This window comes from Rissa tridactyla, chromosome 1, assembly GCF_028500815.1.
Source record: "Rissa tridactyla isolate bRisTri1 chromosome 1, bRisTri1.patW.cur.20221130, whole genome shotgun sequence".
Lineage (NCBI taxonomy): Eukaryota > Metazoa > Chordata > Aves > Charadriiformes > Laridae > Rissa > Rissa tridactyla.
The window spans coordinates 185,669,917-185,802,659 of record NC_071466.1 but is presented as its reverse complement, the minus strand read 5'-3'; the positions used below and the strand labels follow the sequence as shown (position 1 = coordinate 185,802,659).

At 41.9% G+C, this 132,743-nt stretch overlaps 1 protein-coding gene across 1 annotated transcript; it reads left to right on the top strand.

Annotated features, from left to right (window-relative positions):
* The first annotated feature begins 37,700 nt into the window (after window positions 1-37,700).
* Window positions 37,701-119,338, top strand: ANO6 (anoctamin 6). Its single transcript, XM_054187846.1, has 20 exons — window positions 37,701-37,820; window positions 64,626-64,702; window positions 74,422-74,550; window positions 83,205-83,270; window positions 84,905-85,183; window positions 85,541-85,654; window positions 87,482-87,597; window positions 88,034-88,168; window positions 89,491-89,596; window positions 90,862-90,922; window positions 94,281-94,426; window positions 95,901-95,978; window positions 97,476-97,701; window positions 98,592-98,761; window positions 99,337-99,434; window positions 102,272-102,402; window positions 103,215-103,420; window positions 113,386-113,585; window positions 114,050-114,155; window positions 115,118-119,338. Exons 1-20 carry the CDS (start codon window positions 37,733-37,735, stop codon window positions 115,322-115,324), a joined length of 2,739 nt encoding a protein of 912 aa, XP_054043821.1. The 5' UTR covers window positions 37,701-37,732; the 3' UTR covers window positions 115,325-119,338.
* The last annotated feature ends 13,405 nt before the right edge of the window (window positions 119,339-132,743 follow it).

The following is a 132,743-nucleotide window of genomic DNA, read 5'->3' as shown; positions in this document are numbered from 1 at the left end:
AGGCTTTTGAGAAGTCTAGATTTAGCTAAAGCGTTTCACAGCACTCCCAGCTGAACTTAACCATTCACCAGGAAACTGTGCTGTGCTTAGGAATCACCATCATTCTGAACAAACACAGATGGAATTAGCATTCTTTCAATCCAGTTCCATAAAAAGCTTCAAGAGCTCAGTTTCAAATGACTGAAGTCATTTCCGCCAAATCTGGCTTGGCATTAGATCTCAGCAAGTTGCAAAAAAATACATAGAAGTGAAATGTTGAAGTGTGAAAAGAAATTGATTCCCTGTCAAGTTATGTTGCAGATGTGCACAAATTCTTACTGCAGCATGCACCCGGACTTTTATGCATGATTTTAACACATGTTGAAAGCTAGCTATATGGATGTGACTCAAACTTTTAAAACTATGCTTCTCCCTGCAGAAACCGCGCATGGAAAACTTCGGTCCTACAGGATTTTACTTGGAAATTGCATTTTCATAGTTTGGATATTTTTTCACCTCTGTGAGGTATCAGGAATAAAGCAGAGTATATGAAAGAGAGCTTATATAACGCAATTTGTAATTCACATTTAATTAGACAGTAGCAGGATCTACTGCTCCCGCTCTGATACAAAGGATTCATAAAGCAGTATATAAAACATACAGTGATTTCTCAGAAGATGACTTATATTCCTAAGAATAAATCATATTTACAACTCTGCTGATGTGAAATACAGAGCTTATCCAATAGTCTGTCCAGCATTGTCTTCTATACCTTGGTATGATTTACAGCGGTGCTGGTACTTCAGGCATCTGGTGATATAAAAAACAGAGCAAGGTGTTCTCTGAATGTCTTGGGTATTGCACATAACTTCTATTGTGTACCTTTGTCCCCTTGGGAAAGTCAGAGTGTTAGAGACTTGTGTAATTGTTTTAAGGAATGTTTTTCAATATTGGATTAACCAGCTGAAATCCATGTAGTAAGTATCGAAAGCACCAGCTATTTCTATGGTCAGAGCACTGTGCTCCTCCCACATGTCATAGTTTCAGGCTGTATTTTTAGCAAAAGACTAAGTTATTAAATGTCCTTCTAACCATGTATAGATTTAAGTAGTTTATTCCCCCTTCCTTTCCAGGAGGCTTCCTCTGCCCATTCTCTCCGATGGTTCATCTTCCCCCTATCCTATTTTATGGCTGCTGCCAGTTTCCAAAGCTTTAACATCTTCAGGTCAGAGGGTACAGCATGCTGCTGCATGGCTCCAGCACAGGTGAGTCTGTCTCAAAATAACTGGGACAGATGGACAGGCTTTTTTCTATTCCCTACGTATGTTTCAATTACTGTAGTAGTTTCTTTACTGTACCTAGAAGGGCCCTACAATAAGACACGTGCAGATAATGCTGTAAAAAATCAGTCACCGTCACGTTATCAGAGGGTGCATACCCTCCTCGTGCTTACTTTGAAAAGAACAAATTCAGTAATTTTTTTGAACATTGTTCCTTAAAAATTGTAAATAATTGTTTCCCAAAAAATAGCAGAGAATCAAGGCGGGGGCGGCGGGGGGAGGAGAGTGTCTATGGAAAAGAGAATATTTGCCCACTTATTGACATAATTGATTTCTTTTAAACTTTGTAATGTAATGCAAGGGAGCACGTGAGGTGGGTTACTGCATTCAGAAGCATTTTACCCTCAGAGGTGAAAGTTCACAATTTAGTTACGTCCCAAATAGCTGACTTGCATGACTCTGGCGTTTCCTAACTAACTGAAGTGTTAGGTAGTATAATGAAATTTCAAGGCAAAGAAAAACACAAATAGCCTCTGCAGTTGTGAAAGAAGTAAAATCTTGACAGCTAGGTTTCAACCCAACATTTACAATACAATTACGTGGTCCATTAGTCAAGCAAAAGTCCCGCTCAGGTAACACTGCATAGAAAGTACTGGACTAGTTTCCTGTGGCAGTTTCTCTTCACTGCACACCATCATAACATTGTGAAGATTGTATTTTTTTCACCAAGAGAAGCAAGGCTGTTACCAGAATAACAAAAAGAAAATCTAAATTTAGATCGGAGGACAATGTGGTCTGAGCTGGACACGCTTTGCAAATAGTGCACAAGAAACGGAGGCTTGGCCACATTTTGCTTAATAACAAACAATTAAATAAACCAGCATTGTTGTTGAATATAGCCATTCCTTTATCCAAGGACACCATCTTTTCTCTTTATGCAGGTGGAATGACTGTAATCTATTTTCAAAGGAAGAATGGCGCAATTGCTGGTTTGATATTAGTAATTGAGCATTTTGCCTGCACAATTCAGGAACCATCTTTTGTGTAGGTCTAGCCAAGGTATTACTGAAGAAAATAGTAGTGTTTCAGTGTGGTATTCTTGAAAGGTTTGAGCCTGCCTGATCCAGCTAGCTGAAAGGTTACATGCCATGCTGATCATGGTAGCTGAGCGCCACTGAAGTCAAGATGACCATTCATATTAGTTAGGCTTTTGGAGAACTGGGCCTTAAATTTTCCCAAAGGAAATCTCACTATTTAGCTATCAGTTTTGCTATGCTGTGGCAATTTTCTGCTCACAAAGGAACCTTTCATTATCACGGTAAACAATAACAGATTGAAGCAAAACCCCCAAATATCCTGCTTCTTAGGAAACAAGCATAAATGCTTCACAAACAATTTAGGAGGCAGGGAGAGAGAAGAAAAGGTCTTCGAAGCTGCAGTAGGGGTTATGGTCCAGCAGGAGAGTAGGTGGGGAATCTTACATGGCTGCTGACTGCCAGACAAAGCTTTTCTTGCTATGAGCAACGTAGGGACTGGGCAGCCTGACCAAGCACGCTGACCCAAAGGGAAACAGCATTTCTGTAAGCAAAGAGAATAGGGCTCAAATATACCCACCCTAATTCCTCCTAGTGGCTTCAGTGGGGCAAACTGACAGACTGAGGCAACGATCCTGCTAAATAATCTCCAAAATGGTATTTCAGTAGTAGTTTCTGGGAAAGTCTGCCCTATGTGGTACACGCCTTTTTTGTTACTGCATTTTACTTTGTTTTTCCCAGACATAACTCTTTGACACGCATAGGGCACCGTGCCATGTGTGTCACATCTTTCCTGCACATGATCTATAGGTCTGTAAAATTCCCCTGTTTTTCCCTGTTTTTCACAGGAAGAGATAGTAATCCAGCAAAATCCAGTAAAAGCAGGATTGGAAAAATCTTTCAAGACTAAATACACTTTATAGTTTAAATAAACTTTATAGTTTGTTTAAAATTAAATAACTTCATTTCTGGAAACTCTTTATTTTTAGTAAACGAGAGCTATCACAGAAAACCATTAGCATTTATTAAAATTCCTCTGGAAATTTTTTGTTTGCCAGACTACAGAAAAAAAATATTTTTTGGCTCGTTCCTCATACGAATAACAGAAAATATAAATTTGCTTCTGTGTACCAATTTCTTACCAACGATTCTCTCCTCTGTTGTTTCCAGAGCTCAAGATACCTGAATGTTTAAGTGCTTATCTATATGACTTCAGCCTTGTCTCATGTGAACGTCTGCCAGGCAGGAACTGGGCTGTCAGCTTCATCCCATCAAAAAGCCTTCCAGTGCCATGAGCTGAAGGCAGGTTCCAATTGTTAAGTCATTCTGGCCCGGGCTGAATTTAAAGGCAGGCTCCTGTAGCTAGCGGAAGTTGCTGGAGGCAATGGCTCAGCAAAAGGCATTAAAATCATATGTCTCATAATTATTCCTTTGACTCAATTACCCATTTACTCTTTATTTTTATATCCAGTGGAACCTGAGGGCAGCAAATACTGCATAAGGGGAACAAATCCTGTATAATAGTTCTTGTTTTGGTACATTCACTTAGTGGTGATTTATTAAGGGCTGCTGAATAAGCCTGATTAAAATGCATAAACAGTTCTGAACAGTAAACAACCATGTCTAAGGATGAAAAAATGGGACCCACATGCTGTGCATGGAAATTGCCCTTAACAACATGGCCTATTGTTGAACAGATAGGAAGCCAAAGGTTGCTTGTAATCAAATTTGAAGTTTCCCATCACTTATAAAAGCAACACTTCCTTGTGTAAACGTTTCAATTTGTTGTTGTTAAAAACTGCTTCCTGACTTAATCCCTACAGGAACCCACAATTTCTTTGATTGTCAGGTAGAAAGACAATTTCAGATAAAGTAACTTTTAGATTTAGACGAAGTGAAATAAGTACGCTTAGCCCAAGTGTTCCCGCAGCAATAAAATCTGCATAGTTTCCTAAGATTAATTAGAAAAAATGACCCATTGCTTAAATTTAATCTCTTCTGAAAATTTCCTCTGTTCCTGTAATTAAAATAATGCAAAATAGCAATGATAGATAGAGCACAGTACAGCAGTACTAACCCCCCTAACTTTGTATGGCAGCTAGAAGCTCCCTGCAGATTTTTTATTTTTCCCTTGATTAAGAAGATTAATTAATTACAGAAATTTCCATATTAAATATCTGATCTAACGTACACTAAAAAAATATTGTCTTTCCATTGTCAGGGAGGGGCTTTGAGTCATGCTTAGAGCAAACAAAAGTACATTTCAAAAAATAAAAGTTGCTTTTGATTACTTTGACAAATACAGCTTCAGACCAAGGAAACCCAAGTCCTAACTGGACTATAAATGCCATTACATTTCCCGTTACATTTTCTGGATGCAACGGGAGCTTTGCCAGAGGCTTCCAGGGAGCCAAGATTTTACCCTTGTGTTTGCAGTCTCTGAAAAAAATAATGTCTCTGTAACAGTGTTAAAGCAATTTTTTTCTTGTATCAAATAGGAGCAAATTGTATTTAACTATGTCCTCATGCATAAAACGTGATTCTTTGTCATCTTTGAAAGGTCATAGAAACTTAGAAGTCCCTAACTGGAGCAAGGCAAATGTTGTACCCATCTGCAAAAAGGACAAGATGGGGACCTACAAGAATGAAGAGGACCTTGTGAGATTCAAGGACAAATGCAAAGTGCTGTCCCCAGGAGGGAAGCACCCCTGCAGCAGCCCAGGCTGAGAGGAACAGCCCCGGGGGCCTGATGGGTAGTTGAGCACAGGCCGGGTCAAGTTGAGCACAGACCTTGTGCCCTGGCAGTAAGGATGGCCAGCAGCCTCCTGGGCTGTACAAACGGGGATGCAGCCTTTGGAATGAGGGAAGAGATTATTTCCTATTTCTCAGCACTTGTTAGACCATATCTGAATAGCGCGGCCAATTTTAGGCCCACCAGCGCAAGAAAGAGATTGACAAACTGGAGTGAGTTCAGCAGAGGCCCTCAAGCTGGAGGGGGACTGGGCACTTGCCCGGTGAGGAGAGACTGAAGGACCTGGGCTTGCTCAGCCTGAAGCAAACACAGCCTATGAGGGGGTACCTATCAGTACCTATCAGTACCTATCAGTACCTATGAGGGGGTTAGCAAGAAGATGGAGTCAGGCTCTTCACAACAGAGCATGGAGAGAGAAGAAAAGGCAACAGACATAAATTGAAACAAGAGTTGTTCAGACTGGATATAAGGAAAAACCTTTTCCCCCATGAGGACAGTTGGGCAGTGGAAGAGGCTGCCCAGAGAGGTTGTGCAGGCTCCATCCTTTCAGGTTTTCAAGACCCAACTGGATAAAGCCCTGAGCAAGCTAGTCTGAGCTCAGAATTGACCCTGCTTTGAGCAGGAGGTTGAACTAGAGATCTCTTGAGGTCCTTTCCAGCCTGAATTATCCTATGAGCCTATTCCTGTGTTCAGGAGCAAAGTTCCTGACGACGGATCTGTGTAAACTATGCTGCAACATCAAACCAATTTTTGATAGTGGTGTAATTGGGAATTTTCCATGTAATAGGCTTTACAATGTCTATTGGGCCTCAAGGGAGAGCTGTCTGAGCTGAGAGAAAGTGGTAAAGAAAGAACATTCCTAGATCTTTTTTGGAGAACCTCTACGGCCCTTACTTAAGGGTCCTTATACTGGGATAAGACTAGGATCCACAAAACCATAAGTCCTTCTGTATGTAGGCATCTTCTGGGTAAAGACTGTAAGCTCCTATTTTTGCAGATACTCTTTTTTTAGATCAAAATACTATTTTTTTTTATTTTGTGTATCACAGGCCATGGCATTTAAGCTGAGCACAGCGAGGACTAGGAGTTCTGCAGGGCATGAGAGAAGGCATTGGGAAAAGCCCCTCTCTGTGACCTGGGGACAAGTTTTTGTGTTCTGCTGTGGGATTGCTCCTAGATTTTGCATCAGCTGGCCTGAGGCTGCCTAGCTGTACGTGTGGCTAAAGCATAAAAAATGAATATTTTCTTTCTCACTGAATGTATTTTTGCTAATAGAGGCCCTAACTACTTAATCTTAAGGTTTTGCATCCGTTATACACATCTGGATTCTGCTGAACAAAACAGGCTCTTTCCAGAGCTGTTGGCAAAACCAAACCTACATGTGGGCTCCAGGGAAGGCTTAGGCTTGGGATGGACACCGGGGTGCTGACCTCCACCATGGATGGAGGTGTGGGGGGGGTGATGACTGACTCCCATGGGCCGTGGGAGAACTCGGTGTCCATGGTGCATTTAACTATCGAAAATACAGATTTTGTAGTTGCCCAAAAGCTGGTGAGAAGTCTGGTAGGGCCAATGCCATAGACACAGGGGCCTGTAATCATACCTAGAAGGTTATATCTGATAAGGATCTGGTTGAAAGCGTATGATTAAAATTTCCAAGGTTTCTGTTGTACCTAATCGTAGCTCAAATGTTTATAGTCAATAGGAGGGTATTCATGTCTTTGGAAATTAACTATTTTATAAGCAGTATGAACCATCATTAGTATTTTTTGTCCTAACCATAGTTAGGACAAAACATAGTAACATAGTTACACAAGTTTTATGAAGTCAAATATAAAAATAAAAGTTCTTTCTCATCTTTGTTTTGGATCTTGCCCAATGTGGGCATTTGACTTAGAAAATTCGTAAGTCAAAATTAGTGAAAAGATTGGTATCTATTTTAGGACTACTTCTTTTCAACTTAGAGTAGTGTTCATTGTCTTGGTGAACTGATGACTTTTCCTAACACGGAACGCCATTTCAAGCATGTGTTAATACTGCTAAGCTTTCACTTAAGATTAAGGTTATACCTTAAGTATTTTAAGAGTGATGGGATTCAGAGTATCATGGGGTACAAGGTTGTATGCATAAAACTGTGCTGTGGACACAGGATTGCATATAAGAAATCATCTTTTTCTTCTTTTCATACCTTACAGGTTGTCATGAAAAGAATTGTTGTTTCTGTAGATTAGAAGCTCCTCAGATGTGAGATACTCTCTGTTATTACCTGCGCTTGGTGTCTTTTGCATTCTTCACTTGTCTGCTTTTAATGTGCTGCCAAATTACCATACCAAGCTGTAGATGTTCATTTACATTTTGCTCTCCAAGCAAACAAATAGCCAAGAAGCTATTTCCTTTCCTTTGTAACAAGTATCAAGCGATGTATTTGAATTTCTGTTATTACTCTAAAAACCCTTTTCTGCTTATTTTCACAGAAATGTGAGAATAAATTTTGGCAATAAATGCGATCTAAGATTCATTACTTTAAAATATTGATATTTTCCAATACTTTCAACAATTCGTTTTCTTTCTCTTCCCTAAAATTCAGCCTTACACTTTTTTTCTGCTTTGCACAAGTGCGCATCTGTTTCAGAGTGTTTCTGTATTACTGGAAGAAATGCTATACCCAATTACAATTCCTATGACATCCCTCAATTTATATCCATTTAATATAGCTCTCATTTCATTTAAGGAACCATTTTTCCCCAGCGTAACATGTCACCATCAATACCACATTTGATGGTGTTACATATCAATCTTTTATGTGATGCTAAATTAAAAAGCCTCTTTGTAGTCAACTTCAGATGTTTCCTACTTCACTCCTGTCAGTTTTCATTCTTTCCCATGAAGAAGTTAATCACGTTAGTTAAACAATTTTCTTTATATATATATCCATGCTGACTACTGTGTAACTCTTCATGTGTTTCCCAGTTATCTTTCCAAATAATTACTGAAACAATTCTTGTATTTTAATATAGCAAATTGTACCTAGGTAGCATGTATTTGCTAAATCACTTAACTGTAACAGTGGGCCAACAGGGAGAAATTATGTAGGAGATATCCTAATGTTACAAAGAGATGTAATTGTCAGGGAATGGCCCTCTGACATGTTTACCATGTGTTATTTAACCTATCACTGTCAGTCAGTCTGTCCTACATACCTAAAGTCTGACTCTGCATTAGCTGTCTATAAGCACATTACTTCACCCAGTAACCCCTATTTAAACCCTCTTCTCAGGTCATTGAAATAGAATTCAAAAGGATGTGATCAATTACTCAATTAAGGTAGATTGTAATCTATCCAGGTGTTTGCATAGCACCTACTCCCTTGTATACAATTACTTCTTCTTTCTTCCCCATGCACTCATGTAATTTAAATGTCTTATTTTTTTACTCTGCAGAAGAATGAGTAATATCTCAATGGTACCATGTAAAAACCATTCGCTTTTCATTATTGAAGTCATTACAGCTAGTCAAACACTTGCTGACAAATTGGTTTTGGTTGCAAAACACTAATTTGGAAATACCACAATCATTTTTTACTAGAAGTTCATCAACAAAACTGAAAACTTACATTTTGTTCCTATTGGCACTCGGTTTTGATGCTAAAATACCGAGTAATCACTCCCATCAAAATGAAACAGTAAAAATATTTACATATTTCAGGGGCAACACTTATCTGAAATTTCACTTTGTAGGAAATGGTAGTGTCCCAAGTTATTATTCCAGTTGGGAATGCAATCCCGAAAGGTCAGAAGCGATCATGAAATAGATTACTTGCAGGGTCTAGGGCTGTCGTCATGCTAGCTTCAATGGGAGGGACAGTTTTTATTCTCTCAAGCTACTTGGAATATAATATTGCCAGTCACCTCTACAGGATCTTCTCTTTGACACTTACAGGCAACACCTCATCAACTGCTGGCAATGTAGGGATTTTCTTACTATTGTGTCTAACTTACAAAAATGTTACTCTGTTTTGGTTCAAAGTCCAGTCACCTCTTTGCTTTTCCCCTAGATACCCGACCCATAGCTCTACTTTAGTATGCTTTCGTGACTCCGCTTGAAGAGGCGTTTGTAATACCCGCGCATCATCTGCCCTTATTAGACCCCTGCCCAACCTTTGCACCTCAGACGATAAATCTCTCTTTCTTTTCAGGTCTCATGCAATCACCCTTTTCTTTGGTCTTAGCTAAACCTGCCTTTATTATATTTTTTTTTTGCCGTTTGATACCACTTGGGAAGGCCTGCCACTCTTATATCACTGTACGGGATCATACCGTTGTAGGGCATTCTGTTCAATTTCACATATGATCCTTTATAGGTGCTGCACATCTGGTTTGTTTTTTATAGAGGTAACAATGGAAAGAATCAATTTATTTTACAGCTCTTCTAGTTGTCCTAATTACTGTTATTATATTATACTTGCTATATTACATTATTTTTACATTATTAGTGGTAATACAATGGGAAAGTCTAGAGATAAGCTATTCATGGTCCATTGCACAAAGAGCTGTAGCTGACTGATAGCACTTAGAAACCTCCATTTCTGTTTCAAGTAAGTCTGAAGAAAACTTTGGAGTTGAGCAGTACTATCAGATAGAGCTTGGACCTTTGAAACACAGCAGTTAAGAGTCCCATGCTATTTGTAAGATTTTAATACATTATTATTTTATTTCTTGCACCTGTGGTGGTGTGCAGCAGACACTTGTTTTCAGCTTCGTCCCTCTCACCAAGAGCTTGTCCCTGGGCACCTGGGAGTGAATTCTGGTGAACAGAACAGAACCTAGAATAAAGATACAGCTTATTCCAAGTATCAATTTCATCTATTATAAAAATATTATCCTGAAAAATGTTGAAAGAATAATGTTACACACAGGCTCTGCCTGTTTAAGAATGCTAATAAATCCATACAGGAAACATTAAAATCGTCAATGACCTACTGGTGATTTTTATGCTACAATTTATCTAACAAGCCTTCAAGACATATAATTTTGCTGTTAAAGAGCAATGACTTTTAGCGGACTCAGTTCAATTAACTGCTGACTTAACTTTTCCTCTGCATTGTAATTAAAAACAACGGCAGCTGGAAGACCAGTTTTTGCATTTGTTTGTTTGCGCTGCTCTTGAGAGAACAAAGTGAAAATCCCAGATTATTGATGTGATAGCTTGAGGAGCCTTCCTGTTTGCAGTGTCTTGACCATGTCTCAGATTAAATATATTTGGAGGCCAAAGGCCAAAATCCTAGGCCACAATCAGACATTCACTGCAGAAATGACAGTGCTTGTTTAAATGCCGCTGCGCCCCCCCATGCCCCCTTTCTCTGCATCCCCAAAGCAGAGATGCCAAAATAGATTGCTTAAGTGGCTCTGCCTCTTCCCGAATCCAAATGTCAGCAATATCAGATAAATTTAATCTGCTGTGGAAAGCTGTTTGGGATAAACTCAGTGACTTTGCAATGAAGAATTGAGTCCTCACGTGAGCCATTTTGCATACGCTGCTGTTTGAAGCTATGTTGAAGTTGCTGTCAACTGGTTTCGTGTTTTGTCCCTCCCACTTGTCGAAGGTACCGTGAAGTTGTAGGTGGCTGCTATCTTCAAAAATTCCCCATTCATACTGCGTGTGACCCAGACACCCAGTGGTTCCTTCCCTTTTCTACCACCTCACCTAAGTGCACCCTTCTCATCATCTCCCTTCACTTTTTCAATTGCCTTGGAATGAAGCACAGAAGTTTCCATTGGCCCTTTCCTCCTCACCATAATTCGTTTCGAAAGTATAGTAACTGTTTCATCTTAGTTAAAGGTAAGCTGAGATGAAACAGTTGGGGCCGGAGCTGAGGAACTCCAGGAGTTGTAATCTTACGAGTTCAGGAAATTACATGGAGATGGCATAGTAACTAAAAAATAACCAAGCTTTCTGTGGAAATCCCGGGATTTTGCTTTGTAACGGCTCTCAAACAAGCCGGGCACAGGCAGTGATCATGAATAAATCACACCTGATTTGCCAGGCAGGGTTCATTGACCAAGAATTGACTATGAACTTATTTGTCAGCAAATGTACAGTATTCCTGCGCTGTGCTAGTGACCCAAATCCATTCTGGTGAGTCTGAAGGGATATGACGTTTCCTTAGCAAATTTTGTTTGTATTTATTTTTCATTGTATCCACTGATGGTGCCAAATTGACTTACAATGGTAGCTCTTTTTAAACTAGAAAAATTCCACGTTGACTAACAAAACTAGGTTTTCTCACAGTGAAGATACACAGGTGTCATGCAGTATTGCTGTTATATTAAAATATATTTTATTATATATTTTATATAATAATATATATGTTATATTTTGTTTTGCTGTTATTTTAAAACAGAGTAACAAATTCCTGCCATACGTTTCTGCACTGATTTCATAGCATAATGTATAGCAATGTAAGGGAATAAGAGGATTACCTCACCTAGATGCCATTTATCTGCAAACAGCAATTTTCTTACTTCAGCTTCCCACAGCTGGCCGAACCCAAAGCTGTAGTTATTTTAATGCCAGTTGCCCTTTCTTAGAGCAGCACCTCCCACAGTGAATGCAGGAAATGGCCAGGAATCTAAATAGGTTCTCCTGATGGAAAGATACCTTATTGTGAAATACTAAAAGGAATCTTTGCCAGGCAAAATTTTCTACACAATTTTCCTATTTTCCTGATAAAATAAAAAGCCCTTAGAGTTTGATGTAAAGTGGATCCCTTTGGTTTGAAATCTGTTGTTACTGTCTTTACAGAAAGTATGGAAATTCTGAAAACGATACTGAAGGCTGTGGCCTGGCTCATTACTGAAGGCAATGAGCACCCGCTTTCAAAGAAAGCAAAATGATTTAAAAAATCAGTACTTCAGGTTTTCATGTCAGAGTCTTAAATATAAAAAAAGAAAATCAAAGCAGTTTAGAATGTGGTCGAGACACTACCTACATCTTTGCGCTCAGAGGCTGAATGCTGCAAAAGCCTTAACAATCCACTGTCTTGTACAAGGAGATGTTTTATACTGAACTCAAAGCCACAGTGAACTGTGTTATCGTCCACTAATGGCACACAGGATATTTGCCGAAGATGCTGTCACTTTATAGAGACAGGTAGACAGATGGACTACAGCCCAAGAAGAGCAAACTTGTTTTGTTAATGGCAGAAAAGCAGTTCTTTGTTCTTATCTTGGTTAGGGTCAGAGTCTGACAGCCTTCTGCTGCGTTTGTAGTGCCTTACTCCTTCAGTAACTGAACTGCAATCCAGGAGAAAAGGAGCATTATTCAAGGCAGGTAAACAGAGCAGAACCTGGCCCTCAGTCAATAAGTGATTTGCAGAAAGGTCTTTTAAAAACGTACTGTGAATGACTGTTTACTTGCCTTGAGGCAGCAAACAAAGACAACCTCCAAATCCCACTATAGCAATTGGCAAGTGTAACCTTAGCCAGCGTATTCCAGTTCATTTCAAATACACTGGCCTAAGTGAAACGGGAATTTCAAGGAAGCAAAGTTAAAAGATGCTGGCAAATGAATCTCTGCTACAAAGGCTGAAATGGGGGATTACAAATGAGCGATCCCTTTAGTTAGCCTGCTAAATTGGTGTGCAGGCCTGGAAAAAGAGAACAATGAACACCTCCTGACACCAGGCTGTTTGTCTGGTGAGTATCCCTCAGTGCAAATGTTGGTACTGTGTGAGTATTTTTTGTGTTTCTATAAAGTCCTAATGAGCTCCTTGGGTGAGAGTGAAACCCTTTGCTTTTTCACACTGTGCTCAAGACCCTTAAACTTCATGGGGTCAGGCCTAAAGAAAGGGTAATGGACCATGAGGTCCAGCTTAATAGACCCGATATTAACACAGCAGCAAGAATGTCACCAAATGCAAAGTTTAGGGCAGGCAATGAATGAAGTATTTGTTACACTTAAATAATATACAAAGATTATAACAGAGTAGTAGCACTATATCAATGTCATCATGCGGGACTTTGAAAATCCCCCATGTATGAAATAACTTCGCAATGTGTCCTTGTCTTATAAACACCAGAATTTACCTACATGCCCTAAATGATTAATTACATTAATGTGTGTTAAATGTCATATCTAGCCAATAATATTCATATGAACTTCTCATTAATCTCAGACCTTGAAAAACCTGCCTTTAAGAAAACCTCTCTAATCTGTCAGATTGCAGTAAGAGAATATTTGCATATGAGAAGCAAAGAGTTTATTCATTCAGTGGCCGAGATTCCAGTGCTGGCAAATCAATGGGTTTATTGGAAAGTGAATGAGATTTCTCACTTTCAGTTTAGCCCTGAAATGTTTATTTGTGCAAATAATGTTTCATCTGACTAATGAAGTTAATTGATAATTCATGCTAAGTTATGAACCGATGTGAGGTCTGAGCCTTCTTGTCTCTTAACATTAATTTTTATATGAAACAATAAAGTAGCATGTGCTAATGAAAGCCCCAATTAAAGCAAAGGAATAAATACAGTTATTTAGGAACACTAGGGATCAGTAATTCAACAGCTTATTTAATAATTATTTAACGTCTTTTCATAGGCATACGTATGTAAGCCCAGAACTGCTTAACACTATATTTGAAATAGCCCTATATTAAACTTTATTTGTGGATAAGGAGCCTTTATTATTGTCTCCACCTTGTGTTGTTAGAAGAATTAAAATGTAGATATAAATAGTGATTCGGTGAGCTTTCTGAAAGTGCCAAAAAGGCATTTCTAAAAAAAAAAAAAAAAAACAACATTTTTCGTTGGGCAGAGTTCACTTTCTCTTTTAATGACTGAGAGCAAAATACTTTCCAATAATATACTTCAAGGAGCAGCTACTCTATGAGGAGTGTGTACTGTCCCTTTGAAATAAGACTAATAAGACTACACACAGATATATGGTGCTTGAAATGGGAAATTAAAAAAAAATTAAGCAAAACAAATATTGATAAAGTTAGTAATTATATTTGACAAAAATAAAAAAAATATTTTGACCTTGAAACAAAGAAGATTTCCAAGGTGTAGATGCCTGACATCACCAATATGTGCTTGCAGGTGATGAGAATGAAGAATGGCCCCGACCTGCTGGGGGCTCCAGAGGAGCTGGAGAGCTGCTCTCTTCTCTTGGTGAGCAAATGAAGATAATGGAGCAGCATTGCCTGCTTTTCTGCCGTAGGACAGTTGCAATCAGGTTGCTAAAATACAGATTCTTTTCTTCCTTCTGGGGTTAATTAAAGGTTAATAGATTGATGGAGAACAGGTCCTCTTCCAAGGGTGCCTTTATTCCCACAAGGACTCGCACGCTGATGAGCGTTCCCTGAGTTGGCCAGGGAGATGGCCGGAGATGCTGAGCTGGGCTGGCTCAACATCCAGAGGTGGCAGCAGAAACTGCACCAAAAAACTGAGCCCACAACAGTTGTGTTTCAAAAGCCAACTGATGAGCCTGTCTGTATTTCCAGACCTCTCAGGCCTGGACAGCAAGCCAGGCTCTACAATGGAGGAGGAAGCCATGAGAAGCAAGGAGAAAAATTGCTTCGCTGACCTCTCTCTCGTGACTGCTAGAGAAAGATGGGGAACCAAGGTAATTGCCAAGGCACCCAAAGAGCGCTAATGTTACTGACTTTTCTATTTGCTGCCTCTCACAGAAGTATTCGGTGCTCATCCTCCGTTTTTGAAAGCCAGTAGTTCAACATTTCATTTAATCATTAAAACATCATAAAGCATAATAATCCTTGAAATAATAATCGTTAGTCTTACATTATTTTGAAATGAAAGGTTGTCTGTGTTTTAAAACTTCGAACTCGGTGTTCATGAATAGGGAAGGAAAGCTTATTGAACTCACATATTCTAATATAATTTCCTGGGCTTTGGTACAGCTCCAAGCTTTGCATGGAGAAGCCCTGAACCTGGCACTTTCCAGTAGCAGCACTGCTGGCAACAAGGCTACCAAAATTGTAGTCAAGAAGATGGGGCTCTGCTAAACCACTATGCTGGATGGACATGCAGCTCTAGTGCAGGAGTATGCATGTCTGCGTGAATTATGAGCTTAAATTTTATCAATACTGAGTGAAATTAAAGTAGCATCTTCTTTGACTTAGGACTCTGTTCTGTTTTGAATTTGACTCGGGCACTTAAAAAAAAAACTTGCTCCATCTGTCAGTGAGGGCCTACGGAGAGATCCAGGACAGTAGGTGCCTTTTTCCACACTGCAATGTGAACGAAGTGACCAGAGACTAGCAGATCAGAAGGAGAACAAAGTGACTTTCAAGTTTATCATCTGAGGTTGCTTCATACCATCCATGGTTGGTGAACATATGTTGCAGCCTTGATAGAAAACAACAACTCTGCAGGATTTTAAGCTTTTTATTGAAAAATTATGAACTCAGCAATTCAAAGTTAATTAAAATCTGAACCAAACTATTCTAACTTTAGGAAAACTAACTACCATGAAACAATCCAGTTATGAATGAAGCTTAATCAGAATCAAATTAATTATTGTATAAATAAAATGTTATGAAGTCACAAATTATTTTGAGCAGTGGGTGAAATCATCAAGGAACCACTGTGTGCATTAAGTCATGAATTTATGTAACACAAACTCAGAGGAAGACTTGAAACCCACTCTCAGTTCTTGAACAAGCGGTCTGTGAAGTATATGAAATATGAGTATATATGAGAGTATAAAATATGCCTTAGCTAAAGAGGCAAGTAGGGGGGTTTAGGCTTTTCTATTATGTGTTTTTCACTGGTGAAGCTTAGACAGCTTCCTGCTCATCATTTAGGTCTTCTAGATCACTTTTCAGGTGTGATTTCAGGTTTGCGATGCACTGATTGAATGGGGACCTATACTCTTATTTTTCACGATCTGGTTCAGACTGCGTGTCTCATGAAGTCTGGCGTAGATGATGCAGTAGTTAAGGAAAAAGTTAACATCTTCAGACTCTACAGTCTTTGGAGCATGAGGGTTAGATCTGCGGTCAGCCAATTTCATTTCTGTTTGATACTTCATACCATGCAGTTTACTTTAATCATGAGGCCCCTCAGGCTAGCATCGTATGTGCCTTCTTGCTGTTCTCATTTGGTCTGAAGACACTGGTGTTTTCCAGAGAAAACCATGTGTGCCAGGTTTTCTAACTCAATAAAGAAGCACAACCCACACTCAGCGGCACATACTCGACTGGACATCAGTCTAGTACGCAGCAGACTTGCACTTAAAATATAAAAATCATGAACTCCAAAAGAGGTGACTCCAGAAATTGCTTTGTCTGTCTCCCAGCTTCAATACGAGGAACAAAAATCCCTCCTAAGGAATAAGAACAATGTGTGCATATATATAAACTTCTATATTAAAAATGTAAAGCGTACTTAGAAAAAATACAAACCTTGCAAAATATGGGAATCTGAAGTTTATATATGTTAAGTTTTATTCCAGTCTATATCTCACTGCCTAGGTATGAGGGCTTGACCTATGTGTCTATGCAAGTTATGAAAAGGAAATAGTTATTTTGAAAATCTGTTATACTATGCAGGGCTCTGAAGAGCAGGAGTATAAACACACTCATAGTCTCTTATGGAACAGAAGTAGAACATCCCACTTGTAGGCAAGGAATAGGCTTTTATAAGGTTTTTTCTCTCTCAGGAGCTGCATAACTTCTGAATTATATTTTAACATTTGTATTACTACTAATAATAATAACAAAACTCACTTAGCCAGATGCCGCTCTATCTTGCTTTACTGTGAATACAAAAAACTATTGTTTACCTGGGTTTATACTGTTACAAATAGCTAAGAGAGATCTAACAAACTCTGCAACTTGAGCAAACTCTCCACAACATGCACTGCTGTATATCTTGGATCTTGAAATCTCTTGTATTTAGTTTGTAAATATTCATTCCAACAATGTATCACTCAGCTTTTAGCTGAATTGTTTCTTGCTCTCAGGAATCCAAGAAGCACTGTAACAGCTCACAGAGTCCAGGACAGATCTTATCAGAGGTGGTATATCTCATTTCTGGTGATGGAGAGAACAGAAACAGGATGCAAAAGCCAGAAGCACACACAATTCTAGCTTTGTAGGAAACCTTCCTCAGGAATGATGTAGTGTCTAATGTATATTCTCATATTAATAGACTTAGATTAATAACATATGCCATTTTGCAATAGTCTGACAGCAAACATGGTACAATCTTCTACCTGACAAAGATGGCAGAAGAAAAATATAGCCATAACCTGTTATCCTCTTACATTCCTTTGCAACGACAGAGCTCGGTAAATGCATTTCCAGTAACAGCCTTCGCACGAGGCTGTGCACTAATGCCAACAGACAGATCAGCTGGCAACCAACCATGCAGGGCTGCGGGCAGGTTTGTCACCGCATCTGGCAGGTGGAGAAGAATGTGTAGGGTAAGGCTAACTCAGCTTACTTCAAACTCAACTCAGAACAGTCAAGAGTACAAGTAGATGCGAGCTCAAACTGAAAGGCTTGCATCTGCTGAAAGTTATAATGTAAACCATTAAATTACCAATATCCTTTCCTGTATTTGATTTGTTACAGGAAGAGGGTGATTTCTTCAAAATGGTATACTGGAATCTGTTTTTTCATTGTGAAAAAACACCATTTTTCAGTATAGTAATGGTAGCAAGAGCTCTGCCCACAAGTGTTTCCAAGAGTACAGGTAACCTGGGGGGAACGCCTGCCTGTTAACAGTCACTGTCCTGGGCTTAGATTGTCTCTGTGCTAATTGTAAGCTAACAGTTATTTGCTTAGACAGAATTAAAACAAAACCAGTGACAAAGTGAAGAATAAGTACTCCAGTCTCAAACCTAGGCAAGTCCTCAAAATTTTACACTTGAATGATTGGAATAATGGATCTGTTCTTCCTAGTGTGAAGGTGCAGAACGTGTAACAACAAATATTTTCCCAGTACAGAAGGGTCTCGTACTTCTACACTTGAAGCATCATCACATCAGTATATCATCTCTGTTTTGTATTGTGCTAGAGGGAAGCTTTGCGGGGATTCTAAGACACTCCATAGGACATGAAGGTGGTGAAACACTGGACCAGGTTGCCCAGAGAGGTGGTAGATGCCCCATCCCTGGAAACATTCAAGGTCGGGTTGGACGGGGCTCTGAGCAACCACATCTACTTGAAGATGTCCCTGCTCATTGCAGGGGGGTGGACTAGATGACCTTTAAAGGTCCCTTCCAACCCAAACCATTCTATGATTGTGTGTTAGCACCACTAACTGTCCTCTATTTGTACAGCCGATGAGACAGCATTTCCCTCGTCGGTGAAATCAAACATCTGAATCGCTCCTGTAAAATAGTTGCATCCTATCTGAATTCCTTTTATTCACATATGGATTTGCAGTCTAGTGAGCCATGTTAAGTACCAGTCTGCCACAGCAAAAATGGAGATAACATGCTTCTTCGCGTGGCTGAGAGTAGAGGAAGAAGACTGTAAAAAGGCAAACAATTTGAATCCAGTTACTTTACTTCAACACACAGAACTTCAGCAGATCGCTTTCATGGCAAAATGTGGTCCCAGAGTGGACCCCATAGGGTCCTGTAGGGACCCCATTTCTTCTGGCAACTGCTTCGACTTAAGTGTAGTACTTCCCTTTTTTTCCTTCTTTCTTTCTTTCTTTCCTTCTTTCCTTCTTTCTTTCTTTCTTTCTTTCCTTCTTTCTTTCTTTCTTTCTTTCTTTCTTTCTTTCTTTCTTTCCTTCTTTCTTTCCTTCTTTCTTTCCTTCTTTCCTTCTTTCTTTCCTTCTTTCTTTCCTTCTTTCCTTCTTTCCTTCTTTCCTTCTTTCTTTCCTTCTTTCCTTCTTTCTTTCCTTCTTTCCTTCTTTCTTTCCTTCTTTCTTTCTTTCTTTCTTTCCTTCTTTCTTTCTTTCTTTCTTTCTTTCTTTCTTTCTTTCTTTCTTTCTTTCTTTCTTTCTTTCTTTCTTTCTTTCTTTCTTTCTTCCTCCCTCTCTTCCTCTCTTCCTCTCTCTCTTTCTCTCTCTCTCTTTCTCTCTCTTCTCTCTTTCTCTCTTTCTCTCTTTCTCTCTTTCTCTCTTTCTCTCTTTCTCTCTCTTTCTTTCTCGCTCATCTTCTTTCCTTTTCTTCATTTCCCTCCCTCCCTCCCTTTCTTTCCTTCTTTCCTTCTTTCCTTCCTTCTTTCCTTCTTTCCTTCTTTCCTTCTTTCCTTCTTTCCTTCTTTCCTTCTTTCTTTCTTTCTTTCTTCCTCCCTCTCTTCCTCCCTCTCTTCCTCCCTCTCTTCCTCCCTCTCTTCCTCTCTTCCTCTCTCTCTTTCTTTCTCTCTTTCTCTCTTCTCTCTTTCTCTCTTTCTCTCTTTCTCTCTTTCTCTCTTTCTCTCTCTTTCTTTCTCGCTCATCTTCTTTCCTTTTCTTCATTTCCCTCCCTCCCTCCCTTTCTTTCTTTCTTTCTTTCTTTCTTTCTTTCTTTCTTTCTTTCTTCCTTCCTTCCTTCCTTCCTTCCTTCCTTCCTTCCTTCCTTCCTTCCTTCCTTCCTTCCTTCCTTCCTTCTCTTCTCTTCTCTTCTCTTCTCTTCTCTTCTCTTCTCTTCCTTTCCCTCCCTTCCTTCCTTCCTTCCTTCCTTCCTTCCTTCCTTCCTTCCTTCCTTCCTTCCTTCCTTCCTTCCTTCCTTCCTTCCTTCCTTCCTTCCTTTCCCTTTCTTCCTTTCTTTCTTCCTTTCCCTTTCTTCCTTTCTTCCCCTTTCTTTCTTTCTTCCATTCTTCCTTTCTTTTCCCCTCGATAAGGGCAGCGAGCGAGCTCGGTATCACTGCGGTAGATGAGAGCTTGCTGCCACCAGCAGGCGGACTGGCTGCTCTGGTTTCACTCCAGCGCCCTGCCTCCTGCTTCCCAGGTAGCCGTACACATTCCCCAGCTCTTCCACCGAGCTCGTGGGTATATAAATAGCAATGAGAGAGAGCTAATGAGCTACCCTAGGGCTGCATATAAATTATGGCTAAAAGTGACTTTAGTTAAGCGGCTATTAGTGCCTACACTGGGCACGCATGACTGAATGTGTGTTTAATTGCACTAACATGACTGCCACATAGTGCTAAATACAGCGGTGGAAACCCCTCCCCACTAGCAGTGACTCTTTCAAACCAGGATGGGGAAACTAAGAAGTGCCCAGGTGAAAAAACTATGTACTCTTTCTTACAAGATCACCATAAATTGATATTATTTAGCTTATTAGTAAAACATTGTATTTGTATTAGCATTTATTATTTTTTTTCAGTTACTTTCAGTAACAGTTTAAGTGCATCTGTAGATTACAGACACATACATACATACTGGGCAGCTGTAAGTCTGTGAACGCAATTGTTGGAGTCACTGGAGCTACCTCAGCATGTATCAGTTGAAGAGCTTTGCCTAAGAATTTCTCCGTAGAAGAACACTGGTACTACAGCTACATGCTGCCCTCACATAATTTATTTAACGTTATTTGTGGAAAAATTTATACATCAAAAAATACTTTATCCAAAGCTAATGAGGAGTTGGTTTGTTCTTGTGTTTTTTTCCTAGAGAATCTAACTATACAATCCTGGACTGTTCAGCTAACCTTTTCCATAAAGATCCATTTTTATAGAACAGGCACAAGTACTCTGTAAATAAAACATACTCATCTTCACTGATCTGTGAGCCTGGATTCTTTCCATTGGCATTCCTTGGTATATCGGTGATCTGTCTTGTGATCTTGAGAGAGCTTCTTAGCCCAGCAGTGTCTTGTAAACCTTAGATCAAGATCAACTAAATAGTGATTGGGAATTATTAATCTTTGTGGGACTGGAAAGGAGTTCCGAAGCATAATGGCCTTTCCCTCCAGCCGAAATGCCTAATGGCATCCCTTTCCCCAGAAAGTGCAATAACATCTGCTGAGGCTTTCTAGTAACAGCTTGCTTCCCACAGTGGTGAGTGACATTACAGGGGTGAAGCAGCTTACAAATGCCATTTTCACCATGGATCCTAATGAACACTAGTTAATAAATTACCTCTGTTTCCCTGAAAAGCCATCCCAGGTATGACTGGGGAAAGGACTCATCTGTAGTTCTGATTAGCAATATAACTCATCTAGACCCCTTAAAACCCCCAAATGTCCATCAATACCAGGTAGACAGTTGGCTCATTCACGGAACTCCGAGGCCATCTGAAGGTGGCCGATGTGACAGCAGGGAATGGGGACAGCTGCATAATGCTCCTACATGCTGACACGCACGGCTGAAGGGCCCCGAGCTCCTGAAAGCAGCCAGAAGACGTGGTTTGCCTGTGCCCATTGCTCTGCCTTCCCGCGCCCTTCACAAAATCCAGACAGGTCCCAGCAGTTTGCCTTACTTGATGGGCACCTCTCCTGAAGAGGCAACTTCTCAATGTCCAGGTACTCAAAGCCCATAACATTTGTATGGCCATACCCATATCGACATGTAAATAGACAAATTTCAAGGGCCATTCTGTTTTCTTTAAAACAATCACCTATTTTCTAATTTTATTAGGAGCTAGTGGGCAGCCTTTTTCTGTTTTGTACTGGCGGTATTTATTCTGGGAATAATTCCTCCACTAAGCTATTCTCCTATTCACAAGAGATAGCGGCTCTCCTTTGAATTTGTGAGTGCATTGTACCACTGGCCAGAACTAAAGCTGCCAGAACCATCTGGTAATTCATTCTTAATGAAAGCATATGTTTAGAAAATTATCATTTTGCTTCGTTTTCTGCCTGTACCCTGTTGGTGTCAACACTCTCTTCCCATACTCTGCACTTCAAAAATGGTAAACACATTCTAAATACTAAGCCTAGCCTGGATTTGCAGGGATGAATGCAACTACAGAAAGTTTCAAAGAGCTCTAGGAAATGGAATTCACTAAAGAACTAACTAGTCCCACAAGGCTCAGGCTAACGAATGCACAAGCAAACTTCACAGGAGCTGCGCTTCCAGGCTTGAGCTTCCTACCTACTTTCACTTTAATACACAGTTTCCCTTGGTGACTCATTTTGTCTGCACAACCCCCTGAAGGCCTTCTGCTATGACTACTCTTTCTTTTTTCACACATCATGGTATATGGAGTTGCTTTGAACTTTGACTGGTTGAGTCAAAAGGATGCTCCACGGGTGCTGGCCCTTTGACCTCACAGGAAAGGAAGATTTTTCTCATCTGAGGAAGCTATGAGGAAGCTTTGCAGATTATGTAGGAAAAGGCTTTCTTCAAGGAAGCCTACGTTACTGTACAGGCAAGAAGCCCACCAAAGAAGGAGAATCTAATGCTCAAACTCAGTTAAACCTAGTGGCTGGCCTTCCATGATGCTTCCATGACCCACTATAGCTTCTTGTGGGACCAGAAAAGGACTCTCTATTCCTGGCTCTCAAGTCTCCAAGTGCTACTTGAAGCAAGTTAGTCTGGAAACGGCGCTACAGTAAGGGGCAGAGGGGGTTCCTCCAGGCTGATGGAGGTTGGGGCGCATGGGCGAGACACCCTGCTCCCGCTGGCTTGGCACAGCACGTCTCCATGGAAAAGTGCTACCACTGCCCCCTTGATCTCTCCTAGCTTGGTGTGAAAGTAGGGGAGGAGAGGTGGGGTCGCTCTAGTTGAGGTAGAAAATGCAGGCAGGCTATAATGATATTTATCTGTTGCTCTTGTTACCGTCCTATTAACTATTCATGGCACGGTACATTGAAGGAAATTCACCTTTTTTTTAATAGATGCAATTTAATTTTTTTACCTTTTTTTTAACAATGCTTTACATTTTTTAAATGGTTACAAATTGAATTCCCCTTTACCTGGCAGGACCCCACCTCCCGCACAGAGCCTGCTGGAACAGTGGCACAATTCTGGGGAGAGATGCTTTTCCTTTTTGGATACAAACTGCTATTCACTGTTTGGAGTCTTACTGGAAGTTTCTTTCAGGAACAAAAACTGATGTTGAAGTCAGGTCTGTTTCTGACTTTTGTCCTTTTTTACCTACAAAGACTAAAACCAAAGTTATCAAAAAAGGGCAAGCACTTTCTTCCCAATTTCAAAATTCTTTCAGCAGAGCCCTCACAGAAAGTCGTCTCTGGCCATAGAATTTTTATGAGGCCACGTGCCTGATGCTTGCTCTGGTTACCTCCTTGCTTTTCTGATGTTTCCGTGTCAGCCTGTGCTAGTTTTGCTGCTTCTCTTCACATCTAGCTCCATCAAACCGTGCCCACACCTCTGCATTTGTATTCAACCCAAAGAAAACCTTCTCTTTTATCTGGGATCCTCACAATGGTGTATATTGCTATGTTCTTGGCAATGCCTCCTTTCGTTTCAGCTATCTAATTCCATGAAGGGGCTTGACTGTTTCTTACATTTTATTCTGAATGAAAAACAGCTTTAGGACTAACTGCTACAAGGAGATTTTGTCCAAGCCCTAGCCTAATGCACCCTAACCCTCACTGAAACCATCTTTCAGAATGAAATTCTGACTTTGAGATTTGACCTTTACAAAGGTCTGAGGTTCCTAGAGAAAACTTCTTGCGCTAATTGGATATATAGAAGTTGAAAGTTCAGACTATAGGGTCAGAAATGTTCTTCTTTGACAAAAAGAAATATAAAACCAAACCAAAATACTGTATTGTGTTACTGCAAGGCAGACATTGCGGCTGGTCTGGGCATTCTGGGTGTATAGCTGGAATTAGCTCAGCCCCTCAGTTTCTTCCCCTCGTGACCACAGGAGACCCTTTTCTGACAATGGGCTCCTTCCACCGTCAGCCTACCCATCAGTGCATCAGTCTCAGCTCACAACCAGGTTTGCCCGGCTGTAATTGTAAAGAGCAGTGCTGTCTGATGTCCCTTAGTGTGGCAGCACACTCAGATGTCTCTCGCATTTGCAGAGCATCACTGTTCCTTATCTCTGGAAGGTCACACCGGGAGGATGATCCCCACAAACATGTGGGAAAAAGCACGTACAGGGCCCTTTGTGGGACCAGGAGAGGGATATCTCCAAAGGCAGAAGCACCACAAACATGTGAAGGATCTCCAGGGCCGTAAGGAGAGAGGCATGCATGGAAGGCATGAAAAGGGACCAGATTTCCCTCATGCCAGCGTAGAGACATGACCTCCCTCTCCTACCCCTGCTAACAGAGAGATGGATAGATTCCTACACTTCCCAGGAATGGCATTGAAGGTTTAAAATCCTCATCTCTTCCCTGAAATATTGGAGTGTTGTTCACAGCCCTCCAGACTAGAGCAATTGGATTTTTTCCTTCTGGCTTGTACAGCCTCCTCTGTGTTTTAAACCAAGCCCAAACAAACCGAATCAAAATCCATTTTACCTGTGCTGAGATGGACTGGAGACTGCGGGGGGCAGGGGGGGCGGTTCAGCAGGAGCTTCTTGCTGCAAATACAAAGGGTAGGTCACTACCAAGGCAGCCCACTGCTGGTCCATCTGCCTGGCTAAAATGCCTTCTTCTCTAGTGATTGACCTTGTGTTAAAAAAAGTCTTACCAACCATCGAAACATAAACATGCATTGGCAAATGTGAGGGAAGTTAATAGCGCTGCATCCGCAGGTAGCTGCAGCACGCGTACTTTGTTCAATGAGACTTCTCAAGAGCTGCCAGTCACATTTGGAAGCAGAAAAATCACCGTGCAGTTGCAACTTAGTCCAATGTGGACCAAGACACTTATATTCAGTGACTGAGAATAAAGCTGGATGCAATATATTCTGTGTCATTTCAGTGGCAGAGATCCATCACTCACAGACACGATCGGGGAAATTACCTTGTAGAAGTTTCCTTCTCTCTTGCAAATGATGTAAATACTGTATGGACAATATAAGCTGGTTTGTATCACACACACACACACACAAAGGCCGCTGTTGAAGAAAAAACTTGGAAATTGTAAGGTCAGGGATGTCCAAGTTAGAAAAGGCTTTTGCAAATTCCCTTCTGACGCTAACTGCAGTTACATTATAAAACACTATTTTCACCATAGAACGCTTGCGTTACACATCAGACAGAAAGTAGGACCCACTCAAAGAAGAAACTATTTGGCATTTTGGGTTAGCCACACTACCCTGCATCTGCCATGGTCCTTGACCAGGTCCTTGGTCCTTGACCAGGGCTGTGTTCAACTACATTTCCCACGGGCTCTGCTCTGACGCTCCCTCTCCAAAGTGACTCCGTCACAAGTGCTTATCCATAAGGCTTCCCATTGCAGGGCTCTAAGATTACCTTATTTCAGCCGGCATTCCTGAGCACTAGTTAGTATGTGGACCTTTTGTGCATGTAATAATTATGTGTAATTATGTTGTTGTTGTTATTATTGCTGTTGTTGATGTTGTTGTTATTATTTTTTCCCATAAGACTTATGGGAAAAAAGTAAATGATGCTGCTTTACAGAATGCAAACTAAAGCACACTGGGTAAACCCACTAAGGATGTGCAGACAGCCAGCATTTTGGCATTTCCTACTTGCTTCTCAATTAATATTGCAGCCATTTCATGTTGTTTAATTATTTTTAATGTCATTTTAGAAAGAGTGACAAATAGAGTAGTGTAACACGCCACTTGCCTACAGCCAAGCCAAGTTGCTCCTGCTTAAATAACTGCACTAGAAAATAATGGATTATTGAAAACAATTCTAGCAGGAATTAACTTTAACAGAATTAATATTAGTCTTGTCCTGTCAAGGGAGGGAGGTTAAAAGAAACTGATGTTTGCAGTTTAGGCACAGATAATTAGAAAGAAGGTAATCTCCTAGAAAAGAAGTAAATAAAGGTTAGTGAGCCAGGCCTAATATTAGACTTTGCTGGAGCAGTTCATGTACAGAGCGATCGGAGTGTACGGCCAACAAAAAAAAAATCACTAAAAGTGAACACAACCTCTTGTGGGGGGCGGGTCTTGAGGCACAGGGAAGGGTCCAGTTCTCATTGCACCCTACCCCTGGTAAGATGAAGGCTGCGCTGCCCTACTTCCACAGAATTTACCGTATCTGTTTAGAAACTGAACGTCATTGCTGCAATAATAAAATATGGTGGTGAAACTGCAAATAAGTCCACAGTGAAGGTGCAAATAGGTGTTTCTGAAGTGAACGTGCAAGTTAATAGAAGCAGAGCTGATTTTCTTCTCGCTTGTTAGCAGTAAGAAGCTGTAACTCTATCCACAGCTCTGCAGGGTACGCGCAGAACTGATCAATGCGGAGGTGAACTCTTGAGCTGCGGTTACTGAAAACCATCAGCTGCTTTCAGGGGAATCAAAGTTGCTGATGGCAATACAAATGCAGTAAAAGCATCCTGGCCGTTCGGAGGGGATATCACATAACGGGGAACCAACCGATCGTTCAACAGTAGCTTCCATGAGTGGCGAGAGTTAGCAGGATTTAATGGGCTATCCAGCATGGATGGAGCGTGCCCCAAACAACAGGAATTTGCTGAACTGATTCTCTTTAAACCGGTTTTGAAAGGGCCACGGCAATCCTATAACTTAGTTTCTGCATACTTCAGTATAATGTGGAAAATAATATGCAGGGCTATTTTGGGTTGCAAGGGCATATTGGCTTAGAGAGAGATAGCAACACATCAGGCATGCTGTCGTGTTTGTGTAGCTTCTGGACTGGCTGGCTGGCATCGAGTCAGCTCAGAGCCTGGGCAAAATGAGCTCAAATCTGTTCACACTCTTCTGTGCATTGGCAGTGATGTGTCTCCACTCACATCCCCACACTGAAACATCGAATTTAACAGAAAATATTCTTGTGGTATTTAGCTTTGGGTTTACTGTTTCCCTAATAATTTTCCTTCAGAACAGACGGGTAGGAAAAATAAGGATGAAGAAGCGGGAGCTGTAGTGATTTGGTGTCTCAGATCCACTCTTGAGAATGGTCACGCCTGTAAATGGGGAGGATTTCTTGCTTTGAAGCGTTCTTTCCCAATTGCGATGAGCAGAGTTACTGTTCACCAAGCAATCGCAATGGCTTCAAATTGCAGATCCAGAAAACTGCTGCAAAGTGTTAAATAGATCTTCTGGTACTCTGGAGGATCGCAACGCGGCCTTGATCACTTTGTGATCTACCAGTTCATCAGCTCCCTGGACTCCCTGGTTAGGCACCTTGTTTCTGTAAGGAACTAGATGTGTATAGCACCGTTCAGAAGGAAACCAGCTTTAAGGTGGAAAGGGAGGAGTGACAACCTTTACCTGGAAAAGTTGAGGCCACAGAGGAGCATGATGCATTTGCTGTATTTCCTCTGACCTGAATAAAATACCTGATGTGAGGATGTTTCTGCTGCAGCCTGTGTGGTCACAACGGGGAGGAGCTTCAGGTCCTCACTCACCAGCTTGAGCAACATCCTTACTTTTTCTTATAGGAAGTCAACAAGTTCCTCATCTGGATGGTTAGCCTTTGATCCTACGGTGCTTGAACCCAACTAGCTGATTTCATGATCCTGGCAGTCAGGTAAATTTCTTACACTTTTTTCCACAACCATCCCCAAGGCATTTCTGAGTGCAGGATACTGGCGCCATCATACCTTCAGCTTGACAAGCTAGGTTTTCACTTCAGCTATCAGGTGAGTGCTTTCAGAGGCTTTTATCTATTTCTTGTTCATGGAATTTTATGTACCTGTGTTTGGGGGGAGAACAAGGTTCCATTTTAATCCGGTTTATCTCACTCTCGAGTTTCTCTGGGCTGGTAATAAGTCAGAGGCAAGTTTTTTGTAAGAGGTCGTTTCACAGCTTGGTGTGAGAACATTCATGTAAAGCCACGTTCTGCCCTTGTTTACACTCTGCAGCTCCGGTGGTTTTGCTGGGGATTTGATGAAGGAAATAAGGTCAGGATGCAGCTCTTTGAGTCCAGTCCCAACAAACTTACTCTGGAAAAAAAAAAAAAAAAAAAAAAAGCTTGTGGGTTTCCTCCGCCGAATACCCAACGCAATGGAAGGAAACGTATGCTCCTCCAAGTGACCATGGAAACCGGTGCCTGGGTTTCCAAGGTGATTTTCTGGCAAGAGGCCAAAGGAGGAAGCAGTAACAAAACAGGATCCTGGGCTGGCGGCAGAAAGCATCCACATTCCTGGCGATGCAGCAGCCCGTGCTGAGGAGGCTGAAGCCACAGAGACAAACAGAGCAAACTCCTCACTTTAAAGTCACCGCAGGTGATTTTTTTCACCACAGCAAAGGACGGGTAACTCAGTCTGTGGTCCCAGCTTCCGCGCGCATCTATCTGTTTCCTTTCCTGTCTGGTGAACATCGGTCTTACCCCACTAACATCTTAAGGCTCATATAAGCTCACTTTTGATAGAAAATAAATGAGAAAAATGATATGGGGAAAGAGAAAAGAGCCTTGAGGTTAGGAAATTCTCACACTCTGTAGACACTTATTTTTAATGCTTCATACTAGTAAATAGGAGTGGTTTTCTATCTTGCATTTTGCAAGGCATGGAAGATATATGAAAAAGGATCGATTTCTCTCTGAAGTGCAATGAGGAGACATTGCAGAGCACATGGGTATTCAAACCAGGCTCCAAACCAGGGTACAGCAGAACACCTCCTTCCACGTCTTTCAGGAGGATCAGGACTCTCCCTATCTGCCTATCAGTGTAATTCTGTCCTGGAGCAAAGGTGAAATACGGTGAGGTGCACACAACGGAGTGGAGAAGGAGGAAGGACCAAACCATTTATTTTTGCAGAAGAGAGGAAGTGGCATAGATGTGCACGTACAGACAGACATATGTGCTCCTCCAACTCTGCGTGAGCGTTAAAGCCTGTCACAGAACGCTCTCACGTCATCAATTGTGGAGTCTACTGATGTACACCACTTACATGACCACAAGCAAGTACAGACACAGCATCTAACAGCGGAACAACCCAGCAGCAGGGATGTCGCTGAAGCTTAGATGAGGAACTGTTGCAAATTAAGACCAGCCGCAGCAGGAGAGCTACCCACCCTGATACAAAAAGTCTGATCCGGAAAGAGCTGAAAGCTGTTTCCTTTCTGCTGGAAGAGAAGGAGCCAAAGGAGTTTGAAGCTTCCCTCTACCTGTCGGGAGGAACTGCTGAGTGTCAAAATCGCAAACATGAATCAAACTGTTGCTAAGTGTTTTCTTGTGTGTTTATATTTGTGCTTTCAGCTATAAGTAAAGCCTTATGAAGCTTGGTTGCCAGGTTTTTCATTAACGTCAGAAGGTCCTATTATATTGCTGCAGGATACGGTTATTGACAAGTTATTTTAAGATTGTTTCATGGCCACAGGATAGAACCAAATTATCCTTAAAAGTGCTGTGAAGCATTTTGACATTAAGTCTTCACTTATCTAATTGTGGGGTTGCTTTCAGAATTCCTCTTCTTCCCCTCTCTTCAACTTTTAATGGAAAATCTGTGCTTGCAATTGGTGGAGATGTACAATAGCAGTTGCTGAAAGCACTTTGCTCACCACAAACACAGAGCCTTTCTGAAAGCATGCGGAGGGAGCACTTGTTTAGCCCAGTGGAAGTACAGTAGAAATGAACACTAACTGCAATGTGGGATGCATCGGCCACCGCAGTAAGGGGAGGTGGTGACGAGGAGGGGAGGGGATGTAACCCGCATGAGTTAGTCAGGCTGTGCCAAGAAAACCCTTCCTGACCTTACCATCGATAAACTCCCATATACATATTTATTACAAGGTAAGTTCAGTTTTTTTGCTCCTCTGAGATTATATATCTCACCGTTAGTGGGATATATATATCCCACTATAGTGGGATATCCCTCCCAGTGTAGTCTGAACACTCAGTTATACAACATGGTTGTGTCTACTCCTCTCCTTTACTTTCCCATCCAGGCTGTACCTGCACTTGGACATGGTAATGCTGCACTACACTCAAATGAGTTTTATGATTTCTGTGGGGTTCAGGTCAGTACTAAATGTAGCTCTTTCTTTGCATCTTCTCTGCATGCTAAGACAAAATCTGTTTGCAGTCTCACAAGCATGGGACATACCTTCTCCATCAGTTCAACTTGATGCCCAGATACTGCAGCCTGGGTCATGGCAATCCCAGGCACAAATACAGGTTGGGCCGAAAATGGCTTGAGAGCAGCCCTGAGGAGAAGGACTTGGGGGTGCTGGTGGACGAGAAGCTCAACATGAGCTGGCAATGCACACTTGCAGCCCAAAAAGCCAACCATATCCTGGGCTGCATCAAAAGAAGTGTGGGCAGCAGGGCAAGGGGGGTGATTCTGCCCCTCTAGTCTGCTCTGGTGAGACCCCACCTGGAGTACTGTGTCCAGCTCTGGAACCCTCAGCACAAGAAGAACATGGAACTGCTGGAACAGGTCCAGCGGAGGGCCACAAAGATGATCCGAGGGCTGGAGCACCTATGCTCTGAGGACAGGCTGAGAGAGTTGGGGTTGTTCAGCCTGGAGAAGAGAAGGCTCTGGGGAGACCTCATAGCAGCCTTCCAGTACCTAAAGGGGGCCTACAAGAAAGATGGGGAGGGACTCTTTATCAGGAAATGTAATGATAGGATGAGGGGTAATGGTTTCAAACTGGAAGAGGGAAGATTGAGATTAGATATGAGGAACAAATTCTTCACTGTGAGGGCAGTGAGGCACTGAAAAAGGTTGTCCAGGGAGGTTGTGGATGCCCCATCCCTGGAAGTGTTCAAGACCAGGCTGGATGATCTTTAAGGTCCCTTCCAACCCGAACCATTCTATGATTCTATGACAATCCGGAGCAGCTTGGTGTATCCCCATGCAAAGGGCAGCAACACGCACAGGTACTAGCGCAGGTAGTCCTTTGAAAGGACTAGTCACGTTACTGATGTACCACACCTGAACTAACTAACCCATGTGGGTGACTTTACCTTCCATACCACCTACCTATAGTAATGTCTGTAGTCTACTGAGCACTTCAGGGTGAGGCAGGATGACTGAGAACAAGCTCTCTCTTGAAGAATGAGTAAGATTCGCCACAGTCATTTCCTGTGACTTGGGGATATCCAGACAGATAAAGGACTAAATTGGTTTTTTGTAAGTACAATTAAAATACCGTAAAACTAGCACAGCTCACTGCAAATGAAATAATTGTACGCGACTGTACATAGTTCACCTGGTGAAATAACCCCATTAACACCCTGAAGTTTAAATATGCTGAACTACTGGAGGTGAGACATTTGTGTTAGAAAAATAAAACTATTTGAACTCTGAGTCTATTATTCTGAGATATCCATTGGCCACATATAGACATTTCCTAAGAATTAAAAGCTTTGTATTAAAGAGGTAGAAATATCAGACAAAAAAATTGCCATATAATTACCATGTCTACACCCCATACTAAGGACAGCTAGTGAAAGAAGGTAAAATGAACACATAGGCAGGAGCCAGCAGAAGACTTGGCAGCACTTACGAGACTTCTACATAAAGTAATTACACACGCCACTGGTCTGAGATCAATTATTTATATCCTCTTTTATATATTGTAGCTCACCTTTTATTGGCGATTGTTATTACCAATTCACTTCAACAGAGGGCAAAAGAGACTGAAGTTGTCATCTCAGGCTGGAGGTTGCATGCAAGAGTGAGAATTAAGAGATCTGGGAGGATTACATAGGATCGGAAACATGACCAAAATAAAAGAAAAATACTAGAGCTGTACAGGGTTTGGGTAATTTTAATTTCCCTTAATGCCTCACTGCTCTCCCTATCTGTGAATCACGCTGAAATAAACACAAGAGCTTGGTAAAACAAAATGAACTCCAAACTCTTCTCAGTCATTTTTCTCTACTCTTGAAGAGGTTGTAAGCACTAATTTAATAGTACCGGGAAAATAGACGGTTTGGTGAACTGGAAGCACATTCTCCTACATTTTCTTTTGCTGACTTTTAATGCAGCAAATTTCCGAATAATTCAGTGCACTTAAGGGAATTTCTTGTGGGGAATGACCACTTTATTTGTTTCTATTTTCTCTCTGATTTTATTTCTCCATTAGAATGGGGGCTTTGCAGGCTCTCTAATAGAGCATTTCAAAGGGTCTCTTTTCTGTTACTGAGCTTCAAACTCTTTCAGTAACACTTTAAAATTCACCTGCTTTCAGACACAAAGGTATAATATCCCAGCGGTTATTAAAAAGTCTAATGTCTTATGAAATGTGAAATAACAGACTTTGTTTGGTCTCTGGGATAATTACTTCTTTCATTCCACCTAAGAATGCAGAACAGAAAGACGGCTGTGTTCTCTGCTCTGCAACGAATCCCACTACTTTGACCTTCGTATCCTTAAAGAATTCCTCACACAGGGATACTTGTCTCCTGCTATTCTTCCCAAATTTTGCCTTCACTGATACAATTTGCTGTAGCAGCCTTAATACAGTATCTTTCAATAATTGATAGCTTTCCCACCAAACTCTTTCCCTCCAAGTTTGTTTTTTTTTAAGTACACTTGACCTACCAGTCGTCCACATTTGCTGACTGTCTGCTTCCTTGATGTTCATGGTTTTTATTTGGCTATGACTATGTTTTAAACAGTATGGATTTTGTCCCCCGGCAGTTTGTAAGTGCTGTGAAAGACAACATTTGAATTCAAAATTATCTTGACAAATGAGAAAGGGTTGATGAAATGAGGAAATATAACAAAAACAAAGGGGGGAAAATGTCCGCTTAGAAGCAGAAAATCAACTACAGAAATACAAAAGGGGAAACAGCCTGACAAAGAACTCAACTGCAGAAATTAATCTAAGACTTTCTGCAGAATGCAACAGAAATATGAGATGACAATGTGATACTGCTGCAAAAAAAGTAATTGTTGCTCTGGGATATGTTAGAAGGAGCATCACATTCAAAACAGTACAGCAATTCTATTCACTGTGGGTGAGTTCTTACCTGGAATACAGTATTTGTTTTTGGGCGCTATACCTTAAAATAAAGGGTTAGGAAATGAAAGAAGGTGTACAGAGGTACTGACTTGTAATGGAAATACTAAGGCGGCAGAAATGAAGTAGGAGCGGATATAGCTGCGTAAACACAAGAAGAAACAGCAGAACAATGTAAAAAATGGGCTATATTCATAAATATGGACGTAGTCCACAAGGGTAGAATTGAGGACTGTTGCCTGTGTTAAGCCCAGGAGGCCTGCACTCCAGTAAAACCACCCACAGCCTATCTGTCAGCAGAAGACCTTACACTCTAACACAATGAAGATGGGAAGAAGGTTACAGCACATCACATATGCCATTCCCTTTCCTTTCAGCCCAGCTGGAATTCAGACTATGGCCTTAAGGAATGTAGAGCAGACCTGCCTAAAATTGATGGAGGTGGAAGTTTAGCAAAATTCTGATGCAAAAGGATCATGCCATAGTAATTTTTGACTCTTGAGTATAAAAGACCTGTCCAAAAAGTAATTTGTTGTTGTTTAAGAGATGTGATGAGGACCTGACACCTAGTGTCCCTTCACAGAATCACAGAAGGGTTGAGGTTGGAAGGCACCTCTGGAGGTCATTTGGTCCAATTTTCCTGCTCAAGCAGAGCCACCTAGAGCTGGTTGCCCGGCACGGTCTCCAGGCTGCTTTTGAATATCTCCAAGGATGGAGAGTCCATGGCCCCTTATCCTTTGTGTCGGACACAAGTGGCCCAGGCCAGACCACCTCAACACTTATGTCTTGTTTCTTGTGAGTATGTGGATGTGAGAGTGTTAAGTGAATACAACATTGAGAAAATGACAGTGAGTAGGTAAAGCCAATTTACTTAGAGATTTTGTAAAACAACATCACCTTCTCCTTCCATAGAGTCTCACACTGAGTTTTTTACACTAACTTCTTAGCAGAGAGGAAAGCACAGGCAGTGGTACGTGCTGGAAGGCTGAAAGGCCTGGGTTTGTGTAGCCTGGATGAGAAAAGCTGTAGAGGAATTAAGGTGATAGTTTTCCATACGTATTACATTATTATTAAGAGGACAACAACCAGCTGTTCTCATGGATGCTGGAAGAAGGACAAAAAGAAAACAGCTTCAGTCGCTGCTGCAAAACGATTTTGGTTGAGTATCAACAGGAGTGAAAACCTGGCAAGAGCTTACCTGGGGAGACCTTACGGCCTCCTCACCAGACACTGTGAAGCATGTGACCAGCTTTTTGTCACCAATGTCTGGATGCGTTCAAACCTGTCTTACAGCTGGGGGCTGGACCAGACCGCGCATCAGCAGCGCGTTTTCGGTGCTCGGTGCCAGATTTATTGCCAAAGGCCCTGTGACTCGGAGACCCTGGTGCCAGCCCAGATCCATGTCAGTTAGAGACGTGGTGCCTGCGCCAAAGTTTTGTCACCACTGGGCTACACAATCTCTTTTAGTCTCTTCCTGACCTATGTTGTTATGGTTGCTATGAAACCCTTACTCATGGAAGCAATTTTTCCACTGGCTCTGTGGACTTCTGCTCTGTTTCTCACTACCAGGAATGTTAAAACATTTTTATTTCTTTTTCAATAAAATTGAAAACAGCTATGCTTGAACTAGGGGGAGGGGGGAGGGAATTTGTTTTAGCCTAACTTTTTCATTTCAGCTGTCTTTTGAAAAACTCTATTTGTTGGCAAGATGTTACACAACTGCAATTCTTTGAGCAGATCTTTTGTTATTATCTGTCTGACAAGGAGATGGCAGCAGGGTGGTGCTGTTGCATTTTTCTCTTCATTTGCTTTTTTGGTTTTTTTAATCTCTATTTTTCAGGAGTAACCAAACCGAGCTTCTGAAGCTTTGGTGGTTTGCCAAAAGTACACATGGAAATATTTGCATCAGGTATAAAGTTAAAAAAAACCCAAATAGCTATGCATTTTCAAAATGTTTTAGGGGAATTTTGAACACAGTACTCCCATGGCCTTTTCAGATAACTGCAAAACTTGGCTCTAAAGCAAGCTATGAGATTGAACATTCAGGTATTGAAGGATGAATGAAGCCTACAAAATCTTTATGCTGTGTAATTGCTGGGAGAAATCTTATAATGAGAGCCGGACTGAAGTGGTAGATCCTCTACCTGTACTTTTAGTGGGCTGAAGTTAAAAAAACATAGCTTGTGTACAGTCTGGTTTTGAAGTGCTCCTCTTTTCTATGTTTTTTTGTTGTTTTTTGTTGGTTTTTTTTTTTCACTTTGCAGCATTTCTATTACATTTTCATTCATGAAATGTGAAAATAGGAGGCAGGTAACTAAGGTAACAATCATGTCCGTGGTGTGTATCCGGGAGTGCACAAGTCTCACGTCACAGTCATAAGCTGTACCTTGTCTGTAACAATCCCCGCTCTCCTCCCATCATTTAGGAAATAAGATGTCACCAGCGGGACCACAGTTTGGGGAGGACCCACAAGGAAGGAGGACACCTGAATATTGCACAATCCAAATATACATAGATGTCACTGCAACTGTTTGCCGGGCACGTGGAAACCATGCGGTGCCTGTGGCTGAGTCAGCCTGGGGTAGATGCTCCTGGCAAGGAGCCGGGTAATTCACTCGGCCCTTGTAGCCTCACTAAGTGTGAAACCTGGCCAGGAGTCGTGACAATGAGTAAGGCACATGCTGAGGTGGTCAGGGCAGACTGGCTGTGTCACAGGGCAGCACGCTGTAAGTCAAACTGGGGACACAAGAAAACATGTCTTACTATGCATCATTACCCTCTAGCAGGTATCCCCATCGTACTGCCTTCCTTCTCCGGTTCAGCTCTGTGCTGCTTTCTTTATCTAACAGGGTGAGAAAAATGCCTGGTGTCAGATGGTACAGATAGTGCTCGTTTGCTAATACCGGTGCTGTCATCAATAAGGTCGAGAGACGTAGTTTCTGTTCTGATGAATTCACTCATGTCCTTGCAGACTATTTCTCTTTTCAAGCCATCAGTGTCAGTGGGTCTTTGCTAAGCATAGTTGCTCCAAAACTTCCCAATTAAATTTCTCAACTTATTTTTGTCTGAAAGTGCCTGCACTTAGACTCGCTGTACTGTCGTGACCCTAAACCGCAGCTGCTTGACAACAGATAACCGTATTAGCAAGTGACAAGCTTATCTGACAAGTGGCTTTTGGTCCAGATTCTTGTCTGTACAGTTTAGACATCATGAGTCCTGTGGGCCATTTTGGTATCAGCAATAGACTAGAGATTGAAAATAGATTGCTTACATGTATTTATTGCTTTACACAGAAAAAATAAAGTTTACCTTGCTCTTTTCTCCTTTCCCCAAACAGGACTCCCCCCTTTCTTCAATCCATCTCTTCAGTCTTATTTTCGTTTCTTCCCACTATTCAAGCTCAGTCCAGTCAAGCTCTGGGCACCCCTCCAGACATCTTTCCATTTCAGGAACTCTCTACTTTTCCCCTGGAACCAGTATATATGTGAGTAGATTGGTAGATTGCTGAGCACTCAAATCCCTTTTTGTCAGCACTTCTGCCCCCTTGGCATTCCTGCGTAGTGACAATTCTGCATTCCCTGTATTGCAAAATTTTGCTGGTTTGTATCTGCAAATGAAGTTAGAGATGACGACAGCCTCTCACCTGTAGAACGGTTAACTGAGTTGAATACATCAATAGAGCTCTAGAGATGGGCTTTTTATTCAGCCTTTGAGCCTTCCCCCTCCAACTTCTGCTGCCTTCTCCAAATAACTCTGCAATACTTACTGGTTTGGGGTTTTTTACGTAAGTGAGCTTTGGATTTTCAGAAGTGTTTAGCAACGGTGAGTCCTTCAATGTTTAGGTGCATAATTTGACATGTTTTAAAAAGACTCAGGAGTTTTACTCCTGACCCAATTTTCAAAAGGTAAACATACGGACGAAACCATGAAAATCTTTGAACAATCTTCATCCTGGCTCCTGTTAAGAAACTGTTCCCTAGTTAGTTTTAAAATGGCGTTTGATCAGCTTATGATAGGACAAGAGGAAGAGGCCCCAGGGAGGGGCCAGGGGAGGTTTAGGTTGGCTACTAGGAAAAATTTCTTCACCTAAAGGTGAAGAACGACATTGTCCATGTCAAACATTGGAACAGGCTGCCCAGGGAAGGGGTGGAATTGCCATCCCTGGAGGTATTTAGAAGATGGGTAGATGTGGTGCTTGGGGACATGGATTAGTGGTGTTTTTGTCAGAGTTAGGTTGATGGCTGGACTCAATGATCTGAAAGGTCCCTTCCAACCTAGACAATTCTATGATTCTATGCTATGATCACATATATGAATTCTGCCATATGGGAAACTGCAAAAACCAGAACAAAATGCACAATGATTACTATAATGTTTTTCCAGCTTCCCCCTTTTAATCATCCAGGATGCTGCCAATGAAGTAAATAAACGTGCCTGCTTACAGCGCACGACTCGGATAACCATCTCTGCCCCTCTCTGCCCGAAGATCGGTAGGTGCCTTCTCCCTTCTCTGACGGCTCCAGCAAACTGCTCGTTACAAGGTGACAACGCTGCAAGGACTAAGGAAACCCAGCGCTGCCTGTCTCGAATCGCACCCGCAGCTCCCCCTTCCCGACGCTCAGCGCTGGCGAGCCCCGGGACGGGCTGTGGGCGACAGCCCGGCGCTCAGCTCGCCCGGGCAAGGGCGGACTGGCCCGCCGGGGAGTGGGGGTGGCCGCCCCGCCCGCCCCCCGCCCCGCCGCCCCCGCCGCCGCCGCCGCTCCGCCTCCGGGGCAGGGAGGGCTCGGGGCGGACCGGGCTCCCCGGCGGCGGGAGAGCGGGCGCGGGGGTCCCAGCCTCGGGAAGATGAACGCGGAGAACCAAGACGTGCTGCTGGATCTGGAGGGGGAGGAGGAGGGAGAGGAGGAAGATGATGATGATGACGGGGAGACCGGTGAGTCGCGGGCTGGCGCGGGGAGGGTGTCCCCGTCCCCCCCTTCCCGGGGCTGCGGCGCGGGGAAGTTCCTCCCGGAGCCGGTGTCGCGGGTGGGGAGGGCACCTGCTGTCGCCGCCCCTCCGGGCGGCGAGCGGGACGGTGGCCGGAGGGGGCTGGCAGGCAGCGGGGCATGCACCACGGCTCGCCTCCTCCTGCTACAACTTCTGGTGGTTTTTCCCCTGGAAAATACGCGCAGCCTTTGCGTGCGCGGGCGGGGCGGGCCGGCCGGGGCTGCCTGACGGAGCGGCCGCGGCTCCGAGAGCGCCAGCGCGGCTGAGTTGGCGGAGGGGCACCGAAAACTTTACCTGATCCTGTCCCTCACCTGGGGAGGGAGACGCCTGAGGTGACACCCAAGCAGCGCTTCGTTTTCTCTCTCTGCTGGAGAGACCTTCGGTGTGGCAGCTCCCATGGCCCAGCACCGGCACAGCCTGCGCCGGGGTGCCTCGCTCCCTTGGAAAATGCGAGGAATGCCATCGCCCCCTCACACCCCCGAGCTTGCAGCATCCCCCTGGGCTGATCCGTGCGGCTGCCATCAGCTTCGAGGGACAGCAGCCAGCTCTCCTCGCACTGCCGGAATTTAATTTGACAGCCAAGGAAAGGAGGGGAAAAATTACACCCCCATCCTACACCCCACCCCCCAGCCCCCAAAAAAGAAAAAAGTAAGGGGAGAAAATTGGCAAAACGTAGATGGTAATTTTGCTGGGGAAAAAAAAAAATGCATATTGTGTCTGCCAGAAATGCAGACAGTAAAATGACCAGAGAGTTTTAAATTCAAAGACAGTGTACGTTCCGTCTTATCCCAAAAGCAGCAGCCCGGGACAATGACATTTGTATTCACTGTGGGAATGAATTCTATTAAAGTATTTCCAGAAAACAGCCCAAAAGGGATTGGTTCTCAGCTGGTTCAAGACTATAAGGGGTCTATTCATTTCACTAAAAAGACACAGATTTACTCCAGTTCAGAAGCTGGTTTCAGCTCCAGTACCCCAGATATTCTGAAGTCCTTTATTCTACTTAGCTTGTTAAAATGGAACTGACAAACAAAGAATGCAGGCAAATGTCAACTCGACAAGCGAGTAGAAGATAGATTTGTATATATAAATTTTATCAAATAAAAAGGGTTCTTGCTCATTAGTGTTCAAAGGTTATGAATAATTTTACTGATAAGTACAGAATTTTTATATTTTTTTAATATTGGGACTGAATTTCTGCATTAGTAAAAAATTCTAATGGCATTAACTGTCTCTCATACTTATGTTGCCTCTAAATACTAATCCTGAATAATGGCCAGTACGGTTTACCCTCATTTATTCAGTTAGCTCACTCCAAAAGTGTGTAAAGTTTAAGCCTCACCCAATGCCTGTGGAAATCAGGGAATGTCTTTCCTCCAACATTACTAGCCTTTGTTTCAGATGCTGTGGGAGTATCCCTTGCTTTACAGTAACAGTCCAAAGACTAATTCAGTTTTCCATATGAAGTGAGGCAGAGGAATTGTTTGACTCCACTCCCCAAATTGAAGGGTGGATCAGCACTGCAATGTATTAATCAACACGTGCCTTTTTCTTTCCATTCTTTCCATACCCAGAGGACAACTAAATTTTTTCCTACTCATGACTCTCTATCAAATTTGGGGTTAGTTCAGCTCCCAGAGGCAGCAAATCACGAGCTACGTGTTCTGCTTGCAGGATCCAGCAGTTTGGAACAACGCATGCTGTGTGGCAAAACTGGGTAAAAATTGAGCAAGGAGGATTTCGTGAGTTGTTGTGCAAAGCCTGTTACGCAGCGACCAGCGCTGTCACATTTTCTATTCTGCCTTGCAAAATGCATGGTTAACAGTCTTGAGGTTTTTATGTTAGGTATAATTACAGGAGAGCTATTTTATTAGTCTAAGAAACTTGTAAATCGTCCATCTACCGCCAGTTTTATTGTGTCACTTCCACCTGCATTTTTCCCAAGAAAGCCATCCCTGCTTTAGCAAGTATGCAGGCTGCCTTCTGAACTCTTTCCGGTTCTATCCAAAGATCAGTCCCAAGTGTTTATAGCTCATCAGGCAGGCATTATCATGGCATATCAGAGTTTGTAGTCATGACACAGAAAGGCAGTGCTCTGGCTGGTATTGGCATACAGTTGGTTATGGTTATCCACGCTGATGACTAGCAAACCACGCACGTCAGAAGCAGACGTAGGCAGGAGTCCAGAGAAGGAGCCAGGCTTGGGAGTCCCAGTCCACGGGAAAGCACCACAATCGCGCTGCTGGCCGTACGCGGCTTCAAAATGGGTTGTTTCGGTCAGACTTGTGCTTCAGGAAGAAAGTCTTGTCCCAAGGTTAGGCTTTTTTGACAAGCAGAAAACCTTTTTCCCCCCAGTGCTTAAATAAGATGGGCAACATTTTCTTTTGGAGTCCGACTGTTTTCAAGAGGATTGTTACATTGGTGACATCAATTTGTTTCTGAGATATCTTGTTACCAGGCAGAAATGGTGGGAAGGACATTGACCTGTGGTTGCCACAACATTTAAAATTCTCCAAACCCATTATTTTCTGCCTAGAAACTGTCAGACAGTTCCATAAACTGTAAAGTTTTTCTTTCCCTGGTGCCAAACCTCATACCATGTCTAAATTAGTTTCCTTGTGTTTGGGGATTTACAGAATATCTGAGTCTGCTCTCCAGAAAAATTAACTTCTGCAGACAATATCCAGAGGCATCCGCTCTGGCTAACCATTCTGCGTGAAATGCTTTTCTCTTCGTTGGGATATGTTGGCATCCGAGTTGTTCCTTGAGCCTTGAGCGTACAAGATCTTCCCATCTTTTGACACTGCTGCAGTAATTATCAAGCCATGCTTTATAGGTGACCAAAGAATGGATGTTCGTTAACCTTTTTCTTGTCACACAATATAGATACTGTGCTGATGAGGATTCCAGCTCTTCTTTCTGAAAAGTATTTAATGCTTTTTTAACCAAGTATTTAATAAGTTTTTACATTTTTACCAAGTACAATAAAAACATACAACAGTACTGGCTTACTCAAGCAACATCATTTGTGGAGTTGCAACCTGAAATAACCAGTTTTGTGCAGCCCACTGCACAACTGGAACTGTGTCCTAAGGGGTGATGTGATAATCTGAATGGTGAAACGCAGGTGTAGCTATTCTTCACCTCCTTAGTTTTGCTCACTGTTCTGTCCTCTGCTTGTTTCATCATGGCATATGCTGAATTTTATCATATTGCCTGCCTAGATCTTCTATTATTTCATATTCACTAGTTTTATTAACTTGACCTGCTTCTCATATGGCCCTACATATATTACTGATATCATATACTGTACTCCAATATGAATGTACAGCATATCAACAGTGTTCTACAAATTACTCCAGTGTTTGCCTTCATGATGCTGTGAAATGGTCAATTTTCTGTAGAAGTCTTCTCAAGGCAATGGGAAGTCTCAACAATTAGATTCCTTGATTGAAAAATGTGGTTTTGTCCTGCTATTTATTAACTGTAATCCCCGCACTGTCGGAAATTTAAAAGTCGTCTACCCGGCAGTAGGTGTAAGGATCAGATCTGATAATTTTATAACATGGAAGGCTTTATAAGCAGATTCTTTAACAAAAATGTAATTCTGCTTCTGAAAGGACAACATCTTGCTTTTCAGTCTGTCTACAGTAGTGAGTAGTTCCACTATTATCCCACCTGGCTTTCTCCTCTCTTTCTTCTCTGTCTTGGAATCGACCTAAAAATTATTGGGGCACATTTCAGTCACCCACTGTCCTGCAGAAGACTGGGATGGGTATGTCCGATGAGCTGAGAATCAAGAATTTCTGCTCCCCGGTTGTGTGCTCTGTTTGTGTCACCGTTCTTGTACGTGTGCATCTAGAAGACGAGGAACAGGAGCAAGCAGGAAGGTAGACGTATGTCTCACTTATTCAGACTTACAGTTGAGGCAGCGAGACACTCTTCATGGAGAACTGGGACTTGTATAGGTCCGGGAAACACCAGCCTGTAATACTGCTCAAAATTTAAACTACCTTTCATGTCCTTCCTCTTATATCTGTTACCCTGATGGTTTACCTACATTTCTTCCTCTCTTCGTGTTTCAGTAATTATTTTTTTTTTTTTGCTTTCTTCCCACTTCACTTTCGCCAAATCCAAGCCAGGCAGGAGTAACAGCCTTGTTACCTGGTATGGTTGCATTTGAAGAGTACACTGCTGGTATCACTCACTTTTTAATGCTGATTTAATGATTTCTCTACAAAACTACTAAAAATCACATAGTGAGAGTATAAATATTTAACTACAATATAATTACTGTTTTGCAGCTATTTGTAATTCATAAAGTCTGGAGGTGATTCCTTAAAGTTTTTCCTCTATTTACACAGCCCACAAGTTCCTTTAAAAGGAAAAACACCCATTTATGCTCAATATCTGGGACTTTTAAAGTGACTTTTCAAGCATTATCATTTGTAAAAAAGAAAACTTATTAAAATTGATACGTAGGAAACAGCCAGGCTTGTGTTACATGGTACAGAACTCCAGCAGTCCCGTAGCGTTACACTTACTGAAAGTAACGCAATCAACAACTCCCCAAAAATGTCCTAGTATCAGCTGATTTGCAATTTAGGCACTCTATCAAATTGCAGATAGAGAGCTTGAATTTCAGAAGACCAGAGGCCTGGAAGGGGTGATCTGTGCACCCCATAACAGGCGTCGCGTCAGTCTGTGGGTCGCACAAATAGAGCCTAGAAAAAGTAATTAGAGAAGGGTTATGAATAAGATCCGTTACTATACGCATGGAAAGTTCAATAAAGTTGTTATCATTTAAATCACCTCATCCTAGTGTTTCTTGGTACCTGCCATTTCCTAGGAAATGATGGGTAGCATGCTGTGGAATTAAGGTCTAGTTTGCCACTAGACGTGTGGCAAACCCCAAGGGGGAACTGATATTAAAACTGGTGTTTTCTTCCGTGGTAAAAAAAAAAAAAAATACAAAACCAGAAGGGTGAGTTCTATGAGTGCAATTGACTGTCATAAATTAAATAGTCTTTGTAATGCCTTCCAGCTTATCCCTTGTAAAGAGCAATGGATTTTTTTTTTCTTTTACTCTCTTAGTTTGAGATAACACATTCCTATACACCCCCCCCAGAAAGTCGGATAAAAAAGCAGTGGCCTAAGTTTGGGATTGACTGGGATAGGTCAGGAAAAAGAGTTGCATATTTTTGTGCATTATAAATAATGCACAAACAATAAATCAAAGTATCGCATGCTTGACATGAGAAGATCTTTGGAAAAGGTGCTGCAGGCCTTAAGCATCTGGAGCTGCTGCAGGCGTGTGTTTAACAGGATAATGCATTTAACAGGGTGTGAATGCCAAGGAGGAGGACACTGAAGAATGGTGCTGTGGGTTTGGATTGTTTATTGTTCTTAGATTCAGAAAACAAAGGTGAGGACAGGAATATTATGCAAGTGCTGAGCTCTGTGTTCTAATGAACAGAAAAAATAAGTTGGCTTTTACTGGATTGTCACTGTCGCTTCAGTGCATGGCGCTGGCATGGTCCTTTTGAACAGTCTGAAGCATTGCTCTGTAGAATATACATGTTATTAAACTGATATTTGGTTTATGTCTTTAATATGACATCAAAAAATAGTTTCACCGAGGCATGGGCCTAGTATCACTTGTCAACTTTTTAGGGGGGTTTGATTCAAATCCAGGCTCAGTGTGAATGTAGGTGGAACAGTTTTCCCACCGAAGAGCGTATGTGTTCATCTGCTGCCCTGGCTGCGATGAGAGCCCGCTGGGACGTTGTTAACATTTCGTGTTAGGGTTCAAGTCTGATGAATCTGGAAGTTGAAATGAAAGCCGTAGGCTGTAATGTCACAAACTTGTCAAGCCAGCGTAAATTGGCTTGGCTACCAAAAGAAGTATTCCCCACAAGCACCTTACAGCAGCAGCTTAAGTCTTCGTGGCATTTGGCCTTATTTTTCATTGGGGTGTGTCAGTGGAATGCAAAGCTACAGAGAAGGACAGTGTACCCTTTACTTTCTTATCGCCAGTGTCTTCTGTGGGAAATGAAAACTGGCAGTCATGCAAATTGCCATCAAACAATGGATTTTGTTTGATAATCAGCCTAAGAAAGCAAATATCTGAGTGCAGAATCCTTCATCTTCTCCACCCTTCATGCTTTACTCAGGTATCCTACATCCATCTGAAGGCTTCGTGACAGGATGAGTGTCTTGATTGCTTCCTGAGGAATTATACAGGCACCCGAAATATATTTTTGTTTAGTGCAATGGAATAATTTCTACCCCTTATTCTGACCTGTCCCAAACTTAGTATATGATAACAATAGTAGACATGTAGGCACAATTCCCTGCATGGGCTTCAGAAGCAAGATCCTGAATCATCACTGAGCTAATTAAAAAAAAAGCCCTCAACCTCAAGATGGCTTGATTTAATCTTTGAGCTGTCCCCACTCCTCTGCAGGGTTCAGAATCACTCCCCAACCTCCTCATGTACCCATGGGGTACCTTCCCTAAGGAAGTCAAGAGGTGTGCTCAGGCCCCACGCTTGTGCACACGTGATTTAGTTCTCTGCCTGTGCAAAGATAACTCGCCTAAAGCAGTTGCTGGTTTGTCAGGGATGGGCTGCGGAGTGCCAAAGGGTAGGGAATGGAGAAGACTTACACTTTAATTAGCATCAGGCAGCCTGGCATATGTTCTTCCATTGCGTGGTCCTATCAAATGGGAGTATAATCCCTTTTCCCCACTCCTATCCTGCATCCGTGTCAGAGCAGCTTCCTCTTCACAAGCCTTCAGTTCCAAACCTCACCAATCTAGATGGCCCATCTCCTGTGCAGCACGTGACCTGTCGAAGGGCATAATATTACTGAATGCAAAATAGGCAGAGCCCAGATAGTTGTGCTAATGGCAATACCCACATTAATAAACCGTGTGTGTTATGGTTGTAAAAGGGTGAGATTCAGACCAGCAGGAAGAACCAGGAAGACCAAACGGTTTTGGAAAGAGACCATATTTAAACATCTTTAATGACTACCAGATTCGTGTTGGAAAATTAACAAAAATGTCTCAAAACACAAACTGACTGAACTTTAAGCAGTGTAGTTACAAGTCTGTTGGAGCATAAACATTCTTTAATTGATTTTATGCCTCATGTGGTAGAAATTGCAGCTTAGTTTCAAAATATTGTATAAAGGCTGAATAAGATTGAACCCTTCAATTTAGTGTTTACATTAAATAATTTCCAGCTATACCACTAATCATCAATATTCTTTATACATAACTGAAAATCGGAGTTTTGTAGGAACCGCCACCAATAACAGATTTTTCTTTGCTTTTATAGTTTCCCTTCCTTCCTTTCTTTTTTTTTTTTTTTTTGTTGATGGATTTCCCCTGACCCCACTAATCTGGTTAGTCAGGTTCTCCAGCATTTTTTAGATATGATTTATCACGGGACATTAAATATTTGCATAGGAGACTGCTTACAGTACAGTCATCGGAATGAGCTGCTGCACCAGTATTCTTCTGTAGGCAGCAGCCACCACCTCTGTTCTGTTCAAGTGCTGTTTGAGAGCAGTTGCTGCAGCAGCTAAATGTCTGATATCTTGAGTGTCCATGGTGGGTTTCTGTCCTGTGGGCTTCTAACTTGGGTGGATCTTTTGCCAAGGCATCTGGCTTTGAGAGCATCTACAGGAAGATCTTGGTTCTTGCTCCACTGCTGGCGCAGAGACCCGTGATGAGTCCCTCAACCATTACTACTTTGGGAAATTGCAGTCAGATGAGGAATTTTAACTGGGTGTGTAAGAAAATTTGGAAGGAAGAGTGGGAGCAAGAAGCACTTGAGCTGAGATGCACTGAATGTCCTGTGCTGTGGCGGTGCCAGAGCTAATGCGTTTTGGTGAGGAGAAGAGATGAGATTAGTGACTTTTCAGTGAGTGAAAGATTTCTTCCTTTGTGGGAGGAATATTTAACTGAGAAAATGTCGCCTGGATTGCAGCTCAGGGTGGAAAGTATGAGAGCTGACTATAAAATGTTGTCGGTGTAGCAACCCTGCTGAAGATGCTGGGAACTGATATTCGTAATCCAAGGACATGCTGCTGTGATCTGGCACAGTGGAGGAGTGGAAGAAGCAGCGCGTCCTGCCTGTGGAGAAGCTGGGGTTTGTCGATGTCAGTGGAGGGAGCTTGAGATAAGCACCAAAGTCTAGAATTTAGACCAGTGGAGAGACCCCTGTAGCACAGACTGGGGTCGTGACTGAAGGGTCTGGTAAAATAAGAAGTGTTGAAGACATGGAAAGAGTGAGGAGATGGAAGTAAAGGCAAAATATCTGTTGAGGCCTGGGTACAGACTACAAAAGTAAGTAAGTAAAGGGCAAAGAGGAAGAACTCATGACAGCATTCGCAAGGGTAAAGCCAACCAGTGCAGCTATTCACCTATTTATCTGGTCAGGAACTCATAAGCAGTGGCATAAAGATTCTTCCAAGTCCGTCAGGAAAATAAGGTACGGTGAGGGACTCAGGTAATATAACTTGTGCAGTGAATTGAAATAATTAATCTCTGGTGCTTGCATGCATATTTTTAATATATAGTAAAAATCACAATGTGTTCATAGGTAATTTATCCAGCAGGAAAAAAAGGGCTATATTTATACCATTAATTATTTGCAAGAAATTTCCACTGGTTTAGGTTTGGCACTGCAGTTAGAGATAATGACGTTTAAAAAAATAAGACAGAGATGATGATCCAGAGGGCTCTAGCATTGCCAGAGAGTTTTATTAGTTTGTGTGCAATATTAGTAAAATTATTAGTGTTCTCTTTCTATGTGATTTTTCCTTAAGTAGTCTAATGGAGTTTTTATAGGCATTAATGAACAAGGATGAGGTCAAACAATGCACACTTCACCCTTGTGAGCAGTCCCATTGACTAGAGTGGGAATAGCATTATTTTTGTAAATGCTATTCATAGTAAAGAATGCAGAACTAGTCCCTAATGGACGAAATATCTTTATTAAATCTTTCATCATCTCTGCATATACTGATTTATTCTAGGAAAAATAATTAAATTCATTTAATTATTCTGCTGTCTATAAAAGACAAGAAGGAATTTGCACAAAAGGACAGTTTAATCTATAAACTAATGGCTGTGCTAAAGACAAACAGCCCAGCAAAAACTCCTACAATAATTGGTAAGACTTAAACATGTAACGTATTATTTAAAAAAAAAAAAAAAAAAAGAAATCAATGTGACTTGAAGAATAAATGAGCCAATGCTGTATTTTTCTTTTTTTTAACTTGTTCCTTGATGATAATAAAGTTAGGAGAGAAAAAGCTTCAAGGGTAATGCAGTCAGGCCAAATAGAACTCCAGAGGTTTTTGTAAGTTTATTGGTGTTTGCAAGAAGACCAAAACTCTCTTTCAGACTTCTTACGCACAGAAGAAGGTGGTTTTAGGTGGAAGCGGGCTATTAATCCGCAGCTTTTAGAAGAAAAATATGAAGAGTCCTTCAATTGCTAAAACTACGAAATATTTTCTAATTGGGAAACAAAAGTATACAGTTTATTTCTAAACTCTGGGTTCGACACTGGGAGTGCTTACAAACATGAGCCTTTCCATCTACACGCATGAAGTAGCTCAAAAATGCCTGTAGGTTTTGACTTTAAACTTAATATTTTCATAGTCGAAGTAATTAAAAGTATCTTTTTGGGACCCTCTTGTAAACACACTGCATAACAGCTGAGCATAGGAAATACTTTAAAGCAAACATTCTGAGAAACTCATTACAGAAATTCAAATATCTCTCCTTGGAGACATGTAAATTTAAGAGCAACGGGTATAATTTTATAAACATATTTCAAACTTAAGTTTTCTAATTAGATAGCTCATTGATCCACAGGCATTGAAGTCTAACCAAACAGCGATCTGCAATTACAATTTGGTTAATCACTTCAGTTCCCAATGAAAAGGCTTCACAGCTGCCCGGAGGCTTGGCATTGGTGAGGAACACCATGGGATCAGCTTGGCTGCTAAAAAAGCTGTGTCTGTAGCTTGGGGCAACCGCTGCGCATGGGCTGCCCCCCTGTAAAACCCACGGAAGGCAGGGTACACTCCTTCCCCGTGCAATTGGGCAGGAATTTCGACAGTGTGCTTGGGGTTGATCTTGGCAAGCCCATCTCATGGCAAAAGCAAAAGTGGCTTGTCTTCTTTATGTTTCTTGCCTAAGGACAACTGATTTGGGTCAGTTGCTCTGGGACAGGAAAAAGAAAACCAACCAAAAAATAAACCTCACGTTATTTTAAGCAAAGAAAATTCCGTCAGGTTCAAGAAGGCTCTGAGGGACTGGCAGAAGTCCGGGTGCATTTGTGTGATGATGTGCTTCAGTGCTGGAGCAGGTGAAAAAACAGCTTATCATACTCTTGACCAGAGGGTTAATTCTCCACTGAAGCTTTAGGTCACAGTCCTTCAGCAAATCAGCCTTCAGAGATATGCATGTTTATTAGGCCAGGTTCTGGGCACGCACGTGATCTAGGCAGGGAAGGCAGAGTGCTTGCACAAAAATGATAAACAGCTTGCACTGCTTCCTCGTTTTGGTCCTTTGAACCTCTCAAAATATCAGCAATATTACAGTTTAGCAGAGCTGAGTTAAATCAAAATCTCACTAACAACTCATCTGAAATTTCTCAGGGAAAGAAAACGCATATAAACAGTGGCATTTTATGATGTTTGGACCCAAGTTGTGTAGTGCTTGTGATAGCTCTTACATTGTCAAAATGTCACGTATTCCTCTCAGCCCATGGCAGGAATCCAGATTTTTACAGGTTTACCTGGAGTTTGATCCTATAGTCCTCACACAACAGCCTAAACTTCTGAGGTAGCAAGCTGCTGCTCATCTCTGCACACCAATCCATGTAGGGATGTTATTAGGAGCCAAACATGACACAAACACGAGAACAATCCTTTTAAGCTACGTGGAACCATCAGCATCCATAGTTATAAGTGTGTAAATGCTGCAGCCTCAGCTCCCAATGACTGTATATTGCTGTTCAGAGTGGGGTTTTCCAGTGGGTTTTTTCAGTGGTTTATCTTCCAAAGCTATTGATGGTGGAAGGATAAATATCTGTCTAAACAGCGGTACTCCATCAATCGGTTGCGGCTGGTGTATCCTCACCTTTCTTTTTTTGTTTGTTTCCTCTGAGTTTAATTAAATGTTTTGGGGATAGATGTTTATCCTGCACTCTAGGATAAGACCAAACGTGTCTATCAGAGGAGTTTCTGCATCTCTCACTGCGTACAGTTCACTGAAAAAACCCAGTGACCCTTCTCCTCAACAGGATGTTCCTCAGGACACCACAAGAACACCTTGCATGCAAAAATAAGCTCCAGAGAAATCCTGTTTGCTTTCAGGAAGTCTTTCAGTTCTTTTTAATCCCCTTCGGTATTTTCTTCACCGTTTTATTTTGCCACCTTTAGGGTCAGTGATTCTCTTGGCCTTCAGAGTGCTGAGTTTCACTCCATATGAGCAGACCTGACCCAGGTAAAAGAGAAATGTCACTCAGAAGTGACATAAGGTGCTCTCAGGGTCCAGACTGCACAGCCAAAGTGCCAACCTCCAGCAAACAGAGAGAGAGGAGTCATTCGGTGATTTCATGTTTAGGGATTGCTCCATTTTGCAGATACCAAACTAAACCAAAGTCTGTGGCTTCAGGAAAGGTGATCATCGAAATCCTAGCTGTGTGAATTCAGCATGAACATATCCCATTAGTGCTATGTACGGCACAGAGAGAACATTTTCTGGATGCATTTACTGGATCCTAATTTGTTGTCCTTTTTAAGAGATCTCCTTGATACCAGTCCATCAGTCTTCAGTTCAGTAAAATCTTTGGAACTGCGAAGTTTATTCACCTTAGCCAGAAGTTGGAGTTGACACAACAGCTAGGATGGTCAGATCCTCAGGCTTGTGTTACAGGGATCAGCCTGGATGACCTTGTTGGTAACTTCTTGCCTTACAGTCTTATGAGCTGGATTCACACATTTCAAAAGGTCATATTTTTTCTCCTTGAAACAAAAAATAGAATCTGCAGTAAAGCCACCGTGGTCTTCTCTTAACAAATAAAACAAAACTCAGCATAGCAAATGTCAAGGGATTATGACCAGCCTTTTAACAGACCATCACACTTGCTTTTCCCTATTGTTATCCTGAGATGCGTAAGCAATCTTACCGAAGCTTAAACGAAAAACAGCTCTGTAGAGGCTGCTCGGTTTTTTTCACCTGAAAACTGATTTTTTACATCCTCTCACTTCCACAGTTTTGGAGATATGGAGTAGAATCTCAGTGGAAATGATTTTGTGGAGAGGGGTATGGCTGGGTCTCTCAAGCACCGGTTGTACTCCCACGAAGATCTGTAATGTTGTACGACAGGAGCAAGCCCTATGGTTGTTCCTGTGTTACTGCCGTCTGGTATGTTTATAACATCGTAAAACAGATCAGCAGGACTTTGTAGATACCAAAGTAAAATGTCTTCCCATGCTTTCCAAAGCAAAGCTTGCATCTCCTCTTTTGTAGCCTTTTTTAAGATTCCATGGAATTACACTGTGGTATAGATGAGATAGGAGGAAGAGAATTTCTGTTTGGCTTTTTCCTCCTTATTATTCTTGCTGCTTGGTTTTGTTATAGCTGAACGGTATCTAAGACTCAAAGCCAGTCATTATTCATCAGCGTCATTAGTGTATAGTCCTGACTTTGCTTCCTTCTGAGATAAGCTATCAAAATACTTATTTTCCACATTTTTATGCTACCTGCCAATCAAAAGGAGACTTGTGCTTTAAAATTCACCTGCATTCTTTCTGACAAGTTCTTAGACTGAATTTACTCCCTCTGGGGTGGCTAATCTTCTAGGAAGGTGCAACAATAGTTAGAGAAGTCTAGAAATGGCACTTTACACTGCACTATCATGTGCTTACTTTGTTGGGTCTAAAGCTGCCTCCACTGTTCCCGCTCTGAAAACCCTGTTCACAACAGTGGTGGGTGACCATGCTGAAATCTGAAGTAGGACATTATCCAGGGAATGATCCTTCTATATGTGTTGCTGACAAGCACATATCTTAGGGTGACGTAATATCTGGATACCCAGTACATTATTAACATCGTTGCACACCAAGCAGTCGAAAAGCTCTCGCTGTCCCATCGGCAGCACTGTTGATACTTTTCCTCAGGTATCTGTGGCATCTGCCTCAGAGTGTGTAGTAATACGTAATATACCTGAGAAGATTTCTGATGTGCCACCTCACGTTGTGGAAGTGAATAAAAACTTACCGCTCCTCACTCTTCCCAGTGCCAAAAAGTGGAAGAAGCAGTTGCAGGTTCAAAAGCTGTAGAGAGAAATTGATGAATTAAAAAGCCATGTGATCTAAACCACAAATATACTGCTTCTGTCTGATCACATACTATAGGAGCTTCACTGCCCCCGTGCCCTCATCTTACACTTCAGAACACTGAATGATGGTTTTGGCCCAGGCCACCATTGGTCACTTGTGGGGACAGGGGGCTAGGTGGACCACTGAGATGATCCATAAGCACAGTCTTGTGTTCTTATGTGCCCTTGTTCTTCTGTGGCTGCACATACACTCTGTTTCTTAAAAGTCACTGACATTGTGCGAATCCTGTGAACAGCCTTGCAGTCAAAAGGCAAGGCAAGAACATGGACAGAAGGCAGACCATAGGCCAAAGACTCCATGATAACATAAAGTTGAGGACTGGGAGCAGGCCGTCTGTCCAAGGACAAAAGCCAGGCGCTAGAGGTAAGGCCTGCAGCTGAATGACTGCAGTCGAGTGGTGCATTTCCTTCATACATTCGATAGAAAGGACAAGCGACCAGTCAGGCTCACAAGCCAGATCACAGATCGCCCATCCCAGCAAGAGGCTGTTTGCAGCCGAAGGTGTGGTCTGACGGCAGCATTACCTTGGGAAGCTGGTCGCATTACCAACCCTGCTTAAGCTCAAGGCTTGGTCTGGTAAGTGTGCAATGTCTGATCTGCATATTCATGTCACTTAAAACTGGGGGCTCTTTACCAGTGGCTGAAATGACCAGGACCTTCAACACAGCATTCTCTCGCCAAAGGAATCCACTGCATTATTCCATCCTTGTCTTATAAGAGGACTGGAATAACTCTTGAGATCTTACCTCCTGCTACTTCCAGGTTCTCAAAGTCCAGGGAAAAATGTTTGTGATCACTCTGGAGTTTGCTTTTATTGCCTTCATATTTTCCAAATGTGTTTGTACATCTAAGTTTCTTGAGCTGGTATTTTCACATGCATCTATTTTTTTTTCCTTTAGTGGCGTAGTCGACTTTTCAATGCCAGGCAGAGAGAGCATATTCTTATTTTCCATCAGTCTGCCCACATTACTGTTTCTAGAAAGCTGTGTGCGCACAGGCATCCTTCTTGTTAATGCCTCTTTTCCCAGAAAGTAATTTAGAAACCTCTGTGTCTTCAAAGCCACAGCTGTTTGGCATGAAGCTGTCAGACCTTGACCAGCTGTAGTTGCTGGGCATCATGAATTGAATTGTCAGCAGAAACCAGAACTTTTTATTCATAGTGATTGTAATAAGCTAAAATACACTGGGGTTTTTTTCCATCATGGTACTGAATTTACACTAATTACATTATTCTGAATTGACTTTTAAAACTTAATAAATTTGATATGCAAGTTGCTAAGGAAAAGTGTCCATAGTTGTTATGATTACTTTTCTTACAGTGCTTTTTGAAATTACTCATCAGCAGCACAGAGTGCTCCTACACATGGATCACTAATCAAATTGTCTGATTAGGTGAAATTCTAGACTTTCAGCAAAGTTTCCTCATGCCAAATTGCAGTAATAATTGTTCCATCACTTCTGCTCAAGGGAATCTCTCAAATGCTTCAGATGTAATTTCATTTCTAAACTGACTGTATAATTAAATAATACACTATAGCCAGCAGTAATCTTTCTCCATATTTAAATGTAAATATTACCGGTTAGCAACAGGAGCCATAGCATCCCTAATTGGCTGCGGCTAATTATGTATTATGTCTAAAAAACGTTAACATTAAGGTTGTGAAGTCAAGCACTTAGAAGTTGGGCAAAGTCAGCATTAACGTTGCCCAGGCAACTCCAATTTCCCTGCCATTTGCTTGCACGCATGTTACAGTTTTTAATTACACAATCATACTGTTCTTTTTTTCCTCTTAAGTTTGCTGCCTCATTCAGTAAACTGGTAGTAATTGCAGAATTCTTTTTATCTTCCTCATTAAGAGCATGGCTCCAAGCCTTGTTTAACTCAAATTATCTGAGCCTTGCGCATTTTCATTCCTTTCCCCCTCTGTGTTTCTATGGTGCTCTTCCCACATCTGACAGTATATCCGACAGGGGATGCGAGTGTCAGGTTGCCTTAACTCCCTTTTTAGGGAGAGCTGGAGTTTCAGGAATCCAGAGCCCTGTGGTAGGAATGCAGGCTGCTGAAGTGATAAGATGTGGGGAATGTAAAACACTTCTGAATGGGCTGTGCAAAGACAAGGCGCTGAACAGAGAGACCCCCATCCCACCCGCCAGCCTCCCCAGCCCACGTCTGCAGCAGGGACACGAGAAAACAATTCATTTTCAACCGCTTTTGTACAATTAGGTTTTAACGCCATTCTGAGTTTATGGCTGATAAACTCTCTGTGTTTCATATGAAGCTGTCAAAAAAATGCTCATCAATCACAAAAGCTTTGGGACTGATATTTCAGAAATAAGAGTGTTTCCCAAGCTTGCTAATTCCAAGTACCGTACCATACTTCTCCAGCTAACTTAGTGACAAATGGCCAGCTCTGCTGTAAAAGCGCTGAGCTTCCCGGCTGTAACACCCTGCGCTTGAAAACTCTGCGATGGGAAGCAAGCTGGGCAAAACTTTGTTGAGGTATCTTGCTCACCATCACATCTACTAGATGCTGAGGCTGTGGCATAAGCCACTTCTCCAAGACCGAAGACAATCTTGGACAGATAATCCGATCAGATAATCTTCGACAATCAGATAATCTTTCTTCCTTTCAATCTTCCTACAGTCTCTGTAGCCTATCCATCTTTTGCAAAAACAAGTTAAAAGTCTAGGTGGACAAGTCTTCCTCCTTGACCAGCCCTGGAGTCATCCTCACTGCAGCCCCATCTTATCTATCTTATAGGAGGTGGGGTCTTGAAGAAAAAAAGGATAACAATTTGGGCTTTATAATAAAAAATTACTTCCTTTGCTTTAAAATCCACCAGCAGCTCCTGTGCTAGATCAAGTGGTATCGCTTTTTACCTTTTATGTAGTAAGAACCACTTCTAAAATGGGAAGACCAAGATCCAGTCCTCTGTCTTCTTTAAAATAAGCATGAGTGCTGACAATCTTGAACCAGGGTCTGCGATTAGGAGTCTTACTGATCTGCTCACTTGCGGCATTTAGCTATAAATTTCTATTTTTTTTTAAGAGCCCTGAAAACCAGATTCTACCATGCAGAGCAGTATTAACCAAAGTAGAATGACTGAAGTTAGTGACTTAATTTACAGGTTGTAATATGTAGTAAACTATATAGAGTTTTTAATGATGTTTTGATTTTTTATTTTAAAGGAAAGAGGTTTTTTTCTTGTTGAATGATAGAGCAGCTGAGACAGTAAACCCCTTGCGTTCTGCTGAATAATGACAGTGCTGAGGGCACCACAGGGCTTTCACCCAGCCTGGTCCCTGGTGACCCCCAGGGAAATGCAGGAGGCTCCTGTTAGCCAGCGGCTGCACAGCCGTGGGTTTGGTTTGTACTTCTGGACCTGAATGTTCGGGTTGCTCACAAATGCTGGTTTAGGTGCCTACATCCCTTCTTTAATTCCATAGACACGTTTTAATTTCAGCAGGTGTATAGCTCAATGCACACTTACTCTGATTTTTAATTTGTTGTGGAATGACTTCTTTCTTATTTGCTAGATAATAACTATTTACCCTGAACTCGAACTTGTATTTAGATGTAACTTGTTGGTAAGTAGAGTTAATTAACCATAGAGAAAAACAGCGTGCAAACATGTTTATTAGTTATCTTAAATACGCTGTATACATAAGAAGAAAGGGTGTTTATAAAACAGTTTACATTTAACATAATTTATTAAGCAAGGGAAATATTAACTCTAGTTAATGAAATTGATGGCTCAATTAATGAAATTGATGGATTGATTCTGGTCACTAAGGGCCATATGCCGTGTTTGATATAATTTGGCGTAAAAACTGTCAATCTGCTTGGACACTTTTGAATACCTCAGCAGGAATTTATCTGTAACCTTATATACCTAACACCTTCTGCAAATCTGTCCTAATGCCCTTCGGGTTTTTTAGAATTAGTGGATCTCATCCTCTGCCACCTGGATTTTCTTCACCGCAAGAGAAAAACAGCAGCCTGTTCTTCTTGATCCCTTTTTCAGACTTAAACAGATTATTCCATGTAAGGAAAATTTTCTCTTAAAACATACTAACAAAACTAAAAATCAGCCTGTAAGCTGGTGCTGACTCAGTGACCCAGCTGATCCCTTATGTCTTACGTTCTTAATGCGACTGAGATAGTTATTTTTCTTAACTCTAGAAACCAAGAACTTGCATTTTTGACAGTAGGGATGACAATGTTTACACTATTGTTAAAAACAAAAGAAATACAGTATGTATGTATGTGTGCTTCAGCGTGTAACAATGTGACATAGTTTGAATCAATAATTTAACAGGCTTATTTGACAGGCAACATTACAGCAGTTTTCTATCTGATTCCATATATAATTAAAACAAAGCAGCCCTTACTTGAAAAACTGAAGAAGGCTCATTTGTTGCATCATTTTAATATATTTAAATTACTTAATAGATTATAAGAAGGTGTACGTGGAGAAGAAAGAACGATTCAAGCCCATACTCCAACCTAAGATTAATGCCTAAAAAGATTATCAGTCTGAAGCCTTCTGACTTAATTAGTTTATTCCATTATTTTATACTCTGACAAAGCTAGCTAGCTGTTTGACATGTATGCATTCAGTGTACAAACAAAAAGCACACCAAATATTGTTTTAAAATTATAGCAGGTAGGTGTGTTATGTTCTAAAACCAAAAATGGTTTCTATATCTATCTATTACCTATTGACAGAAGAGAGACAAAATAGTTCTTTCTGACGGCCGTTTCAGCTGAAGGTGGGTAAATTGTTTATCTTCAGGAAAAGGGTTTAGAATAGTCTAATTAGCAACTGAATTTCTGCAGTGATTTACAGTCAGCTGGTGTCCGATGTGCAGGCTGGATGCAGACGGGTTGGTTGTGGCGTGCATCGCAGCAGCGCCAGCATTTGCATTTCAGGGGATTAGTCTGGATTCACAGATTTGTGACTAAAAAGTCATTAGCCCGGTGTTTGTTTTCGAAACTGAAGTTGGGGCATGTCCAGGTCTCCTTGAAACGATTCAGGGTTTTTGCCATAGGTTTTGGGCAAGTGTCCCACTTCGAGCCCTGGACACATAAGAACTGTTTGACAGGTTGGTTACTGAGCCCCTTAAACCTTCCAGCTCAGTGCCTCTTAAACATTTAGGCACTGCTATCAGCAGAATCATTTCCACAAAGTCCAATTTCTTTTTCTGTGACTGCCTGCTAATTATTTTATTATTTTTGGTGAGCTACCCTGACTCTGAGCTGGCTGTTTCAGGACATGGGGTGCTGAAACTAGCAATACTCCGTATTATATTCCCAACTGAACGTTTTCCTGTTTAGGGTTAGTCATGAAAGAGTATTTGTTTTTGAAAGTCATGCCACATGTTCCCAATCCTTTGTTTGCACAGCTGTAAGACAAGATAACTTAATGGAAAGAATAGTCTTTCAAACAAGAAAGAATCATCTTCCGAGACAGCCATTTCACTTCCTTTGTGATCCAACAGCGTCTGTAGCTTCATAGTGGGTATGCTTGGGCGTCTGAAATTAAAATCGATGTTTTTCTTATTATGGGGCATAGATTAGGTTTGGGGTTGACGATACCTGCAGATCTGCTCTGTTTGAGTGCACAAAGATTGTAATTTATTGACAGCCTGGAAAGCCATTTTGGCATTACTAATTGTCATTGTTTTTCTCATGTACTGTAAGACTGCAGGCAACCATTAGAAGAGAGCAAGACTTTCACACAGAAGGCAGCTGCGTAGATCTCTTATTAACTATAAATAATAGGTTATTAAGTGTAGTTTGTTATAAAAATAATTCAATTTCACTTCAAATGCATAACTTTTCAGAAAATGAAGACTATGGGGTTTAGTAGCATGTATTCTTCAGATAAGGTCTACAGTACGACATAAAACTAATTTACTCCCATTCCAATCATATAACTGAACTTAAAAGACTGAATGCTACTAAATGCAAGCCGATAGTATTTTGGTGGAATGAGGTGAAGACATTGATAGTTTATGATCATAACGGCTGCCCTCCTGTGTGAGTGGAGAAGAGACTGTGTCCCAGAGAAGAGCTGGTCTGGAAAAGTCACTTCAACCCGGGCAGCCCTTTAACCAACAAAAAGATAATGTCTCCACCTAACAAGGAGCAAGGCAAAAAGATCAGACCTACATTTAGGAAGGATAACCTGAGACGTGCTTCTCTTAACTCTTTGTGTTTATTCATTTACTCTGCAAAGTAAAAAAAATTAGGTTAACATATCATCCTAGCTAAGGAGGACTTGATGGGGTTTTTTGTTTAAATTTGTTTAACTAATTAAATGAAACTATTTTATATGTGGCTTGATACATAAGGATTTTATATTTAAAACCATATTTTTTAACAAATAGGAAGCAGCTCAAAGAAGTTGATGACCTTGATTAATTTTGGTTTAGAGCTGTGGATCTCATTGTCTCTTTCTTTCTTTGGTTCATAGATTTAAAAAAGAAAATACATATTCTTGCTTTTTCAGCTCCTAAATAGTTTCTTAGCTCTGAGAGTACTCCTATACAACGAACTGAACATATGAAATAAATTACAATAAAGAAATATTCTGCACCAGCAAAAGACATTGTGGCTGTCAACAAACAGTATATCAGTCCAACAGTTTCTGTTTCCAGAAAAAATCACTTGTGCAAAGGTTTTACTTCACTTCAGTTTTCAGCAAATATTACATCTGGCTTGAATAGGTTACATTTAACTGAAAAAAAACCAACCTTAAAACAGGTTGTGACCTGTTCTGATAGGCTTTTTTTAGTAATAACTATTAGAGTGATTTTTAGATTTTATGTATACATATATAAAATGAATATGTTAATAATCTGATATAAATTAACAGGAAGGAAAGCAGTTGTTTTGTCCAGTCTAAATAGCAGATATTCAAAATGTTCTTTGCTCATAGCCCCAGAACTTGTAGTCATGTTTATAACAAAATCTTCACTTTCTGGGTAAGTGTTAGGCTTTGGAAAAGCAAAATCTTTGCTCAGTAGGGAAACTCCTTTATATTGTCAGTTGATCTGCCTTTTTGATCTTCTGGGGCATCTAAAACAACAAGGCATAAATTTCTCTCCCTTCTCTCCCCAAAAGCCAGGATAGAATCATGTACTTCAGTACCTTAATTTTATTATTTTTGGACCAAGAGACAGAGGGCTGGACATTCTTAAGGAAGCTGACATCTACGTAAAGTCCCTTTCAGGACAGTGGCTTTACCGCAGTCCCCAGCTCATAGTCAGGGATGACTCTGGAACTTTAGACTGATCCACCTGCTAAGGATGCTCTCCCTTCATTATTTCCTCAGTTTCGATACAGTAATTGCCATTTCTTCACATGGTACCCTCTCTTGGATGTGTCAATAATCCTTTTTGAGAAGATTGATCTCTCTGAAACTTTAGTTTTATTCCAGACAGCAGTAGTTTGTTCTTTTTTATGAAATAAGGTGAAAGTAATTTGACTTGATGAGATGATGGGCTTCAGAGTCGTTTTCATTCATTCCAGGATTCAGTTCATATCCAGTACTTTATCTCATGCTTTCTCGTGGCTTCTCAGACAGTGCCTGTGAGGTGGGGCTTTTTGCTTGGTTGCCTCCTGGGTGCTGTGCGTGATGGTATCATGAAACCGATCTTCTGCTAGCATGACTGCAGCCTGCCGAGATGGGGAGATGCTACCACAGTGTTGGTTTGTTTTCTGAGGAGGTGTGTGGCGCAGGATCAGCTCTACTTGGAAAGCAGTATCTGGGCAAACCCCACCGTCTTTGGATCTTCGTGTTTACACCAGTAGTTGGGAACAATCTGACTCCATCCAGTTCCCTGAGCCTCACGGTGGCATGCCGGATATGATCTTCTCATTTGATTTTCATTAGGACAGATAGACTTGACTGATGACTATTTTTTCTGTTCTAATGTGGTGACAGGGCTGTCAAACTAACATTTCAGGGAATGTGTCACTTCAGATAAAAATTGCACGTAAATATTTCATGATATCTTCCAGTCAGTGAAGTATTTTGTTACTGTTTTAATTTTCTTTGCAATCCAATTGAGGCCTAAAAGACTGAACTGTGTCTAATTGTGTACTTATGTTTTTACATTTCTATATGCAGTGAATGTCGTTGTCCGAGGCATGGCTCCACGAGGGCGGTGCTGTGAGCTAAGCTGGGGTGTGGGTTTGAAGCACACCACCTATTCAGTGTTGTCCTGTGGGAAATGCCTGCTACCCTTTCCTCCCCTGCTTTCCACCTGCATTGGCCGTGGGACGGCATCGTGCGTGCATGCAGCCAGGCGATGCAGGGAAGTTGATGTGCCCCAGCACTGCGGTCTAGCTTTGCAGCAACTCATTTTCTGGAACCATCCTGTAAACTTCCCTGCTTATGGAGGAAGCAGCCCATGCAGCAGGCGAATCCCACCGAGGGGCTGAGCAGGTATTCTTGAGCGCATCAGTTTGTACTTAGGAGAGCACAATATTCTACTAATTTATTTTTTCCCTCGCTAAGAACAGGATTTGGGACTTACACGTTTTAAAACTTCCGTGACAGACAGTCAGTACACTTACAAATATGTGATGTGATATGTACAGCAAAGCAGCAATGCCTGGAGACCCTGGAGGATCCCAGACATCGCTTTCTGGCTTTACGTTCATGATTGCTCATGAGGTACCATGTTCAGTGCCAGAGCTGAGATCTTGTCCTTTGCAAAACCTCACAGGTTTGTTGAGGGAAGTGGAGTGCCAGGTGCTATGAGCGTAGTGTTGTAAAACCTTTTTGATTTCTCAGAATAATTCTGTGCCTATTAATTTGGCTTATATAGGTGATTTACAAGCTTAAAGAGCGCTGCTGCCCTTTTCACCTTTGATTACTTCCATTAGAGAGAAAGTAGATGGTAGCCAAGGATTTCTTTGGCAATTTCAGGCATGTTTGGCAATGCCCTTGCTTATAGAGCCAAGCCCAGTGGTCTTTTCAAACATTAGCTTATCCAATATCTTTGTGGTTTTCTTGTCATTAATGTTTTTTGGACAGCATCTTTCTTTTCACTTCTGGATACTGCTTTTTTTCCATTCTCAGGCCTCTTAATTTACAGTCTCAAAAAAACTGTTTCATCCCTACTGCCTGTGCTTTGGGCAGCTTCTATTATTTCACAATTCAGACTCCAAGGAAAGTTTTAATTTTTCTTTCTATTTATTCCAAAGGAAGAGCGGCTTCCGTGCCTATCAGTGTGCCATAGCCTCTCACCTCTGCCATAGCAGTATGTAGAGATTGCTATTAGTAATGTTCATGAAAGCCTTCAAAATTGAATTATTCAATGGGGAGATCACTGAACTTGCAAAACTATTCAAGTCAACTGTCAGTATCAATTAGCTAATCAAAAGACTGGACATTTTACGTTTGCTCTCAAGGAATTTATTCAATCCAGTCAGAAATGCCGGCCAGCCTGTGAGAAAGCAAAGCCATAGAGAAAGTACATAAAACAAATCTCTGGTAGAATTCAGTGGATTCCTTTCAGAAAACAGGAGGATTCATCTCCCGTGGCCTGTCCCAAAGCATGGGATGTACACAGGTTATAAAGAAGCAGTGTGGGATTAACATAGACTTCTTAGTACTTGTGTATAGGCATATTTGAGGCAAGATGTGAAATGCTGACAGTGCAATTCAGTGTCCTGGACTGCAGAATGATCTCCAGACAGCTGGAAATACCACTGGTATATTGGTAGCTCGGGTACCACTGGGGCGTACTTGTAAAGTAGTATGCACAGATTCAACACTTCAAGTTTTTACAACAGCATCTTTTGTAAGGACTAGATCAAAGACCAACTGGTGTCACTCAGGAGGAACTCAAAATCTATGATTACAATTCAAAGAAATGAGATAAAGTGTTCTGAAAAAAGTATATGTTGCCAGGATTGCTTGAAGATAGAATTTGATCTATCAATCAATTAAAATCAGAGTATGCCAGCACAAATCCGAGAGATTTCTTTGTTCCCTTACACCTTCTTTGCTTTGCTTGGCTGAGTGGTAGAACATAAGCATCTACACTTGAAGTTCTCCGACCCAAACATTAACAGGAGTGAGAATGCTTCTGAAGAAGAAATAGGTAAGCAGAACTATTATTTTAATATAAAATCTCAGCACAGTGGTCTTTTTTGGACATAACTATGAGAACACTAGGACCCCACTTACACTCAGAGGAAACTGGGTCTGGAAAGGACCCCAAAAGCTCATCTGCACCATCCTCCTCAAGTTCATGCCAGATTCAGTTTGGCCTGGATTGTTCCAGGGTATTTAATTAATCTGTACTGAAGAATCTCTGAAACTGAAGGCTTCACATGACCTCACCTGCTTTCCCAGGCAATCTCTTCTACTGTTCTCCCTGTTAGAAAGCTTTTCCTAATGTCCAGCCTCAAACTTCTGTGCTGCAATTTTCTTTCCTTTCCTCCATACTTAAAACTGACCTTACCATAATGCTGTAGGGGAGGTGGGAGAAACAGATTAAGTGACTGTGGGGGTAGGGAAAGCACTTTTTGTGGCTGCAGCTTTTTCTGGCAAAGCTGAGTTTTTGCAAGTAGCATTTTTGTATTTCTGAGAGACTAGAGTGCTCTTTTCCAGCTAAAAACCGCACAAATTGGCACAGCTGTCCTTGCAAACCACCGCCAGAACAAGTGTTATCTAGGTACACATTCAGGTAGTGTCAAGGCTTTGTATTTTTGGCTTCACACAAGCATTAATCTGTATTTCATTTGAGAGAAGTTCTGGGCTGATGCCCCATAAGAAGTGAGAGTGGCAGGTCCCTTTTGGATGAGTCCTTTCATTGGACCACTGGCCCAGGGACTGTACTGAGCGGTATTTAAAGTAACAATGTGTTAAGATGCTAAATATTGATAAAATGGTAAAGCGTGCATGACACTTACCATATCATGGGGAAGATACGCGGGCCTGAGACACTGCGGCAGAAGCAAGTTGTACTCATGCATAAATTTTTCCAGAGGGTGTTCCTGGCCAGTCCCAGATCCATCAGGATTTGGGAGAACTGGAGTTGTCCTTCCTGCTGTGAATGCGACATTTCCCCCTTCTCTTCAGTTCTGGCTGAAGGGATTTCTAGACAGCAGTGATGAGGGGTGTGTGGTTACACATCGTGAGAGCAAAAAGGCCATCTTAACTCACGATTCTCGTTACTGCAGTTCAGTGGCTGGCAGAAATCTTCGCGTCTGTGTCCACATCTGCTTGTTTCGCGTAATGGCACCCAGAGTTTCAGAGCAGATGTTTGTATTTCAAAGCAAGATGTTTATGTTTCTCCTTCACCCTCCCCATTATATGCGGGCAGAAACGTTCCCTCTTCTGTGGGTTTTCAGAAGCACTTTGTATCTGGGCGTCTTTTTGTCCAGATAGAGAATAAGGAATGCCCTAAGGAACGCAGGGTGATGCCCCATTACACTGACATCAAGGGTATGTATTTGCCCTTCTCGCACTAGTCTGAGCCGAACGTGTTAAAATATACTGATGTGCACATACAGCAGTCTTGCAGTAGCTGCTGAGATACACTCATGTTTTCTGAGTCCTCACCTTATGGTCTCAGCATGTGATGTTTGTGCGCTACACTAGTCCACATTTTCCTGCTCTCTCTTTAAGTGCTGGCAAACATTTCTTAATGTTTTTGAGACCTCACGGACTTTGATTATTCAACTGGGACAACCTTTGGGTTATGACTCAAAAGTTTCTGAAGGGATGTTGATGGAAAAATTCATGGACTTGCTTTTGTCTCCTCCCGAGAGTATACACTATCACCACAGTAGAGATCTGGAAACTGACAGCTCAACATCTGGAAGGAAGTCCCTACCAAACTCTACAAAAGAGTATTTAAACCAGAGAATTCATCTGCTTAGAGGCCGTGAGAGAATTCTGCTGATTTGTGAGGAGCAGTTTTGTTGTGCTCCATTTCTAAGTGTTTTGACATATCTTCAGCTGGTATAAATGAGCATCATCAGTGAAAAAAAGCTTCTTAAAAATTCTTGAGAATTTGGCCACATATCAATGAAGCTTTTAAGCCAAAAAAAAAAAAAAAACCAAACCCGAAACAAACAAACAGGCGTATCAGTTATGTTTGTCCTGGCATTGTACCTAATGGGTGTTTAGCTTTCCTTCTAAGAGTACTATAGAATATTTTATATTAGATTAAATAGAGAAAATATAGATTATTTTAGAGTTTGGGGATTTTCTTTTATAGTATTATAGTATTTTTTGATAAGTTGAGACTATCCTTTCTAGACAACACTGGCATTTAGTTACCATTGATATCCATGACCCTTTCCGCAGTGCAGGACAGACTTGGCTGAGACACCTCTCTATTTTAAGGATCTAAAAATAACACACGGGGTCCATCTGCCTGCCATGCATAGGCAGAAAGCAGCCTTTTCCCTTCAGCCACGTGATGTTATCTTCAGCCTCGGGATGTTATCTGACTTCTTCTTAAGATCCAAAAATGTTTGTTAAGAAGCTAAACCTTGCAGCGATTGTAGAGCTTCTGTCACTTACTTCCGGCAGCTTTATTAGGGTGAATTTGTGTGTTATCCAGTGCTTGATCTGGTGGTCAGTTTTCCCCAGTGTGCTTGATAATGGCATCATGGAGCAGCATACTGCACAAGATCATTTTTATTTTATGCTGTATTTTCAGCAAAGCAATTAAGTTTGCGGGTTGTTGCTTTTTAATAGATATTGGCAAAATGGGTGAGGAGTCACTGGGACCTCAATACACATTGAACTTGTAGGTGAGTTATTAGGTTATGTGAAAACCATTCCGGTTGTAGAGTGAACGTTACAGCATCACTGCCTTTATCACACGCATTCCAGGATTTCTGAAGAATTCCCTGGCACTCTTATTTGTTATTGCCTGACAAGTACAGTCAACATAAGCTAGAGTTATTTGTGCAGGTGGAGCCAGTTCTGGTACCCGTATTCATTGAAAGATAAACGTAACTACTGCTAGAGTGTGGTCAGAGTTTCTGAAACACTAAATAACACATCCTAGCAAAGGGATGCTTTGCATCACTGTAGCTCGGTCAGAATGCTCTCCTAGCATTAGCTTGTCATCCTGGTAACAAGCTCTCTTGCCACCTGCTGATTATAACTAACTAACTGAGCTGTGAAACACAAACATTCCGTTTCTGAAACACTAAATAAGCGCAATTTGTGGGGAAGTGTAGCTTCTCCACAAACCATTAATAAAATTTTTAAAAAAACACCTACCACACGAAATGCTAAAATGTTTTAATTTTTTTATGTTTTATGTTTATTTTTAGTCTTGGAACTGAACCAGGTGGTTATTCCCACTTATGGAACTGTGCCGGATCAGCAAAACCTTCATACTCCTGAATGGGTGGGTACTTCTTTACTTTAACTCTGACTACCTGTAATTTTTTCTCGTACAGATGTGCAGCCATCAGTAGCTGTTCCAGAAGACTAGCAATCCTTTGCATCTGCAGCACATGCAGTTCATCCGCGTGACTGAATCTGAGCTGCTGTATCCCTGTTTTCTGAAAGGCACCTGAAGTCATTGACTCAGATGTGAAAGTGCAGGTTGACCCGGGCACTGGACTCAATTAAAAGTGACCAGTATATATTTGCTATAAACTGAGACGTGCATATACATCTCCTCTCTATATATAATTTTGTACATGCATGTATAGGATTTCAGTGTGTGTATGCAAGGATAAATAGTTATGAACACACCCTACATATAAACACACATACCCTATAGATTCATACACACCCAGGTGTTAGCTGACTGACATACGAGTTCAGGATTCATGTTTACAGAAAGCTTGGAGACACCAAGAAATTCCTTATTCCAATCAGAGACTTAGGTGTCAAGAAGAAAAAAGACCTGGAGGTATCCATTCCCATTATCCAAAGTTCAGGTTCCCCAGCACACCTAGTGTTTTCTACAGCTAATAGGCTTCTGGCTGTAGCTCAAGATCCCCTTCATCAGATCTCATTTATCTCTAAGGGTTGGCCAGTTGACCCCAACAAGCCCTGCCGTGGCACATGCTTTACCAACCTGATGCCCAACTGGCATGCTGAGAAGTCCAATTTTATTTTTTTTCCCCTGGAAAGGTACAAGTGTGGTCTGCAGTTACACAAGGAGATAGCTATAAGCCTGGATTTAAAAAGGTGTAAAAATCATGTACTTATCCTAAAGCTGATAGAGCAACTCCATATAAATCAAAAAAGCCTGTTCTGTGTTTTCTTACTCTAATGACAGAGGTTAGTGTCACTGGCTTTGGGGGTGTATAGATTGTCTTTTCTACTCAAAGTGCCTCTACATGTGGATCAGTGTTACGGGAGAACAAGGCATAAAGAAACAGTTTCAACAGTATCAAGAATTGCTCATTGGACCAATTACTTGTGAGCACCTAAGAGCTTCGTGACAGTTTTCATATAGAGAAATCATTCGGGAGAGTACTGTAATGGTGCCACCAAGCAATGAGAGCTGGAGCTGGTTCCCAGTCAGCCCAGTCCAAGGGGACATTTAAGCTATTGGCTATTTACACATAGCTGTGTACCTGCCTGTGTGTTTCTTTCATTGCTGTCCACTAGATCCTACTCCAGAAACAACAGCCGGCTACTGCTGCTACCAGTTATCCCTCTAGCTTGTACAGGGGAGGTCTGTGTTACGACTGAGGAGGTCCAGGCCCTGCTGATTTCTCTGTCCGTAAGGAAATACATTGTTTTCTTCATATATCTAAAAGAACATACAATACAATGACAAATGAGCTAAAAAGTTAAGATATGCAAATCAAGCATTCAAATTCACGGGGGTGAATTAAGCCTGTGCTGTCTTACATGTAGATATTATGAGTGGAGATGTTTAGATAATTTATTTTCCAGCCTGGACACCAAACTGGTGGCTATTTTGATTCATATCGGAGTGAAATGGGAAACAGAATCATAAAAGACAGAGGCCAAGGATTGCAGTCGTAGCAGAGCGTTTCGAAAACAGTGTAAACAAAGGGAAGGATTCAGTCTTCATTGCGCCAAGGTGCACCAGCGCCCTGGGGGGAGCTGCTCTAGCAGCTTAGTTGGCAAAGTACTTGTTGTAGTTATGGGTCGGGGGTGTTGTTCCTGCCTCTGCTGTAGAAAACAAGTACCCAAAGTACCAGGAAATTAGTTTTATTCTGGGAGCTGGATGCTATCTCCTCCCCTGCCCCAGCATTTTGTGGCAGGGTGTTCCTGGTTGCAAGCTGATTCGGTGTCTGGAAAAATATTTAATCGTTTTTTGGAGCATGAGGTGGAACCAAGAGCTTCTATTTCCCAACTGAGTGCCCTGACTAGGACATTATAAAAATCCATCTTAGACTCTCCTTGTGGTTCAATGAAAAAAATTTTTATATATTTATATGCAGGGAAATAGCATCAAAACATCTGGAATGTCATATACCTTGTGGTTAGAACAGTCTCCTCCAAGCAGTCTTGGTAGACTTTATTTCTACTGAAAATCAACCATTAAAATAAATTTTTATTTTTTGGCTCCTCATGTTTGCCAGCAGTTGTAATTTCTGTTCAGTTTTAGCAGCATCTTTTCTGCACTGCTCCTTCCATGTCGGGTCCTCCTTGTCAGCCGCTGGGCAGTTTCAGTGGGTTGGAGGGGCCAGAAAGATAAAATTGAGATCTAGTGAGCCTGTCTGTGAAATGGATGAGTACTAACTGTAGCTAGAAATGGAAAGTGAATAGGAAGCCTGACTTTAAACAATTGACGGGAAAGGAAGTACTGAGCCTGTTGTCTAAACTTAAATCGTGCTTTGCAGCTGGAAGTATTCTGGAAATTTGATTTGATTTTGCAAGTCGTCCTGGAGTAGCCAAAACTGAGTAAGTTATTGGCTAATAGAAATGGTCCTGCTCTACTTCTGGTGCTGTGTCTAATTAGAGGATCACATGCTAAGTTTGCTGCAAGATCCCTGCCTCATTCAGCACACAAGTAGGACATTAATCTCCAAAAAGCCCAAATTCTGCAAGGGTGTTGTTTGCAGTACTTCAGCAAGGTGTAAATGTGGCAGGAAATCACAGGGGAAAAAATGAAAGGTTCGTATGCGTAGAGAAACTGAATGCAGTCCTAGATAATTAGATTTTATCCCTGCTTCTGCTACAGGGTTTCTGTGCAAGACTTGCGAAGTCACATCTAGCTTTGGTACCATGTGTCAAAGGGGAACATCTGGGACCCTCTTTGCATTTGTTTAAAATAGTCACATACGGACCTGAAAGTGAGTGTACTGCTCTTTGAACAGAGAGAATTGCTGAGCTCTGTGGGAAGATGTCCTGATGTCTCAAGCTGGAACTCCAAATTTAGGAGACAGTCAACAGGTTTTGGCATTGATCTCTAGGTGCCTTATGTGACCGCAGTTAAAATGAGGGTTAGACTGTTACTTTCTCTCCTGGGGGATCTTGTGAAATTAAATTTCTCAACATCTGTAGAATGTTGAGATTATACGAGGAGAGTACCTTAGGCATAGTGTGAGGGAAATCCCCATTTTAGGTGGGCTATTTACGTGAGGTGTAACAAAAAGACATTGAATAAAGAAGATAAGAAGGACTATTCCCTAACTACTACAAAGGAGGGTAGAAGTATGGCGTGTGATTGTGCAATTAAGTAATGTATCATAAACAATGCATACAAGGAAGACGAAACTGCATAGGCAGCCTTAATTCAAGCATTTTCCAGCTCTGAGATGTTTCATTTTGCAGTCTTACCTGCTTTACAGGCAGATAGTTTGAATTGGATGTAACAGTAGGATTTTTTTTGAGAGTCAGTATCTGCAGAGGAGGGGATGACTTCTTCAAATTGTCTATTACTGCTGCCCCTCAAATACAATTTCTGCCATGACAAGGCTTCAGGGAAGTCTGAAAGAGTGCATTTCCCAGCTCCTGCATCTGGAGAAGGATGGGAGGCGCTGAAAAGCAGGTTTTCAGCAGAGTCCTGCCTTCACCTCTCTTTAAAAGTAGGGACATGTGGTCTCTCTCTAATCAGGAGTGACTGGAATTCCTTCCGCAGCCAGCCGCGCCGTGACACGCGGGCAGGAAGTCAAGTGGGTGTCTGGTCCAAACTTAGCTCAGGGGACGAGGCATCCCGATGCCTGGCCGGTTACCAGCCGCTTTCTGCTGACAGAAATGTATGACCGTAATGACGCCCCGCATTTTTCTACTCTGTGTCTTTAGTCTCAGTTTATTTCGGTTTGTTACATATCAAAAATTTTCTTTGCATGTTGAGGAAATGAAAAAAAAAACAAAACAAACCAAAACCAACCCACCTTCTTCTGATTAAGTGCTTGCTAATAATCTCGTTGTTGCTAAAAACAGAACTAAAACAGTCCTCTGTTGTTGTTAGCAAATATGAGTCACAAGGAAAAATGTTAAAGGTACAACAGTTTTATGGCCCTATGGAAACAGACCAGCATTAGTATGTGGTATGCAAATGAACTTACATCTTCCTGAAGTATCTTATATATTATATATATCTTCCAGAAAGAAATCCTTGTCCTGGTCTTAATGTCAGAAAGTTGTCTTTATTGATCACTTAGAACATAAAAGGATGTTTTATATAACTGTGACAGTAAGAACTTTATACATTTCTGTAACATTTTCTCCAGACGATCTCAAAGCGCTTTACAAATAATCATGTTTCATTATATCCTGGTAATATAATTTGTTTCTTTTTTATTTACTTGATTTGAAGTTTCCTGAGGCCTGTAGCGAGAAATAACTGTGCTCCTAAACAGGGACTCTGAAATTTTCACCTACGTAAAACCCACAACTGAAGCGTAACCTGCGGGTCCCCCTCAAGGCCGTCGCCGTGCTCCAGCCAAGGATTTTTTTTGCTGGTGCCTGTCAGCAGAGGCGATGTTACACAGGCTCTGCTCGGCTCTCTTCTTTCCCAGTACTGATTTATTCCCTGGCATGCTGCAGGAACCTGTTTTGAAGCCTATCTGAAAATTATGTGAGGTCACAGAGAGGTAGTTTGTCCCTCCAATAATGCTATTGGCAGTCACACCAAAGGCTCAAGCAGACAAAATAAAGCACTTCTTTTATCCTTCCAGTTAGATAAGTCATTCCTGCAGGATCTCTTGTTATTTTTAAAAAACAGCTTACAATACTGTGCTTGTTCAGGGTGTAGTAAACAATAAATAACTGCAGTTCCTGTGCACATATTTTTCTTCATGCTTGTCTCCATGCTGCCCTTCCCACCATTATCCCCGCTGTGTGTTTAACGATGGAATGCCTGGAGAAGCCTGGAAAAGTGAAGACAGGTTTCTTTGTCATGCCACTAGTTTTTCTCCCCTGATGTGGAGCATCGCTGTTGCTGAAGGGAGCTTCCCAAAAGCGTGGTCTCCTTTCATCTTCTGCTGCAGGCGTCACATGTAGCCATGGCTACAGGAACGGTCTCAAGAACAAGAGATGGCAACTCCCCTTAGCTACCAGCAAGGCTGGTTATATGTGGGGAGGAGCAGACGGTAGTCTCCCTCCTGAGAAGCAGCTCTGAGTCAAGAAGCTGAGGGTTGGTTCCATGACGTGGTCACTTGGAGCCAAGCCAGTTACCTCAGCTTTTACAGCCCCATGTGGAGGGGCAAGCTTGTCTTTGTGTTCCACTTGTCCCTTCTCCAAGTGCCACTCTGTCCTGAGGTCTGGGAGAGCAGATGCTGTTTACCAATGACTGCTTGTGCTGGATTAACGAAGAGCGCAGGAAGCTCCTTATTCCTTTGCCAAGGTGTCTGCGGGGGGCCGGAGTCAGGGAGGATGAAAGGAAGGTGTGTGAGCAGGGGGATGTGCATGGCAGAGGCTGCTCAGGGCTGGCCGGAGACCTTCAGCGTCATTGCATCAGTGCAGCACTGCCCAGCTCCAACAGGACCCCACCAGCTGTGCCTTCATCACCTGGTGGTGAGGACCCAAGCAGCGGGTCTGTAGAACAAGGCGTTTGGTGCTGAGGAGGTGGTGGCTGCATTATACATATTTCTGGGCTTTTTACTACGGCAGGCTGCCTCCAGCCTCATTCCTTGGAGTGAAGAGCCACGGATGCTCACCTGATCTGACCCTGCTCTGAACTGAAGGGCAGAGGTATACCCGCATGAACGTGGCCGTGCTGCCTCTGGGTGTAAACTAAGTGTTCCAAAAAAAAGCTTTATCCACAGCCAGGCCCTCCCCTCCTTTGGAATCCTTCTGTTAATAAAGCAGCTAATGGTTCCCCGTCTCTCGGTGGTTGGCACGCAGTTGATTGTACAGCACTTGGAGAGTTCAGAGTATGTGCTAAATGTAATGAGTATTTTACAGCTAAATGTATTATATTTTTTTATTTATTTATTAATGGTATTAATCAATATTAACCTGCTGTCCACTAGGGTATTATTATAACATTAGAGTGCACAACCGATTGCCTCCATCAGTACTTAAAATGCGATTACGCTGAGGCTAAGAAAATGAGGAAGTGCAGTAAATAGACCCCGTGTTTGTTTCTTCCAAAACAAAGAGGTATCAATGGGCCTGTTCATTATTTTGGATTATCATTTGCTACCAATACTTAAGAAAAATAATGTATTGGAATTTCAGACCCCTTAACTTATGTGTCTATGCAGACAGGCTGGTGTGCATTTGTATCATAATAACATTTGTAATACTGTCAAATTGTATTTTTTTAAAAAACAAACATTGTCTCAAAGGAATTATTAACTTCAGAGTACAGCACATCTTTTTGGTTTCCAGTCTTGTTTTTCCCCTGGTAATTATGTTGAATAATATATGATTTTTCATTACAAGCTATCCAGTAGGGATTACGAGATACACCACACATCTCAGTTAATGTGGCTGTCAGAACCTTAACTATTACATTCCCATTCACATTTTACTTCTTACTTTTAATTGAGCAACATTTAGTGTTCCATTACAGTTTATTTGTGTGGGTCTTATCTTGATCTCTTAAGTATTCAGGCTTAATGAGTTGATTCTTTATTATTTTATTTATATATAAAGGGTCTATGGATAGGTCAATTGAACAACGCCCTTGTGATTAAAAGCAACAGAGATTACATTTAAGAAGTCAGCTTCGTAAGTATGAACTTCTGTGCATCTAGATTCATGCAGTCCAGTATTGATTAATCTTTCAACTATATTCCATTATATATATGCATAGTTTGGTTTTTATATATATGTATAGAAAGGTGTAGTATATGGTAGCATATATACTCATGTGAATGAAATCATGTATGTAAGTAAATTCATGAGTCAGAATACTGATTAACAGGCAGTCTTTATTGACAATCCAGTCAAGCCAGTCATGGCTAAATTGCATATTAATTTTATAAGCTTAAAGGAAACTACATTTAAAGGAAAATTATTTAAGCAGTGGAGTTATGCAATTACAAATTATGGTCAAAATTTGTTAGATCAAAACTTCATCTGATGTTTGCTGTGTGCCATTTCTTCCTTTTCCGTCCTGTAGATAGGTCATATAGGAAAAAGAGCTAAAGGTTGTAGTGAAAAAAACCTCAAAAGCTGTTACTGCTTTTATGCTTTCAAGTGCTTGCATTTCGCAATGAAACCCTGTCTCTTTAAACGGAAGTTATTATAAAGCTGTTTCTAAGATTCAAAAAATGAAGAAGCCCAATTAAAAAAAATAATCTCCTGGTTTATGCAGTGGCAATACTTCCCCTCCTTATTCACTACCACAAGGTTTGGGCTCTGTGTTTCCAGCGTTGCGACAGGGAGCAATTTTAGCCCTGTCCGGAGCCTGGGGGGGTCCCGGGGGAGAGCGGTGGCCACGGGGCTGGGCTCTGTGCCTGGCCACCTTCACCTCCCCACCTCCTCTCTGCTGCCGCTGCTGCTCCCAAGCCGTCTCCCAAGAGGGGCTGTCAGCTGTTGTTGTTGATGCTTTCCTCCCGATGGGAGTCTGGTCAACATGAAATCATCGTGATTACATCTTAGATAAGGCTGGAAATGGCCACAGCAGGGCTGCATTTTACACCCAGGGCTAGTCTTCAGCAGGAGGAAAAATTGCCAGGGTCAAGCCTGATTGCTTGATGGGACTATGCCACCTCCAGCTCTCAAGAATTTAGAAATTCCTGTGCTTTGGGTGATAGAGATACTCCGTGTCATTGTGGTCTGGTGATGCCATCTGAAAGTTTAAAGCATTTTTTTTCCTAAAACTTTATCCACAGTGTGCAGCTGTATGTGGCTTTGGTGGCTTTTATGAATTGCTTTGGTGGCTTTTGGTGGAGTTTATGAATCCTAGGCCAGGTTGTGAAATTAACATAGAATATATGTGTATATTTGCCATATGTCAGCCTACATACATATAGATATGTGCCTATATGTACGTCGTCAGCTTCTTGCTGTCAGGTTTGTCACAAATCTCTAGGCGCAGGTGGGATTCAAAGAGAACTAAGCTAACAGGGCCTCTTTGCAGCAGAACCTGGCATTTGCACATACAACATAAAAAAATAGAGAGTTTAAACTCCCCTGAGTTTACTTAAAATATGGAAATTTTGTCATAATTATGGGGAGACACATCTTGGTCGACTGTTTTGACTCAGACAATAAACAGTAACAAAATAGTCTACAGGGAGAGGTTTAGAATAAAACTCCTGGGAAATTTTTGTTTTGGAAATACTGACAAATGTTTTTCCTAAAACACTGTATGCTCCCTGGAACTGGGGTGTTCCAGACTGAAGACTGGCATTCTTCTCAGTTTTATCACAGTTGAAGAACCACCATTTCAGTCTGCACTTGAGGGGTCCCTGACCCCATAACCACATTTCCGTGTGGCCGGAGCTCCCAAAAGCTCCCAAAACTGGACCCGGCATCCCTCATGAAGTGTAGTCTGCACTGACAGGGAAATTTCAAGGAAGGATATCTGGGAATCTTTTCCATGTCCTCAAAGGCACAGCGTGTTCAAGAGATTGCTCTGGGTCATTTTGCCTGGCCTGTTCCTGCCCTGGGCCACCCTGCATGCACAGCCATCTGGAAGCCAAGCCTCCTCCGCGGTTCTGTATGGGGGTCTTGCCAGCCTTGGAGATCTTAGCATCTCTAATGCAATGCTGATTCCCATTTTGGACATTTGGTATCTGTCAACTGCGGTGGCACTGCCCTCATTAACAGCATGGATGGATTTGGCCGAGTACCTGCGAGTTTGGTGCTCATTACATGACAATTCTGATAACATTACAGCTGTATATTGCCTGAAAGGAGGGGTTGTTACATGTGATAGTGCCCTCAGAGTACTCTTAAGAAACTACAAAATCATTACTTGAGGATTCAGGTTCCCCTGTCATCAGTGTGTCTGTATTGTTTCACACATGAAATAACACATTAAGGTGCTATTAGTAGATATGACAATCTATCCAGTTTTCCTCCGGGGACTAGATAATGGCTTATGGATATATTAATCCTTTTGATTCGGCCATATATTATGACATGATGGGTATGTGACATACAACAATGTTCTTTGCTTGCTGACATGTTGTGGATAAAAAGAGAAATAAATCCACATAGGATGTGTCCATTTTGAGAGTTCATCTGCAGCCTGGTCATGTTCTTTGTTCTCTGGGCAATGGTGGGTTTGGGTACTAGGGTGCATGAAGCTATCGGGCTTTTTATTTTGGGTGTTTTTTAATTGTAGAGATGCTTAAATTTCTGGGAGGTAAGGGGACAGATGGGAACGCACTAATTCTGAGACCCCCATCAGACAACAACATATCTTTTAGACAGACAGACTATCTAACACTGTATCCATGATGGCATGCAAGTTGCTTGACAGATGCACTATTTGGGGATGGTGCTGCATCCCAACGCTCCTCCCATGGCCAAAAGCTAATATGCTATTTTGAAAGAACAAAATTAGGTCAAAGTTCTGCTGTTCTTATGTCATGCAGAGACCTCCCAAACTTTTTTTTCCCCCTCCATTCTACTCCGTGCTACTTTTGTTGTCACTTTGGTCTTTGTTTTATATGAGTCTGATATGTTGAATTTCTCTGTTCACTGAAATATTGTGTAACAGGAACTGAGTAAGGAACCAGCAAGTCGAGCTCTTCATATTAACCTATCCTACTTGCCTTCCAGGCTGATTTTGAAGATAAGCCTGACTCCTTGTTCTTCAGCGATGGGCAGCGAAGAATTGACTTTGTTTTGGTGTATGAAGATGAAAGCAAAAAAATGACTCATAAGAGGAGTGGTCGTAAACAGCAAAAGGTAAGTTATTTTCAATATAAATCTGAATTACCTGTTGGGTGTTAAGAGCAATGGACAGAAAGGACCGTGCCCTCACCCAGAATGGCAATTGCATTGCCCTGTCCTTGGAGTACTCTTGGGAGCTGGGAGACTGAAGTCCATCAAACCAAGCAGGGAACAGGGGTGAGCTCAAGCCAGTAGGTTGCTGTGTAAATGGGCAGAGCACTGCACGTCGTGTCTGTCATTGTGTTCTAGGTGACCTCAGAGCATCCTTCTGGGAGGGAACCCTTCAGGAGATGTGAGCAGAAACATCTGGTATCAGGTTCCCGGTTAGAATTAGACATCAAGATCTTCGGACTAGCGCTCCTTCCCTCGAGACTCCAACAGCTTGGGCCTCCCTAGTACCTTGCAAAAAATTTCTGACTCAAGCCAGTGACTGCTTGATGCTCCTTAGCAGCTATGAGTGACAATCACAGATTATTTTTAACTGTTAGTTTTTAATTATTCCAGTAAGTTTATCAGTGGACTACATTCATTATGACACCCAGGGCCACAAAAACAAGCTCAGCCATGCCAATGAGCTATTTTAATTGTGAACTGCCTGAGAAATATCCATCCATGGGACTGTAGTTCCCTTGGCATCGGCGGTCTCCCACCCACCCACTTCCTTCTTTGATTTAGCAACTCTCCACATTCCAGCAGCACCCTCTGGTAGAGCCAGGCAAGGACAAAGATATTGCTGAAAGCAGCTCATATACCAATAATGATTTGCAGTTAGGAAAGAGAAGAGTAGGAGTAAAAAGGCCTGCAGCTAAATTGGTTGATATTCATTACACAGTGTTGTCGTTGGCATTAACAGGGCAGCCATAAGGAGTGTCGTTAGTAGGGTTTGAGGAAGTCCTGCAGTGGGTGGATATTGCATTACACATGATCACAGGATCAGCAATAAAAATTAATTGAAAGAGGTAATTAGAAAGAAAAAGCTGCCCCTTTGGAAACAATTGTTTTTATCAATTAACATTTATGTTTGTAATATTTGGACATTGCCCAAAAGTACTTAAAAATATAATGAGTGTCTTTTCCAAACAGTGATGGAAATTAAGTGTGAGCAATGGATTAGTATTTTTAGTGCAGCATTAATGTTAGGACATTAGCCAGAATGAAACCATGAATAATTAGACCAGGAAATCGTGGGTAATGCGCTAGGTGCTTGCAAAAAAAAAAAAAAGTTTACTTTCAAAGGTCTCGGTCCTACAAAGATCTGCAGCCACACTGAGTCTGCGGTGTGCTGAGGAAGAGGAAGCAGTCTACTGTCTACCTACACGCAACAAATGTGAGAACAAGAGCGTATTAAACTAATGATCAGATAAGGTGAAGACTGAGTGGCTGGGGAGCAGCTCTGTGGAAGAGACCCTCGTGGTCTTGGTGGACACCAAGCTGAACAAGAGCCGTCTGTGTGGCCTGGCAGCCAACAAAGGCTGTATGGACAGAAGTACGGCCAGGAGACTGAGAGATGTGATTAGGGTGACGTGGATGTGTCAGAAGGAAGCTGAAAATAGCAGCGATAGCAGTTTTCAGAGCCAGGTTTTCCATGGACAGGGAGAATCTGAAGCCGTAAGGGTACTGTGGAAGACGTAGGCAAGAATTTTGATACTGGGAATGCATACGGTACTGAAAGGGCAGTAGAAAGCATAGAAAGAGATAAGGATGAAGAAATGGCAGTTACAGAGGTCTTCCAAGGACAAGAACAAAGGATACAAGTGTGATGACACTGAGATGGAGAACAAATGAAAAAATCCAAAGCCAACCATGAAACAGACAAAATGTTACACATTGGGTAAAGTACCAGAGGGCACTGAAAGGTGGAGGAAGGAGAAGAGGGAGTGAGGAGAGGGTTTTGTTCAATGAGTCTGTCACATAAGCTGAAATGAGTCACCTGGTCTTAACCAAATTCCTGTGAGACGACTCAGAAGTACTGACTCCCTCTCTCTAATGCCTCACATACAGGTGCCATCAGCTTAGGAATGCATTCCCTTTAGCTGTTGTTGCAGGAACAGACTTCTAAAAATGAGAATAGATGTAAGCTTTCTAACTTTCTAGGATGGGATAGGTGCAGGTCAGCTCCAAGCACACAAACACTTTAGTCATCTCAAAGACAGAGGTCTTTCATATCACTTGAGATCATTTGCTGTGCAAGTGGAAGAAGTTGTATGTATGTGCTGCAAATCTTCATTCCCCAAGCAAATGCTGCACAGACATTGGCAGCGCTGATAACTTTTTTCTTCCTGTATCTCCTCCCAAGCAGGATGCGGGACGCTGCCTTGGGATCTACCTCACACTCATGCTAGGAGCAAAAGGAGAGAAACTGAGAAGTAACAAAAGAAAAAAAATGTGAATAGAACGTTGGAAAAGAAGAAACAAATCACATATACCTTATGTCTGAGGTGGAAAGGAAGATGGCATGAGGAGGAACTTCTTTACTTTGAGGGTGGCAGAGCACTGGCACAGGCTGCCCAGAGAGGTGGTGGAGTCTCCATCTCTGCAGACATTCAAAACTCACCTGGACGCGTTCCTGTGCAACCTGCTGTAGGTGACCCTGCTCTGGCAGGGGGGTTGGACTAGATGATCTCCAGAGGTCCCTTCCAACCCTATGATTCTATGACATTTATGGTACAGTTTTGCATCCTTGGAATTCCAGGGAGAGAATTAACATTTTGACCTATCACCATTCCCAGAATGGCGTGGGGATGATGCTGCCCAAGATACATACAGGTTTTGTCAGTACTGACATAAAACCTAGTTGATAGCTTGTCTTTACTGACACCGTTTTTTATTTGGTTATAGCTTTTTTCTGTGGCAAAAGACTTCTACCCTTATGATGATATACAAGATACCAAAATGAGGAGTATTGCCATTTATTGTCAGCTTTAAATATTGCATACGTCACTGTCTGTCTCTGATCAATGATTAACTGAAAATGCCAAATTTTATAAGCAGCATCTTGTGTAAGGTGCTTTAAGCCTGAATAGGTTCCTCGCTCATGCTACTCTTTCTTTGACTCTCTTGACAGTTTTATAGAGCTGTTACCCAGTGGTTTATTGTTCACAGAATTTGGAAATTCCAGATTATTAAAGAACAGCAGATCCAGTGAAGTCTGTTCTCCTAAGGTGAAACCCTCACCTCACTGAGGTCAGAAGGGTCTGAAAATCAGACCTCAACGTAGATAGCCAATTGACTGGATTCAGAGAAACGGGGCACAGATCCATCTATTCTTCTCCAGCAAGAGAAAAATCAGGTCCTGGGTCCACCATATTTGATTTGAATGGCTTTCTGTCCTTTTTCAAGAGAATTGCGTGACTGTAACTGAGAAAATGTCCCAGCATTAATTTATATTAATTAGCGGCATTCTTGGGGAAACATCTCAGAGAAGAGAAGGAAATAACTAAAAGCATGGGGGGTGATTTGGATAGAAGAAACAAAAATATGGGATTCTGAAGCACTTGCAGATGTGCAGCTGTGCTGTGCTTCCCTCATTTTCATGTTTTCGTGTGTTTCTGAAATCTGGTTTAAAGGAGGTAAAGTCAAACTCCTGAAATAATATCCTTGTGGAAGTTTCTAATATAATTTACAGATTCAAAAGTTAGCAGATAAGGTTCATATATGCAACTCAATTCAAACTCCAAACCTTTTTAAGTTGGTATACAATTAATTTTACAAGCACTAGCAAAAATCAAACTGTCAGGAGCAGATTCCAGAAACTGTACCTTGCAAGCAATTAAAATCCCTGCCCAAAGCATGTTTTTTAAATCTACAACTTATGTACCCTAGTTGTCAGGATAGGTTACCATCAGAATAGAAATTAAATATCACCAGTCTTTCCAGGAATGCTCCAAAATGCCAGTTTTATCTACTGGGGTCCTCCAGGAGCTCATTGTTGAAAGTTAAAGGGTCAGCACCGGAAAGACGAATTAAAAATAGATCGATGCAGAATGTCATTCTAGTCCACCTGCTTCCCCCAACAGAAATAAACAGAAAGACTGTCAGTAACTTAAGTAGGAATGTGGGCAAAACCTTCATTTCCAACCATGAAGTAATCTGTGCTTCACATAAATAGCTGGGTTTTTTTTGTGGGTTGGTTTTTTTTTTTTCAAATTAGATGAAAACTGTAATTCATACATCATACTTTTGGTTTTTTTTTTTACATACGGTCTTATGGAGAACTTCAGCAGGGCTAGAGAAGTTTGTCTTCATAAGCAAACAATGAACAGTTCCTGCCTCTGGACTTGTTTAGTTTAGATAGCCGGCAAACAAAAAGCTTGGATAACTTAAAAAACTAATTGTACTTCTCCCGCTGTTTAGCATGCGTCACACCCGCGGCAACAGAACAATACTTGGGTTTACAGAAAGAGGGGTACCTCGGTGCCATTTTATGTGGTGATTTGAGGCAGTAGAGGATGGCAAGCTCCACATGGCCACCGTGTGCCCAGCCGACCTATCCAGGAAGTCTGATAACAAGGATGAAAGGGACCTTTGAAACTGGGAGGAGGGCAACGACACCTGCCCTGGTCTCTGATGGATGGGTTGGTTTTTGAAGCAGGAACTCACTGAAATAAAATCTCTGTTTCTGAGGCAACCCCAAACCCAAATTCTACTTCTTTGCCTAATGGATGGAAGGAGAGAGGACAGAAGGATGGGAAGATAAATGGAAGGAGGGAGTTACTCTGAAGGTACTGCACACATTCATAGGACCAGAAACGGGTCTTTCCTAACAGGGTGAAGAGAAGCCACTGTTGAGAGCAGGGCTAGACTGCAGTATTTCCAGTTCTCTGTGGTCATGAATCAGGTTTCAGAAAATCACCAGGCTGGCTTAAAATCAGAGGGTATCTCAGAAAATACATATTTGGAGTTCTTTGGGTTTACTTTCTTTCTGTCAGCCTTTATAGCATATTCTGCTTCACATTTTTATGATTATCTTCAAAGATAAGGGAAAGAAGCTTACACAAGCAGAGCTTCTCAATCAATTAATTTCCTGATGCTGACAGCTGGGACTTTCAGAAAAGCTTTCAAATACCTTCAAAGAAACGGTGAGAGTTGGCAGATAATATTGATACAGTGATCCTCTCCACTCCCTTTAGCCGATTTCCATGGGGGAGGCTTTGGGCCCCATGCTCTTTCTCTTATTGACTGTGATTTATCTGTTGCCTGTCAGGTAAGGCAGAGGTGGTTATTCAAGCACTCCGACCTTGTTAGGATTTTTCGCCTGAAGCCACACGGATATTGTTGTGGGGAACTTTTAACTTTGCACAAAAGAAAACTAAACAAAGATACGAGTTGGCATTCTTCTGTCACTGTAATCAAAGCAAGTGCGCCCTAGCGTTTACAAAACACAGAGGAAAAAACTGCTAGTGGTCTGCTACCAATTTCCAGACCCACAATCTTATTAGTCTCCTCAGCTGGGCAAGACAATCACCAGACATTGAAAGCATCATGGTGAAAAAGCAGCTCCCATGAGCTAACCCTTCTACATGCCTGTAATACTTGGCATTTACTTACACTATGCTTTCACTTTCTGAAGATTTTATATGATTATGCATCCCGTAGTGTCTTAGTCTATTGGCTAGCCATTCAATCATCAAAATCTATGTCAGGTTTAGATCAGCAGCATTACCATGATTACATTATTATTACAACTTGGCCTTGCGGGTAGCTGAGCAAAATGCCGGATACCAAAATAAACTTTGGACAGTCTCCACCTTCCAGCCTAATAAGCTATCATAACGTTATGCTGTATTCCCCAGTCAACACAAAACCACTATAGACTCCTCTGGGTAAAAGTCTAGCTCCTCCACAGATCATCATGCGCGTAATTCAATCATTTATATAAAATAGCAAAGCCCCTAATTAGCAAAGCCTCCCTGGGGCTTCGTTTCTCACTACTTGCATTAATGCGTTATTAGAAACCTTAATATTGTCAACATTCCTTTAAGATTTTGAGGGCAAAATTAATTTGGGGAACTCCTTGCCATAATAAATTATTAAAGCAATCTGAATGGTAAGATTAAAAAAAAAAAGTATTAGACTTCTGCAAATCACAGTTGCCCTGCATTCATTTTTGTGCTACTTAGGAAAAAATAAAGCAGGTATTTAACCCTCTGCCTTTTTTATTTGCTTAAACAAGGCAAAACTCATGTTGAAATATTTTCATGGTTTAGTATTATTCACCATACATAGAACTACGTGAATATGGAAGAAGCAAAGAGGTAGGATGAAATGGCAGAAGAGTTAATAGTGGAGTAACAAACACCTCCTGTGTTGTGTACTACCTCTATTAATGATCTGTTTAAGGGGATTGAGTTACGATATAAGAAAAATTGCAGAGGAAATCATTATGTAGTTTGCTCAGAAGCTAAGATAACTCTGAACCTTTAGCTTTGAAGGAGAATGGAGAGCACTATTACCTATGAAATGTTGAAAAATGCAAGGAAATATATTACTGCAAGGAAAAAACTCATTCACATTTGGAATTCTAAGTTAGCATTGTTAGTACAAGGAAGAGACTTAGATGTCACAGGAAATGGCTGTATTAAGTGTCTTCTTGAAGGTTCAGCTACCATCAAAATCCTAGATAATAGAAAGTATTACATATATACAATATATTATAAATGTGCATATTACATATATATACACAATGTTATATACACAGTGAAAAAATACAAAGAGCATTATACTACCACCAATAAACAAGTGGGTTAATGGAACATGGAGAGATACCTCCATGAAGAGTGCTATCAAAGTTTGGGATTGTGGTTTTATCCGGAGAAAAGGGAGGAATAAGGAGAAATGTGATAAGTATTGATGAAAGTAGAAAACAGATTTGGCTCTTCCTGTCCCTAACCTGAGAAGAAGGTGGTATTCACTGGAATAAAAAGGCAGAAAACCCAAAACAGATAAAAGAAACACCTTTTAACAAAATATGAAATTCATCCATCATGACCATTGCCCCATGCAGGTACTGCAGCTGAGAACTAACAAAGAATAAATGGGGTAGGCTGTTTATGTTATTATTCAATTTTATAATTATTAATCCCAAGACTTGCTAGAGTTTTGGAAAATTTGGTTTTTTCTGCTTTGGGGATTTACAACAGTCTTTAAACAGTAAAGAACTGGATGAAACCTATGTGGAGATACAACTGACCTGTTCCTGTGGAACTCCTGAAGATTTTTGCCCTTCTTGCTGAAGCATCTGTTTTTTGCCTCCCACGAGTGAGTGGATTTGGGGTCTAGTCCTGAAGACCAGTTTCCATGTACCTATCAAAGTGCCTAAGACTTTATCTAAAGGGTCATTCATTGACTCTAGTACCTCACAGTAGCAACAGGCCTGGATCTTAAGCACAGATCTTAAGGCAGTTAGTCTAGCTATAGAGAACCAGGTCACAGAAACCATTGGACCATTCTTCTTTTAAGTTCCTGTAGTGGTAGGTGCAGAATCCTTTAAGCACAGTGCATATGAACAACCAAAACATTGGCCAGTGGCATGAAAGCAATCTGGGAGTAAGAAAGTAGTATCACCAAGTCACTCTGAGAACCTCACTGCATGCGCAGTCTAGCCTGGTTCAGAATAAATCCATCAGTCCCCAGTGCATTAATGTCATCTCCTCCTGGCAAACTGCTCCCAGAAGCCCTCCCCCGGCCCCAACTGCCTACAGCTGCTCACCCATGCTGATATGTTGACACGCAGTCTGTAGGCCAGGGAGAGCTGGCCACCCTCGACTTACATAAACAAATAGCTCATTGGAGAGCTAGGCAGTTGATACAAATAGCTTTTAAATTGGATTACTTCACATGAAGTTTCAAAATTTCGTATAAATCCCTTATGGAGTTGTATGTTTAGTATTTTGAGGGGAGAGGGGCTGCTTGTCTCAGTGTGTTTTTTGGGGAGAGGTTGTGTGTGTGGAGAAGCAAATTGAAGATTGCAAAGACATTTCAGATTTTTTTGTAACTTGCTACCTGCCAAGTGCTGGTAACTGTGAAGTGAAATTAAAACGATCCATTAATTTAATCTTTACTGAGGAAAACTTGTCGTGTTCTTCTGGGGGAATAGGATGCTGCTAGAATAGCACCTCTGACTTGCCAAGTGCTACAGCTCTTGCTTCTTCCTTTGAGGATGCTTATCCATGGACTAAAATGTAGAGGGCTACTACAGTTTAAAGCACTGTGTGAACTCATATGATGACTGTGAAAGAAGAATACAGTTACAGGTTGCTGGAAGGAAAGCCCTTGAGGTGAAGACTTTCTAAAGGGCAGATTAATGGGGGGAGGGAGGCTGCCATCAGTAGTTCAATTTGTGACCAAAGGTGAAGGAGATCACAAGTTTCAGAGACAGTTGCTCTCAAAATTCAAAATTTGGGGCACATTTTTACCTCTGTAATGTACCAGAAACTAACAGGATGAACTCTCCACAATTGCATTTGAGGGCAATATTGCATATCAGACCAAAAACAACCGATCAGGATTAGTAAGTAACACTGTAGCTATCAGCACAGTAGCTGTCAAGTGGACTATAGAGATAACGACCCAACGATTCTTCATTTTGGGAGGCAATTCCATTCTTCTATGCATACATATTTTTGAAATTTGGAACAGATGTTTTACAGTGTTCAATGTCTTTTTAACAGAGGAAGAGACAAGTATATGAATCAAACCTGATAAACAACGGCTTGCAACTTGAAGCGACGAGATCGGTGAGTGCTCTTCTCTGTGTGAACGTCTGTGTCTGAGAACAAAGCCCCCCCTGTGGGAATAAGGAAACTGGACATATGAATTTACTGTAACATTTCTCTCCTCTCAGGAGAAAAAGGCCCACCTTTCTTCTGTTAGTACTGTCTCTGTGATCTGATGCGAAATCTTTTAAACTTTGTGTCTGTTCCTTCCGCTGCAAAATAAAAGATGGAAAGTTGTGAGATTACATAGGTCATGTTTGCTCAGCTCTTGGAAGATAAAAATTACTGGCTACGCTCTGCAGAGAGCTTCTCCCCCTACTCTGGCATGGGAAGCCTGTGGTTTGTCCAGGGCAGAATGCCCCTGCCAGAAGAGCAGCACAAGGCTTCAGCACGTGGCCCTGCTCCTCCCAAGGCCTGGCACTGTACAAGTGGTTGTAACTGTTGTTCTTTGTGCATTTTGGGCTGCGATGTGGCCTGTGGGCAGCTCAAGAGCGCTGTGATAAGGTACACCACCTGCCAGAGCTGCCGTCTCTTTCAGGGAGGGTTGGAGCCCTCAGAGCCCCTTTCCTTCCTGCCCTGCAGGGCTGCAGTGCTCCGGCCGGGTCTCCCGGGGAGGTATAGCACAGTCACTGCCATTTTAAATTTGTCCTTGCTTGGCTGTCTATAGTGAGCTCCAGAAAAGGTCACATTGCCCCTTCCTCCCAAATTAGGCTCAGAATCCATGGCATCGTGGTATTTATTTGATTTCTGCAGCGAGGGCTCCTGCTGCATGTCCAAGGATGCAGCCTGGCTCTTCACATTCAAAAGAAAGTAAACCCCTTGCTGGAAGCCTGACGTGGCCCTCTTGCTATACTTACATGTTGCAGTTTTCAATCGCTCTGCCACGGTCATGACTGAAAAACTTTTGAAACTGGAAGCTTCCCCGGGCTCGGTCAGATATCTGACCCATGTTCCTGAGCCAACGAGCTACACAATGTAATTTCATGTGGCTGACACTCACTAATCCAAGGTGTCAATGGAAGGTCTACAGACGATGTGTAGACAGGAGACCAGAGTGGCTGTCGGGGTTCCCACTGCATACTGGTGCTGGTTTGGGCATGCAACTGGGAGCGAATGTGCCCCGTGCTGTCGTTCTCAGCAGTCTCAGCTGATTTTCCTTTCCCTCTCCCCATTCTACCTGTGAAGCTGGGAATTCATGTTACCCAGGAGCACCCATGGGCGCCTAGCCTCCTTCCGTCAAGCCATGTCACCCTGGGGTTGTACTTGAGCTGCTGGGGAGTCACTGACAGCTCCAAAGCCACAGCTGCCCTGCCAGGCTGCAAGTGCTAACGCTCCTAATGAACCCGTATGGGGGAAGCATTGTTAGGCTTAACTTGCTCTGTAAACTACTGTGCAGAGATGTAAACATCAAGCATTAAGGGAACAGTTAGCTGCCTTTTTCTATATGCCTTTATTTGCCTACATGTTTCCACCTCATGTCCATGCTTTTACAGAAGCTAATGATATATCTGCTAAGATGGACAACGAATGTCACTTTGAGAAGTCATCTAGGAGCTGTAAAGAGAAAGAAAATTCTGGGTAGTTTAAGAAGTGTTATGAAAAGTCTTTTACTTTCATATTCTCACACACATATTTTTATTATTCTTTCATTTCAGGTTTTGGATGAAAAACTTATTTTTGTGAAAGTGCATGCACCTTGGGAAGTGCTGTGCACATACGCCGAGGTTATGCACATCAAATTGCCTCTGCAACCCAATGACCTGAAAACTCGAGACTCGGCTTTCAACTGGTTTAGCAGATTCTTCAGAGTGGATGAAAATATCATCAAACCTGAGCAAGAGTTTTTCACTGCCCCTTTCCAAAAGGAACATTTGTCCAATTTTTATATTCAAGACAAAGACACATTTTTTAATCCTGCAACTAGAAGCCGAATTGTAAGTCCATGGAGTATTTTTAACATTTCACCTTAAAAAGAAAAGATTCCTTTAATCAAATCAGTGCAATTACCTTCATGAAAGCATCCTGAAACATTAGCAGTATTTGGGACACAACAGTTTTGTGTCATTTATGTACCAGCCTGTACAAAACAGAAGGAAAATGTTCCTTACTTTTGTCCCATTTCTCTTCCTTCTGAATTTAAAGGAGGGATTTGAATGTTTCATATACACTGTGCAATTAATTTTGTCTGCACTTGTCACCCTTTCCTAACTCAATTATGTGCTGAAACAGGTATAGTTGTGTGTGATTATTTTCAGATTGCAAGAAACAAATAAATATTTTATATATTTCAGGTTCATTTTATCCTGTCCCGTGTGGAATATGCAACCAAAAACAATGTGAAAAAGTTTGGCATTAACAAATTACTGGACACTGGCATCTACAAAGCGGCATTTCCCCTTCATGACGTAAGTCCAGTGCTTGTAACTAAAATATATTTTGAGATAGAGGTCTGAACTACATCTGTGGGGTTTATATCAAAAGATACAAGCGCTATTGATTGCCTTACTCCTTGACTGGTTATTATATCCACATAGTAGAATAGGAGATAGTTTGGCTAAACAGATTTTCTTCCGAAGCACTGTTGGCTAAAAATGTAGCTCCATAACTGAAAAACACTGTATTTCATTTAGTAGGTGTTCACCTTGTATTCTTTGGGAGATGTAGTTCAGTAAAGAGCCTGGCCTGAGTGATAGTTCCCGTGAGGCTCTGTATCATCAGTTCTAAACTGATTTTAACGTTGTCCCTTTCTTTAGGATTCAATTTTTCAGTATTAAAATTCCTATCAAATATCAACACTGCTAATAAAGACGTACACTACAGACCTCATCTCAGGAAGCGTGACAGTCTCACACAGTGAGAAACATTCCCGCTGTTCCCAAACATTGTGACACACATGCAGGGAAACCCAGGTTTCTGCAGGGAGGCTCTGTCTGGCCAGTCCAACACGTCAGAGTCATGTGGAGAAAAGCTCAACTGGGTCGAATTTCACATTGCAATAATAATAAATCCAGCTTTTTTAACTACGCTTCCGAAGCTTTTTATTTTTAAAGCATATCATTTAAAGAAGCAAGTTATCTGAAAATTGTTTTGCATACAAAGGCTAGGAATAGCACAGAAAAAGAAAATGAAGGAGAAAGAAAATCAGATTTCAGAGTATTTGTCTAAGGAAAAGCTCTGTATGAGGCCACAAATGGGATAGAGTAATCAAAGACTGAGGGCTGATTTTCTGCATCATATCTATTATATACCCACACCCCCACACCTCCTTCCCCATCAGAGCCACGGCTCTGTGTCCGAGGTGTGTTCTGTTGAGAAGACATTGAGAATGTGGGAGGTCAGGAATGGTAACTGCTTCAGCTGTTTGGACTCCGCTTAAAATATTCAGGAGGCCTCCAAGGGTTTCAAGGAAATATTTAAGGCAGAATCAAGACAAATCATGTTTCTCGTAAGTAACCTAAAGCTTTACAGGATAGAATTACTATCATTTGTGACTATCCATTTTTAAGGTTTCCTTTTAAAGATTTAAAACCGGCCTTGCAGGCTATTTCTATCGTGGCATGGAGAATTTGGATTCAGTATGCCTAGTAATTAATGACTGTCTTTTTAGACAATTAAAATTATATATCACAGCTACTCTGAAAATCAAAAGTAGCCTATAGATTTCTACAAATGTCACTTGCCTTGTTGCATCACAGTTACAGAATGGAAAATTCTCTCAAATAAAATAAGCTTTATTGAAGTAGGTTTTCCAGTAACCTAGAAAAACCACAGGATTATCTCCATGTGAGCTCTTTTTTAAATTTAAAACAGAGACTAGAAGCCCTGTATTTATCCCTCAGACTTTCCAGCCTTCATTCCAGCACAATGTTATTTTGAAGCAAAGCATGTTAGTGTGTTAGAGGTACTTAAAATCCATTTTAATTCAGTCCCGTTCTCTAATTAGAATGGATCCTTTTCTATTTTCTATTCCTAAGTGCCAAGATGCTGACATGCACTTAGATTTTTTCAGCTCGCACATGTAAAGCGTTTGCTTTGGCATTCAGTGCTTTTCTGATAAACTTCTATCCTGCATCCCAGAGCTGCCTTCCCGCTTCTTTTCCTGGCTTGCGGTGAGACTGGGCCAAAAGGCTATTCCAGGCTCTGGCTTCACGGCATAGAGTCTGCAGAGATTAGAGCTGACCTGTGCTGCTTGATTAACAGTGTCTTCTTCTCAATTTCATTCCGCTTTGCAGTCTAGTTTTAGGCACCCATCAACCGATCCTGACTGCCCAAGCGAGCGCTATCTTCTCTACAGGGAATGGGCTCATCCTAAAAACATTTTCAAGCTGCAACCCCTGGATTTCATCAGGTTGGTGTGACTGGGGCTGGACCAATGCAGAGGAGACTAGGAATTTACTTAACAGGTCTGGTTTTGGGGATGTCAGAGAGATACAGCTCAGTTCTAAAGGCAGATACATACACACATATCAGCTCATGCGTGGGAGCATCCCTTGAGCGTGGTTTCATGCTAAGCCAATTCAAGAAAAGGCAACCACTTAAATTTTTTCTTTGCAAGGTATGATCTTTCTCTTTTTCCTTTTTTTCCCCTTCTTATTCTCTTATGAAAGCATTAAAGTGGTGATAGAAATACCCAGCTGCAGTACTTCTACAATCCCAAAGTTCAAACCAGAGGAATATGACAATATGAGTTGGCAGAAAATGTATTACATAAAGAGCCATTTGAAAAAGAAATGTGAATTTACACGCATTTCAGAAAAAAAAACCCAAAACTTTCCCCTCCACAGGAAATACTACGGAGAGAAAATTGGCATCTACTTTGCTTGGCTGGGCTTTTACACTAATATGCTGATCGTGGCTGCGGTTGTAGGAGTTGGCTGTTTTCTGTACGGATGCCTGACAAAGGACAACTGCACATGGAGGTACCTGATCAGGCCTATTTTAATATCACCTGCAATTTTGATCAGCCCCCTACAGAGGGGTACTGTGCAGGGTTTGCAAGACACTGCATAAGAAAACAGGCAAAATGAAAAGGGGCTGAGAACAACAATAGTTGTGGATTTGAAGGTAAAAGCACAAAATATGAGATAAGAAGAGTAATGGATGTCCATGGACCATTATGGTGGTAGACGTCTGAGAGTTTGTTATTTCATCTTTTTATTTATATTTTGCACTAAGTTCACCATGCCTAGTGTAGGAACAGGACGAAAAGAGTGACAAAGAGAAGTCAATACAAATTGCCATAATGCATCATTTTCACGGTGATAATCCTTAAAGGAGGTATCCAATGACCTTGATGAAACCCCCAAAATTTCTTTCCTCTATTTTGAGAGAAGAATAGAGGAAGAGCAACAGCACAGGGGGCTTTAGCTGCCCAGGATATGTTGGGAGGAAAGGTATAGCCATGACACAGATTCCCTCATCAGAACATGAAGAAATTCAACCATGGCACAACGACCCAAGGAAAAACACCTGGGTCATTGTGCCAAATCATCTACTGGCCATCACATTGCATAACCCTTTCTGGAAGGGTGTTTATCATTATAAAACACGCTGAAGGGCTGTGCCAGAGCTTTATACCCACTTAGCTTTATGACAGTATTATCATTTAGTTGAATAGTTCATCTCCCTCCCTGGTGTTGACCCCACTGATGTATTTATAGACAGCAATTACATCACCTTGCAGCCTCCACCACATTAGGTTAGTGGGTACCAGTTAGGTGGCAATTCTTTTGCCATTTCTTAGGAGGCAGATTTGCCAGTCCTTGAATCACCCTAGCAGCCCCCCTCTGCACGTTTTCCAACCTGACCCTATTTAGAAGACCACAGGGACTAGATAGCCGTTTCGGTTCTGCAGATATTCCTTGCTCAGGTAGGCAGTGTTCCTCTTCCTTCTCCCCTCAGACTTGCTGTGATAGCACATATGAGCATGCGAGTGTGCGTTTCCTATTGAAAAGTGTGAAATCTTTCAAGTTGTTTTGTTTTTCATGAGCTGTTTTAAGCAGTTTTGAGAATTACCACCACATACAAGGGATGGAAATTATTTTCCTCCTATGTGATCCATTTTTGAGATGAGGACTAAGAACAGAAATGGGGATATGTTGCCAGGGCGGGGAGGGAGTCCTTGAGAGCAGGTCACTGGTAAATTATTTCTCAGTTCCCTGAGATTATTGCACTGTACTCATGTGCGAAAAAGGACTAAAGAATTTAGTGTTGGTGAGTGACTGACTAGTTTTGTTTTTAGCCAAGAAGTATGTGATCCCAACATAGGAGGTAATATCATAATGTGCCCTCAGTGTGATAAAGTATGTACCTACTGGAACCTCACCATCACTTGTGAATCGTCCAAGGTAACTACATTTACAGCTTATAGACACGCTATTGAACTTTACTTGCACTTTCTCTAGTATTACACCTAAAACAATGTTGTTCCTCCTCTAATGTCCTGCAGAATTGCTACAACTGTGCAAATAGTTGTTCCTTTTGACATAGTGACTGAACTTTGAAAAGTAAAAACAACAACATTAACTGCTCCAATTTGACCTAAGATGAAAAAAATTGGGTTTTTTTTTATTTCACATAGCTGCCGAATATTTGATACAGGGCTAAAGTGGTGTTTTAATTGAAATGAAACACTTTAGTTTCATTTTGGGATGCTTCTTCCTTTTTTGGGGGAAACAAAAAAAAGAGATTCAATTGCTAAGTCTTGATTCAGTAGCTCTGAGTCAATTTTGCTAAGGAAATGTTTAAAGCATGTTTTGACTTTTCTAAATCCTGCCCCCTCCCTCCACAAAGAAGTTACCTGGATCCGGGCCTTGAATTTGACCCGTGTTGTCAAGGAGGAGGGGGGTACAAGGAGGGGCTGGTGCTGGCCATGGCAGAAGCTGTGACACAGCCGTGTCCCGTTAGCCATGACACAGCCAGACTCTTGCTCTGAGTTCCTGTCTAGAGGAACCTCGCTTTCTTTTTCCATTGCCTTGTCTCACTAGGCTAATGTTAGCCTTCTGTCATTCCTTCCCATAGATTCAGTCAGTCCCAAAACTTGATTTTTCAGCTATTCATCAAAAATACTTTGCCCAGCTTTCATGTGTTGCTTCAGCGCACTTAAAGGGTAAAAGAAATAAGAATACAGGGAAAAGATGGAAAGAAAAGGCAAATTGTGACTACAGAGGTATCTCATCAGAATGTGTTTTTACTAACCAGCTTGATTTGTTGTTATCCTGCTCATGAGAACCAGATGTGTCCATTGCCTTTTTGCGGCTGTATTAAAAATACATAGCTCTATACTGAGTTCCCAGACCAGAAGCACTGTTTTTCTTCTTCCTATGCAACAGATGGAAGGAAGTTTGATAGCACACCATTTTACTATCCTCTTGCTGCGTATTTGGCTTATATTTTTAATTATGGGCTTTGCATTTAATTTCCTTAATTTACTGGAGGGTGGTGTACATTGACAGAAATTGAGCAAACACTATCAATAAAGATTGTTTATTAAACTACATAAAAGCTAAAAATCAACACATTCAGTAAGCAGCTTCTGTTCTGGGTCAGTGTAGAAGAAAAAAAAATGGTCAATTATATTGTAAGCCTTTTTTTTTCTTTTCCATTTTTCCAGAAACTCTGCATATTTGATAGCTTTGGAACACTGGTGTTTGCAGTATTTATGGGAATATGGGGTAAGTTGATTTCAACAACTGTGGTTTGTCATCTAATTTTGGCCAAGCATCCAGCATCAGCCACAAAACATGGATAAATTTGCAATGACGTCATTTTCCAGCACTCAGGAATTCACTAGTAGGTAGTTCCGTAGAAGATAGGTACATTCACAGGAACTCTTTTTTAGCATCATAACAAAACAAAAAGTTGTAGAACTTAAAGTTGGTCTTCAGGGTCTGTTTTGTTTCATTTAACGTGGAGAAAAGTCTGAGAGAAGTGATTAGAGCTGCCTCCTTCATCCAGCAGGAGCCAGCCACATGCTTAAGTATATCTGGCCGAGGAGCTGGGGGTTTTTTCCAAAGGGTTTTGGAGGTGCCTGTGCCTATTAACAGCTGTGTGACTGCACAAAGCAATTGAAAAATAGCTTTTTATTATATTTCCCAGGAATTTTTTCCTCCTGTCTTTATTTAAGAAACGGATTGTAAAAAGCGTAGTAGTTACAAGCACTAGATTTATCTTTTAGAAGAGAAAATGTATGAAACCGGGATGTTTCCCGTGGGTGAAACCGCTTGGTGTTATATTTAAGGGATTAGGCAAGGTTTATTTTCCCAGAAACAGTTTCGTTTGCTGGTATTAGCAACTTTGTTAACCAGCTTTTATTGCACGTTCTTTTCCAGAAATTACCAAAATAAGTTATATGTTAGGTCTATACACAGGGTACTATAGACAAAATAATAACTCATGTAGCACTTTGAATTCATTACAAGAATACAGAATTTGCTTTCGTTGTAAAACATATTGTATTTTTATTTTCCTGTGATGACCTAAAGTGCTTCAAAACAGCTACTGCTTTAGAGAATTATAAGATAAAACATATCATTTCAAAAAGAAGATTCCTTTCAAAAGATATGCTAAAATCAAAATACCATCAGGAAATTCTCTAAACGATTTTTTTGTTTAAATTAGAAGTTTGATACTAATGTGCTCATCTTCTGTCATCTGAACAGTTAATTTATTTGCAATTTGCTTCCTAATTAAAAATTGTGTTTCCTATTTTGAAGAATGGTTCCAAGAGTAATAATTACAAAGTTAAGCTGCATAGTTATAGCGGTGCCTACAAGGTCTATTAGTATTCTTATCAAAAGTCCACTATATGAAGAGGTGAGTTGTATTACAGAAATTCAGTCAAAATTGTACTGAATCCAAATGACCCATGGTTCTGGTACAATTCCAGCTGTAATTTTCATCTTGCTCTAATACAGACCTCCTGGTCCAAACATCTAAAAGAATATTAGATTTTTAGGTATATTATTGCATCACTATTAGCACTACACTTTTCAATAATTGCATTTTTAATTTTTTTAGTATATTCCCTTCAAAAATCTCAAAACACTATAAAACACGAGGGAATTTGTCCTCAGGAATTAAGTCTCTATACGTTAATGCTCTGGACAAGCGCTTCTACCCCTTCTCTCGTGATGGCACGACCAGATTGGCAAAGCTCCTCTAGCAGCAGCTTCCACTTCCCTCGCGGCCGTCACAGGATCCCCTGCCTGAACAAGGTCAATTAAACAAACAGATGTCCTCCAATGGAGGCATTGCTTTTCAGTCCGTGCTGCCATAGTTTCAGAAGCAGGATACCTGGGTCATACTGAATGGCAGTGTTGAGGGACACGTGAAAGGGGACACCACAGATTATCAATGTGAGGTGGGATGAGCCCTCGGATCTGCAAGCTTCATTTGTTTTCACTGTTAAAAAAACGCTGGTTCAAAATAAAAGGAAAATGTCGAATCCAGCAGCAGCTCCTTCCCTACTCTGAAAGACGCAACTTGGCTGCTGCCTTATTTTAGCGAGTAGAACTTCTCTTTGCGTTGGGGCTGAGAGAGCTGTCCCAGTGTTACGTGCCCTGCTTTTGCTGTTAGCGCAGAGGCTATCACAGAAGGAGGCCCTGCACCTCTCGACTCTCCAGCAGCAGTTGGATTTGCATCTGGAGCAAATCAGTGTTGCCTGTAGCTTCCTGTGGTTTGGGCTGGGGCCCCCACCAGCAGTTAGCAGTTCACGGAAGACTAATCTCCTTGCTCTGCAGGAGAAGGCAGATGTGATCCTCAGGCCCACTGCTTAGAACAGCCTTTGTGCTTCTAAGCATGAAGTAGCGGAGAAGACCTTGTGGAAGAGGCCCCTGAACAATCAGGGGAGGAGGGTTTCCTGGGGTTTTGCCTGTGTGCGGATGGCAAGGTCATCTCACAGCCCAGCCCGTGGAGTTTTCTGTTTTTTAAATGCTTCAGTTTGGGGTCTATCGACCACACCTGATTTTGGAAATAACCTTTAAAGTGTGAACTTGTAACTGCATGTCATTGATGTTTCATCATTCAGGATGAGGGGCCAAACTAATAAAAACAAACCCAAAACTTTTAGGGTTAATTACTCCCAGACAAGGGGAGTAATGAGGAGTGCAGTGATGGGATACTAACTCCTGGAGGCAGTGCTCGCAGAGCCACACCACTCATTTAAATCTGAGGATGCACTGCCTTCAGTAATAAAGCACCAGGGCGCACTGGGGAGCGTGGTACTGACAGCATCATCCTGAGCTCCTGGGTCTGTCATTGCCTCTGCTGCCAGATCTACCTGCATCACGTCTCAGGCCAAGGTAATGAGTTTGGCTGGATCCATGTCTAGTCAGCACTGCTTCTGTGTACCTGGTCCTCCAGTGCTTTCAGTTGTAGGAGCACAGTCCAGGGAACCGGTTGACCCAGCCCAGGGAGTTTCTAAGCTCTGGGCCATGCATAAAGAGCTGCTACCCCTTCAGATTCATGCCAGCAGAGGAGGAAAGATGGCCATGTTTCAGCCACTTTACCTGAACCATCATTGGTTCTTGTAGTCTGCAAACTGGTAACTTGTCCACACAAAAATAGCAGACAATGAACATGAGCTTTTCCCCATGGCAATTTTTGAAATACTGAGTTTTTCTTTCCTAGAAGTCCTGCACTCTCCAGCATTTTGCCTTCGCCTGTCCAACCAACTTGCTTTCTTATGCATCCCATGATAAACTTTTTCAAAAGTAGTCTATAGTATGAAAATCAAAGTGCTAATATTCTAGCCTTAGGCAGAAAGCAAATAAATTTGTTTGTATTCTTTAGCATGTGCTTACACCACCATTTACCTCAGGTTTCTCCTATTAAAGTACCTATGTATCCAAAGCAATAGCTGCATAAAGAAGTAGATAACAGTTATTTTCACCATCACAGTAGCCGATAAGGGGTTTATTCCATGTCTGTGGAAGTCTGTATGGAAAACATGAGCCACATGTTATAGCCCAGGGGGTGAGGCAGTGTCCAACACTCACCTGGTATTGCTCGCTTTGTTTATCTTCTGGATAGTTACTTTGTTTTTGGAGTTTTGGAAGCGAAGGCAAGCTGAACTGGAGTATGAATGGGACACAGTTGAGTACTTAGAGCAAGAAGAACAAGTTCGCCCGGAATATGAAGCGCGATGCACTCACGTAGTAATGAATGAAATCATACAGGTAAGGAATATTCTGATAACTGGTGATGGCTACTGCCACAGACATGTTGTGGGAGGATGCTATGAAAATGGTGAATCTGCACTGGAGCTGTATAAATCAGCAGTGCTTCAAGGAGAGCTGATAAGCTGGCCTGGAAATAGTAAACTTATAAAATACAGATGCGTGGGAGGGATTTTATACCTAACTGTAGACACCTTAAAGTAACTGCCTGTTTGAGGAGCTTGCGCTGCTGAGGTTCCTGTGTCGTAAATAAACAGAAGTAGGCATCGTCCCCAGTTTAGGAGACTAAGTCTACTTTATTAAATCCCCCAAGAAATTATTCAGTGTTGCTGCCAGAGGCCAAGATCACGGAGCATTTGCTATCTTTGCCTAAGAATGCATCAGGAAAAAAGGGTGAAATAGCGGGAAAGGTGTTACATTATATATCCTGCCAAGACTGTTTTTTTAACCAAAGGTGTTTCTGTTTGAAACATGTATAAACAGGTATTGTTGCTAAGTGCACATGAATACAATTACAATCAATAACGGCAAACTCAACATGGACAAGGATAATCCTCATTTCAATGAAATAGGATTCATATTTATGGGGACCTTAGTTTAGATCTCTATTTATTATACACTTTGAGTAGCTTTAGCTTCTGTAGCTCACTCCAGCTTAGCTTCGCTTTTTATTATTCTCTGTCTATATCTCTCTGGCATGTATCTGATCATTTGCATTGCCTTCACATTTCATCCACATTATACTAATGTTTATTAGAGGGCAGTTGAAAAGTTTCAAAATTAATGGCCATAGTTGAAACTATCCTATATAGATCTTCTTTTTATACCTTGTACCACAAAAAAAATGGTTCTGTTTAAAAGCTTATAAACCTACGCTACCCTTAATGTATAAAGTCATAGCTAGAAAGTTCCTTTCAGACAGTTCAAAGAGTGAAGAACATACTAAAACATAATGATTTTGATCCTCAGAGATCCTGTAAAGACTCAGTGAATTTTCACACCACCATGTTGAGGTAGGCATTTTCCTTGGGAATGCCATCCCATTGTTCCTATGGGACAAATTGAGAAATACAGACATCAGGGACCAGAATTTTAGTGCCTGCTGATTGTAGCCAATGAGGTTGAAAGCTAATGACCTTGGATGCCATGATCAGCCAAGAAGGATGGGTCCATTGAAAAGGACTATGCACCCTGTCACGGCTGAAGTCAGTAAGAGCTGAGGACACTCAGCCTCTGGGGAAGTAATTTTTATCTTATAATGGGCAGCAAAAAAATAGACACATATAATCAGGCAAGACTTTTGAAATCATGAAGAAATGTGAGTTTCCAGGACAACAAAGCAGGAAAGGAAACAAAACTAGAGACTTCTTTCCTTTTTTCTGCCCTCAATATCATAACGGGTTTAATTGCAGCACCCAAAAAATATGAAGAAAAGATTGGGTGTGTCCTTGATCTGTTTCTAAATCTTTTACAGCAAGAAGAATATGTGCCATACACTGCCTGTGGGAAGTGCATACGGATGACTTTCTGTGCAAGTGCAATCTTCTTCTGGGTAAGTTCTCCTCTTATTCTTTCACCTCATGGATTCACTTCTCCAGTAAGCGTCTCAAAAAAAGATCATCCTGAACTGAACAAGAGGTAGCAAAGGAGCAGGTTCAGTTGGATTTCCATCTTATGCATAAACCAAGCCCATAAGGTATGGACCCACATGGAGATGGTAGTGTACAGTCAATAGAAAATATGCCAAAATATCCTGCAGCTGTAGCTTGCAAGTTACGCTGGTGAATGCGGTCCATTGGTTTTTCCCTCATTATTTTAAGATAAATGTCTTTGCTTTTGGAGGGGGGAGCAGGGGAAAGACTTTGGTTTATATGCTCTCCTCCCTGCCAGTTTCTATCCTACTTGTTCCAGCCATTTGCTTCAATATCGTGTCTCACAGTCCTGGGCCTCTTTCAGGTTTTTCGTTTCACTTAACAGAGCAAAGCTGGGCACTCTCTAATCTTCCAGAGCTGCTGCTTTAATTACAACTAAAACTTGAAAGCAGCCCAGTCACCCATGAAACAATATCTAACATGGTGAGCATGCCCAGAGAGGTCTCCTTGAAAAGCTCGGTGTTTTAGCGTGCTGTGTGTCCTCCTCGCCTGTAGCACAAACTGCAGCTGGAAAAGACCTCGTTCTAGGTGATAGGAGACAGATAGGAGATAGAGTGGTGGCTGTCAGCCCAGGAGAGCCTCAACGTTAACGCCTGACACACAAAGGAAAGAACACTGGCTTGCTGTTGGGTTTAAATAGGCAGGACTTCAGGTTGAAGGGAAGAGATTTGGTCTGGGTTTGTCATTTGTGTTGCTGCACTCTTTTATTATGTGCAGGGAGCGGGGAGGTAGGTGGGTTCATGGCAGTTTGCAGAGACAGTGAAAAAAAAAGATTCGCAGCTGTGTGGACGTCAATCTGCACAATAGCTAGAGAACTAGCAAGAAATAAAAGCAGGAGGAGAAGCAGAAAGAGACGAGATGGCAAGCAAGGTGGGGTGCACGGATCATTTTACAACCCTTGCAGATTATATGACTTGTCTTAAAACGTGTCTATTCCTTTGAGGGGTCTGTACCCTGTAATATTATCATGTGAAAGAGAGGGTACAGCCCCTTCCATAATCAATGCAGACTTGCTGGTACATTTGCCATCCTGCCAATTGCCCAATGTCAAAAGATTTCTTCCATCACATGCCTCGAGGCATAAGATTTGATTACACATCTCATTATCTTTGCTTGCATCAGTACAAACCTTGTTATTAGTCATAAACCAGACCATCTCTTTTCTCTCCTGCAGATTGACTATGCTGCATGAAAAAAAAGGCTCCTTTCATGGATTCTAAATTTATTGCCTTCTATATTATTTGAGCATCCCCTTGCACTCATCTTAGGTGGTGCAAGGCACGTAATGACAGGCACACAATCAGTTTCCTTTTGCCTATTGTAAAAAGTATTTCAAACTCACTTTTTCCCAAAGCCAGCAGTTCAATATTAACATCTTTCTTGCGTTCCCTTGGCAGATTCTTTTGATTATTGCTTCAGTTATTGGAATCATTGTCTACAGGCTCTCAGTTTTCCTGGTGTTTTCTGCAACGTTGTCACAGCACATTAACGGAACGGAGGCAATCCGCAAGTACCTGACGCCGCAGACAGCCACTTCAGTAACTGCTTCGCTCATCAGCTTTATAGTCATTATGGTTCTCAACATCATCTATGAAAAGGTGGCAATCCTGATTACCGACTTCGGTATGCCGCTGCCGTACCTCACATAGAAACTTGGGGTAAAATAGCAAGAAAAAAATGTCATTTATATGTATAATAAGCATTCCACTAAATGAACACCTGTACCACGTATTTCAGAATTTTCCCACCACATCACACAATACCACCTGGAAACTTTCAAATACAGATTTTCTTGATATCAAAGGAATATGGTATTCAGCTCTTTGCCTGAAAACTCCTTGTATAGCCAGCATGAAAGATCAATTGTTTACAGTTTTGTGCTTGTGAAACAGACAAAGCAAAGAAAATTACTATAATAACCAAGGTTTATGAAAACAGATCAGTAACGCATAACACATTCAATTACATTAGCTGTTGTTTATGGGGAAAATAGCTATTTTCTTGTAAATAAATGAAATAAGGTCACTTTTCCAAAGCTAGATAGCATTCCTATGTTATTAAATAGATAAACAGTCGCAAATATTATTATTCTTTATATCCAGGCCATCACCATTAAAGTAGCTATTTTACTTTAGATGTGTGAAGTAGTGCGGTGTTTTAATATAGTTTCATTTAATACCGTTCCATCGGTTCAAAGTGTTACATTTGCATCTTCCCTGAGTGTGCTGGATTTGGGTGCCTTTTTTTTCCCTGAGTTATCAGAATTTTTGCTTGTTCTTTTTCTTTATTGTCAGGGGAAAAGTTTTTTTCCTTTTTTACAACCCATATAGTTTTAGAATTAGCATAATGGTTACAGTATACATTGGGATTATGTACAATCTAATTTATAATGCTCTCAGTCATATTAAGGAATACAAGGCATAAACGTACTTTTCCAGCTGAGACTCTAAAGCAGCTTGTAGGTTACTTGTAGGTTGGTGCTTTTTTTAATTTTTTTTTTTTTTTTATTGCAGAGCTTCCAAGGACACAGACCGATTATGAAAACAGTCTGACCACAAAGATGTTCTTGTTCCAATTTGTCAACTACTATTCTTCATGCTTCTACATAGCCTTCTTTAAGGGTAAATTTGTAGGTCACCCTGGAAATCCAGTTTATTGGCTAGGAAAGTATCGCAATGAAGAGGTAAGAATGTATGATAGTGTTTGTTTTTAAACAGCAGGAGCCATTAGTCCAGGTATTCTGCTGCAATTAGGAGTGTATAACATAGTTGTGCTTATTTAAGTTGAGGGTTCAAAAAGCGACTGCTTCGCAAGCCAATTGCCTCCTTAGTAAGCCCTACCATAAAAGAATATGACACGAGACCAGTTGGGCTTAGAAATGTATTACACGTACCCAGAACCGTACTTATTTTCCCATGGTCCCATGTGTCAATTGGCACACGGGAAGGGGAGAACATCACTAGCAGCGTTTCTGTTCTGCTGGGTGACCCTTGCCTGGTGACAGCACAGCACAGAGCTGCATGACTTCGCCTGGTATTTCACTCTTTCACTGGTGTCCTGTCAGCCTCTCATATGTGACCATACGTGGCCTGCAATTGGTTTTTGCATACCTCACTGGAAAGGTTTGCTTAAATAGTCTTCTTTAAAGAAAGTTATCATCATAAACCAGGAATGCATTATTTCCAATGCTTCATTCATGCCTGAAAAGTTACCCGACTTCAAAAGTTTTTCATGATGTGTCTCCCTCACAACCTTCAGTGTGACCCAGGTGGATGTCTCCTCGAACTCACAACTCAGCTTGCCATCATAGTGGGAGGTAAAGCAATCTGGAACAACATACAAGAAGTGCTTCTTCCGTAAGTTCAAACCATTAACTAATCTGCTCTTTCATATTTGAAAGATACTGCTTTTGCTTGATGTGTTCAGGCATTTGGTCACTAAACTTGATAGGCGCATATTATATTCTAAAAGAATAGTCTTTTGGGGCCTTTTTAGACAGTTTGGATATTTTCGGTCTGGTAGCTCTGAGCTCATGTCTCTGTCGTTCTGACTGATTTTAGTTCTAATCAGAAATGCTTCCTTCCACTGCAAATCAGACTTGCTTTATATTGAGTGGAATGATTCGTTGTTACACATTGGGCTTTTAAAAGTCTTGCATAAGTTACTAATTTAACTAATTTAGTTTTACAGTCATATTTGACATTCATAGTGCCTATATGTTCTCTTTCAGTGGGGCAGATCTCTAGAAGGTCATGTTTTAATGTAAACAATAAGCAAAGTGCTAACCGTGAATGCTCTCCCTTTCGTTTATGTTAAGATACTATCCAGGACTCTGTTCCTTCCCCCAGGACTTGTTCTGTATTTTATGCTGATCAGTGCCTGTCATGTTGCTTGGAGTAAGGAACTCCCAGTTAGCTCATGCCCTCCTGAATGCCATAAGCACCAGCCCACAGCACTGTGTTCCCTCTGGCTGTGGTTCTTCCAAGCCCATGAATTGTGCTCCTTTGTTGCACAGTGACCCCACTACAAAGCGTGCCATAAATCCTGTGTAGGGTGGAGGCTAGGGTGCTCTGCTGAGATCCCGTTCCTCCACATCCCAATGCTCTGTTTGTGCTGCTGGTTGCGGTATGGACCCATAGACCCAATCTTCTTTTCAACCTCTTCTTTTACCTGCGGAAGGGTCCCTAGACTGAACATGCCACCAGCTGTCAGCTCCAGCCATAGACAACTGATTCCTCTTTCTGTGTACAGGAAATATGTTCATCTGACCAGAATTTTGAATTCACTTCCCAGGATGATAAGTAACATTTAGGTGTTGAAATGCTGAGTACCACTTTTGGAACTGCTCTCTCATTCTGCATCTCTGCAAGTATAAAAAGAACCATTTCGATTTTTTCTCTGTTGATAGACATTCACCCCTATCCCCCTTTTTTTTAATATGGTTCTTTGACTGCTGAAAATGGCTACAGCCAATTCATCAGTTTTCTTAAGTTCTCATGCAAGCCTTTCAGATGAGAAGATCAGCCTCACCTTGATCCCTGGGAAGGTGAAGGAGCAGCTAATCCTGGAAACTATTTCCAGGCCCATGAAGGACAAGAAAGTCCAGGAGCCCATGGATTCACCATGGGGAAGTCATGGTTGACTGACCTGCTAACCTTCTATGATTGACTGGCTTAGTAGATGAGGGGAGAGCATTGGGTATTGTCTACCTGGGCTTCAGTAAGGCTGTTGACATTGTCTTCCATAAAAGCCTCATACAGAAGCTATTGAAATATGGGCTGGATGAGCAGACAGTGAGGTGGACTGAAAACGGGCTGAATGGCCAGGCCCAGAGGGTGGTGATCAGTGGCATGAAGTCTAGTTGGAGGCTAGTCACTAGTGGCATACCCCAGGGACCACTACTGGGTCCCACCCTGTTTCACATCTTCCTTAGTGATCTGGATGAGGGGACAGGGTGCACCCTCAGCAAGTTTGCTGATGACACCAAACTGATAAGTCAGAGGGTTGTGCTACCCCCCAGAGGGACCTTGACAGGCTGGAGAAATGGGCTGACAAGAGCCTCATAGAATTCAACAAGGGGAAGGGCAATGTCCTGCACCTGGGGAAGAACAACCCCATACACCAGTATATTCTGGGGGCCACACAGCTGGAAAGCAGCTTTGTATAAAAGGGACTTGGGATCCTGGTGGGCACCCAAGTTGAACTTGAGCCAGCAATGTGCCCTTATGGCAAAGAAGGCCAATGGTACCTTCAGCTGCATTAAGAGGAGTGTTGCTAGCAGGTTGAGGGAGGTGTTCCTTCCCCTCTACTCAGCACTGGGAAGGCCACAGTGATGGGTCCAGTCCAGTTCTGGGCCCACTAGTACAAGAGAGGCATGGACATACTGAAGAAAGTCCAGCAAAGGGCCATAAGGATGATGAAGGGACTGGAGCACCTCACATATGAGGAAAGGCTGAGAGAGCTGGGTCTGTTCAGCCTGGAGAAAAAAGATTCAGGGGGATCTCATCAATGTTTACAAATACCTGAAGGGCAAGAGTAAAGAAGAGGGAGATAGACTAATCTCAGTGACTAATGCCCAGTGCCAGGACCAGAGGCAACGGGCACAAACTGAAACACAGAAGGTTCCCTCTGAACATACGAAAACAACTTTTTATTGTAAGAGTGACCAAACACTGGCACAAGTTGCCCAGGAAGGTTGTGGAATCTCCATCATTGGAGATATTGGAAAGCCGTCTGGACATGGTCATGGGCAACTGGCTCTAGGTGACCCTGCCTGTGCAAGGAGGGGTTGGACCAGATGACCTCCAGAGGTGCCTTCCAACCTCAACCATTCTATGATTCTGTGAATTTTGTGATCAGAAGGTATTAATCTATCTAACCACAGGCCTGCATTTAACTTGATTTTTTGTTTCCTTGAATTTTATGTGGTCATTCACCTGTACAACATAAGTATAAATCACTATGATTCTGATATATTGCCCTTTTACTCCCTTATTTATGGTTGTAAATAACTGGGTTTGGGATAAAGCAACAGAAGATTATACTCAGGTTTGAAGGAAGTTTTCAGTAATTCAAGAATAGCTAAATCCACTGTTCAAAGCCATAACAGCACAAACGTCATTTTTTTTTCTACTTACTGAACTTTTTAGGTTATTTTATCAATGTTAGTGGTCTTTTTCTCCCTGGCTGACAGTTGGGTTAAGAATCTAATTGGAAGATACGGTGCAGCTGCTAGATCAGAAAAAGTTGTTCCACGCTGGGAACAGGACTACCACCTCCAGCCCATTGGAAAACTTGGGCTGTTTTATGAATATCTTGAAATGGGTAAGTAGCCGTTTAGTTCGGATTCGCTATCACTGCTGGGAACAAACATGCTCTAAAGAAAATCTTTGTACAATCAATGCTTAATAACTATATAGACAGAGGACATGAATATTTTTCCAAGATGAGTTTTGATGAGCCATTATAGAATGCTTTCCAAGATTTTATTAAGCAGCTAAGCCTCAATCCAATTTATAACTAGGAAGCAGCACATGATTATACAAGAAGAAGAACTGCTGCTTCTTTGCCCCATCCTCTGAGAAATGCATCCAGAAGGCAGACCATGTTCTGGTGTTGTGCAGCAGAGCCCTGTGTCAGACTGCTCTGATGGGGATCTGGAGTCACCAGGACTTGTCGCTGGTCTCTTGGGAGCTGGCAAATCTCTGGTTTGTTGCCACCATCCATTCTGTCACAGCATTGCCAGCATAATTGTTGCAGCACCCAGACACCAATAAGATGGTTGTTAGTTCAGGCTTTCCAGCACAGCGCTGAGACAGATAGTCATTAGATTTCCACGTCTTCATGATGAAGACATGAGAAAGAAATGGACGTTTAAATACCTAGAGTAGCTCCTCTTGGTGTGTTGTGACTTGTAATATTTTCCTGTCCTCTCCACCTGGCAGGTTTTTTTGGTGCTGTTGCGCTCCTATCTTCTTATACAGAAGATTCACTAGGAACTCAGCTACCCTTTCTTGTCGAGAAAGGGTATATACTCAAACTCCCACAGTTTGAGTATATAAAGTATATGTGCTCATATATGCTTATCTCCAGTAAGCGAAAGCCTCATCAATGTATGTGACCTCTCCCTTTGACAGTTATACAGTTTGGCTTTGTCACTCTCTTTGTGGCGTCGTTCCCCCTGGCTCCTCTTCTGGCTCTTATTAACAACATGTTGGAAATCCGGTTGGACGCATGGAAGCTGACAACCCAGTTCAGGCGCATGGTTCCGCAGAAGGCACAAGACATCGGCGCCTGGCAGCCCATCATGCAAGGCATCGCCATTCTGGCGGTGGTCACCAATGTAAGTACTGAGCCAACAACTGCAGAAGGTAAAATGCCTTCACTGCAGGTGTTACGTCCAAATGTGGGAACACCGCATGTGGCAATGTCGCACTTCAATGATCCTAAATGAATTACAAGCATCAGTCCCTTAAGACTTCACCCCCTGCGAAACAGGCTCTGTTACTTTCCAGGTGTTTCGGAAACAGAATATGGCTACTGTCTAAAATATTTTACCTATGAGTTGCTAGAATCTTCAGAAAAATCTATTACATATGAAGACTATAGCGCATCTTTCCTAAAATTATAGCGCATAGTACAGAGATCTTTTCAGATAGTCTACAGCTAAATGCATTAATTTTGAAAAAATTAGGTTGCAGCTTAGCTAATTTATAATTGATTGTTGTCTCTAATTGTTACAATTGTTACGTCAATGCCTTCATATTTGAATTTGGCTTTAAGCAATTTTGCCCTTAAAACAGAAATTCAGCTTCTTTCTCCTGTACTTAAAAATACAACATGTGTTCAAAATTGCAGCACTTACCTTTTGAGATCAGAATGAATTATATGAAAATTTTCAAATTAATATGATTTTCAGTTGGATTTAAAATTCATTTTAAAAGAGTTCCTTTAAAATATTTAGGAAAAAAGAATTTATTTTCTGAATTTATTTCTAAATTCAGACCTTTCAAATTTCCCATATCATTAATTCACCAAGATCTTATACACAGGCTGCATTGTGGGGAGGAAAATAGTCCATTGGACTTTACCACTGTGAATTATTTGATTGCTTATTCTTAAACAGAAGTTAACATGTATTGTCTTTCAAAAAATTCCCACTGCTGGCCTCTCTCAAAACAGCAGTGACCACTGGTTTCCTCTGCAGGGACAGCAACACCTCAGACTGTCCATGGTTAATAGCCTTTTTCAACAAGGTCACCATTTTCTACTGTTATCGGTGAGATCAGGGATCCATTCTGACACAGTTAAAGATGGTCACTTTCTCTAGGACCTCGTCCTTGCGGTAACAGTACCTTATTGTGCTCAGTGGGAGTTTCTGGAGAAAGCAGTTGAGTCTGAAGACAAGAGTTCATCTTAGCCCAAGCTTTCACAGGAGACTCTGCCTGTTTGGAGAATGCCAGACTTTGAATAAGAGGAGGGAGATGGAGCTGAGCACTTTACCATAGATACTAACCAGATAGTTCGGGGACTTATTTCAAGTAAAAGAACAATTCAAATTTAAATAAGGGCATGAACTTATTTTCCTGTATCTCAGATACCTTCTATAGTCATTGGGTGCTTGGATGTTCTAGGGTCTCAGCCTCAGGGGTTCTACTTCTTAGAAATAATGGAACAGCTTCGTGCACTTTCTCTTCCCACACCCAGATGAGAGTCCCTACATATTCCTCTCTTTTTTTCACCCACTTGAAAAAGTCTTTTTTTTGCTCCTGAAAGGAGGGGGCCCTTGTTTCCAATCAAATATAAGAAAAAACTTCTTTACGGTGAGGGTGACAGAGCACTGGAACAGGCTGCCCAGGGAGGTTGTGGAGTCCCCTTCTCTGGAGATTTTCAAGACCCGCCTGGATGCAGTCCTGAGTGATGTGCTCTAGGCAATCCTGCTCTAGCAGGGGAGTTGGACTAGATGATCTCTAGAGGTCCCTTCCAACTCTGAAAAATTCCGTGATTCCATGAAAGGGAGGATGAGTTTCCATGACCTGACTGCCTATTGGGTTATCATCTTCTCAGAAGCTTGTTTTCATTATTTTGGCATTTAGGGATGGTACCATATAGAAACAGGAGTCCAAGGTGGATTTCAGTAATTAGGAAAATTTTGTATGTCAACCTCCGCTATTAGACATATTTTCAGTTATTTGAAGGTCTCCCAAAATCGCCATTACTCTTGTTCAGAACTTTTATTTCATACTATAGAAATTCAACAGGTATGGTAAACATAGTTAGGATGTAGAGTGGTGACTCAGGAGAACATAAAGGCAGAGAATTGAGCACAGAGAAATGACGGAAGAAAAAAGGGAACTTGAGGGTGGAAAATTTACAAAAGAATCTGGAAGACAGACAACAAGCTTGAGCATATGCTCCAGCTGTTTTGCACTGCTCTGCTGCGGCAAACCAAACATAAATCCAGCTGTTCCATAGGCATATGAAACATTCAAGGCCTTACTAGTAAATCTGTGTTAAAATTTAAAACAAAAGCCATGCAACTTTGGTAACACGTGTTCAGATTTTTAGAAATGTCAGGTGGCACCGGAGATACCTTTGGGCTCTCCTGGTTTTGTGCTTGTGCAAAACATTGTTAATTATAACTCTCCCAGCAAATGATGCAAATTCCCAGGTGAAGCATAGCTAGAAGTAGAGGCAACATTATTGGTGCATCCATATTCTCTTTTGAACTATGCTGCTAGAAAACTTAAAAGGCAAAAAAGTTTCTGGTGGCCTGGAAGAAAAACAAATATGTTGTATTGTTGGATAAGCTAACTGTCTTTCCTGGGCAATCCAGCTGGATCTTGTAATCACGGAATCACGGAATCACGGAATCTTCAGAGTTGGAAGGGACCTCTAGAGATGATCTAGTCCAACTCCCCTGCTAGAGCAGGATTGCCTAAAGCACATCCCTCAGGGCTGCATCCAGGCGGGTCTTGAAAATCTCCAGAGAAGGGGACTCCACCACCTGCCTGGGCAGCCTGTTCCAGTGCTCTGTCACCCTCACTGTAAAGAAGTTTTTCCGTGTATTTGAACGGAACTTCCTATGTTCTAGCTTGTGCCCATTGCCCCTTGTCCTGTCGCTGGGAACCATTGAAAAGAGCCTGGCTCCGTCCTCCTTAAACCCACCCTTTAGATACTTGTAAACATTAATCAGGTCCCCCCTCAACCTTCTCTTCTCCAGGCTAAAGAGTCCCAGCTCTTTCAGCCTTTCCTCATAAGGGAGGTGCTCCAGTCCCATAATCATCTTGGTTGCCCTTCGCTGGACTCGCTCCAGTAGTTCCCTGTCCCTCTTGAACTGGGGAGCCCAAAACTGGACACAGTACTCCAGTTGTGGCCTCACCAGTGCAGAGTAGAGGGGGAGAATGACCTCCCTCGACCTACTGGCCACAGTCTTCCCTGTGCAGCCCAGGATGCCATTGGCCTTCTTGGCGACAAGGGCACACTGCTGGCTCATGGATAATTTGCTGTCTACCAGGACCCCCAGGTCCTTCTCCTCAGAGCTGCTTCCCAGCATGTCCGCCCCTAACATATACTGGTGTTTGGCATTCTTCCTTCCCAGGTGCAGGACCCTACACTTGCTTTTGTTGAACCTCATTAGGTTCTTCTCTGCCCAGCTCTCCAGCCTGTCCAGGTCACGCTGGATGGCAGCATGGCCCTCTGGAGTGTCGGCCACCCCTCCCAGCTTGGTATCATCAGCAAACTTGCTGAGGATACACTCTGTCCCCTCATCTAGGTCATTAATGAATATATTGAACAAAATTGGTCCAAGTATTGACCCCTGAGGGACACCACTCGTTACAGGCCTCCAACTGGACTCTGTGCCGCTGATCACAACCCTCTGGGTTCTGTCACTCAGCCAGCTCTCGATCCACCTCACTGTCACCTCGTCTAGCCCATACTTCCTCAGCTTCCTAATGAGGATGTTATGGGAGACAGTGTCAAAAGCCTTGCTAAGGTCAAGGTAGATGACATCTACGGCTCTCCCCTCATCCAGCCAACCCGTTATAACATCATAGAAAGCTATCAGATTGGTCAGGCATGATTTGCCCTTGGTAAATCCATGCTGACCACTTCCAATAACTGCCTGTTCCTCTATGTGTTTGGAGCCGACATCCAGAATGAGTCGCTCCATTACCTTCCCAGGGACAGAGGTGAGACTAACCGGTCTGTAGTTCCCTGGGTCCTCCTTCTTGCCTTTTTTGAAGACTGGAGTGATGTTAGCCTTCCTCCAGTCCTCAGGCACCTCTCCTGTTCCCCATGACTTTTCAAAGACGATGGAGAGTGGTCTAGCGATAACATCTGCCAGCTCTCTCAGCACTCGCGGGTGCATCCCGTCAGGGCCCATGGATTTATGAATGTCCAGCTTGGCCAAGTGGTCTCTGACCCTGTCCTCCTCAACTAAGGGAAAATCTTCCTCTCTCCAGACCTTCCCCCTTGCCTCCAGGGTATGGGATGTGTGAGGGACGGCTTTATCAGTGAAGACCGAAGAAAAGAAGGCATTCAGTAACTCTGCCTTCTCTGTGTCTTCCACCACTAGGGCACCCGTCTCATTCATCAGTGGACCTATATTTTCCCTAGTTTTCCTTTTTCTGTTGATATACTGGAAAAATCTCTTCTTGTTATCTTTAACTGCAGTGGCCAAGCTGAGTTCTGATTGAGCTTTGGCCCTTCTAATCTTCCCCCTGCATAGCTTTGTTATATCTTGATAATCCTCATGAGTTGCTAAGCCCCTTTTCCAGAGAATGTAAGCCTTCCTTTTTTTCCTGAGGTCCAGCCAAAGCTCTCTATTTAGCCAGGCTGGCCTTCTTCCCTGTCGGCTCGTCTTTCGGGACATGGGGATGGCCTTCACCTGTGCTTCTAAGAGCACCTGCTTGAAGTATGACCAGCTTTCCTGGGCACCTTTGCTCTTCAAAACTGCCTCCCAAGGGACACTCTCAACCATGCTCCTAAACAGGCTAAAGTCTGCCCTTCGGAAATCCAAGGTGGCAGTTTTGCTGGCTCCCCGCCTCCCTTCACCAAGAATTGAAAACTCTATCATTTCATGGTCACTCTGCCCAAGACGACCTCCAACCTTTACATCCCCCACAAGACCTTCTCTGTTAACAAACAGTAGGTCCAGTAGGGCACTTCCCCTAGTAGGTTCCTTCACCAGCTGTGTTAGGAAGTTGTCTTCCACACACTCCAGGAACCTCCGGGACTGTTCCCTCTCTGCTGTGTAGTATTCCCAGCGGACATCTGGGAAGTTGAAATCCCCCACAAGAACAAGGGCAGATGATCGCGAGACCTCTGCCAGCCGCTTATAGAATACTTCATCGGTTTCTACATCCTGATTAGGGGGTCTATAACAAACTCCCATCATGATATCTGCCTTGTTGGCCTTCCCCTTGATTTTTATCCATACACACTCAACACTGTCATTCACACTGTTGAGTTCTAGACATTCAAAACCGCCCCTAACATAGAGGGCCACCCCACCACCTCTCTTCCCTTGCCTATCTCTTCTGAAAAGCTGGTAGCCATCAATTACAGCACTCCACTTGTGTGTGTCTTCCCACCACGTTTCTGTGATGGCAACCACATCATAGTTTCCCTGCTGCACGATGGCCTCCAGCTCGTCCTGCTTATTCCCCATGCTGCGTGCATTAGTGTAGATGCACTTCAGTTGGGTTAATTGTCCTACCACTTTCTTGGGGGGACAGGCCCTGATTTGCACCTGATCATTCTCGGACACTACTGTAGTTACTAAATTATCACTACTCCTTGTGTCTATGCTGCCACACAATTCACTATCCCCCACCATCGCTGGGACAGGCTGCAAGACCTTGCTATCACTTTTACCCATGAGCACTGCTATGTTGCTCCCAGGCACCACTTTTGTGACGCTGGTTTCGTCCCCATCCCCCATCAAACCTAGTTTAAAGCCTTATGGATAAGCCCTGCTAATTCTTGTCCCAGTCTCTTTCTTCCCCTTCGTGTTAGGCTTCCCCTGCCTGATGCCAGCATGCCTGGTTTCCTGTAGATCAGCCCATGTTCAAAAAAGCCAAAGTCCTGCCGGACGCACCAGTCGCGGAGCCAGGAGTTAATTTGCTGGCTCCTCCTATTTATCCCCTCGTCTACCCCTGCAAATGGTGGGATAGAGGAGAACACTATTTGTGCTCCCAATCCCTTAACCAGCCGTCCCAGGGCCCTAAAGTCATTCTTCATTGCCCTCAGACTTCTGGTACCTACTTCGTCACTGCCTACCTGAAATATCAGTAGCGGATAGTAATCTGATGACTGGACCAGGGAAGGGAGTTTCCTCCGTATGTCCTTAATTCTGGCCCCAGGGAGGCAGCTGACTTCCCTGTGGGATGGGTCCGGTCTACAGACAGGACCCTCTGTTCCTCTCAGAAGGGAGTCACCTACTACAATAACCCTTCTTTCTTTCTTTGTTGAGGACGTCCTGAGGCGTGGGGGTGAGTGATGAGCACTGTGCATTTCACTGGATGGATCAGCTTCTCCATCCTCAATCGCCTGGTCCTCAATTTCCAGAGCCTCATACCTATTACGTAAGGGCAGTTGGGATGGTGAGGGGGGCCGTGAGAGGTTTCGCTTACCTCTCCGAGGAGGGATCTGACTCCACTCTGAAATGCCACTATGAAATAAAAAGTTGGATATACATCTTAAGATTACTTCAAAATATTGTTACGTGTACCTTAGTCATAGTCTTTATGATATTCAGGGCAGAGTTAAAGTGCCTTTGGTGACCTTGAGGTGACTCAGGCATGTGTAGGCTGCTGTTGGGTATGTATTTGTGCCCTGCTTTCTGCAGAAAAATGACCCAGCAGTAAGTGTCTGCCGCTACCCAGTCACAGCCCACCTGAGGCTAATCTGAGCTTTGCGACTTTTTTCACTCCAAATTCCTCCTTATGTGCTGTACCCCTTGAAGCATCGCTGAAACCGTGGGAAGTCCTCAAAGTATATATGACAGCTTGGTTTTACTCTCTGTCCTCCTTGACAGCCACTACACCCCAATGTTCCTGTGGCTGTTAGCTGCAGGCATGTTTCTTTCAGAGTCGCCCTGTTCGGAGGTCTCACGCGTTAGGTACGGTTAATGTCGGCATGAATGTAGTGCATTTGCCACTGACAGCGGTGGGGTTATGAGCGTGCGAGGGGCACAGCACCAGAGACTGCCATGTTCAAAAGGCCCTGCTGCAGGTGTTGTAAGGACCTCAAAGAGACCAGTGTTTCTTGCTAATGAAGTGTGGGCTATAAGGCCATATACTAGATCAAATGCTAGAAGCGGTTTTCTTCCCTTTAAGTATGTTTTTTTTCTTGTTTGACATACAGGATCTAGCATAGGTCATCAGGCTTTCCTTTGCCATCCTTGCCTTGATTTTTCCTCAGCACACGGAAAGTGTTTCTTCTCTTCTGTGTGACTTGTGATTTGACTTGGGTAATATATCATCTTCTCCTTCATGCATTGCCTCTGTGACACCTGCTAGTAGCTTGCAAGCAACTTTTGCACAAAACTATGGGTTTTGTGACTTGCCACTCAGGCGCTGGACTTGCCGTTGCATGATACCAAAGCATCTGTTGTTGATTTGGAGACTGATTTTAATTAGTTATGGTATAAGTGGAAAATTGTGCGCAGCAAAGCTTGGGAAGAAGAGAATGTGCTATTTGTTTGTAGTTCTCCAGTGCAATACCCTAAAATGAAGACCATAATTCAGGAGGAAAAAAAGTTTTTCCTTTGAGAGGATGCTGTAGGATTAGCTTTCATATTTCTGTCCTTGCAGCTCTCTGGAGCACATCTGGAGATCATTCCGAGAGAGGGAGGAGAGTGGGATGGGGTTCAGATTTAAGATGATGAGAGACCTGGGGCCTTGCAAAAAAATTCACTAAGAGCAAATATTAAGTTGTGTAAATACCGTATTCCAGCATCTTTCTAAGTGATACACAGAAGCAGCATCAAACTCGTTTGGTCCAAAGGGAGAAGGGATTTTTTTGCCTTACTGTTCGGTTGCTATTGGTTCACTTATGGTCTGACTGGATGAGCTAATGAACAGAACGAAATTATATGTAACTAAAACTTTCTGTGCTTGTACTTCAGTTAAAAACAGGGTAATTTAGGTGTGAGGTCTTCTCCCTGCAACTGAAAGACACAGTAATATATATTTCTTTTCCGCCAAGAAACACCCACTCCTCTGCGTGTAAATATAAACAACACATAATTTTCACTTCATTGCACACTGGCATGTAATGCTTAAAAACAGTTTTTAAAAGTGCATGCCAACTATACTTGATTTAAGCCAAAGTACAGTACCAAAAAAAAAAACCCCTTATCCTTGAAACTTTTAAATGAGTTTATTTTAGTCTTAGGGCACCTCCCTTTTCTTTCTCATCAGCCAAATTAACTTTCTTTTAACTGAATTCAATTGTAACAATATTCTGGAAAAACAAATATAGATTTTGGACCACAGCGTCAATCTTAAGTCTTGTTTTAGTGTTTAACATTTGGCAGCGGTGCTACTGGAGATGGGGTTGGTCTCGCACCCTTTTCAACTCTTTGCCCTTTCCCTTCCCCGTCTTTTCCCCTTGCTGCTGTCTCTGGTCTTGTGCTGGCACCAGCGCTTTGACAAACACACAATGAACCAGATCAGGGAGCGGATCCGGCCAGGATTCCCCGCCAGATCAGTGCCGTGATCTGATCTGCTGCACAGCTGCATGGATGCATGAGTGAACTGCCAGGGGCACAGGCAGGAGGGGGGTGGTAGTTTTAGCTACTAGCACTGCCACCAGAGTGGTGTTTGAGGAACTGTGGAAGAGATGTCTGTATTTTTTTTACGCCTTTCTCCTCTCTCCCCTTCCCTTTTTTTCAGGTGTTACAAATAGCTCCTCAGGTTGGGTCTGTCTTGTTGGCAATGCTGCACCAGCGTGGACCATTTTTTCCCCATCTCATGAAAATAAGGAAATACAGAGGGCATGAATCACAGACTGGCATGAAGGAGAATAAAATGCAGATATTAACCAGCTCTTATTCTCCTCTGTTACCCGTTACTGCTTAACTTTGCCACTTCCTCTGTCCCACACCCTTCCTATGGCTTTTTTCTGCCCCTTTTACGCATCTCTGTCAAAACCTCCCTCCCCGTGATCCCATTAGATCCCTACTTCACGCCTTTCTCCTCCATGTCTCTGCCCTGGTTCTTTCCATCCATGTTCTCAAGTGTTTTTTTTCCCCCTGCCGTGGGACAAAAGACTTCTCCTTCATCCCTGGAGCGGAGCTCGTCACTCCTTCCTAGGTGCTGGGCGCCAGAGACGCCTGTCGGCATGAGCTGGCCGGACAGCCTCCCGCTAGGCACTCAGCTGCAGATCTTGCCAGTGGAAAGTCTTCTTCACAGGCAAACCTTTTGAATTTGCAATAGCAGAGGAGGAGATCGGATTAAACATAGTTAACCTGTCCTCCACAATAGGATGTTTTGGGAAGTTTATGAGTTTAGAAAAGACTTCCCACAACAAACCCACGGATCCAATTTCCTACCCAGTTTGTGACCAGCAGACTGAGTAGGACAGGGACTCTCTTGGGAGCAAGATAAAAACAAGTGGTCACGTCATATGTAAAACAGCACTAGGCAGCTGCTACTAAAAAAATTATCTTGGCATCAAGAGCGGTTTCCACATGTACTGACATTGAAACTTATGAGGCAACAACTGCCAAGATGAATTTGGGCTGGCTACCACCTCAGAAAGAGTGGGATGGTTCTGGGGTCAGAGATGGATCAGCTATATATATAATTTATTTAATGCCTTTACTCAAACCTCAGGGTTCCTGGTGAAATTTAATTTTCTGTTACTGAAGGACTCGTCTGTTGTTTCCATGAGTTTGATCAGGCAGGATTTCTTTAAGCATCTCGTAAGTACATCTGATAGCAAGCACGTTTGCTGAAGGTTACCTTTGAGTACTTCGAGGTGAGTTTGGCTGCTGACCTCCACTGCGTGCTCCTGTGGAAAGAAGTGTACTATAGTATAACTTTTTTAAGGGATCCAGCAGAGCTAGCGTAATTTACAAACCATACGGAGTGCACATTCCAGAAAGGGATTGTTTTATGCCTGTGAGTGGCTACGTGCTCATTTACAGAGGGAACCACTGGCTGGAAAAGTACATATTTTCTATTTTTAGCTCATACTGTAATTTTTGAGATACTAAGTATATGGCAAAGCTGTGCATATTAAGGCTTATTTCTTAAACACTGCTCTGCTTTTTTGTCTTCTTTTTCTGAAATGCAGGCTATGATCATTGCTTTTACGTCTGACATGATTCCTCGTCTGGTTTATTACTGGTCCTTTTCGGTCCCTCCTTATGGGGGTCACAGCAGTCACACTATGAAAGGGTATATAAACAGTACACTTTCTGTCTTCAACATCTCAGACTTCAAGAACGCAAGCAAGCCCTTTTCCCCTTGGTTTGGGAACCAAACGACGTGCAGGCAAGTGTCAAATAACCATTCTTTTCCAATGACAAAAATAAATATGATTTTTTTTTAATACCCAAATCATCCAATTCAGTTAACAATATCCAGTAAGAAATGTTAAAGCACAGTTAAAGCCAGCATATTTTGAAAGGCAGAACTGAGCGGCAGTATTCACCCATAAGTTTGGGATAGGCAGAAAATCCCTACTTTCATTTGTTTTTCTCGTAATAGATAATCTTCAAAAAAAAAAGCACTGTAAAAGTTTTGTAAGTAATTCTTAATACAGTGGCAAAAAAAAAAAAAGGGGCATTTCAGCCAAATATAGCTTACTTTGGAGGTATGATTTTACCCACTACTGTAGTTTTGTGCAGCTAACTGGATGCATTAAGCGGGGACATGTCTTGCTCCATCCTCTGGCCACAGTGCCGTACTGCAGAGATGCCCGAGACTTGCTCCTGACTTTCCTACCTTGCTTTCAGATACCGGGATCTCCGCTACCCTGCTGGTCACCAGCACCAATATGAGCACAACATATACTACTGGCATGTCATTGCAGCCAAGCTGGCTTTCATCATTGTCATGGAGGTAAGATTACAGGGGTTTGAGCGTTACTTATTTAAATTTCTCACCTCTCCACGCAGAAAATCCTTCAAAGACATTCTGTCCCGACACTGCTAACAGAGAGCTGGTGATGTGTGCTAGCATGGGCAAGAGCTTGGGAGACATAAATTAGGTGTAGCACCATTAGAAAAAGACTCTGAAGTCATGACATCAGCTGAGGATTGTCCCATGTGTTTGCAGTTTCTTTTCTCAAGAACTGTAAAATTATTTTTGGTATCAGAAATAGAAGGGAAAGTGAGACCAAAAACATTTTTACATATACTTAGAGAAAGTTTGCGCAGAGCCTCATGAATACGTGTACATAATACATGTGCACCAGCAGAGTTAAGTCTATAAAGATGGTCACTGCAAGCGGTGAGTCTCTAGATGCTGAAAAAGCAATTGCTGCTTGCTCTGCAGCTACGGTCTAGGCTTATGAAAGATGGGTGTCAGTCCAAGATTAAAGTAGAGGAATATTAGGTATTATTTCATTATAAAATGAAATTTTATAGGGCCTGATCCGGGCACTACTGAAGTCATCAGAAACATGCAACTGGTTAGATCAGAGTTCCCATAGCAGAGCAAAGCCCATTGCCCCAGAGTCATTTGAACAAACCTAAAACAATTTTAAAAGAAACTGCAACTGTTATTTACATGCAGGGGGGAAGCACTGGGTACTGGGGTTTCCCCAAAGCAGGTAGAGAAGTCCTTGTTAAAATCAGGATTAGAAATTCTTGTTTATCAATTCTGATAAACAAGAAGTTCTTGTTTATCAGACAATTATTCTACTCATTAGTCATGTCCACTTTTTAAAATACTGTTCCACTGTGATAGATGCCGGTACAGAACCAGCTGAGAGTCTTAAGAGATAATGTGACATTTCATTTATAATAATAATAATGTCCTGTTCAGCCTAACTGACATTTTTTCATTTTCACCTTCCCCAGCATGTCATATACTTTGTGAATTTTATTATTTCATACGTAATTCCGGATGTATCGCAAAAGACCAAGAGCAAGGTCAAACGAGAGAAGTACCTAACACAGAAACTCTTGCATGAGAACGATCTCAAAGTTGTGAAAAAAACCATGGGGAACATAGCCGACAAAATTATCAAAACAGTTGACAGCACTTTCCGACCTAAAGCTGAATAAGTACTTTTTTATATGGAATAACAGTATTTAGCCAACTCATAGCTGTCCGGATATTGCCAATAGCTAATCAAACACTTTGGATTAATTCCCTTTACTAAACATTGTGTCTTGCAACTGTTGCCTGCTCATTTACCTGTTTCCCTTGGAGAAATGCAACCACTGTGACTCAGATAAGAGTTATCAACTTTTTAAACAGCTTTAGTAGGACATATTTTTTTAACATGTGAAGATAAAAATTATTTATCATCTTAAAACGATGCAGATTAATTCTCAAATACATAGAGTGCTTTCCACTTTATTTAGGCACCAGCTATTAGATCTCTTGTTTGACTTGAATAAAAACTCAAGAACAAGAACGATGCCATCATGTCTTCTGAAGGAGTTTTGATTACTTGCTAACGCAAACTCTAACTCTAAAATGAAGAGGAAAAGCCAAAACATGAAGGAAAGAGAAGACAATTACAACTCAAAATCGTGTTGTTAAGCCATTGGTATTGACGTACTAAACGCTGTTGTGTGCTACACTGAATTAGCTATGCATACTGAAACTTAAATGGATAACAAGATATTTCAATTAATCATGGACTTGGATCAGAAGAAGCAGCAGGACTGTAAGCCCATCCTGTTCATCAATCTCTGTGTAAACAGGAGAATTGCCTTTGAAATCAATGCATACAAACTGACTTACAGCACTCCAAGTGAGTAGAAAACTCAGGCATTTTATCTTTCCTCAGTCAATGTACTTCCATTAGTTCACTTGCCCATTCTGCTCTGAATGACCATAGCCTTGAAGGCCTCCTACCTGTAGCAGTAATGAGTGTTAAAAGTCTTTTCACGTACAAAATCAATATTTGTGGAGGGCTGTCTTTTGCATTTCTCCCACACCAGAAGCACCATGCTCTTCCCTGAAATATTTCGACATAGGAAGAACGTGCAGCTGGACCTGTTGTGATACAACATTGTGTGATAAAGTGAATTCTGATGAGACCATGAATCTACTGAAACTGAAGATTGGAATAAACCATTTAATATGCCTTAACCATGTTATGAAGCTTTAAATAAGTAGGAAAGATGTTAGAGGTGTGGATGCCTGTGCTAGAGCCATCAGTCATCTTCAAATTAGGCTGCAGATCTGCTTGGCTATTTTGGCTCCGGTTGCAAACTGGGAGTTGGGGAATTACAGATTAAGCATGTATGTAGAGCTCCGCTTTGTGTCTGCAGCAGTGATATACCAGATTGTTACTTGCTTTGTCTTTTAACAGTTTTAGTGGACCAATTTCTACAAATTCTGAAAACAAAAATTGTGTTAAAAAAAAAAAAAATGCCTGTACTTTGTAAACCAGGAGATTACTGTTGCATTTCTAATTTTGTACTATTCATAAATGTAATAGATATGCAGAATTTTTAGGCAGATTATTCATATACTTGTTTATATATTAAGAAATTCATTTGTAGCATTTATAAGATGTACTTTATCCCACTAATAATCAGAAGGAACCAAAAGTCTGAATTTTGTAGCAAAACTTCCAAATACTGACTGCTGTGTACCTCAAGCCTATCCTTTGAAACAGCAACATTTAAACCAGAAGAGGTAGCACAGGAGGGGAGTCCTTTCGGCAGTCATGATACACGAGCTTTCACTCAGCGAGACTTTGCACGATTGCATGGAAGAACGTGAGGGGAAAGCTTGGTTCAAAAATCAAGGAAAGATGCAAGAAAGAAACACAGGTTCCAGAGAACCACTTGCATTTCTGACACTGAAGGACTGAAGCTTACTTATTATAATGCCCAGAAAACTTTGAGCAGATATCACCTGAGGCAAGAAAAGACGGAGGACAGAAAAAGAAGATAAACCGTAACTGTAAACAACAAGTCAACCAGAGCAGTGATTGAAACAGTGCTTCTTTTCACAGGGAATTCTACCCTTTGCCATTTGTTTTGGTTGCATCAGAATCGTGACAAGTCTTTAGTTTACCAGTAAGCAAATATAAATTGGGTGGATGGACAAACGCTCAGAAGTTTCTAAGCAAAGACAGAATTTCATATCAAAATATATCCCCTCAATACCTTTGACCTTTTCCCCAGATCACAGGATGGCTGGGGTTGGAAAGGACCTCTGGAGGTCATGTGGCCCAACCCCGCCTTGCTCAAGCAGGGCCACCGAGAGCCGGCTGCCCAGGACTGTGTCCAGATGGCTTTTTAATATCTCCAAGGATGGAGCCTCCACAACCTCCCTGGGCAACCTGTGCCAGCGCTCGGTCACCCTCACAGTGTTTCTTGTTGTTCAGAGGGAACCTCCTGTATTTCAGTTTGTACACATTGGCTCTGGTCCGGTCACTGCATAATATACCAAACTTCTTTTTAAAGCAAGATTTGTCCAAAAAATCTGTTTCATGGAAAACTTTTAGTGAAGTACTCAGGACTTCCCTGTGCAAAATGAGTTTGGTTAGAAAGGCCAGTCAGCTCCTTTCAGACTTGGAGCTTTTGATATTAGCTTTGAACTGGCCCTTCCTGGTCTGCAGTTGTGTTCAGCTAAGAGATGCCGTTTTCATACCCCCATCAGTGATCACAGCACCAGTGTGCCTTAAATACCTTATCAGGTGCGGTGTTGGAGGGCTGGGGCAGGCAAGGAAGCATCCTGTGATAAAGGGGAAAAAAAAAGTGCAGCACAAAATGGACCATTTCAGGTAATTATTTGGTCTTAAGAAAGCATTTATTGCCCTCTTTGAGAGGTAAAGAGACTAGGAAACAAAGGAATTGAGTGCCTTGCCTGGGGCCATGAAGTGGCAGAGCTTGAGGCTGATTTTCAGGAGTGCCTTCTGTTCCTTGTTTGGTCCCTGTGGCCTCTCTCAGTTGCCCCATTTTACATCATTTGGCAGCATTTCCTAAAGGAGGATTTGGCCCTGAGTGTCATCAAGAGTTTACATTCCTGACTTTAAAATAATGATTTAAAAAACTTGCTACATCAGCAAAGTGTATGTATCTATGACTTGGGCTCCTCCCATAATAAAATCCTAATCAGCTTTGGGCATGTTTCTACATTACCGTTTTTGTTCAGATCAGGAGTGTGCTTTTGAAACTAGTCTTCCACTTGTCCCCACTTTCCGGGCAGTGCTTCCCATCACAGACCGGTCTCAGGGCACATGGACTGGATTCCTCTTGGTTCAAACTGAACCAGAAGGCAGGTTTTAGATATGCACTTAATGGTCTCTGGCAGGCACTTGGTCCAGAGAGCTAAAACCAGAGCTAGGCTGAAGAGAGCGGTGAGTACTGCATGGGCATCACCTAGTCAACCTCTACTTTTTGCTCTGGCGATTTGCTTCTGAAGTGCCACACTCCGTGCTAATGTAGCTGTAACATTTCATTTCGGAAGCCATCATATCAGGAATTCAGTTCAGCTTACCATGTGCACAGTGTTATTCACAGCCCAGTTCTGATTGAGAGAGAAAGAACGGGAAAACCAACAGTGTGCCTAATAATTGCATCTTAATAGTTTGATTTAAGCTGTGCAATTTCTGTAGCCTCTACCTCCAACTGCTGAAATGTGCTCTGCTTGTTCACAGGGAGCTCTGCACAGACATCAGAACAAAATGCTGGGGGGGCAGTTGCCAACATGAGTATTTGTAACTTCTTTTTTATTTTTTTTTAGTCTAGGTGACTTTAATAATACTTAGACATCTGCTTGAAGGGAAAATTAACATTTGTTTTAAACTATGAATCAATTTTACTCTTATTTACACTTGATATGTAGGCCAGACTCTCACTTTATACAGATCTGTTGAAGTCAAGATGAATTTGGACCAATGGCTATTTCATTGCCTTAACAAGCACCATAAATTACAGACCGTCGCCACTGTTTTAGACTCTGTGTATGTTGATAAAATTCAGAATGTGAGAATGTATTTTTTTGTATTTTTTCTAAGAATGTTTGCTATTGGTTTCTGACTATTAAGATTGTATATTTATTGTCAATAAATAAAGTCTATTTTAAAATAACAATACATCTGATGTTGATTAGCATTGTTTGTTTTTCCACGAATGATACTGCTGCTGCCAAATGTCACATTTAAATTCTTACAATGTCATCCCTGTCTAATTTCCATATTCCTCCTCTCTTTCAATCTTTTTCCATTAAACTGTTACTCGTACTGAAATTTATCTCCTGGTTTTTCTGCATCCTCTAGATGGAAGTCATTCCTTTCAACACCAAGTCGATGACAAGGACCATTATGTTCTCATACAAATAAATAGTTTAGGTCTTTATACCCTTTCACTTCTGTCATGATAAACCCTGTGTTATGTTTCAAAGTCATCATTTATTTCTTCATCTGGATCGAGTCTGTGATGCTCCCACCTCCGGGCAGTCCACTCTCTCTGTGTCTCCCTGACATCCAGCCATCAGTTTGGATGAGTTCTCCCAGCTCATCCAGCCATGAGCTTCTGCTCTGACCCTTTGTCTCTACTTCGAGGAAATTTGTTTCTAAGACTTAGAGAACAGGAAGGTTAGAGAATAATTTTAAACTGAGGTCTTCTTTGCATTGAGGTGCATTGGGTTTATTTCCCTTAGGGATTCCCAAGATCTGCTTTCAGGAGCTTTAGGATAGTTGTGGAAGCGGGGGTACTACCACTTCCAACCTGCTTTCTGCTGACTAAGGGCTATGTGTCATACAGATGCCCGTACCCAAGCTGTTCTGACGCTCTTTCATCGATTTGGCTTTCTCAGAGCAAGAACAAAAGAAACTTCGTGGTGAAGCATAATAAGGGTTATTGTCCTAGAAGCAGAAGGATACAGTACTATCATAGGCCAAATCTATATGAGGACGGTGTGTTTTTAAACTGACTAATATATTTTTTTTTAACACCCTTCAAAGAACAGGCTTTAGCATTTTTCAACTTAATACACAAATAGCCAAAGTAGCATATTACTTCTGGTGATGCCTGCTTAGTTTTAGTTCTTTCTGTCACAGAGCAGATGAATTGTGCTTATTTTGGATAGCCAGTACATGCCTGGTGCAAGCAAGCTGTGCTCTGCCCCACCTGGTACACCCCTCCTCGCCTCCACCTGCACATCACCAGAGATGTCGGCAAAGGTATCAGCAATTCACACCAAGGCTAGATTTTTCTCTGGTATACCCACCTGTCATTTCGAGTCTAATAAATAAGGCTGCATTTCCTATACAGGGGAGCAGCGCTGGTGGCTGCGAGCTTCATTTTTATTTGCATTTATATGGACCTCAACCATGGATCAGTAACACAAAACTCTGAGAAGATACTGTGGTTTAACCCCAGCTGGCAGCTGAGCCCCACGCAGCCGCTCGCTCACACCCCCCGTGGCGGGACGGGGGAGAGAATTGGAAGAGTAAAAGTGGGAGAACTCATGAGTTGAGACAAAGACAGTTTAATAAGTAAAGCAAAAGCTGCGCATGCAAGCAAAGAAAAAAAAAGGAATTCATTCACTGCTTCCCACCAGCAGGCAGGTGTTCAGCCATCTCCAGAAAAGCATGTAATGGTTACTTGGGAAGACAAACACCATCACCCCGAACATCTCCCCCCTTCCTTCTTCTTCCCCCAGCTTTATATACTGAGCATGACCTCACATGGTGTGAAATATCCCTTTGGTCAGTTGGCATCAGCTGTCCCAGCTATGTCCCCTCCCAACTTCTTGTCCACCCCCAGCCTATTGGGTGGCGTGAGCAGCAGAAAAGGCCTTGACTCTGTGTAAGCACTGCTCAGCAGTAACTAAAACATCTCTATATTATCAACACTGTTTTCAGCACAAATCCAAAACATAGCCCCATACTAGTTACTATGAAGAAAATTAACTCTATCCCAGTCAAAACCAGCACAGATATGCTTGTAGTTAATCATAAATAATCTCCATGTGGCTTGGGGCAATACTTTCCTCATAAGAAAATAATGTATCTTAATAGCCTGATAATAGTGACAAATTCTTTCCAGGAAAGTTGAAGAAAGTGGTTTTTATTTGCAAGCTGGAAGTGCATCAAAACAAGAGCCTTTTAAGGTTCCTTTCTACAATTTTTATCGCATTTTCCGATACAACTATCCTGTAAAAGCAATGCCAATCGCTGTGATTAAAGTTACAGTTTATCCATCAGCAATGATGCAAAGAAATTTAATCAATTGTCTCTCTTTTAGAATGAATTCTTCAATTCTCCGGTTATTCCAGGCAGTCCTAGCACAGGGTATGGAAGTGCACATGTGAACACGTATCCCCTACCCTCTTTCAAGCACACACAGATGGGTGTTCTGCCAGCTGTAAAGAACGTAACTCCCAGCCTGCCTCACGCTGCAGGATGCTCTTTTCCAGTAAAGAAAAAAGTCTTCCATCCAATTGTATCAGAATATATTATTGTCTATAAATAGATAGGCTATGGTAATCTCCTAAATGCTGAAGAGAAAGAAAAAGAAGATAAAGCATACGACACAGACCACGGGGAAAATCCCACTGTGTTTCATGGTGCAGGGAGCACAGGCCAGGGAACCAAAAAGCCACCTCTAGCATATGAAGAGAGAGATTGTAGGAAAGAAAAAAAAAAAAGCCAAACCACAGCACAACTCAAATTCTTAAATTGTACAACATGAGGGAAATTACAGCCAACTCTGATAGCATTAATACAATATTGATTATTTTTTTTAGCTATTCATGTGATATCCACGTAAGCCTCTCGCATCATTTCTCAGCTTCTGGGTGGATGTCATGCAACAAGTGGCTAAATAAGTGGTGCTGGGAGCCACAGCCAGCTGCAGCTATCACCTTACCGCCCCATTCTCTGGGATCCCATTTGGTCTCCAGTTACAGCCGTATTGTGCTCATTCATGCAGTCATTTTCTAAACCGGTCTGGCTGCTCAGCCTGAGCAGTGCCACACGTAAGCCTCTGTGGCAAGGGCACTGCGGGGTCTTCGCTTGCCGGAGCCTGGCAAGACAGTGGAAATAGTGACCAATACCCCCAGCCTGGCATTCACCCCTGAACATCCGTCCCCTACGCCAAGGGTCGATGAATTTTTCACGTTCTTGTGTTTTACAGATCTGAGATCAGCCTGGCTCCCAAGAGGTGAGCCAGGGGTTAAGGTGACTTGTCCCGTAAAACTATTTTGGCGGTTGTGCCAACATCAGCAGGCAGGGCTCTGCCTCCTCCTGCCAACCCCTCTCTTTGTGCAGCAGTGGGACAGGGCAGTGGGAGAGGCAGCCCGGCAGCAAGGCAGTCTCCAGCCCCAGAAATCTACTGAAACACAATCAGATACACTCTGATTATTTTAATGAGTTGAAAAAAAGAAGGGACTTGCCTGCCTGCCTGGGCTGGTTATCCATCTGACCCGGCTGTGCCTTTAAGAGTCCCCTGCACAACTGCAAATGCCTGGGCTGGTCTTGGCACCTGGTCTGGGTCCTCTGAATATCCCTATTCAGGGGTAGCTATTGTGCCTTGAGCTCAAGCTTCACCTGAAGCCAAGAGAATTTTCAAGTTGAGACAGGCCCTCTGGGTGCTCATAACTTTAACTACATAGATTATACAGGATAACGACAAGATTATACAGGCAGCTAAAAATGGGCAGGATTGGGCCCTTAACCGTTGTCTTAAATGCAGCTTTGCAAAGAACGTGGCATCGTTATTTCCGAATATTGCCAAAATGTCACCTTGTCTCTGCAAACCCCACGATGACCAGGGATTTTTGTGACGGGCAGCCTGCAGAAGCCTGCTCTGCTGCCGGGGGCACAGGTGACACCAGACAGGGCTATTTACAGGAGGTTTTGGCCAGGGGCAGAGGTCACTGGGCGAGGGCGAGAGCAGCTCCATCCCCAGCCGCACAGCCCCTGGGTTACGGCACTGACAGCTATGCCAAAGCAAAAATTTTTGCCGTACCTGCTGTTAATTAGTAACTGCTTAGTTAGATCTGGGAAAGGCAAAAACTGATCTGCCTCTTGAGGAGTACAGTACTTCAGTTAATGTTAGGTTATAGACCTGTTACAGCTCACAGCAGATTGCTTTTAAAGACATGCTAAAGTATCTTTTTTTTTCTCTTAAAAAGGTATGTGCAATATGCACATTGCTTGTTATATCACTGTTTTCACACATGACTACAAATAAAAGAAAAAGGCTGCATTTGTGCCCTCCATAACTTAAAGCTTTAACTGGGAGGCATAAATACAAAAAATAAGGTGAACTGATTTTCTTTCCTTGCCAGCTTGCTCCCATATTTTTTCCCCAGTGATCTATAAGGGGAAAAAAATGTCACCATCCCCCAAGAGGAGCCATTAACAAATCCTTTCTTATCTTGCAGCTAAAGCAATGACATCTTATTGACAGCCAGCCGCAGCAGAGCAAACAATGTCTTATTGAAAGCACCAGTGCTGGAGGATTTGGGCTGTTCTCAGGACTTGAGACCAAGTAATGAAAACAGGTTTTGCTACTAAATCAAAGACAATGACTGCTCTAGTTCTCCAACGGCCTTTAGCGGTCCCGGGCACACAGAAGGTGTGCATAGCTCACGGAGGTATCACCCGCACTACAAACTCAATCAAGTACGGGGGACCTTACTAGAAGAAGGATGCCCAAAGTAGCAAGCAGTTAAAATATGATCTACGGTACATATGGGAACGGTGCTGGGACTTTTTCTCACCGCTGTACTTGACATATGGAGGGGCTTGGAAACACAGGTTCATCCATTTCTTACAATCCAGTTTAGCCTTATCAGAGTCTAAGGTAAGTTATTTGCTAATTATTTTACCTCATCAGCTGTGGACGTTTTTGATGAGTGAACATGAGTTGGTGATTCGGGTTTTGTTTTTCCTGTCTCTGTATGATCTTATTAAAATTATTAATGTCCCTTTGCTCTTTAGATAGATTCTCCTTGTAGGCTACTTTCAGCATCCTGTGGGCAAGCAGAGATTTTTGCAAGCCAGGTATCAGAGTTAGGTCCATTGTATACATATGGGTTTGTACAGCTGAAAAATCAGTCAGAAAATGTAATTGTGCTTCCAAAATTCATCCAAGCAAAGGGGAAACAGAAATGCAGAAAACAAATATGTTGTGGAACTGCAGCTCACAGTTTCAACTAATCTAAGCCACCTTTGTTGTGGTTCAACCGCCTCCTGTGTCCCCAAGAAAACTTTCCCACACATTTCTCTGCTATCACTTGTGCTCATTTGACAGCCTGGAGAACCAGCTCAGGATGCAAAACTGGGAGAGACCTAACTAAAACAATACAACTACTAAATATTTGTCTACCCTTCTAGCACAGTGAACCAGCTCATCACGGGGACAGATGGACACCACTGCTGGTGCAAGGAAAGAGCAGAGCACCACGTCACGGCACAGCAGGACAGGACAGCAGCACCCATTCGGATTGCTTTAAACTCTCACGGACCCACATCCTGGGTTGGGATGGAAGAGGCAGCTGAGTGGGTCTAACAGATTTCTGCTACCAAAAGGGTCCTTGCGCCCCCTCTCCATCAGCCTTCACCGTGCACTTCTGCACAGCATTCCTCAGGCCCTTTTTGAAGATGACCCAACTCACCAACCCAGCAGAAAATTGACTCCATTTTTACCTATTCAGTTCTATTCTGGATTAACAAGTGAAACCGGCTCGTTACAGATCCAGCCAGCTCCAGAACCAGCACAAGGGGCGAGGGAGAACACAGCCAGAAGCTGGGAGATCGGACCTGCCCTTTCAGGGGTAATGATGAATTAGTTCAGCAGAGTCATCCTCAGCCTCGCACAGGAAGAACTGCAGCTCTCACAGCTCCATTACTTCACAGAAAAGTAACTTGGTTTGCAAAGGCTTTTTTTTTTTTTCCCTTGTCTTTCTGTGTTTACAAAGCCAATGCATCATATTTGTACAGCACATATGTAACAAAGACAGAATGTGAACATACATTAAGAAAGTGCTCAATTTATCAGTATTAAATTTAAAAGATCTTAGACTGAATGCAGCTTCTATGGTCGAGTAAACCAAGATTAATATTAAATCTGGTCTTTGTTAGAGCAGGAGTGAGCAATATGTGATGTCTTAACTTGTGAGTACAAATCCTCAAAATGCAGAGCCGAGGCCAGAGGGAAAGTGAAAGGGGGCTGAATTCAAGCCCCCTGAGGAAGCTGAACATCCACCAAGGCTTGGCCAGGAAGACGCTGGCGGACCTGCGAAGGAGCAAGGCTTGTTCTCAGAAGTGGCTTCTCAAAGAGACACTAACAACGCTGGCAGAGAGCCAGCTCGGGAAGATCACTTCCGTTTTCCAGATAGCTCTCTTCAATTAAAAGTGAATTCTCAGGAAAATAAAAACTTATTAAATATTTAAATAGACCTTATTTTGTAGAGAAAGAAATTCTTAACAATAACCAGTCAAGATATTCCCAGTGGTTCTCCTGCCATATTTGCTACTGTAGCTCCTACATGGGTGTTAGTAGCTCTGTTCAACACCCTCCCAGGAGGGTGATTTAACAGGCAGAGACAAGCTGTGGATTCAGACAGTCAGGCCCAAAGAGACAATCTTCAGCGTGGTGGACAATAGACTCCAACTTCGCTCTTCTTCACCCAGGAATAAGATGCTTCAACCTTGACTCTGAGATGGGTTGCTTTTCCCTCCTCCAGATGCAGGATTGCCTGATTTGTGCACACGTGACCTTATAAACAAACTCTGATTTGTCTTGCTTTTACAAAAATTAGAAATACTCGACTCACCCACTTTGAAATCCCAGAATGAGTCACATTTGTGCAAAAATTCCCAAATCTTTGCTTTCTCTTGTTACTTCTGGCTTTCACTTCATCTCGCAAAGAAAAAGGACTGACTATACTTATACTTTGTAGTTTATGGTCAGAATGGCATCAGGGCAGTTCTTCTCTGCCCCACACTGGTGGGCTTTCTCAGCAGCAGCATCCTCATAAGAATCCTCCACCACCTCATCTAAGTCCAACATCTGGCCCTGACCAGCCTCAGACATAAGCCTAAACACTTACCACTCTTTATCTCGTTGTCTTTTTTTGTTTTATCTTTCCACTGTGACAGGAATTTCATCTTTTTAAATATAAACATCCTCTGTCTTCAAATACCAACAGCCTCATCTGGCCTATCTATAATTAAGCTGTTATTATAGTAGCTTGCTTTCATTTCACAAATGAGTATCATAGCTCAACAAATACAAAAAAATCCCACAAATTAATATGTTGCTTTTTGAATTGATTTCGTTTATTCCTGTTGTCTGACCTTAAATGGGATTATGACTTGAAAGGTCAGGGTATCCTGTAGATAAAATTTTTGATTATCCAATACTGGAAGGGTTAGAAAATTGTAACCACATAGTCTGAAAAAGTAATTTACTGCTATACTTCAAGAATCTCCATCATTCAGTTCATAGACTCCTTAAATCCATGTTACCTAATGATTAATCCTCAATTATACTTCTAATATGTGAATGGAAATGATACATTTGGTCACAGTTTGTAAAACTGTTACAGATAAATCTAATCAAATATTTTTAACAATACTGACTGCAGGAACATAAGGTACATCACAGCTATTCTCGATGCAGACAAAACAGCTTTCCAAAAAGGAAATCTCATGTGCAGTACAGCCAAGTATGATGAATTTCCCTCTCTCCTTTTTCTCTAGCAAAACCACTGGAGTTGTTTGCACTCTACATTTACAAAGCGTCTTCCCAGTCGATAGTGTGTTTCCATGGAGAATGAGGTTCTCCAAAAGCCTCTGGAAATGTGCTTTGCAGAAAGATCAGAAAAGCCATCTTTGGCCCATTTTCCTCTTTGGATTTGACTGACACAAAGGAACCTGGGCTGTACAGCCTTCCAGGTCAAGAAGGTACATTTCCATTCAGTCATGGTGAAACAGGATGTTGACATGGATTTTTATTTTAACGAAATAAAAACCGCAGAGAAGATAATCACAACTATTAATGAGCTTCCGATATATTAAAGAAACATGAAGTATCAAATACATTAATTTCTAAAATGATCGTACTTAAAGAAACAAAAAAGAACACCAGTGATCTGGTGAACAGTCCCAATCCTTGCCCTTCTCTAGAAGATCCCATCTCTAAGGTGATACACAAATACGTAGTCCAAGATATTTTTTTCCCCTTTTTATTGCAAAAATCATATTATTGAATGTCTTAAAGTAATGGCTGAGAAGACGGTCTGTACTTCCAGGCTGATATTCATCTTGGTGCATGTGCAAACCCAGCTGCCCCCAGGCTTGCTCCCCGAGCAAGGGACAAGGCTGGGGTCTATGCATTCCTCCAGCCTGGCTGATGGCACCACCACTTAAAAGCACAATAAGAAAAATGGGCAGTGAGGGCAGAGGGAGAGGCAAGCCACAGGGCCAAGTTTCACCTAAATCAGCATGATAATCACATTTCTTCGCAGAACATTGTCCTTAACAGAGGTTGTTCTTAGCTTGATCCTTAATAAAGGGGATAATAGCTCATGAGAACAACAGTCACAGGAGATATTTCTAGTCTGCCTTTGTTCTTGTACTTGGCCAGTTTATGTGCAGCCTAAGGGTATAAATAGAGAGACTATAGAGGGGATTAACAGACTTTCTTTCCAGCAGGGCTCATGTGCCAAAGCGATGACTCTATTAGCATTGTTTCCCCTGAAAGGTTTGTTTCACTCAGAAACCAGCACAAAGGCACCAAACTCTTTCCTGAAGCCTCCCTCCTGAAGACGAAGGAGGCGTCAGTTGTGGATCTAAATACTTCCACCTGGGACAACCCAATCAGACATTCCACCTCCCATTTGCACACGTTCATCACGGACAAGTTTTCTGTGGGAATTTTACACCCCTACAAGCTCCACATCAGCAGAGTAACTCCTTAATTACAGCATTTTAACACTGACTATTATTTGATGAACAGGATGTTAGTGATGACTGTGGCCTTTCACTCACCTGTGCTGAAGAGAGAGCATATAGAACAACTCCTGTGTACTGTCACCCCAACAGAATGTGATAGAGGATGGGGAAAACAGGGATTTAAAGGCTAAGCTTCTCATCCCCAAGTTTTAGGGCTCTGGAGCATAGACAACTTTATCTAAGTAAGCCACCTTAGGATCCCTTTGTATTTAACAGAGAAAAACTGGCACTTTTCAGGTGTGATCCGTCTGATCCATTTTGATTGACATTGGGATGTGGTGAATCACCTGGAGGTAAACAGGAACTGTCTCAGTTGTCTGCAGGTGATCAGGCAAGGTCGTATTTCTGCTTCTGTTCTCTATCACACATAGACAATTTAATTTAATAAGCCCCAACTTCTCAGTTTTCTTTTTCTCTTCTCTTCTTTAAAACCCAATCTCATCTTTGCAAAGATTTTTAAAAATGAAGTATTCCTTTTTTAGGGATAGATCTCACACAGACACAAACATCGCAGAGACAACAGAGGGGCACAGCAGAAAGTGCAGTGACTTCCCGTGGAGCGAACGGCTGGAAAAAAACAACATGACCTCATCCATCACTGGAGGAGCAGCAAGACGTCAGTCTGCACTAAGCACTTCATAGGACCCACCAAAATCTCTGCACATGTGATGAAAGATGATCACAAGTTTAAGTACTTCTTTGGACCAGCTCTAGATCCCCAGCATGAGGAAGGACAGAGCGTTGCAGTCTATGGCTAACAACGTTACCAGAGATGCATCATTGAGCAATTTGAAAAATTGATCATTTTGATTTTGACCATCCGTGTGGTGGATGAAGTCTCTCTGGCGTGCCATAATCAGAGGTATGATCCCATCCGATATGCGCAGTGCTCAATTTAAGCAACTGGAAACAACAGCCCACGTGACAGGGTAATCATTCATCCCGAGTGCCTTGTGCAACGCCAGGATGAAGGCTGAGAGCCACCTAAACAGCTAAGCGTGAATTACTACACCATAACTCAAAGTCAGTGGTATCTTTTATTAATCATTTATAGCACTGCGTATTATTAATATATGCAAAAGTAGCCGTCTTTCTCTCTGGTGGAATTTGCTTTACTGAGTGATTCAGGGGAGACCAAGGAGACGAAGAAGCAGAAGCCCAGTGGAGCCTTGCTGAACAACGAGGAGGAGAGCTGCCCGAGTAGGTCATGAAACCTCTCAGTAGGCAGATGGGTCCTTCCCTCATTAGGCTCTTTTTACGCGCACAGGACCAGATCCTTAGCTGGTATAAAGGAGTTTGGTCCCATTGACTCCATTGCAGCCAGACATATTGACACTCCTTGAAAATCTGGCTCATGATTATTTAAGTATAAAGAAATACCCCCCAACACATCCCAATTACAAGCCCAAAAGATATATTGAGCATGCAGTAACACCAAGCAAGACATGCAACACACTGCAATCACAGTAAAACTTGAATGCTCCTCAAGACATGGGGCCAAAGTGCTTTTACTGCTGCATGATGAATACATTACAGAGATGAAGCTGTCTTTATGTATTTATAAAAGACATATTGTCTTCTTATTCACTGGTCCGTGTCCTTTGCTTACCAACACATTAGGGCTGGTCTCTAGGACTTCTTCCACTTGAGGACTGAATCTCTGAACCACTCTGGAAGATTAAAAAGCATTCTTGGTTTTACAGAAATCAGCTCCTCCTTCTTAAACACATAATTAATTTCATGGCAAGCATTTCCCAGCATTTTTTTCTTTTCAATCTATTTACAGGCCTGCTCTCTGCAGCACTTGCCAATACAGAGAGACCAGCTTGTTTAATCTGCTAACATTTGTACATCAATTGCTCCATGAAAAGACGACTTTCAGAAATGAATTATCAATCTCTTAGCTACATTTAAAATGAGTAAAAAAGAAAATAAACTTTTTTCTTTTTTTTTTTTACTAGAGTTGAAAGGGAAATATTTTCCCTCCCCAGGGAGTTTCTAAGAATCCAAACTTTTTTATATTCCATAATTCAAGGCAAACCCAAGACCTTGGGAAGTTTTCCACAAACAGATTTAAAAGCCTGGAAAAGGCTGGAGTAAAGCATTTTCACTTGGGATTCGGGAAAAGTAGATTGAGTCCCTGTGCCAATGAGTAATTATCTAAAATGACAGTATAAAATTACTTCATTAGAAGAAACTCAGAGTCCTTCCCAACTAACTCTTATCCCAGATACCATCCTGCCAAGTTTGAAGCCAGGGAGGTCTGATTTGGATCAAGGTCTTCAGTATTCCAGGGAGGGCCCCGGACACTCACCCACCGTGGGAGGAAAAGGAGAAATGTTCCTCCCTGCTCCTCTTTTCCCTCCTCCTCCTCCTCTTTCCTCCCAGCTTGGACCAGAAACATCATACTTTAGCCAGGAACCTTTCTGCAAGGATTTGTATGTGTTAATAGAAAAAATAACGTATTTTGCATTAACAAATTCAATTCAGATTAATCAGCTTAGTGATGACAAAAAACAGAGTGAAAGATATTCACTCCATAGAAAGTGTGTGAATGAGCGAATATATATTTATATGTTCATATTGATCTATAGATCTCACAGTATGACAATTATCATAATTCTACAAAGCCCTAAGATTGGAGTATCACTGCTAAAATACATCTAACTCCGTAACTCCATCTAACTCCATAAGAGTGGGTAGCACCAGAACCGTCACTTTTCATAGCTTTGTCATGCAATTTGACTGAAATTAAAAAATCCAGATTTTATGTGATCCTTTCCTATCAGTGACATTAACATATGCTTTGAGACAATCTATAACCTGAAAGCTGATACTAGCTAGGATTGAAAATTTTAGTTGTCAAACAGAGTCAATTTTAAAATTGTTTTCATTTTGCTTTTTGGCTGATTTTCACTGTATCTGTCAAGTGTGTTTGGTTTTTATCTTTGCTGGGAGGCTTGATGAAAACCTGATCAGTGCTTTATATGTTTTTTTATAACTTGCAGAGGGTGGAAAAAGCTCCATCACTTTTGTATCAATCGGTAATAAAGCTACACAGATACTAAGTGGTTTTTAAGATTCAAACTTGTAAACTTGTAAATTTAAGTGTTAGAGGAATTTTTAGGTAAGACATCCGAGTGCTTTTCAGAGCTGGATCTCAGGTATGTACCAAATGTGACCGAACAAATTTTCAGGATTGTAAATTAGGAAAAAACACAATTCACAAAGAATGTTGCAATTAAAGTAAGCAAACAAACAAACAAAAAAACCCAAACAACTTGGATATTTACTTCAGTTCTAAAGGTATGCAATATTTTCTGATATATAGTTTACATTTGTTACTGAAATTTTAGCTTAGATATAAAATGAGAAGTACGGTACTGCATGATGTGAGGTACTGATTTGCATTGCTTTCTAAAGACTGGATTTATTTTAAAATCTGGCTCCTTCATTGTAAAACCAGACAAGTTTTCCTAATACTAGAACAAGTGTTCTCACTGTTTTGGGAAGCCTCAGGGTGAAGCGTGGTCCCACCACGGGGGCTAGCAGCATGGGGGCCTGCAGACGGAGTGGGATGCCAGCTCCCACTCCAACTTGCATTTTTAAATGAGGAAAAGTGGAAGGGGGCTGTTCCAGTGGCTGGATTTTCTCTCCATAAGATACGGCCATCCAAAGTCAAGTGTTCAATTTTATACATTTTTTTTTCTTTCTTTTTTTTTTTTTTTTTTTACTAACTGACATCCAGCCCTTGGGTTTCCCTCCCCTCTGCTTGTGGCATCGGATCTGCAGCACCCCTGAGCTGTTTCTGAAGGACCTGTTCAGGTCCCGAGGGACGTGTTTGTGAGCTGTTTGCTACCAGGACTGGCTCTCCGGGAAGTTTTTCAATCATCCTGGATATAGCTGACTGGGAATTTTTCAACAAAACCTATTTCTCTTCAAGAAAAGAATGCCAGTTCATCAAAAGGGAAACCTTGAGCAGAATTCTGTTGGTGGGAGCAGAGTGGAAGAAATGGGACAAAGAAAAAAAAACAAACAACTTTTTTGCTCTTGAGAAGGTGGGATTTCTGCTGAAGTCCTGAGAGACAGGACTTCACACACAACACCCTCTCCTCCAACAGCCATCAGCTCCACAGCGTGAAACTTCATCTGGAAGAGGCAGCCTGAGTCCCCAGACTAGAATCCAAACTTAGGGTTTGGGTTTTTTCTTCCTACAGCTGGAAAAGTAGTCAATGCTGCAGCTTGATTAGTCTTCTGCTGTGCTAATGAGCTAAGTGGTTCCCGAAGGGGCCGGGGAGAGGAAGAGTGGGCCGGAGGACTGGAACGTTCCCCAGGACCGAAACAACTTGGGTGTGAGGGCAGCCCCCCGCCGCCAGCCTGCCTCTGACCTCCCCACAAGTCCAGCCAGACAATGGCCCCACCACCTCACCCAGCCTTTGCTAGGGTTTGAAACGCCAGCAAAACCCAAAATAGGAGTAATAACCCCACTTTACCTCCAGGGCTGTTGAGGGGGTGGCTGAGAGCACATGCACTTGTGTGTC

Coding starts and splice junctions, on each gene's coding strand:
- ANO6 (XM_054187846.1), top strand. CDS start 37,733: ATGAACGCGGAGAACCAAGACGTGCTGCTGGATCTGGAGGGGGAGGAG. Junction 94,427..95,900: donor TAATGAATGAAATCATACAG/GTAAGGAATATT, acceptor AATCTTTTACAG/CAAGAAGAATATGTGCCATA. Junction 97,702..98,591: donor AATCCTGATTACCGACTTCG/GTATGCCGCTGC, acceptor TTTTTATTGCAG/AGCTTCCAAGGACACAGACC.